General features: G+C 43.0%; 3 protein-coding genes across 5 annotated transcripts; 2 read left to right on the forward strand and 1 right to left on the reverse strand.

Annotated features, from left to right (window-relative positions):
• The first annotated feature begins 18,451 nt into the window (after positions 1–18,451).
• Positions 18,452–70,158, forward strand: NSMAF (neutral sphingomyelinase activation associated factor). 3 transcript variants are annotated; one of them, XM_075270513.1, is made up of 31 exons: positions 18,452–18,622; positions 29,018–29,107; positions 30,753–30,831; positions 30,919–30,971; positions 31,069–31,105; positions 36,833–36,883; positions 37,722–37,793; positions 41,177–41,224; positions 41,310–41,362; positions 44,070–44,199; positions 47,713–47,784; positions 49,048–49,156; positions 49,914–50,090; positions 50,770–50,849; positions 51,629–51,719; positions 53,115–53,178; positions 55,364–55,415; positions 55,508–55,628; positions 55,724–55,855; positions 56,005–56,047; positions 57,417–57,580; positions 58,069–58,177; positions 59,658–59,716; positions 62,766–62,833; positions 64,532–64,599; positions 64,686–64,809; positions 65,002–65,085; positions 66,190–66,340; positions 66,816–66,918; positions 67,565–67,674; positions 69,312–70,158. In XM_075270513.1, the coding sequence occupies exons 1-31, from the start codon at positions 18,573–18,575 to the stop codon at positions 69,404–69,406; spliced, it is 2,739 nt and encodes a 912-aa protein (XP_075126614.1). In that variant the 5' UTR covers positions 18,452–18,572; the 3' UTR covers positions 69,407–70,158. The 3 variants fall into 3 exon arrangements, with proteins under 3 accessions (XP_075126614.1, XP_075126615.1, XP_075126616.1); XM_075270514.1 differs by lacking the exons at positions 18,452–18,622; positions 29,018–29,107; positions 30,753–30,831; ... (6 more) ...; positions 44,070–44,199; positions 49,048–49,156 and having other exon boundaries at positions 47,745–47,784; XM_075270515.1 differs by lacking the exons at positions 18,452–18,622; positions 29,018–29,107; positions 30,753–30,831; ... (15 more) ...; positions 55,724–55,855; positions 56,005–56,047 and adding an exon at positions 57,217–57,233.
• A 3,314-nt stretch (positions 70,159–73,472) lies between these two features.
• SDCBP (syndecan binding protein) lies at positions 73,473–92,235 on the reverse strand. The gene is made up of 9 exons (XM_075270568.1): positions 92,081–92,235; positions 85,247–85,308; positions 83,437–83,521; positions 81,879–81,979; positions 79,642–79,803; positions 79,379–79,554; positions 78,568–78,739; positions 77,471–77,562; positions 73,473–76,995 (listed from the first exon to the last, which is right to left on the reverse strand). The coding sequence occupies exons 2-9, from the start codon at positions 85,295–85,297 to the stop codon at positions 76,941–76,943; spliced, it is 894 nt and encodes a 297-aa protein (XP_075126669.1). The 5' UTR covers positions 85,298–85,308; positions 92,081–92,235; the 3' UTR covers positions 73,473–76,940.
• Positions 92,236–130,779: 38,544 nt separating this feature from the next.
• On the forward strand, positions 130,780–133,901 carry CYP7A1 (cytochrome P450 family 7 subfamily A member 1). The gene is made up of 6 exons (XM_075272137.1): positions 130,780–130,859; positions 131,248–131,488; positions 132,178–132,782; positions 133,085–133,212; positions 133,298–133,476; positions 133,602–133,901. Exons 1-6 carry the CDS (start codon positions 130,780–130,782, stop codon positions 133,899–133,901), a joined length of 1,533 nt encoding a protein of 510 aa, XP_075128238.1.
• Positions 133,902–144,179: the final 10,278 nt, after the last annotated feature.

The following is a 144,179-nucleotide window of genomic DNA, read 5'->3' on the forward strand; positions in this document are numbered from 1 at the left end:
ATAGACTGTGCCTCATTGTAGCAACCATCAAGCAACTGTGCCTTATTGTCCTATTGTAACCATCAATCTTGTAACTGCACTGTTAGCATTATCCACTGCCCTAGGAATTTTATTTTGTATCAGCCTGTGTGCCCATATCTGTACAGAGCCAATCCTCTGCTGGGAAAATAAATAATGCCCTATTGCCCTCTCTCCCTGCCCATTCCATTTTCCCAGAAACAGCATCTGTCTGCGAGCCATGTCTGGTTTTGCAATCAAATGAATGGGCAGAACCAGGCACAGCACATGGACACGTGGCATTGTTTATTCCTTTAACCTGTTTTTCTTTCCTAATCCTGGACAGTTTCTTGCAGACACAACATGTATTTGCTTCTCATCTGCAGTCATTGCTAAAAAAAAATAATATGAAGTTTGTCTGCTCATTAAACATACATTATTAATTCATATATGATTAAATAACTAAACTTTATAGACTACTGAACTTCTACAGATGTATAAAATGCAGCCACACTTTAGGAAAATATCGATGTACAGTTTATATGCTGCATTGTTGAAGCTATCAGTCACACTCTGCAAACTGTATACTTTGCAGTTTCTCATATTTCAGTTCTGACAGATTCCAAAGTTTTTTCTTTGTTCAGTAAGTATTAAATTACAATAAAGCGAGCATGTACATGATGTGACATTTGCTTGCTTGGGTTGTAAATGTTATTACAGTGCCCTCTGCTGGCTTCAAGTAAGTACATTCCTCTGGCTTTATAGCTAATAAATATTACATTTTCATGCAACAAATACAGTATTTCTTAATCTTTCTAAGCTACGTAGCCCTTAAGTGCTTAGCATAACCTCAAAAACATACATGTGTTTGTTTGTAAGCAGTACGGTATTTATTTTAGCCATAAATTAGGGAAAAACAACAAAAAAACAAGAAAAACCCCTGAATTAGATTCATTCATATGGATGCAAAATCTAACAAAATATGTCCTGCTGGAAATGATTTATCCCCTTGATATTTGATATACTGTTGTACAGTATAAAGCCAGTCATAGTACATTGTAGTGGTCATTGTTCTAACCATGAGTATACCTTTACGTTGTGAAATCACAGCAGAAATACTTAAAGAAAATGTTGGAAAATATGCTATTTAGGTTCAAGTGCACGGTGGTCATGGCAAAGTCCATAAGATACGAGCTTCACTTATAAGCTGAACCACCCCCCAGCACCATCACTGTATAGTAGATTGCCAGGCTTTTCCTCTCATCTTTTGTCATCTTCCTGTTTCCTGTAATCCCATGCATGCTCTTGGCATATCCTGGTCAGCACATGTGCAGTATGACAACTGGTGGCATCAGGAACTGTAATGTGCATACGTGGCCAGGAAACACTAGGAGCATGTGCAGGATTTCAAGAAGCAGAGTAATGATGGAGATGAATAAGGACTAGGGTTGAGCCGATCTCCACTTTTCAGGATCGATTTTAAAATCCGATTTCCGATCATTTTTCATTCGAACCCGATCTCAATCCCAATTCCGATCCCAAAGCAAGTCAATGGGATTTTTTTTTATTAATCGGAGATTGGATTTTAAAAGCAATCCTATTCACTATACAGCATGGAATTTCACAATTGTTAGAATCCACGCTGTGTAGTGAATCACTAAAGTAGCAAGAGGATTTTTTTTTAATCCTCTGGCTACTTACTCCCCCCTGGTGTCCACTTACCTCCAGAGATGGCTGGTCCGGTGCCCTGTGCCTTCTTCTTTGCTTTGCTGCCGCTCCACGCTGCTCCCTGCCCCCTCCCTGCCAGGTTAGGAGAGTGTGGGCGGGTTAGGAGAGTGTGGGCGAGTACTGGGAGGGGAGACGTCACGTCTCCCCGCCCTGTACCCGCCCACACTCTCCTAAGCCACAAGCCCCACCTTCCTAGCGCTTTAAACACTAACCTGGGAGGTGGGGCAGCGAGGCAAGAAGAAGGAGGGCACTGGAGCAGCCATCTCTAGAGGTAAGTAGCTGCTACAGATGTTAGTTTAGCCTCCCATTCCAATGACTGGAGGCAGACGGCGCGCAGGAGGGTTAAGGCTGTGTGCCGGCTGCTTCCATTCATTCCTATGGAACTGCAGCGGAGCCTTCACACTGAGTATATAGCGTATACTCAGTGTGAAGGCTAAGCAAAGCATTGCGGGAAAAGATCACTGATCTCGATGCCACATAAAAAGATCGTGTTCGGAATTCCGATGGCGATAGTGAAATTTTCTCGATCGCCGATCGGAATCCGATTTTTTCCGAACACGATCACTCAACCCTAATAAGGACACTTGATAGTACCCGCTGCATTTTCTTGAAAATATAGCATAGTGCTGTCCTATAGATAGATAGATAGATTAAAATATCTATATATATCTATCTATATACTACTGCATCTCAATAAATTACAATATCATCAAAAAGTTTTGTTTTATTTAGTAATTCAAACATATTATATTGAGTCATTACAAAAAGAGTCAATTTTTTCAAGTGTTTATTTCTGTTAATATTGATGATTATGGCTTACAGCCAAGAAAACCCCAAAAGTCATTATCACAGAAAATTAGAATATTATGTACAGTGGATATGGTAAGTATTCCGACCCCTTTAAATCTTTCACTTTTTGTTTCATTGTAGCCATTTGCAAAAAAATCAAAGAAGTTCATTTTAGTTCTCATTACACTCAGTACACTCAGTACCCCATCTTGACAGAACCCACCACCACCACCACCACCACCACCGAAAAGTACCGTATTTTTCGGACTATAAGACGCACTTTTTTTCCCCCAAATTTGGGGGGAAAAGAAGAGTGCGTCTTATAGGCCGAATGTGGCGCCTGGCATCCGCTGTAATAGAGAGGCGGAAGCCGGCAAGTGATAGACGCCATTACAGGTGCCGGGGCCTGAGACATCGCTGCCCTGCCCTGCATGAAGCCAGCAGCGGGAGGAGTGATGCTATTCCGCTCCTCCGTCCCCCCGCCGCTGGCTTCATGCAGGGCAGGGCAGCTATGTCTCAGGCCCCGGCGTCTATCCCTCCCCGGCATCCGCCTCTCTAGTACAGCGGATGCCGGGTCAGTATCAGCGGCCCCTTCTCCCCCGGGGCCGGTCCCCACCGGCCCCATACCTGTAAAGTTGCAGGCCGGCTCCTGCGCGGCGATATCGCAGGAGCCGACCTGTTCGGGTGACAGCCGGGAGCCTAATGAGGCTCCCCGGCCTGTCACGGCTATATTAGTATTGCGGCTGGTCTCTATGACCAGCCGTAATACTAATAGACAGAATGTCCCATAGACGGCAATACAGTTGTATTGCCGTCTATGGGACTTGCGATCAAGTGACCGCAGGTTCAAGCCCCCGGGGGGGAATAAAATAGTAAAAAAAAAAAAAAAAAAAAAAAAGCTTTAAAAATATATAATAAAAATATGAAATAAATAAAAGTTCTAAATCACCTCCTGTCCCTAGAATATATATACATAAAAGTAGAAAATCATATATCATAAACCACCGGTTTTTTTTTTCAATAAAAGGTGATCTAAGCAATAGATATTCCCCAAAATGGTATAACTAAAAAGTACTTCTGGCCCCGCAAAAAAAAACACTCTATGCATCCCCGTACAGCTGCAGGGTCACCTGTCAATGTGGCCTTGCAGCTGTTGCAAAACTACAACTCCCATATATTAAATATTTTACCAGTTTTTGCTTCAAAATTTTTTTTCCCTATTTTCCTCCTCTAAAACCTAGGTGCGTCTTATAGTCCGAAAAATACGGTAGATATTTTAGCAAATTTATTAAAAAAGAAAAACTGAAATATCACATGGCCATAAGTGTTCAGACTCTTTGCTGTGACACTCATATTTAACTCACAAGCTGTCCATTTCATTCTGATCCTTGAGATGGATCTACTCCTTCATTGGAGTCCAGCTGTGTTTAATTAAAGTGATTGGACTTGATTAGGAAAGACACACACCAGTCAATATATACAGTAAGACCTCACAGTGCATGTCAGAGCAAATGAGAATCATGAGGTCAAAGGGACTGCCCAAGGCGCTCAGAGACAGAATTGTGGCAAGGCCAAGGTTACAAAAGAATTTCTGCAGCACTCAAGGCAGTGTCGGACTGGGGTGTCTAGGGCCCACCAGTGGAATTGTTTCTAGGGGCCCACCATCAGGACCCCTGCAGACCAGCGATACCGAGACAGAGCGGCTAAAGGTAATAACATGTCGGGAGTCATGCTGCTCACCTGCCATACAATGTGCAACAACGCACTACCTAAACCTACTGCTACACACTGTATGGAAAGTGATCAGCACGGCTCCTAGAAATGTTACCATTACCTGTAGCCACGCTGTCCTGGAAGAGCTGATCTGCAGAGGTCCTAGCTGTTGCATCATCACAGATGTAATATTGATGGCCTATCCTAAGGACAGACCATCAATATTATAAAGAAGGATAAATCCTTTAAAGATTTGTCCAGGAATTGGAGTGACTCATGTGCCGGGAAGGAGGTGTAAAATAAATAAATAAATAAATAGCGCCTTCACCTGTCCCCACTGCTCCATTGTCTGCCGCCAGCGTCCATTTAGTCTCGTGCCGGCACCTCCTTGCTGGGAGTCCTGCACCTCATGTGATCGCTGAGACTAATTACGTACAGGATTTCCAGAAATGAGGCCATGAGACTGAACAGACACAGGCAGGAGGATAACGGAGTGCTGGGGACAAAAGCTCAATGAAAAGCACTGTGGAAAAAATAAATTGAGATTCACTGCTATTTTTTATCCACAGTGTTTTTTAGCTGCATCTCGCTGTTGCGCCTAATCCTTAAAGAGGACCTTTCATCACTTGGGGCACATGCAGTTTTATATTCCGCTAGAAAGTCGACAGTGTGCTGAATTCAGCGCACTGTCGACTTTCCCGTTCTGTGCCCCCAGTGAAGAGCTATCAGTGCCGGTACCATAGCACTTCACTGTAACGTCTATTGCGCTGTACTGTGAGAGAGTTGCTTACCGCCCGGCGATGATGCTGAGCGGTGAGGAACCCCTCCCTAGTACTTATCCCCTCCCCGATCTCACAGTACAGCGCTATAGGCGCTACTGTGAGGAAGGGCGTTCCTGACTGACATTCAGAAACGCCCTTCTGACAGTGAAGAGCTACGGTAACGGCACTGATAGCTCTTCACCAGGGGCATAGAACATGAAAGTCGATAGTGCGCTGAATTGATCGGCTTTCTAGTTGTGTATTAAACCACACGTGCCTCAGGAGGTGAAAGGTCTTCTTTAAAATATCAATATACTGTACATCACACTATAAGGATAAGGCCTAACACAGGGTCCCGCAGCAAAAAAGCGCTGCGGGAAAACTCCCGGCGCCAACACATCAATTTTTCCTGCTATGCTTTTTTTCAGAAACTCCACAGAGGTTTCCTCTGTGGACTTTTTGCTTCCATTATACCTATAGGGACACTGTAAGTGTTTCTGTAGGTATAAGTGACGCTGGGTTCACACCAGCGCCCGATCTACATTTTCAGGTTTCCATCTTCTACCGACAGACCGTGTCCAACTGTGAGCGCCAGTGAGCGTTTTGTGTTCTCCACGGCAAAACCGTTTTTTTTTTAACTGGACACAAAGTGTATATTTAGTGCTTTTTACAATAATAGTCATTGCAACTAAGAAGTCATAACATTACAGGTTTTTCTGTCTCCCAGTATATTCCATAGTGATGATCTATCCACAAGAAGCTGGAATGCATTAGTAAAGTCATATTGAGGCCTTCTGCTAAATAAAATAAATAATGAATATAAATGACAAGTTTTCCCTCATCATTCTGCACTCAGTAAACCATATCACAAAGTGAAAACAGAATGTTAAAAATCTTTGCTTATTTCTTGAAAATGAAAAACTAAAATATTCTATTCACGAAAGCATTCAGTCCCTTTACTCAGTACTTGGTTGAAGCTCCTTTGGCAGCAATTACAACCTCCCGTTTTCTTTAGCATGATGCCACAAGGTTTGCACACCAGGACACACCAGGATTTGGGTAGTTTCTGCCATTCTTCTCCAGCTTGGGTTGGATGGTGACCAAGGGCATAACTAGCAAAGACTTGGCCCCATAGCAAATTTTTAACTTTGGCCACTCCCACATAATAGCACCTCTTTTCCTGGCCTCCACATAGTATAATGCACAAATTAAACAAACTATAATGTCCCATATTAGTCCTTGTGCACAGTATAATGTCCCATAGCTGCCCCTGCAACCTCTATTATTCCCCACAGTGGCCCTTGAAACCTCTATTATGCCCCACAGTGGCCCCTGCAACCTCTATTATCCTGCATGTTGGCCCACCCATGAATGATTATTATACTCTAGGGTCTTTTCAGACACCAGAGGATAGTAATCGAAGATTCCAGAAGGTGACAAACATAAAAAACACTGTTACTTACATACCGTGGGCTCCGGTTGCAGCTTTCGGCTGGCCTGACGTGATACGGGCCAGACCGGTGTCTTGATGCATAATGAGGTCATGAAAAGACCCCGGAGTATAATAATAGTGGCAGTTGTAGGGGTTTGCGGGCCCGCTTCTGCTCATAGCCGCTTCTGCTCCCCTCTTCTGCGTCCAATATCATGGGGATAAGTAGCTAAATAGGCCGTTACCAGCTCAGGATACTCCATTAAAAACACAAAAACATTATCCTCACCTACCTGCGATCCATTGATGGAGCCGGAGGTGCCTCCTCTTTCTTCATCCGCGCATAAAACGTTTGCATCTCAGCACACGAGGCATGATGACGTCTTAGCATCGCCGTCTGCGCTAAGATGCGGAGGTCTAAGCCAGACCAAGACAGGTCCGCTCAGTTTTGTTCTCAGAGTGGCCTGTGTTGGGTTACTTTAGGAGGGAAAAATGTAAAAAAAAATTTATAAAAAAATGCGCCCATGTGTATAGCGGACCCTCCACATATTATGTCTCATTGGTTCAATGATGTCACAGATGTTGTTTACACCTCTGTCAATATGCGTTGCGATGCTGGTCTGACGCACGTGATATCTGTGATGTTACTACAGAAGCCACAGACAACATGGAGCCCGGCTGCAGAGATAATACTATTTTTTATCTTCAATTACCTCTCTTGGGCTTCCGATCTTGCTCATAGCTGTCTCTGCTTCCCCTTCTGCCCTCCAAGGAGCCCTGTGAATCCCATATCATGTCATTGGGACTCCTGGAGGGAAAAAGGGGAAGTGGAGTCGGCTGTGAGCACAAGTGGGGATCAGCAAGAGTATTAGCAAACATGCCTCTGCTTCCCCTTATTCCCTCCAGAAGGCCCCAGTGATATGATAAAGTACTCACTGGGCACCTTGGAGGGCAGAAGGAGAAATGGTGATAGTTATGAGGAACGGGGATCGATAGGTAAATAGAGCCCATTACCTACTGAGAATACTCCAGCAGGTAAAGGAAAATGAAAAAATAAGCATCAGGGGCCCCCTTAAGGTCACTGGCCACATGGCAGTACTTACAGTGGTACTTATGACACTGATGGGGACAGTTGGTTGATAGAGATGAGCGAGTAGTATTCGTTCGAATATCGAATCCTATTATAGTCTATGGGAAGAAACGTGAATGTTGTTCCCGTTTCCATGGAAACCAAAGTTCGACACCTTGGATTCTCCAAGTTCCGGAAGTAGAGGATGAGGAGCACGAGGAGGTTTTTGCATTGAATTCAATGGATTTTTCCCGCGTGGTATTCGACCAATACAAGTATTCGATAGAATAGTCGTATTCGATCAAATACTACTCGCTCATCTCTTTAGGTTGATAACCCTTTTTAAGTCTCTCTGTTTGATTGAGTTTAAGTCAGGGCAATGACTGGTCCACTCAAGGAAAACAACACTCCCACAGAATGTTGCCACCACCATTCTTCACCGCGGGGATGGTATTAGGCAAATGATCAGCAGTTTCTTCCAGACACTAAGCTTATAACTGCAGCCAAAATATTTCAATCTTGTTTCCTACATTCTCAGAATCTTGAAGGTAGAGAGTCTTTCATGTGTGTCTTACTGATGAGAGGCTTCTTTCTGGCCACTGCATCATAAAGCCCAGATTGGTGAAGTGCTGCAGTGTGACTCTCTGGACGTTTCTCCCATCTGCACACAGGATCTTTGGCGCTCATCCAGAGTTACCATTGAATTCTAAGTCTCCTTTCTTACCAAGGTCCTTCAGGTGGAGCCCAATCAAGTTATAGAAACATCTCAAAGATGATCAAAAGAAATGGAAATCCCATGGAGTGATATTTCCCGTGTCCTAGCACAGGGTCTGAATACTTAAAGTGGCCTATCTGCTTACCAAATGAGATAAGTGCAAGGTAGAAGTAAAACAGTCAAAGGGCCTGAGCTCAAGCGACAGCGGGTCAATCAAGTTAGCCACATGCAACAGGCCCAGCCTACTCCAGGGATACACCATGGTCGCCGTAAGCCCCCTGGGAGGAGTGGGTTAAAAAGGAAGGAGACCATAGAGAGTGTTTTGTGGCTAGTGGGAATATTTTTTGACAAATGAGCCAAATAGCTCTAGTAAATCAAACTGGGCCTAAGAGGGGGTGGCAGGCAGCAGGCAGGGGGGGAAGCACGGAACCACAGGAAGGCATTAGGGTGGACCGGAGCCAACCATAGTTTTCTATGTCAACCCACTTGGTATAGGCCAGAGACACTGCCCAGAACAGAATACACCATAGGTGGGTCACCCAGTTCTGATGGAGATTTTGTTCCGCAAGATCTCCCTCTGCCTTGCCAGACAACATAACAGAGCGAGAAATGCACCGGTGCTTCTTATTCCAGATAAATTGAAAGATTACCTTCTAAAGAGAATGTAACTCAGCAAGGATCGGCAACAAGAAGAGTCTCAAGGAAATACAAGAGTTTAGGAAAGAGTGTCATTTTGGCAGCCATGATACATCCTATGAGTGATATGTGTAGGGGGCACCACTTGTCCAGTAGGGAACATAGCTGGTGGAACAGTTGTGGGTAGTTGGTTGTAAAAAAGAGTAGGAAGAGGAAAGCTGAATTCCTAGATATTTAAGTGAAAATCTCCATTGAAAATCATAATTTTGGTGGAGGATTTGGAGGGTCAACTCGGGAATGTTAAGAGGTAGGTCCTTGGTTTTTGATGAGTTAACTTTAGTTAACTAAAGTCGACCATAGTCCCGTAGTCTGGACATAAGGTTTGGGAGAGTGGTATGGAGCTTAGTAAGGGTCGGTAAGACATCATCAGCAAAGAGGTTTTGAAGTCCCGATCACGCACCAATACACGTGTAATATCTGGGTTGGATCAGATGTTAGCGGCTAGTGGTTCAATACAAAGGACAAAAATGAGGGGAAGAAGACGTAGCCCAGACAAGTTCCATTACAAATGGAAAATGGCGAAGACGAAGCATAGGGAAGTTTAACTACCACCAAAGAGGAGGAGTAAAACGCAGTAACCACCAAGAGAAATGCCCTGGAGAACCAAATCTCTCCAAAGTGGCTTTTTTTAAACCTTCATTTTACTAGTTTTCCATAGATTTGTGGTTTCAACTTACAATGGTCTGAACCAATTATTATAACTTGAAGGACTTCTGTACACAGCAAGGTTGGTGGAGATAATAGATACCACCTGAATAGTTGATGACTAGTTACTGAAGCATTTATTTTGGCTCTAATCTCCTGTACTATCAATTTAGAAGGCTCATGACTATGTAGCAGATGCAGTCCTTGGCCTGTCCTTCTTATGATCCTCATTAACATTGGTTTCATCAATCTGGTTCTGCAATTCTTATAGTAATAATTATTTCCTTGTTGAGCTTGCTTACCGGTTCCAGCTATGTTAAGGGCTATATCAAACAGAAAGACCAAGTAGGGTTATTTAAGATCCACCTTTTTATGATATACACAAAAAAATAGTTCCTAGCATTTAAAAGGAGTCTGTCACTAGGAAACTCATTATCAACTCAGCCACAATATACTGTAGAGGACATTATACTGGGCACCATCATATCTTTAGATGCAATAGATGCACAATTCCCTAGAAAATACTTTGCATATTCATACATATGCAAATCAGGCTCACGTGTAATGGGGCATGTCAGAACCTTAGCTTTTTAAACTTAAAAACAGAGCACCGCACCTGAACCACATTGCATTTATAAAAAGGTTTTCTTCAAGGGACTAAGGTATGATAGTGGATGGTAAATTGTCAACTAAGCCACATGACTGTGTATAAAAAAATAGGATGCAGCTATTCTATAGGTACCGTACCTATTATTACAGCGATAAGAGCAGTGGTGATGGGGGAAAGCTTGTACTACTGTACTCCGAAGGACCTATCAGACGTCATATGACTAGGGAGGCGAGTCTTAGTATGCAATGCAGTGCAAGAAGATGGAGAGATGTGTGGTGTGTGTGTTCTAAGGTACTGAGAGGGGAGGGGGATGTCAGATGCAGTGTGGAGAGTGTGTCTGTGTGTGTCTCTCAGTAATCTAGGGGCAGAGATGGAAGGGGAACATTATACTGGGTGCAGAGATGGAGAGGGGACATGAAACTGGGGCAGATAAAGGGGGATATGAAACTGGGGGAGAGATGGAGGGGTAGACGAAGGGGGATATAAAACTTGGGGAGAAATGGAGGGGGGGAGGTAAAACTAGGGGCAGATGGAGGGGGGGCATGAAATGGGGCAGATGAATTGGGATATGAAACTGGAGGAAAAATGGAGGGGGGGCATGAAACTGGGGGTAGATGAAGGGGGGCACTTAAACTGGGGGGACATTAAACTGGGGACAACTGTAGGGGGCATTAAACCATGAAGGTAGCTGGAGCTGTTTGCCTCTAGTTACCCCCAGTTTAGTGTCACCCTCCAACTACCCCTACGGTTTAATGTCTGCTTCCAGATGCCCCCAATTTAATGTCCCACTTCATCTGCCATTAATTTATTGCCCTCCTCCAACTACCTCCACTGTTTAATGTCCCCCTCCCCCTAATACTGTGGGGCAGTTGGAAGGGAAAATTATAATGTGGTGACACATAATGTATGGGTAAATGTAAGAGGATTATACTGTGTGGGGGCACATGAAAAATGAAAGAAAATGGGCAGAGTATACATAAAAGTGGGGCAGAGCTAAATCAGCATAATTTTTTCCCTCTTTCTATTCTTCAAAAGTTGGGAGGTATGCTATTCATAGGTACCGTACCTAAAAACTGCTGGCTATTTATATGTATCGTACCTATAAACTTAAATGAACTGCAGATGTTGTATCACATTTATCCCAGTACATTTTCACTTTATTAAAACACTTATCTTACAATGAATATGGCTAATCATCCTCACATTGCGGACATCCATACGCTCTATAACCATCTGCATGTAATGTATTTTCATCAGCTATATCGCGTATCACATTGAAACCAATAGGGGAAAAAGCAGCCCATTCATTTCAATGGGGAGCGCACGTATGCCGGGCATCCGCAACTTCGTGCGCTAGCCGGGCACGAAGTTGCGGATTTCCTTCATGCCCGGCTAGCGTAACTGGAGCAGGACATAGATGCGGGTGTCGGAAGGGATAAGATCCTGACGTCAATGGCTTCCGTGCATCTGGAGGCTGATCACTTGGGGGAATCCTCTAGACAGCAGTTACGTTTGTCTGCTAAAACAATGGCGCAGACAACGGCCACGAGAAGACCACTGTGGCTTCGTCCGTGGAGAGCGGATTTACCTTCCAAGTACGCACTCTGTGGCCTGCCCTTCCAACCCGGTAGGGTGTTTGGGCGCGGCCTCGACGACCTAATGGAAGGTCTGGACGAGGATAAAGGCAGATCCCTGCCTCAGGCCACAAGAAGCAGAAGACCTCCCCCGGTGAGGGGTCGGGGGGCCTCTCCCAGAGCTCAAGCTCAAAGACGGTCCAGAAGTACAGGCCGGGGGCGCGCCAGGGAGGAGCCAAGAGGTAGGCCGGCCTTTTGAAGGTACGCCGCTCTTTGTAGCCAAACAGCCTGTGGGTGGGCGTCTTGCCCACTTTGCCATCGTGTGGAATCAGGTCATCAAGGATCCTTGGGTCTTGCGGGTGGTAAATCAGGGCTATGCCCTAGAGTTCAATCAGCTCCCCCGTGATCAATTTATCATTACTCGCGGCTTACCTGCTACCCAGCAAAACATTCTAGAGGCAGCCGTCCTGGAATACTGGTCAAAAGGGGCCTTGGAGAGGGTCCCTCCTCAAGAAGAAGGACACGGAGTCTATTCCGGTTTTCCTCGTCCCCAAACCATCTGGGGACTGGAGGATGATAATAGACTTAAGATATCTCAACCGGTTCTTAAGAAGAAAACCTTTCCGAATGGACACCATAGATTCCATGACAGCATTCCCTTCAACAGGACGAGGTAATGGCAACCCTGGATCTCAAAGACGTTTACTTGCATGTACCTACCTTCGTTCCACACAGGAAATATCTGAGAATAGCCGTTCAGATATCGGGCCACAGAGATCACTTTCAGTTTACCGCCCTCAGAACTCAGCGAATAACCATCCGGACTGCCATGAGAGTTCTAGGCCTGATGTCATCTTCGGCCAGGGCAGTTCCTTGGGCCTTATGGCATTTGCGTCCCCTCCAGAGGGAAGTGTTGAGCGCCTTGAACAGGTCTCTACGGGGTCTGCAAAAGAAGATCTGCCTTTCTCCAAGTACCCGTCTTTCCCTCAGATGGTGGATACACCTGAAAGATGGAAGGTCCATGGTTCCACCAGAGTGGATCCTGCTGACAACATATGCACGGGGAGCCCACCTGAAAGACAGGACTATACACGGCGTTTGGGCGCATCCGGAAGAGGGGTCATCCAACCTGAAGGAGCTTCAGGCAGTATACCTTGCCTTGTGTCATTTCGTCCCCCTGCTCAAGGGGAAGTCGGTCAAGGTCCGGTCGGACAGCATGAGGACAGTAATATATATAAACAAGCAAGGTGGCACCAGATCCCTGGCCCTTCAAAGAACCACGAACTTAATCTTTGCATGGGCAGAGAAGAACCTGTCCCATCTATCCGCTGTTCACATCAAGGGCTCCCTGAACATAGTAGCGGATCAGTTGAGTCGGGGTATCACCGCATCCGGAGAATGGTCACTTCATCCAGGAGTGTTCCAGCAGATCGTCCAAAGATGGGGTCTCCCAGAGGTCGATCTTATGGCGACCCGACTCAACGCCAAGGTGGAAACCCTCTGTTCCCTGTATCAGGAGGACAACCCCTTGGCAGTGGATGCCCTATCCATCCCATGGAGGTTCAGGCTGATTTACATCTTCCCTCCAGTTCCCATCATACCCAGGGTATTGATGAAGATAAGACAGGACCAAGTCTCGGGCATCGCCATAATCCCGTTCTGGCCAAGAAGGACTTGGTTTGCCCAGCTCATGAGGATGAGTCAAGGCATATACTGGAGGCTTCCCCCCTCCCAGACCTGGTAACTCAAGGAGAGCTGATCTGCCAGGATCTGAGGAGATTCAACTTGACAGCCTGGAAGTTGACCAGTCCCTATTAAGGAATAGAGGACTTTCAAGAGCCGTCCTGAAGACGATGTCATGTGCCCGCGCAGAGTCAACAAATAAAAGTTACCAGAGGATTGGTAACATATTTAATGCCTGGTGCCGGGAGCACGAAGTGGACTCCGTGGATCCCCCAGTGGAGGTGATCCTGGACTTCCTTCAGGACAGCCTAGACAAGGGGCTCTCAGTCGCCACCCTGAAGGTACACGTGGCCGCCCTGTCCGCCTGTCTGGGGAGGCGTTTATCTCAAGACTCTCTAGTAAGCACCTTCCTAAAAGGGGCGGGGAGATTGAGACCAGCAGTAACTGCTCCTGTCCACAAGTGTTACCTCAGCACGGTCTTGTCGGCACTATGTGAAAAGCCATTTGAGCCTCTGGGAACTGCTGAACCGAAGTTCTTCACCTATAAGGTGGCATTCCTCTTGGCAATAACATTGGCCAAGAGGGTGGGTGAGCTGCAGGCTTTCGCCTGTGAGGAGCCTTATACCAGTTTCTTTGAGGATAGGGTCAAGTTGAGATACCTCCCGGGTTTTACACCCAAGATACCGTCCATTTCCAATAGATGCCAGTTGGTCACGCTCCCTGTATTCCATCCAGCTCCCTCCACAGCGGAAGAGGTTAAGCTGCACTCACTGGACCTATCCAGATGCCTAGGGATATACATAGAGCACACTCGCTCTTTCAGGAGAGCAGAAAACCTGTTTGTCAATTTCTTTGGGAGATTGAAGGGGCTGGCGGCTTCTAAATCCACCATATCTAGGTGGGTGAGGGAGGCCATTAAAATTTCTTTTATGTCCCAAGGTTTACCTCCACCTACCTTCCTAACAGCGCACTCCATGAGGGCGGTAGCAACCTCTTGTGCAGAGAAATGCGCTTTGCCACTGGAGCAGATTTGCGCGGCGGCATCTTGGAGCTCAGACTCCACTTTTGTGAGACACTATAGGCTAGCTAGCCATACTGCTGAGGCTTCGGCATTTGGCTGAACGGTGTTGAGCTCGGTTGAGCACCAAAATCCACCCTAAGAGTGGAATTACTTGTTATCTCCCCATATTGTGCCGCTGGTGGGACGCAAGGGAATGGGGGGTTATGTAGATAACCTGTTTTCCCTAAGTCCCAACAGCGGCACAAGTCTCCCTTCCTAGAATACACTGGAGGGGAGCAAAACAAAACATGTACAGCTGTTTACGTGCATTTTCAGTGTAAAGCTTATGTGTGTTATGTATATATAAGGATATATGCATAACTACAACATCATAGCAATGTATTAGATTCTACGTATAGGACCTATTTTAGTTACTTTGTATTAACACGCAGGGGGAGGGGTTTGGTGCCCTCTTATAGGGACCAGCCAGGTGATTAAAACTTGGCTAATTAAAAATAACGCCTTTCCTACCAGCACACAGGGGCAGAAAATACCCCACATTGTGCCACTGTTGGGACTTAGGGAAAACAGGTTATCTACATAACCCCCCATTAGTTGTTAAAAGTGGAAACCAAACAATAAATTATATGCACAAAATATCCTAAAAATAAGAGTTCAACATGTGCAGAGTTCATTCATATCACTATGGCCAAAACCCGCATACACGCATCTTCGGAAAATTGCTAGAACTGGAAGGAACAAAAATCTACTTTGAAGTTAGAAACGTTAAAAAAGTATCATCCTATAAAATATAGGAATTACACACTGTAAAAAGCAAGTGAAGCACTAAACCCTATATATTTTTTGAAAGTAGACAATCTGAAGATTACATATGTCTCCATAGGTCATCGATAGCCACATCCACCTTTATGCAACTTTGTGACAAACACAAAAATGTTTTGAAAAAATGCACTAAAACACATATTTGCACCTAAAACTCATGTTCAATCTCACATTCATATACAAAATACATTTAAAATAATAGCTTATGATGTATACAATGTATATATATATATATATATATATATATATATGTAGCGCAAACATCAACTACAACAAGAGCTCAGACTCCCAAAAACAATAATACACAATAACCATATTTTAGCTTTTTAACATAATATTTGAACATACCTGTTGGATGTTGAAGCCCCTGCTCCTACTGGAGGGTCTGTGTTAGTGGTAGTAACTGCTTTTCTGAAGGATCCAGTCTTCAACCAGCGATCCATTGCTGAACAACCAAATTAGGAATGTTTTTCGAATAACACGTGGTGAATAACTGCAAATACTGTGCAAACTAAACTGACACAGCAAGGATCAAGTAACCGCACAATACGAGCATGAAAGATGACTAAATCACTTCCGTACGTAGGTACAGTTTGTTCGGCGAATATATGAGAATGGCGTATTAAGCTGAAAAGGGGGTCTGAGACCAGTTTGGAAGTGTCGTCTGACCGTGAAGCATTAATCTGCCGGCCTCATATATTCGCCAAACAGACCGTAGTGCCGAGCCAGTACAATATTAGGCGTACGTGTGAACCAGTATTTTAGTTTTGAAACCCTTCACATTTATCTATTTTTTATTGTTAACTGTTTATTGTCACCATATCGCGGAGCACCTGTAGATGGTTCACGGAGCACTTGGTGCGCTGCGGAGCAGTTTGGGAAACACTGCTCTAGGGCACCATTCGATGCCTGTTCAAGAATGATGGCCCTATGACTCCTATCTCAGGCAAGCCAGACTTCCCTGCAGCCCTACCTTCCTCAGGCCCCAGGCTCACCTCAACTCCATTTTCACCAGACACTCTCAAGGTCTTCTTTACTACCCCTTTCTGACCTGCTCCCTCCAGCTGCAATCACCACCGCCTACCATTGGCAATACACCCAACTAACCCACTTCTACACAGGGTTCTGTTGCCATTTGAACGTCTCTGCCTCTCCTCAGTGGCTCCGTCTCATGCTATCTCTCTGGTCTATGGCATGTTCTTGGAGGAGCCTACCAACCGACTAAAAGTTTACAAGGAGGGTTGGGAGTTGGGGGTCAAGTTCCCGTCGGAAGTGTGGTTATTTGCCTTTCAGATGTGCCACAAGTTCTCCATTTCTTGTAAGGCACAAGAAACTAATTTTCAGATTCTCTCGTGCTGGTACAGCGTGCCTTCAGTCCTCCATAGAATCTTCAGTCTACTTCGGGTCGATGTAGATGTAATACTGATCGAGGTACGATGGTGCACGTCTGATGGGAAAGTTCTCTCTTGTGCCTATTTTGGACTGAAGTGAGACGCATGATTCAAATGGTAATTGGCGTCACCCTAGAGGATGACCCAACTCCACTCCTCCTCTCCATTTTTCCCAGGAAGTCTCAGAGACATATCCGTAGACTTCTTGGTTTTATGCTTGTTGCTGCTCGAACAGTCATCCCTAGGTTGTGGAAATCATCATCCCCAACCTAGTTGCAGGAACGCCTCCGCATCCACAGGATGGAAACCGTGCTTGCTGAGCTGAAAAGTGATGATAGAGCTCACTGCCAAACATGGTCCTCTGGGACACTTTCTTCCACACCGCTGACTTTCAGTCAGCCCTTGTTCCCCCACCCTCATAAAACCCTTAACTGTCTTCCCTTTCTTCTCTCAAGCACATTTTCCCTACTCCTTTTGCTCCTCACTATTGCTGACCCTTTCCTCTAGCTCCATTTTTCTGCTGCCCCCTGACTCTAGGGGGCCCTCTTTTCCCTCTATTCGTAGTTGGGTGGAACACCCTTTTTACTCTTAGGCCTTGTTCAAATCTGCATTGGTATTCCGTTAGGTGGAGTCCGTATGGGGCCCCCCCCCAAACGGAAGACCAAACGCACTGGCAAGCGGTGTGCTAGTGAAAGCACACGGACCCCTTAGACTATAAAGGGGTCCATGTGCTTGCCGCCAGATGTCCGCAGGGAACATGCGGACAGAAAAGTATTTCACAATCTACTTTCCTGTCCGCATGATTTGTGCGGAGATCTTTCGGCAAGCACACGGACCCCATTATCGTCTATGGGGTCTGGTGCTTTCACTGCACACTGCTTGCAATTGCATTAGTCTGTACAATAATGCTCTATTGCACAGGGAGAATCAGAGGAAGGGACACTTCATGCCAGAAGACTGAATATAGGTAAATATGATGGGGATGAGGAGGAGTATTGGTGATGCTTCATTTTCTGTAATGGAACATCACCGGCTCATCAGAAAATGTGTCTGGGGTGGTCACATGACTGCCCCAGGTATATATATATATATTTTAATGAAGTCAATTAGAGGGGGAGGGGGTTTAATTTAGGGATTCATTTTCAATTTATGCCGGACAGCCCCTTTAAGTCATTGCCTGTAAATCCAGCTTCAGACAACCATTACATAGTAAGGGCAATTCCATATTGTGTGAATATGGCTCTAAGGTCCTGAAGTGACTGTCGCGGGGATCTCGGTGCTGTCATTGGACTCACAGTCAGGCCCAGATTTTTGGCCATAACAACATATCAAGATCAATGGAAAGCTAAAGAAAACCAAATGAATCATTTTACAATTATCGTCACCACAACCAGGAATGTCACATTGAATATTTTATGTACGTAACACAGTTATAAAGCCTATAAAGATATAACTATCAATAAACGTAACAAACACAACCCTCCATACTATAAATGAATATTTAGCCTGTGAATAGACTTGGTCTAACACTCCTTAGAAGCAGAGGGTTAGTGTACGGTCCACGACACGTCCGTGTTCAGCCTCCGCGTCTCCGCCATAACACTGCCCCGCCCCCGCTCCTCTTCCGTAAACACCGGCACCTGCCCCGATCAGCCAATCACAGCGCGAGTCTCGGATGAGGAAGTGCGGCAGCGACCAATCCTGCGCCAGCTGTTATTCATGAAGATGAGTGCTACGTAGACGGCGTTACAGGAACTTCCAGCCAATCAGGTGACCGTTCTCATCGCTCAGCTCTCCTGCAAGTCAAGCGGCGGCGGCGCCAGAGGCAGCAGCACTGACTGATGAGTGGCCGCGGCGGCAGCGCACATAGTCACTGACTGGTGGCTGCAGGCGAGTGAGCGGCGCTGTCTGCCTGGGCACAGCTCGCCCATGGCGTTCTGGAGGAGAGCAGACTGTCTGCAGCATTCCTCTAAGGAGAGGTGAGTGACTTCCTGCACATAGTCCGGCATCACATTGGTGCAGTCATGAGGCTGCTGCTGCTGGGCACTGACACAATGTGAGTATTGTCAGCTGTGTATAATGGAAGCATAAAAATACAGTCATCACATATAGGGTGTGTGTGTATATATATATATGTATAGTGTGTGTATCTATCTATCTATCTATCTATCTATCTATATTCTCACTATGTACAGAGACAAGTGGAAGTTTTCATTGTTAGTGTCACTTTAAGGGTTTGTTGCTATTTAAAGGGGATGCTCAGTGTGGGTCTGACTACCTAGACCTTCACAGATTGCAGGAACGCAGGTCTGTAGTCTCCTTATTGGAATAGAATGATGTTCACACATGCATGCTGCGTACAATTTCTATGGTACAGCTGGGTATATAGGATATCTCAGGGGGTCTATGAAGTCCCAGCGACTCTCTTGCCACCAATGGTGGACATCCTGGTACTTCTCTCCAACTACACCTGTTGTGTTTCCATGCTTAGAAAGCCGTATGAGAGACAGAAGGACATAGACCAGTCACAGGGGACAGAGGGGTCTGGTCATTTACCTAATATTACCCATACTGTATATACTGTATGTATAATGCCAAATGTCAGAAATACTCTTCAGAATGATAAAGACATGTCAGGAAGAAAGCCAGACTATGCCCCTGATCTCAGTCACCCCGCTATCAGTGAGGAAGTTTGTGAATGGTAGACCTCTGCTAGCATTGGGGTATCCCACTAACATCAGCCTGAGACATTGCAGACTGCGCCTTTAAAAGTAGAGAACTGCTTTAAGGTAGCCAAAGTAGTACTGAAAACTGGCCTACTCACCAATGTGAATATGGGGCAGATGTACTAATGAAAATGATCCATAATTCTGGTGCAATTTTCTCAGGAAATTTGTCCTCTATTATGTGAGCTTTCTGGGATCTACATATTGATGACCTGAACTACGGATAAGATATCAATATGTGACAGGTGGGGGACTTGACACCCGAGACCTCCATAGATCAGCTGTTTGAAGAAGCTGTAGTTTTCATAAGCTGGTAATGTTTTGTTCGTTGGTCACATGGTGAGGTGGTAAGTCAGTCTCATTCAAGTGAATGAGGCTGCATTGCAATGCCAAACACCGCCATAATGCGTCACATGGTGTATGGAATTCAGCGTTTAGAATTGCTTGCACACTGCAGCCTCTTGATCCAGCTCACCTGTGGGGGGTCTGACACCAAGGACCCCCACCACTCTTATATTGATGACCAATCCTAAGAATAGGGCAATAATATGTAGGTCCTGGAATATCCCTTTAATTGTTTTAGATCAGGGGTAGGGAACATACGGCTCTCCAGCTGTTGCAAAACTACAACTCCCAGCATATATACTTGCTCTGCTGTGCTTGGAACTCCCATGGAAGTGAATGGAGCATGCTGGGAGTTGTAGTGTCACAACAGCTGGAGAGCCGAAGGTTTCCTACCCCTGTTTTAGATGCTTCTCCAATAATGGGGTGTAGCTTAGCAAAAGAGAGACATTTTGCAGGATGCCACATTATTTGCCAACAGTCCCTGTGGTATCTATAGATTGGATTTATAACGCCAAAACACTCTTTCCGAATTGTCATAGCTGTGTTATTGCTGAAACGTTTGATTGAAAATGTCACCTATGGGAAGTCTCGACAAGTATCTCATCGCTTCTGTATAAGGCCGGGTACACACAGGGCTTACTCGCAGAGGGTTAGTGATCAGCTACAATGTGCAGGACCAGTATAGTATATGAGAGATAAACAGACCCCATCCACATACACGCTGGATCTAAACCCCCAGCATGTTATGTGTCGCTGTGTCTGTGAGCCTTCCCGGTGTCATCCAGCCTGTGGTGCTCCATCTCTTACTGAACTACAAGTACCAGCATGCCTCGCTGCTTATAGGAAGTCATAGACTGGAGATCACTATAATGTAGTATTTGTAATGACAGCGTATTGGGATTATTTACTTATTAGATCTGGTCTCTCGATACCGTTTCTAAAACTGGGAACTAAATATTCTCTTATGTGTTGGAGATAGTTTACATGTATATGTTTCCCTATATAGGCTGTATACGAGATCAGATATTCGCAATGTAAAGCAGAATAACAAGTATCTGTTTTCCCTACAATTATTCAGTCTCGATTTTTGTAAAGAAAAAAAAAAAAAGGGGAATCCAGATGACAACACATGAGAACGTAAAGCAGAATGACGTGTTCTCCAAGCACATGAGCTTGTCAGCGAGTCACACTTCCTATGTGATGAAATATTCTTCTTCATTGTAGTCATGGAAAATATTATCACATGTTGTACAGATTGTGTTTGTGCTGTCATTGCCAGGTGTAGCACATGAACTGCATAGTTTTTATTATAATAAATGTATTGTGTTATAATAATCTAGGCGTAGTACTATGTATAATTATATCCTGATGAATACAACAATGCCCGACACAGTCAGGGAGTCTATAGTGTGACATGGGAAGGATAGCACGGTGCACTTAGTGATTCCTCAGCTGCTTTGTGTATAGGAGACAACTATCTAATATTATCAGCTGGTGGTTTAGTAGTAGTCTGTGCTTTATCATCATTCTGTCTTTGCTGTACTTGAAGTCTATTGAGCCTGTGGTAGACATGTTTATACGCTTCAGTCAGAGCTGAGCTACATGCATGTGATCCCGTACATGTAGCCGAGCTGTGAATGAACAACACGGACGACACATAGATGAAATCCATATCTCCACGGCCCCATTCACTGCTCAGTGAGCCCAGACCACTAAATGGACATGTATAAGACCTGTCCTGAGTTTTCCCCTCGGACTCACTACTGCATATATGGGCCCATGATAATACGCAGTCGTGTGTATGCAATCATGGAAATGAATGGGTCGGTGTATTAGCCATGGGAAAACACAGCTAACACACTGACCCTTGGTTTACATCTGCGTTTGGTAATCCGTTCAGGGAGTTGGCATGGGGTCCCCCCGAATGGACTACTGAACACATTTGTAAGCGGTGTGCAGTGAAAACACACGGATCCCCATAATGGGGTCCGTGTGCTCTCCGCACGAGTCATGCGGACAGAAAAGTAGATTGTAAAGTACTTTCCTGTCCACATGTTCCCTGTAGAGATCTGGCGGCAAGCACACGGACCCCATTATAGTCTATGCAAATGCATTCAAGGGCGTCCCCATGCAGACTTCCCGAACAGATTACCGATGCAGATGTGAACGAGGCCTGACAGAGCACACGTCTTTAATCTGTAGCCTTGAAGGAAGAGGGAGGTTGTAGTAGTCTGAACCAGTGAGTCAGGAGGTGTCTGACTTCCTCAGTTAAATTGTAGTCACAGATCATAATTGGGATCAGCTAAAAACAACCAGTTAGTAAGCATTTAGGTGGTTTGACATCCAGCAGCCCCGCTGATCAGCTGTCTATAGAGACCATAACACTCAGGCGAGCGCTGCCTCCTCTTCATAGGCTGTGACATCATGGCCATCTGTCACATGGTTTGCAGTTTAGTCTTCTTCATGTGAATGGGTTTGAGTGGGAATTCTAAGTTGGGCCATTATACAGTACAGTTCTGTTCTTGGTACCCCATGAGGAAGCGATGACCACGTTCAACAGCTGATTTGTGGAGATGCCGAGTGTTGCACCCCCATTGATCTGGCATCTATAGTAAGGATTGGTCATCAGTATCAAAGTGCTGGGTGCACCAAACAGATTTAGGGTGCATTCACACTGAGTAAACGCTAGCTTATTCTGAACGTAAAACACGTTCAGAATAAGCGGCGTCTAAAGCAGCTCCATTCATTTCTATGGGAGCGGGGATACGAGCGCTCCCCATAGAAATGAATGGGCTGCTTCTTTCACTCCGTGCAGTCCCATTGAAGTGAATGGGGAGTGCCGGCGTATGCGGCAAGCTCTGCTCATGCCGGAGCGTACACGCCGGCACTCCCCATTCACTTCAATGGGACTGCACGGAGTGAAAGAAGCAGCCCATTCATTTCTATGGGGAGCGCTCGTATCCCCGCTCCCATAGAAATGAATGGAGCTGCTTTAGACGCCGCTTATTCTGAACGTGTTTTACGTTCAGAATAAGCTAGCGTTTACTCAGTGTGAATGCACCCTTAGACTGAAGCCCCACATTGTAAAAATGCCTTATTTTTGCCATTGCAAAGTTTCCACGGTGTAAACACAATAAAAAAAAAAAGCCCTTTAGGCCCAGTTCACATCTTTGTTCAGGCCATTCTGCTCCCCTCTCCGCATGAAATATGTGGACAGAAAAGTCCTGCAAGCAGCGCTTTTCTCTCTGCATTTTTTGTGTGTGAAACCACACGAACCCTATTATAGTCTATGGGGTTTGCAGGTTTCCTAAGGTAACCGTGTTTTTTTTTATGCGGATTAGGTTTCCATTCGGGGGGTCCCCAAGTGGACTCTCCAAATGGAAACCCATGTGCAGAGGTGAACCGGGCCCTACAGTACCTGCAAAGTGGATGGGATTGTGGCTAAACCTGCGTTATCAAAAATCCAAACTACCTGTGTTATTGAAAATCGCAGCATGTCAATTATACCTACATAAATGCTGGCAATTTCCCTATAGGTATAAAAGAAGCAGAAAGTCTGCAGAGGGAACCTCTGTGAAAATGCAATGAAAAACACTTTCGTTTCCGCTACAGAGGGTTTGTTTTTTTGTTTAGTTTTTTTGCTGCATTTCGCTACATTGGGCCTTGGCCTGAAAGTTGTTTTTTTTGGGCAGCAAGGTCGCACTTTGGCGCAAATAAGTATGTCGACTGCATCACTAAGCACCCCTACAACAACATAGGAGTGGTTTAGTGGTAGACTCTCTTCAAGGTAGATGAATGCAATTCTAATAATTTTTTTTTTTTTTTTAAGTCTCAGACTTTCCTTTGAACATCACATTTGTTTCTTCCTTTGCACATTTGCTAATGGCCGTGAACTTTAGAAGTAAGAGCGGTCGTGTACACTAAATTGCTATCTCCTGATCTCATCTTTGTTTCCAGTAATAAGTGCAGCTCTCTTAGATCCCATCGGCTTCGCTGGTTCCGATCAGCAATTATTGTTTCATCAAAAGCTTACAATTTTTTTGCTGCTTTAATGTGATGGAGTTTGAGAAAGATCAGTCTCTCAAGTCACGTGTATAAGGTCAGCGTCTGTCCAGAAATTAAGCCTGGGAAATATAGAATGCCACCAAAATACAGATGATGCTATAAGTGAATATTGTAAGAATACATAGAGCTCATAATTAAAAAATATACATATATATATATATATCTCCTTGTGCTGCAGAACACTATCTTATTAGGCCCCTTTCAGACATTGGAAAATGAAGGTGAATTTGAGACTGACGTCGGCCCTGGAATCCCCTTTGTTTTCAGCTTATCAGTACACCTTGGTATAAGAAAATTGGAGATTGTAAGTGTAACATTTGCATCAGTTTATCTCTTGCAAACCTCATATTCACACTTTGCCACTTCCTGCTTCTTATGACTGAAGAAACTTTCCCTAATCCGTTCCTTCCGCTTGCACTTATTATATGTAAACTAGACTACTGCTTGGTCTGAAATCTTCCTGTGTACAGACCTTACAGATTGATGTGTGATACATACTTCTCCATAATACTCCTTTTTGTCTGTCCCACCATTGGTTGCTTTCACATGGGAAATGTTTACATGTGAGTTTAGTTTAGAGAAGACTCGCACTGAACACAGGCACACAGTGAGCAGAGGAGAATGTGCTTTATAACTGTCACCTCACTCAGAAACAGCCCCAACATGCAGGACATATATAGAGAAGTACTGATGTGAGTTTGGTTGTGGCAGAAAGCTTCTATCTAGCACCTGTCTTATCTTTTCTCCATCAAATCCTGCTCACTCCTCTTCATTCCTTCTCCATAGATTTCTATAAAGATGAGGTAGACGGATGGAGCAGTAAATGTCACTTTGAAAGGCAGTTTTGCAAGGGGGGGCAGGGAAACAGCCTGATAAGAGCAGAAAGAAGCATCTCTCCCTGATAATATAATATTACAGTCTCTCATAATCTCCTATATTAATGATTTATGCAAAGTTTGCTGGTACGTCAGTGCCTATGTAAATAGATCTGCCAAGTCATTGCCCGTGTTCAGTCTGCACTCCATGTATAGGCTGTAAGCTGGTAAGGGCACGGCTCTGTCTACATTCTGCTGTGTTATGTAATGCACATTTCTATGAATGAATTACTACATACACTCACCGGCCACTTTATTAGGTACACCATGCTAGTAACAGGTTGGACCCCCTTTTGCCTTCAGAACTGCCTCAATTCTTCATGGCATAGATTCAACAAGGTGCTGGAAGCATTCCTCAGAGATTTTGGTCCATATTGACATGATGGCATCACACAGTTGCCGCAGATTTGTCGGCTGCACATCCATGATGTGAATCTCCCGTTCCACCACATCCCAAAGATGCTCTATTGGATTGAGATCTGGTGACTGTGGAGGCCATTGGAGTACAGTGAACTCATTGTCATGTTCAAGAAACTAGTCTGAGATGATTCCAGCTTTATGACATGGCGCATTATCCTGCTGAAAGTAGCCATCAGATGTTGGGTACATTGTGGTCATAAAGGGATGGACATGGTCAGCAACAATACTCAGGTAGGCTTTGGCGTTGCAACGATGCTCAATTGGTACCAAGGGGCCCAAAGAGTGCCAAGAAAATATTCCCCACACCATGACACCATCACCACCAGCCTGAACCGTTGATACAAGGCAGGATGGATCCATGCTTTCATGTTGTTGACGCCAAATTCTGACCCTACCATCCGAATGTCGCAGCAGAAATCGAGACTCATCAGACCAGGCAACGTTTTTCCAATCTTCAATTGTCCAATTTCGATGAGCTTGTGCAAATTGTAGCCTCAGTTTCCTGTTCTTAGCTGAAAGGAGTGGCACCCGGTGTGGTCTTCTGCTGCTGTAGCCCATCTGCCTCAAAGTTCGACATACTGTGCGTTCAGAGATGCTCTTCTGGCTACCTTGGTTGTAACGGGTGGCTATTTGAGTCACTGTTGCCTTTCTATCAGCTCGAACCAGTCTGGCCATTCTCCTCTGGCATCAACAACGCATTTCCGCCCACAGAACTGCCGCTCACTGGATGTTTTTTCTTTTTCGGACCATTCTCTGTAAACCCTAGAGATGGTTGTGTGTGAAAATCCCAGTAGATCAGCAGTTTCTGAAATACTCAGACCAGCCCTTCTGGCACCAACAACCATGCCACGTTCAAAGGCACTCAAATCACCTTTCTTCCCCATACTGATGCTCGGTTTGAACTGCAGGAGATTGTCTTGACCATGTCTACATGCCTAAATGCACTGAGTTTCCGCCATGTGATTGGCTGATTAGAAATTAAGTGTTAACGAGCAGTTGGACAGGTGTACCTAATAAAGTGGCCGGTGAGTGTATAAAGCCACAACAGATAATAACCGTTCCAGTAATTATGAGATCTACATACGGTAATTGTGTAGGTCTGTGGTTTCTGAACTGACTCGCTTTATTTAGTATTATTGCTACTGACTCCCTTTAGTAATAGCCATGCTGAGTAATGGAATAACATGTACATTATTAGCAGTATTATGGATATCATCTATTAAGGGTCCCCTATTGAAGGGGTTATCCAAGAATTTCAGAACTCGGACAGAAAAAGTAGTGGGGAAAAGTCACACATTTAAAAAAAAAAAAAAAAAAATCCTACTCTCCTGTGCCTGGTGCTCTGGTGTCTGCCACCCCACTGCTGTCTGGTGTACTGCGCAGGCATCCTGACAGTCAGCAGTCACAGTAACGTGACGTATGTGAGTCATGTGACTGCTTCTTTTCCTGGTGTCACCGCTTGGCTTTAGCAGTCATGTGCGGTGCAGGACTTCTGTCGGCAAAGGCATGGCGCGCTCCGGACCAGGCAGCAGACACTGGAACGCTGGGGGACAGGTGAGTATGTTTGTTTGTTTGTTTTTTTAACCTCCCGCAACCTATTTAAAAAATAACATTTTTGCCCGGACCTTTAAAGTGTAACTCCCAATATTTTTATTTTTTTATTTTTTTTATTAGAACTTGCTTCATATAAAATCATATTCCTGACAGTTTTTAACTAGTGATATCTCTAATCCTTTTACACCTAGTACTTCAGTCTTGGCAGTGTATGAAAGCTTATTAACTAGAGATGAGCGAGTAGTATTCGATCAAATACGACTATTCGATCGAAAACTTGTATCGGTCGAATACCACGCGGGAAAATTCCATTGAATTCAATGCAAAAACCTCCTCGTGCTCCTCGTCCTGCTACTTCCGGAACTTGGAGGATCCAAGCTGTCGAACCTTGGTTTCCATGGAAACCGGAACAATGTTCCTGTTTTTTCCCATGGACTATGTTATTCGAAATTCGATCAAATACTACTCGCTCATCATAGCTAGATCACATTGATGCTGCTATGTCGGGCAAATAGACAAAACTGGTAGGACGAGATTTGCAGCAGTACTATGGTATTGTAACACAGGAATTGGATTGCCAACCTTGTTGCTAATATTGTTTTCTGTGGCGGTGAGGGTCTATTGTAGCAAGACCTATTTTTTTTTTTTTCCTAATCTCTAACAGTTTTTTTCATTGTTTCATTGGCCTATAGTAGTATGGCTGGGTCAAACCAGAGAATTCCGTTCCCTGCAAGCAGCGCTTTTCTCTCCGCATTTTTCACCCTTTTCGGGCAGAAACCACCGGCATCTCATTATAGTCTATGGGGTCCGCTTTTTTAAGCAGGTTAGGTTTCCATCAGGGGGGGTTCCCAAACGGAAACCCAAACACATATGTGAACCTAACATATGCCATGTTTGTTACTTTTTTTTTTTTTTTTTTTTTACAAAGACGATGAGTCAGTAGGCCAAACCAAGATCTTTCTCCGGCTTCAACTAATTCATGAATGTCTGATGCTATGGACAGACAGAAGCTGTAAAGATCCTCTAGTTCATTAAAAATCCAGATTGAATTAATAATTAAAAGAAAATATGCAACAAACTATACGTAATAAATTATTCAATATTAATAATTGTGTAATAATCATTTTATGTACTCAGCAACTTTTTTTTTTTTTTTTCTGACTATGACTCCACCCAAAACTAACCCTGACCCTCCAACCCCACAGCCCTGGTTTGTTTTGTATTTTTGTTGGATAGAATAACATGATGCGTTATTTTAGCTATTCAAAGAACTATAAACATTTGACATAAAATATATATATATATATATATATAATTTTTTTATTATATTTATTTAAATAAATTATAGTTTGGATTAACCCTTTGGCCTGTGTCTTTCTTTTGAATACTTTCTTGTATTTTTCATCTTCTTGGGAGCATTGAACGTTGCTAAAATGTTAGTTAGGAGGTTTGCTGTCAGCAATAAATAAGATGTGTAGCATAACTGAAAAAAGGCAAGTTCAGCCAAGGCATGGGAATAGACATGACTGAACGAGGGGTGTGGGAAACAAGCTTTCTATGCATTCTCATAGTTTATGAATTTCATATAATATTTGTCCTTTGTCTGATCCTCCACAGCTATGCTTTATATTGTACCTATAATACTCTAAGAGAATGAAGCTGAGAATGTATCGGTGGTCAGAGCTCGCTTTGGGTCATACAGGAATCGGCTTCCCTTTCTCCTCTTGCAGAATTGGCTTATTTAAAAGAATTTTCTGATTTCTTCAATAAATAGGCCAGTGCTATATCCCCATCTTAGAAGACATGAAAGGACATCTGCTGTACATATGCACTGGATATTAAGAGGGGGTTAATCCTGACTACACATCTTTGCATAAAACTGAATAATTTGTCAATTATTCACTTACATATTTATAATATTTTGGTTCTTGGAAATGGTCATGTAGTTATGGGTTCGGTCCTATCAGTGGCTCAGTCCTTGTACAGTCATACATGGGCTGACAGTCATTGAGATGATCGTCCACATGGCTAGATGACGGTTTCTAAGCCTAGAAAGAATATTCTATATAATATTACGGTAATCTGCTCAGCTCCTCCTGCTCTATAACATGCTACTGATTCCCTGCCCCCTATTTGTCTACATTCAGCAGCACAGAGGAAGCGGAGAATCGGAGCCTTGTATGAGACAATTGGAGGACTGACCATCACTACAGTACCAACTTTATTCACTTACAATGAGTAATGCTTTTATGATGCAATACAACCATAGTTGCGTTTTTGTAAACTATTCCATGGTACAGGTTACTGTGGTTATGTAACAAGTAGGTGGCTAGAGGACACAAGACTCCTTGTTCCTTTGTATTCATGGCACTTATCTGTCTTCCTGTAGGTTTTCCTTGTTACTTCTGGACTTGGAGGAATACTTTTTCGAACAGCATTTAGCACATCATGTATCCAAAGTGGGTGATGCGGCAGAGAGGTAAGGGATATTCTACTGAGAACAATCAGGATCCATACGGGCCCATAGGAAGCCTCAGAGTTACTGATGCAGTTTTGTTAAAGTTACACAGACCTGGGGCAACACGGTGGTTAGTATTGTAGTGCTGGAGTCCTGGGTTTGAATCCTGCCAGGAACAACATCTGCAGGGAGTTTGTACGTTCTCCCCGTGTTTGCGTTGATTTCCTTCCATTCGACAAAAACCTACTGATAGGAAAAAAATGTACATTGTGTGAGCCCCATACAGGATTCACAATCTGCAAAAAAAAAAAAAAAAGTTACACAGACCTATAAATTCAGATTTTGTTACTTCCTTTTTGTTTTAGTAAAGGGAAGTTTTAACCTCACTGTGGTATTTCTCACAGCACAGTGCAAAAGTGTTATTCAGGTGTGGAAAAAATACTGCAAAGTAATAATGCTTCCAGATATAGAAGTGTTTCATCATTTTTGTCAACTAACAAAATGCTAAGTGAATGAACAAAAGAGAAATGTATATTATTTGGTGTTACCGCCCATTGGAAGAGGAGTCCTGGTAGTGATTATATGGCCCCTACAGAGCCTTGATCTCTGCATCAACCAGTCTGTCTGGGAGTATATGAGGAGAGAGAAGGATTTGACCAAGCCGACATTCACAGAATAACCAGAGTTAGTTCTCCCAGATCTCTGGAACAACGTGCCTGCTGAGTTCTTCAAAAACCCTGGACCTAGGAAAATGGATAGAAGGCAAAGGCTGGTCACACCAAATCTAGATGTGATTTATATTTCTCTTCTGCACATTGCATTTTATCAATTGACAAAATAAACTGACACTTCTGTGCTGATAGTTCTGTAAGCATTGTTACTTTACAGCATTTTTTTCCACAATGTTTGCATTACTGTTAGGCTCTGTTCACATTCTGCTTGAGCCTTCTGTTGGAAGCATACAGTACATTAGCAGGATTTCCTACTTTTCACTGAGGGCTATTATTTATCACTGTGCACATTGGCATAGTCAGGCAAATTTGATCTTTTGGGTACATTTGTTGTATCTTTTCATGCAGAACATTGTTACAACTGCTATGTAAATACAAACCTAATTTTAGTTCTAATTTTAATCTTCTCCTAGTTCTGCCCCCTCCTGCTCATTTATAGTATAGCAGCTTTTTGTACATGATTGGTTAGGCTGGGCATGTGATCTTTCATACATTGTACTTAAGCTCCAGTCTTTAGACCTTTTTAGACTCATTCGTCCAATGTAAAATGTTAATAGAATTGTAAATATACTTTATGAATCCACAGATGAAAATATAACATAATGCAACACTGAATCTTGGACCCAGCATATATCAGCACAGCCCGGGAGATAGATAGGTTAGAGTCATCTGAATCAGACTGTGTTTTTCACATGAGAATTGCAGATATATCGCTGTTTTGGACAATATGTAAATGAGCTCTTTAGAGCAATGGAGGACGATGCTGGTTACCTTTTTGGACCAATTGACAAGGGGAAAAAATCCATATGTGTTTGGTGACTCTAACATAGCTATCTGCATGACTGGGTTCTGGTGACGACCTTCCTTTAAGGATTCAGAGATACAACCATTCATTGACTTACTGTATACTGATATATTTTTGTTGTTTTATTTAGAAGTATAAGTGGATCTCTTAAAATCTGCTCAAAATCCCTCATCTTTGAACCCGATAAAATTGAAGAACCCATTCTTAAGGTAGGAATCTCTAGGTCGGTGTATATCAGTAATATCAATGACGTCACTATGTACCGATACACTTACTCTCTTCACTGGTTGTTGCAGATCGCTTTGCGGGATTGCTCTAAAATTGAGGTGGAAGATGAAGATCTCTTCAGGTAGTAGGGACTTTACTATTTGCTTTCACTGATGTCATAACTTTTTTATTCTGTCTGTAAATGGGTTACATCTTTGTCTCCTCTCTCCCCTTTTTAGCAACAAACACAAGCAATTTTCTGTCACTTTTAACCAGGTAAGAACTATGTACTCACAAGTCAAACTGAAGTGTCAGCCCCTATAAAATTAGTGATCCCCTCCACTGGCCACTACTGTGTTGCCCTGGAATGTGCTGAATATGGGTGATCTTGTGTATTTGATAAGATTATTCTCAGAATTTCTTAGTATTTGGCATACCCCTCTTTGCTTTAATAGCAGTGGGCACTCTGGCTACTATGTGTTGTACAAATTTGTGTAAAGCCTGATGAGCCCACTTTTCTGGCAAGAGTTTAAGAAGGAAAAAATCCTTACCTATTTAGCCTCATCCACAAGGCTCTCCATAATGCCGCGCCTCCCTACATTTCCTCCCTCATCTGTGTCTACCACCTGACCCATGCTCTCCATTCACTCAATGCCCTAACTAGAACTTCCCACGCTCGTGTACAAGACTTCTCCCGAGTTGCACCACTTCTCTAGAATGCTCTATTCCGGACAATCAGATTAACTCCCAATTTCTACAGCTTCAAGCGCAAACTAAAGACACATCTTTTCAGACAGGCCTATCACAATTCCTAATGTAATCATTACCATACTGTAATTAGGATCCCTAAAATTAACCCTCCTCTGTCCCCGCTCCCACATTACCCCACATGATATGATGCCATTTCAGGCTAACTCTGTATGTCCAGGCACCATCCACATGTTAAAGGACACGACTGGTGACTGCTCATATAGTTTTAATGACAGTAACCTCTATTACAAAATTGTCTGACCATTATATAAGCAATGCCTCCCCTGCTACCTCTTGTGTCACCCCCCCCCCCCCCCCCCTCTACCTCATAGATTGTAAGCTCTTGCGATCAGGGCCCTCAGTCCCATTGTGTGAAGTGACTGTCTTTGTAATGTATCTTTCTGTCTGTATTTGAATCCTACAAATTGTACAGTGCTATGGAATATGTTGGCGCTATATAAATAAAATTTATTATTACGTATAATTTCAAAGGTTTTTTTTACCATCATGTGGAATCAAAAATGTCATGTATAGGGCACGCAGTGGTTTGGTAGATTTACTAATACTGTTGATAAATCTGGCACGTTTTAGGGTGGTGAGCCATTTGGTAGATCTGGCTCTTTAAGACTTTCTGGTCTAACTTTACACCTCTTATTACTTGGTTTTCGACAAAAATGTGCCGTATTTTGGAGCATTTTTCAGCACATTGTCATATTTTAAGCCACATCCTCTAATTCCTGCTTACTCACTGGGCAAGGGACAAATCATTAGTTTTTTGGTGCAAATTTTAAACCCCTTTATTCACTGTGAGGCCTTAAGATGAGAGGAAATAATGTACTACGTTTAACCCCTTAACGACCGGCCCATAGTAAAATTACGTCGGCACTGACAGGTCCTTCCTGACTGCCCTATAGTAAAATTACGTCGGGCAGTCAGGGAAGGATTCCCTGTCAGTGCCGATGTAATTGGAGCGGATCTTAGCTGTATCTGACAGCTAAGACCCTGCTCCATTACCCCCCATCGGAGGGGTCTCCGATCGGGGGGTTTTAACCCCTTCAGTTCCGTGATCAAACATGATCACGGAACTGAAGCGGTTCCGTGACGGTGCCGGCCGAATCGGCACCCCCCGCGGCGAGATCGAGGGGTGCCGATGTCTCTAACATGGAGCCTGGGGTCTGGCCAGTGACCCCAAGCTCCAAAAGACCCCCAATACCTGGTTGATCCTGCTGCTTTAAGAGGAAGTCAGACGCAGGCAGCCCCTGCGTCTGACTTCCTCCAGACGCTGCAAGACACTGACAGCTGTGTCCTGCAGCGTCTGATAGAGAATTAGTGATGCTTTTATCAAAGCATCACTAATCCAAGTGTCCTAAAGTAAAAACTGTAAAAGTAAAAAATAAAAATAAAAAAAGTGAAAAATAAATAGTGTCTGATAAAAATGAATAAACTTATAAAGCCCCAAAATTTCCTTTTTTCTATAAAAAATGAATTATATTAAAAAAAAACCTAAAACTTAATAAAAACAATACATATTTGGTATCGTCGCGTCCGTAACAATCTGAACAATAAAACTCCAACAATATTTAATGTATACGGTGAACGTCGAAAAAAAAAACCAGAAAAAACCCGCCGGAAGTAGTGATTTTTCGCCATCTCACCTTACAAAATATGCTATAAAAAGTGATCAAAAAGTCATATACACCCCACAACAGTACCAATAAAAAGCGCACATTGTCCCGCAAAAAATAAGCCCTCAACCAACACTGTCAACCAAAAAATAAAAATGTTACGCTTCTCAGAAGATGGCGATGCAAAAAACATTGATTTATGTCCCTAAATGTGTTTTTATTCTACAGAATTAGTATCGCATAAAAAAATACTATAAATGAGGTATCGCCGTAACCGTACCGACCCGCAGAATAAAGGGAACATGTTACTTATATTGTACGCTGCATGGCGAAAAATTTAAAAGGTAGAATGCAATGCCAGGATTGATTTTTCTTTAAAAAATCCTGCAAAAAAGGGTTAATAAAATGTATTCAATAAGTTGTAGGCACCCAAAAATGGTGTCATTACAAAATGCATCACATCCCGCAAACAACAAGCCCTTATATGGCCACGTCACCAGAAAAATAAAGAAAATATAGCATCTAGTAATGTGAAGACAAACAACCCCAAAATCGCCAAATCATTAGAATACAACTGGCTGCGTCAGGTAGGGAATATATAAGCTGTGCAAGCGGATATCAGGGGACACCCCAGATTTACAGCTTACGAGGGAAAAGACACCGGAAGTGACCCCAGAGTGACTCCCCCAATCATGGGACATAGTAGGGAATTTGGTGTTTGCAATGTCCTCCACACCGCTTATATATTCCCTCTTCGCCATCCCCTCTGCAATCACGTCCGGGGTACTAATACTCACTACACCCCCTGATATATTCTTTCAGGGGTGCAGTTTTCAAAATGGGGTGACTCCTTTGGGGAATCCAGTTTTCTGGTACGTTATAGGCTCTACAAACATGACATGGCGTCCGGATACCAAACATCTGAATCTGTACTCTAAAAGTCGCATAGCGCTCCTTCCCTTCTGCGCCCTGCTGTGCGCCCAAACTGCAGTTTATGCCACATTTATGACACATGTATGACACTGGTGTACCCAGGATAACGGACGTAATGTCATATGTGGGTATAAACTGATATTAGGGCACAGCCGGACACAGAAGGGAAAAGAAGGGTTATTGGGTTTTTGGAGTGCAGACGGTTTGGTTTTTGGATGCCATGACACTTTTGCAGAGCTGAAGCGCCAGTAAAGTGGAATCCCCTGATATGTGACCTTATTTTGGAAACTACACCCCTGAAGGATTTATCCAGGGGTACAGAGAGCATTTTTAACCCCCAAGTGTTGCTATAACTTTTTATCCATAAATGAATACAAAGCTGATTGTGAGAGGTGAAAATGCCAATTTTTCCAGGAATCCGTCATTTCAGTGCGTAATATGTTGTGTCCGACTCGTATCAGAGATGAACGCTCTGAAAGCTGTTATGCCCGGGATACCCACTTAACAGTTTTTGGAGTGTGTATCTCTGCTGACCATAAGTTAGGCACAACATATCAGATACTGAAATGGCGAATCTCTGGAAAACTTCATTTTTAACTTCTCATTATCAGCCGCAATTTCATTTCTGGAAACCAAATAAATGCAACCCTCAAGGGTTAAAATGCTCGCTACACCGCTTGATAAATCCCATCAGTGGGGTAGTGTCCAAAATGGGGTGAGATGTCTGCAGATTCCACTTCAGGGGCTTTGCAAAAGTGGCATGGTGTCCTAAAACCAAACTGTGCTCCAAAAACCAATATAGCTCTCCTTTCCTTCTGTGCCCGGCTGTGTCCAAACAGCCTTTCTACCTACATATGGCATTAAATCTGTTATCCGGGGTACACCAGTGTCATACATGTGGGCATACACCGCCATTTGGGTACACAGCAGGGCGCAGATGTGAAGGAGCGCTATGTGCTTTTGGAGTGCAGATTTAGATTGTTGGTTTTTGGACACCATGTCATATTTGCCGAGACCCTAAAATTTCCCCTACAAAATGGGGTCACTTCTTGGCGAATTCCAGTTTACTGGCACCTTCAGGGCTCTGCAAAAGCAACATGGCGCCCCGAAAGTCCCTCTAACACTGTACCCCAATAGCTAAAAAGCGCACTGCTCCTTCTCTTCTGAGCCCTGCTGTGTGCCCAAGCGGCAGTTTACACCCACATATATAATTTTTTGACCCTCGGGATGGCCCCTTAATAGTTTTAGGAGTGCAGGTCTCTGACAACACAAAGTGGGTGCAACGTATTGGGCACCGAAATGGCATATTTCTTTAAAAATTTCAATTTTCATTTTGTACATTAATTTTTGGGAAGCATTTTTAGGCTCAAAATGATAATACCCCTTGATACATTCCTTGATGGGTGTAGTTTTTAAAATGGAGTCACATTTGAGGGGTTTCCATTGTATTGGTACTTTAGGGGTTCAGCAAATGCGACATAGCACCTGAAAACTATTCCAGCAACATCTGCCCTCCAAAATCCAAATAGCGCTCATTCCATTCTGAGCCCCACCATGTCCCCATACAGCAGATTATGGCCACATATGGGGTATTGCCGTGTTCAGGAGAAATTGTGTAACAAACTGTGGGGGGCTTTCTCTCCTTTAACCCCTTGTGAAAATGAAAACTTTGGGGATAAAGGGACATTTTACTAATTTTTAACCTACACATCCCTAAGTTAGTAAAATCTGTGAAACGGCTATAGGGTCAAAATGTTCACTATACCCCTCAATGAATACCTTAAGGGGTCTAGTTTATAAAATGGGGTCATTTATGGGGGGTTTCAATTGTTTTGGTATCTCAAATCTTGTTTGAATGTGCAATGGGCCTGAAATATCTGCAAGCAAAATTTGTGTCTTGAAATCCAGTTGGTGATCCCTTCTTTTTGGGCCCTACCGTGCATCTGTACATAGAATTAAGGCCACAAAGTGTACATTTTTGAACACGGGAGAAATGGGGCCATCTATTTTGGGGTGTTTTTTCTTCATTTTCATGTGTTATGTGCAAAAAAACTGCCTTTAAAATTACTCTTTTGTGTAAAAAATATGAGAATTTTTTGTTTGACGCAAATTCTTTTAAAACCTATGGGGTCAAAATACTCACTATACCTCTCAATGAATACCTCAAGGGGTCTAGTTTATAAAATGGTGTCATTTATTGGGGTTTTCAATTGTTTTGGTAACTCAAATCTTGTTTGAATGCGCAATGGGCCTGAAACATTTAGAAGCAAAAATTGTGTCTTGAAATCCAGTTGGTGCTCCCTTCTTTTTGGGCCCTACTGTGCGTCCGTACATGGGATTAAGGCCACAAAGTGTACATTTTTGACCACGGGAGAAATGGGGTCATCTATTTTGGGGTGTTTTTCTTCATTTTCTTGTGTTATGTGCTTGTGTTATATTATACAATCTGAAGTCGTCCAGTCACTGGAGGAAAACCAGCGGAGTGCAGAGTTCTAGGACCGATGCCTTAGACTTAGTGTGTTGTGGGGGTGCAGGAATTTACTACGGCTGTCATGTCAGGGGTGGTAACAGGTCCTCTCATTTTTAATATCGGTCCACAGAGCTAGTAACATAGGAAAGTTCTCCTTCATGAATAATGCAGGTTATTGCTCTTTGTGATGTGTCTGTGTATTCCTAAATTGTTTGTTTCTTTTAGGTTAATCTCATCAAAGAAAAGAACATTGTTGCTCCGTATAAACTTCAGCGTGTAAGTAGCTTATTTTCTTGTGTGAGACCCTCTCCTATGTAAATATCCTGCCGCAGATTTTCAAGGCAGATCTAATTACGGATTAGCTGGTGATTTCTGCGCAGTATATGCGGTCTGTGTGAACATAACCTTGTGCAATATCAGCTTCAGACAGACCTTTCTGTTCTCATTTATAAGGGAATGTTGTGTAAGTAGTTGGGATCTGCCAAGTCTCCTCTAGGTTATGCCAGTGGCTATATTTCTAATTGATGCTGGGAAATGTTTTTTGTTTTTTTTTCTGCATAACAAGAAACCTAAATTTGAGCTTCCCTGGTTAGTTTGCTCCTGCTTGCATTGAAAATTGATTTTTTTTTTTGTTTTTGGCTCTCCGGGTTATAACAGCTGTTCACTTCTTGTAATAAAGATTTCCAGAAATGCGTGATAAGTACTTCCAGGGAATCCTCTAATCTGTTCTTTTGGATTGGTTTTTAACATGACTTAAATAGTTGTGTTGCACGAAGTTCACAAGATCAGAAGAATGGAGAAACGGACACCATTGGATCCATTCTATGATGGAAGAGAATGGTGCCCGAGGAATCTCATGATTATACTGGGCTCCGTTGTTTTTTTTGGGGGGGGTTTTGTTTTGTTTTTCCCGACAAAGTGCCGAAAGAAAAACTTGGGCTTGCAGGGCTTACCTTACAATCTGTAGAGCAGTAGTTGGAAAATAAATGCCCCTTTATTTTAATGTCAGCCTGTATTCGGGGATTACATTGTGACTGAATGTCTGTGCCGTCTGCTGAGATACAGGTTATTCTTTTTAGAACTGAACTGAAAAGTGTATATAATTTTCTTTCAGGGTGGAGGCACTTTTTTCTTTCAACTGGAGGATTCTAGAAAGGTGGATGATGTTGTACAGACCGTCCTCCAGGTATAATCGAAATGTTCCTGATAATAGGATGCTTAGACTTGGCTTTGTAAAGAAAAGGCAGTAGTGGAAATTGCAACGTGTGCATACGGCTGTAGATATTTCTATATTCCATAGTCATGTAAAAAATGGTAATTAGAGATGGGCGAGTAGTGAAATATTCAAAAATTCGAGTAGACCTCAATATTCGACTATTCGTTCGAATATCGCCTCCCATTATAGTCTATGGGAAAAACATGCTCGTTTTAGGGAAACCAAAATACGACGAATTGGAGTCACCAAGTCCACAATGACACCCCAGGAAATGATGCCAACACCTCTAGAATGTAACTGGGACAGCAGGGGAAGCATGTCTGGGGGCATCTAACATGCCGAAGTCCCAGGATTATTATTATTATTATTATTATTATTATTATTAGCTGCTACTGGTTTAGCCAGCCAATGACTGTATTTTTTTTTTTTTTTTCCAATGACTACTTTGTCCTACTTCCTGTCCCACCTCCCCTGCATAGCTATTGGTCTAAAAAAAAAGCGCCAGGGAAGGTGGGAGGGGAATTGAATTTTTACTGCGTTTACCGCGTGGTATTCGACCAAGTACGAGTATTTCGAATACCGTAGTATTTGATCGAATACCGTATTTTTCGGACTATAAGATGCACCCAGGTTTTAGAGGAGAAAAATAGGGAAAAAAAAAATTTCAGGCAAAAAATGGTAAAATATTTAATATATGGGAGTTGTAGTTTTGGAACAGCTGCAAGGCCACATTGACAGGTGACCCTGCAGCTGTACGGGGATGTATAGGGCGTTTTTTTTGTGGGGCCAGGTGTACTTTTTAGATATACCATTTTGGGAAATGTTTATTACTTAGATCACCTTTTATTTAATTCAGAGGCAAAACAGAGAGAAAAACCCGGCAGTTTAGCACTTTTGATTTTGACGTTCACTGTACATAAAAATATTAGTAGACCGGGCATTTTCAGATACAGGGATACCTAATGTGTATGTTTCACAGTAATGTTATACTTTTATATGTATTCTAGGGAAAGGAGGTGAACTTTTATTTATTTTATTTTTTTATTATATTTTTTTTAAGTGTTTTTTTTTTTTTATTACTATTTTATTATCCTCCGCCTAGGGGGCTTGAACCTGCAATCATTTGATTGCAAGTCCCATAGACGGCAATACAAGTGTATTGCCGTTTATGGGAGATTCTATACATTACTATCGCGGAGGGTCATAGACCAGCCGCGATAGTAATATATATCTATGACAGGCCTGGGAGCCTTCATTAGGCTCCCGGCTGTCATCGGAACAGGTCGGCTCCTGCGGCCTCGCCGTGCAGGAGCCGGCCTGCATCACTAAAGGTATGGGACCGGCCCCGGGGCTAACTAACTGCCGGGACCTGCGGAGGGGGAGCGGATTTGCAGCATGGCCGCGCTACTGCCACCGCTGGTGTTCTTCAGTGGCAGGAGCGTGGCAATCTGCAGGCCCCGGCAGCTAAGACAGTCCCCGGCATCTGCTGTAATAGACCGGCGGATGCCGGGGAGTGTCTTAGCTGCCGGGGCCTGCAGATTGTCACGCTCCTGCCGCTGAAGAAAACCAGCGGTGGCAGTAGTGCGGCCATGCTGCAAACCCACTCCTCCACCCACATTCAGACTATAAGACGCACCCTCATTTTCCTCCGAAATTTGGGGGAAAAAAAGTGCGTCTTATAGTCCGAAAAATACGGTACCTACTCGATCGGATACTACTCGCTCATCTCTAATGGTAATAGTATGTGTCCAGCTTTAACTCCAATGTTTCTGATCTGTAGTGATTTAAAACAGAAAGGCTATGGATACCTTGGCCACATTTTTTGTGCTCTAATATAGAAATAAAAACATTTGCAATTGGATTTATTCAAAAAGTTGCTCTTTCTTGTCTTCCAAAACCTGCATGTATTATAATACATTACAGGCTGCTGAGTTCTGTTCAGTGAGAAATCCATCAAAGAGCTCATGTGAAGGTTCACTCTGTAGCCCTCATGTCTGTGGCGATGAACACCAACCTAAACGGAAATTTTAAAGAAAAGTAAAGTTAAACAGAAAAAGCTACCGTATGTCAGCTCTCTGAGCATTCTGTTAGGCAGTGAGAAGAAACTGGGCCGACAGCATATCTGGTTGACTTCACGACTGAGTAAAATAAATATAATCCAGTTTCATGTATATTTTTATCACGTTACAGGCAGTAATAAAACAAAAAAATATATTGTTCCAAATGTGTCCATAGCTTTTAAGCTTTTGTTCTTATAACTTATCCCGAGTACATTCAACTGCCACCACTGAATTAGAGTGCATTGCTTCTTCTGTAGATCTGGAGAAAACCAACGTTGAAGTGATATGCAAATTAAGCAGTTGATGCACGGGGGGCGGGCCTTCAGTCCTGGAGCACGGGGGGCGGGCCTTCAGTCCTGGAGCACGGGGGGGCGGGCCTTCAGTCCTGGAGCACGGGGGGGCGGGCCTTCAGTCCTGGAGCACGGGGGGGGGCGGGCCTTCAGTCCTGGAGCACGGGGGGGCGGGCCTTCAGTCCTGGAGCACGGGGGGGCGGGCCTTCAGTCCTGGAGCACGGGGGGGCGGGCCTTCAGTTCTGGAGCACGGGGGGGCGGGCCTTCAGTCCTGGAGCACGGGGGGGGCGGGCCTTCAGTCCTGGAGCACGGGGGGGGCGGGCCTTCAGTCCTGGAGTACGGGGGGGGGGCGGGCCTTCAGTCCTGGAGCACTGCTCTTTCCACTTAAGTAGGATGGGTGATGTTCCACTGCACAAGGTGGTGTGGGCTACTGATGGTAGTGGTCTGAAAAACAAGAATTGTGCTCCAGGAAGCAGAAGGGCCGCCTCTAGTGCACCAGCTGTCTCATTCACTTTACATTTTAAAGTAGTTTTTCTCCAAATCTACAAATGTGACATAAACATACCTTTGTTGTGTATCCCTGTAATGTCCTCTGTAATGCCATGTAGACAGGTTGTTGAGAGGTGATAGACTCCCTTTAAATGTTTGGTCTAAAAATCGCACTGTAAGCAGATGATATTATAAAAGTACCTCTGTATACTATGTGGGAGGGTGAGTTTTATGGTAGTCTGTGGGTTTCTTTTAAATGGCAGACACTTCTGTCACCACTTATTTTGGAAATCCGTGGGTAAAATCCAACATGCTTGATAAGAAGGGTGTTAGCAACGTACTTCCCATATAAGATACATAGTAACTAGTGTCTGCTGACAACAACCCAATGTATATGTGAGACTAGGAATGTTCCTTTACAGCTTTCTAGTATAACTGAGGCAATACACAATTCGTGTCAGCATGCAAGAGGCGTCTGCATTTCAGCATTGAGCATTATTCTGTATTTTTACAGCTTCAAAGAGCTTCCCGGCTAGAAAAACTTGGAGACCAGACAGCAATGGTATGTCTTTCATTTTGCTGGTGTAAATAAGGCAAACGGAGATAATTTACAGATCTATAACCTATTGTCTCTTTTCTGTTCACAGATAACTGCTATTCTGCAGTCACGTCTGGCAAGGGCATCATTTGATAAAAACAGGTTAGTGGTAGTTTATTCCTTCTTGTTAATATAGAAAAGAAGCTGTTAAGCTCACCGTATATTATATTCTAATTTTGGTTAAAATGAATGCGAAATTTGTTTCTAATCACGTGCATAGATTGAAGATTTTTTTTTTTTTTTTTAAAGGGAGAGAGGTGTAAATGTTTCCACCTTTTTCAAACCAGATTCAATACAGTCAGACATTGTTAGAAACCCTTTAAAGGATTATTTCTAGGCACTCACTTATGTTTAAATTGCCAATGTTTTAGCTCCTTACTAGAGATAAGCGAGTAGTGAAATATTCGAGGTTCGATATTAGTTTTGAGTAGAGCCTCAATATTCGACTACTTGATTGAATATCGAATCCCATTATAGTCTATGGGGGAAAAAATGCTCGTTTCAGGGGAAACCACTGTTCGACTAAAGGAGAGTCACCAAGTCAAAGAGTAGCAGGAGGAGAGTGTTTAGGAGGAGCGCAGTGCAGTTAAAGCGCACGGACCCCATTACGGGAGGCAAGCCCTAATGTGAACCAGCCCTTACTCGTCCTGCAGAACCAGCATTGATTGGCTGAATGCTATACACTGTATAGCCTTTGGTCAATCAACGCTGGTTCTGAATCGAATCTTTACTGCGAGTAGGAGTAGTATTCGATAGAGTATGAGTATTTCAAATACCGTAGTACTTGATCGAATACTACTTGCTCATCTCTACTCCTTACTCCTCTTGGCAAACAGATGATTTTGCAAGGGAAAGTTGCTGTTAAATGAGGGTAAATGAGGCTTCAAACACCTGCAGAGAAAGAGACAATGTTTACTAGGGTCCTGGTGACTTAAAAGAAGCACTCCAGTAAAAAAAAATAAAAAATATGCCCCCCACCCATTTGTCTGTATGTAGTTAAGTTATATGCTCCCATGCCCCCCTGAGCGTTCCCTTTGTGAACAGTAATCAGACTCACAATGCACGTCTATTAGAGGTTTGACTTGATTCCTATAGGTGTGCACTCATGGCGTGATCTCCTAATAAATCAGGAAATCAGGTTATTTTTTGCTAGCGTGCTTCTGTAAGCAGTGTCTGCACTGTTGTTATGTATTTCTTGTCCTTTTTTCCTCTTATCAGATTCTTTTCAACCTCCGCCCCCAATGAAGTTGATTTTCAGTCTCTGAGAGATAAGTCTCTGTTCAGAGTCTCCAGTGTGGAATCCAACAGAAATCCTGGATGGAAAAGCACAATTTTTTTTTGTTTTGTTTTTTCCTGGTGATATCTGGAAAAGGAAAATAAAAATAAAATAAAACCATACCCAACTAACCCCATTATAGTCAGCTAGGCCCCTCGGGATCCCTTGTTGTTTGACAAACTATTTTCCTGTTCTTCTGGTCCTGTGGTAGACTAGTAGAAAGGATACCCTGAACCAGATGTGAACTCGGCCTTAGAGCTGCTGCCCATACATGTCTGTGAAGAGGGGAGGGGAAGGAGGAACAAGCAGCTGCACAGAAAGAGGCAGAGATACCCACAGAGGCGGCGGCTGCTGCTTCTACTACTATCTCACCTACCCTGTATAGTGCAAAGAGCAGGATCTTCGTTTATACTATGGGTGGGAGATCTGGTGCTTACTCCAAACAATTTCTAGAGCCAAGTTCACCAGAGATTAATCCATAGAAAGGTAAAGCAGCAGGAAAGTGCAGAATATAGCATGGATAATGTTTTTTATATTGTTTTTACTCATATACACTCTTACAATAGCATACTGTGAATACTTATCTTAAATGACAAGGCTTTGTATAGCATGGTCCGTTTTCTTATAACTGTATGGTTTTTGGCACCATAGACATAATGCTTATCTTTCAGTCATACCTCCAGCTAAAAGCCTGTGCTCCTGCATACATGTGGGTGTAACTGTATGCACTCCTCTCTGGTAAGCTTAGCTATCTGCAGTATAGACTTCTCCTGCCAGTTTATAGTGTAGGAAGTAGTTTACCTATAGTTACCGTTGTCCACCATATTTGCTCAATGGGTTGGATTTTCTGCCACCTCTAGATTCCTCGTCCATCCTTTTAGATCCCTCTAGCAGTCAGTTCAGTGAGAGAACCCTTTCTCCCAGCCTTTGACCTATACAGAGATTAGCTTCCCTAGGCCAGACCCAGCCATAACCTTTGCATCTATTTATAGTGTACCTGATTAGTCGGCATTGCCTTATGTAGCATGCATTATAGCGGCGCTGGCAGCTGTTTGCTGTGTTCATGGGTGTCTGTGTTTGTAGCAGGAGCAATGCAATTGTTTATATGTATCTACACCTATAATCGTTGCACATTACTGCAGCTATACATTGCTCCCTTTCCCATTGTCCCATAATCCTTACAATGGCCTAAAAAAGAACAAAAAAGGATTACTCGCCTGTGCCTCAGAAATTCAGCACTCTTTCCCTCCAGTCCTGCCATTGTCTGTTTACTTGCATATTGGACATGATCGCTGCACCCCTTTTACATGGCAATGATCCCGTGCCATATGCAACAGACAATGGGAGGACCACAGGAGAGTCAGAACTGGATTCCTGCAGGACAGGGTAATTTTTATTATTTTTTGTTACTTTAGGCCACTTCCATTCTATATGGATTTTGCAGATGGTGGGAAAAGGGATAAAGCTGTAGAGGTTCTGTATGTTCAGCTACTTAACGTACATTTTGCCATAATTTGCTTAAATCTGTCCCAGCTTTCAGAGCGTGTGTGAAATATCGAATATGGAGTGTGAAGCGGAGATGATAACCCCGCTGGTCTCCAACCCCGGTCATGTGTGTATCACAGATAAATACCTCTATTTCCAACCCTTGAATGGATACCCGGTAAGAAAACGCTTTATTGCTTTTTGGTCAGTGCACATGGAGTTTTTTTACGCTGAATCTGCCTCAGAATCAGCCGCCAAAAAAAGCCTCCCAATAGAGTTCTATTGGGAGGCTTTTTTTTGGAAGCTGATTTTGAGGCAGACTCTGCGTCAATATCGGCACCAAAAAACTCTGTGTACACTGACTTGTTTTTTTTGTTTTTTTTCCCCCTATTCTCTTTGCAAGAAATGCAAGACTATTTTTACACCAGGAATTATGGTGCATGTTTTGGCACACCAAATATTTTTTTTATGTACCAGAATATGCTTAGCTATGTCTGCAAACTGCCTGTCATGGACTTGAATGGAAAAATATGTATTGTTGTTGTAAACTTCATGACAACCTGTTGTGTGCAGTGCTGTGCTTTACTCCATGACATATAAACACACATATGGCAATACCACATCTGGATGATATACAATGATCCTTCAGATAGTGTATTCCTCGTAAGGTTGAGTAATAGATGTTGACACCAATACATTGCACCATTGAAGGTGTCAGACTGCGCCCAGAGCTTTACTTGTGTAACATCCCGTTTTGTAAAATGGAATTCAAGATTGTATGAAGATATAACTAACCCAATCAAGAGGATGCTTGGCAGCCTTTCGTCTGCAAATCAGATAGGTTTGGTCTTTATTTTTCATGTAGCATAGATAGACCAATCTGCCTGTATATAATGTAGTATAAGGAAAATGTTGTTTTTGTACCGTGTTAGCCAGTGGGTAGGAAATATAAAAAACTTGAAAGTCTTCAGTAGTTGATACCTTTTTTAATGGCTAACTCATAATGATGACAGATTATAACGTTTCGAAGCTCTCGGCTTCTTCTTCAGATATAACTAAAAACAATTTCTGAAGGCTGCATATTTATGTACAACAGGATACATAGGGATATAATTTTAGGAGGGAGGGGGGAAGAGGCTTATTGGTATGTAGAAGTAAACAAATCCACAGTTCCTAGGTTCTTATCAGTTCAGTGTGTCTTTATGGTTGTCTCAGTAGGATGCCATGAACCCATGTGAAAGGTTCCTTCCATTCTCCAGAGTGTTAAATAGGGTCATGCACTTGTACTCATAAATCAGTCTGTTCTTCTTGGATTTAAAATTCCCTCTTAAAATCAAAATTTTCCCTCCTAAAATTCTATCCCTATGTGTCCAGTTGTACATATACACTCACCGGCCACTTTATTAGGTACACCTGTCCAACTGCTCGTTAACACTTAATTTCTAATCAGCCAATCACATGGCGGCAACTCAGTGCATTTAGGCATGTAGACATGGTCAAGACAATCTCCTGCAGTTCAAACCGAGCATCAGTATGGGGAAGAAAGGTGATTTGAGTGCCTTTGAACATGGCATGGTTGTTGGTGCCAGAAGGGCTGGTCTGAGTATTTCAGAAACTGCTGATCTACTGGGATTTTCACGCACAACCATCTCTAGGGTTTACAGAGAATGGTCCGAAAAAGAAAAAACATCCAGTGAGCGGCAGTTCTGTGGGCGGAAATGCGTTGTTGATGCCAGAGGTCAGAGGAGAATGGCCAGACTGGTTCGAGCTGATAGAAAGGCAACAGTGACTCAAATAGCCACCCGTTACAACCAAGGTAGCCAGAAGAGCATCTCTGAACGCACAGTACATCGAACTTTGAGGCAGATGGGCTACAGCAGCAGAAGACCACACCGGGTGCCACTCCTTTCAGCTAAGAACAGGAAACTGAGGCTACAATTTGCACAAGCTCATCGAAATTGGACAATTGAAGATTGGAAAAACGTTGCCTGGTCTGATGAGTCTCGATTTCTGCTGCGACATTCGGATGGTAGGGTCAGAATTTGGCGTCAACAACATGAAAGCATGGATCCATCCTGCCTTGTATCAACGGTTCAGGCTGGTGGTGGTGGTGTCATGGTGTGGGGAATATTTTCTTGGCACTCTTTGGGCCCCTTGGTACAAATTGAGCATCGTTACAACGCCAAAGCCTACCTGAGTATTGTTGCTGACCATGTCCATCCCTTTATGACCACAATGTACCCAACATCTGATGGCTACTTTCAGCAGGATAATGCAATGCCATGTCATAAAGCTGGAATCCTCTCAGACTGGTTTCTTGAACATGACAATGAGTTCACTGTACTCCAATGGCCTCCACAGTCACCAGATCTCAATCCAATAGAGCATCTTTGGGATGTGGTGGAACGGGAGATTCGCATCATGGATGTGCAGCCGACAAATCTGCGGCAACTGTGTGATGCCATCATGTCAATATGGACCAAAATCTCTGAGGAATGCTTCCAGCACCTTGTTGAATCTATGCCACGAAGAATTGAGGCAGTTCTGAAGGCAAAAGGGGGTCCAACCCGTTACTAGCATGGTGTACCTAATAAAGTGGCCGGTGAGTGTATATGCAGCCTTCAGAAATTGTTTAGTTATATCTGAAGAAGAAGCCGAGAGCTTTGAAACGTTATAATCTGTCATCATTATGAGTTAGCCATTAAAAAAGGTATCAACTACTGAAGACTTTCAAGTTTTTTGTATATAATGTAAGCTGCTACTCTTTGGATGTGCCACAGGTTTTACACTCTCCCTCAGCTTGAATGTATATTATGCTGCATAATAAATCTTATCGTAAATCATATTGTCTTCATGTGTCTCAAAGGACTTTGTACTACAAACAAGAAATATTCCTTATCCATAGGATTTAACCACCTAATCCTCCAATGATAAGAGAGGGTGTCGTGAATCTCCTCGTTTGAATGGAGCGGGCGTTACTTGTGTATGCTGCCACTCCATTATATCTACAGGGCTTACAGAGAATGACTACTTCCCGTGGTCCCATAGAATAACATAGACCACTTGTTAAATATCATAAGTTACAAAATCCCTGTGTATGAGACATAAGGAGTTAACTGTATTGGTCCACTGGGGTACTTCATGGGTATGTAAAGTTGTATGTTATCTTCTCATCACTAGATGTAACCTCCAAGACACACCTACACGATCGCCATCAATGATTCATGATCTCACACACTTGAACACAATGTGGATGGAGTCCATGACCTCTAACATGACTCCTTCAAAATGGATAGGCAATAACGGCTGATGCATCTACTTTCTATTTTTCCTCAATCTACCTAGATGTCCCCCGTATGTCAAATGTGAATATGAATTCCGGTCAACAATATTGCTACATACTATAGTTATACTACTTCATTTCATTGCAGGAATTTGAGAACCCCCTTCTCACGATGGTTGAGGTCACAGTGGTTTGACTCTTCACCCCTATGGTATTGTTAGGGGAGAAGTGTTAGTTGTGCTACAACACCCTTTATACTGACTTGCTGCAGTTTGAAGTGGTTTGAAATTTGAAGAATTTCTCTTGTTTTTGCTGTTTTGTACAAGACCTGTATGACTTTTGTAAAACTTTTGTAACCAACCAAATACCATTTATTTTCAACTTCTCTTTTTTTTTTTTTTGTTCTAGAAACCTGTAGTTCACATTAGCTTGGCTGATATCCGGCGAATATATAAAAGGAGACATATGCTGATGCCTCTGGTAAGACAAATATTAATTTGTGGATAAGCAGAAAAACATTTAGAGAAAACTGTATAGAAAAAAAAAAAAATCTATTACAATGGTAATACAAACCAATTGTCTCGATTACTATTTATACTTGCCATAGTGGTCCTGTTAGATATTTAGAGGGTTTGTCCAACCTAAACTACCCCCTCCTTTGATAATTGATAAAATTGATTGAGGTGCTGATCTGATCAGCCAGGCAAGTCCATGAGCCCCACTAGGACATATGGGCGGTGGTTATTCAGTCGGGAGAAGCCATTTAATATCAGCTCTTTCTATAAGGTGTTTCACATTTATCCTACTAACATATTTTGATCAGAATTTTTTTTCCTCAAGTTATTAATATTTTAATGTCTTAAAGTGGACTTGTTACCTGTCCTGGCATGTCTGTTTCAGCAAGTTATTTGTTTCCCCTGTGGGAAAAAAAAATTACAAGAGCATATTTTTCTTAGAAATATGCAATGTGCAGTTTTTTTTTGTTTTTTTTTTCTCCTAGAAATGTATAAATTGACATCTAGGGGTTACCGGATGGAGAGATGTCCTTACATAGTCTCAAATTCGCCAATCACTTCTGCCATTGTCAGATTGCGTAAAGACACACTCCTCTGTCAACGGGAACGGTAGAAACCAGTTGTCAAATTTTTTTTTTTTTACTTTCTAAGAGTAGTAACAGAGAAATGGCACAATGCAGAGTTATCAGAAAACTGTAATTTCATAGGGAATACAAGTATTTACGAAAATGCACATGTCCAGAAAGTTGACGGGTTCTCCTTTAAAGTGCAGGTTGTCATTCGGCAAGTAGTTCCCTATTTCATACCTATTATCCCTATTGCTGTCTCCACACTCTCAGTAATGGAGCGCGGAGGTTTCATCTTCTCACAGCTTTCTTAGCAGCTTGTTAGCAGTTATTTTACAGACTTGGCTGGCCCATAAGCACAGCATGGGCTGAAGTTTTCATAACCTGCCAACCCAGAAGCCCAATAGTGGATCCCACCCGTATACTGGAAGAGGGCCCTGTGATAGGCGTACATTAGACCATGGTGATGAGCCTGCACTTTAAGTCTACTTTGTCTGTGTTCCCATACTAATGCATTATAATCTGTCTTACTGGATCATCTTATTAACCTTTATTTGTTCTGTACTTGATGTAATGCCGCCGTATTATAGTTATGATGATTGTCTAATAATTGCAGCAATAATGTAACTACATGACCTCATATTTATTTTAATGCCTTTTAGGGACTGGAAGTATTTTGTACTGAAAATGACCTGTGCTCAGATATATACCTTAAATTTTACAACCCTAAAGATCGCGATGGATTGTACTACTATATTGCTGCTTATCTAGGTTGGGTTTTTTTTTTTCTTTTATCTTTTTTAACCTACTAAAATTTTCACGTTTGTCTTTTGGTATTTGTATGTATAAATTAATCAATATATGATATATATATATATATATATATATATATATATATATATATATATATCATATATTCACATGTATACGTGGAGATAGATCTGTTGTGCTACATCACAACCAGCTGTATCAGGATCTGAATGGAGCAAGTGGTCATGCAGCACATACTCCGCTCCATTCATTTCAATGGGAGTGTCGGAGATGGTGGTCAGACTCCTACTGATAACTTGCCTAGATTAGAAAACCCTTTTAGGCCAAGACCCACGTAGAGGGCTGCAGCCAAAAAGTGTTGCGGAGGAAAAAACATCAACTTTTTTACCGCAGTCCTCTTCACTGAAATTCTGAAGAGTTTTACTCTGTGGACTGTCTGCTTCCATTATACCTATAGGGAAACTGCTGGTGTTTTGGTAGTATACCTACATGCTGTGATTTCCAAAAATGTGACCGTTTTGGAAATCGCAGTGGGTATTTTTCTGCAGTGTGTGGATGGGATTCACTAGAGTTTTACATCTTCACAAATCGATGCCTTCTAGGGAAATGAGAATTGCAAGTTTTGTTCCCTTGTATTTGATATTATAGATTGTAATGTTTTTATTGTTTTACATGCTAGTGGGTTTTTTTTACTCCATATAAAAGCCTGTCAGTAGAAGTGTCATTGAAACTTATAGTTGTCTTTCTCCTTCCGCAGAGAATCACGTGACGGAGCACACGGCGGACAGCTACATGCTCCAGTGGCAGATGGGCCAAATATCCAATTACCAGTATCTTTTACATCTCAATAACCTGGCGGATCGCAGCTGTAATGACCTTTCCCAGTATCCTGTATTTCCATGGATCATCGCAGACTACACTAGTCCTCAATTGGGTATAGTCATGTCATCCACATTAATTGGCTATTAACCCCTTGAAGCCAGTGTCCACTTGATCCCTAACAAACACATTTCAGAGCTCACTTTTCATTCCTTGGCTTCTTGGCTTTTGCTAAAAAAGAAAACACAGCAAAATCTGCAACAAAAAAAGGCCTTACCCTTAAAGAGGACTCATCATTTCTCCGGACATATGTTTTAGTAAATACTTGTATTCCCCATCAAATAACCGTTATCGTTTTTGTAACTCTATTGTGCTTTACCTCTATTTCTCCTGAATACATAAATTGTCAACTGGGTGTTACCATTTCTGTTGTCAGAGGGGTGTGTCCTCACAGTCTAGTATGGTCAGCGCTGGTTAGATAGACCCCCAGTTAGTAACCCCCAGTGCTGACACACTAGAAAAATTGCTTCCACGTTTTTAGTTCATAAAGAATACAAAGTATTTACTGAAATGGACATGTCGTGAGGTGACAGTTCCTTTTTAGGTGATTACACTATGTATTTATGCATAATGTGGAGAAAAGTGATGTGAATTATTCATATGTAACACGAGCACACACTGTGTTGCTATCATTTGCATTTTTTATGTAAAAATATTAGTTATGATAAGCGTGCAATATGGGTCACAACACCATGAACAAAACTTTCCTCTGATATCTTTTCATTTCTTTTAAGATTTAACCATTGCCGAAACCTTCCGAAATCTGCGCAAACCAGTGGGTGCACTAAACAAGGACAGGCTTGCCAGGTTACTGGTATGTACTGTATTCATTATATCCTCTGTACTAGTTAATGATGAAAAGCAATTCATGTACTTTATTACTTGGCATTCTGGGACTTATAAAGGGAGACTCTGATTTATGTTTTTTTTATACTGGATATATTAGCTTAGTCAAAATATTCTGGCCATCAGAAAGTCTGAGGCAATGCTTTGAGGTTGTCCAGGCATATTGGTTTTATATAGGCTGGGGGTAAAAAAAAAAAAAAAAAATCCTACTCGCCTGTTGCCGGTGCTTCGGTGTCCTGCTACCATAGGCTGGTACTGCTGGTCTGGCAACTTCTCAAAGTGAAACTGCTTGCTGTCTGTAACGTTCCGGATCCAACCTCCGCAGCCCTCAGGAAGAGATGCATGATGTCACAGGTAGTGGTGATATTACGTACCCTTTGCTGAGGCTGCTTATTTTGCCTCACTTGTGGCGGGGATTTCAGGGCGGATATGGTTTTAAAAAAATAAAAATAAAAAAAATAGGGGCACAGCGGCAATAAAATGAGGTATGTCATTTTACATTTTGTTAGCTGTCCGTAAATCACAGACAAGCTGCCATAAACAGGTGGTCAATAAATTTGTCCCAAAATACCATTGTAAAATATATCATCCAGCAAAAAAAACAAGTGCCTATTTGTTCAGTTGTAGTAATATGAATAAATGAATGCTATAAATATTAATGTTGGAGTAGCGTCCCAGTGGTTAGGGGGTAAGTAAAATTTTTATTTTATTTATTTTATGTATTGTTTTTCCTTAACTTTCTTACAGAAAAGGTATCATGAAATGCCAGAGCCAAAATTTATATATGGAAGTCACTATTCCTCTCCAGGATATGTCCTCTTCTATTTGGTTAGAGTCGGTAAGGCGCAATCTTTTTATCTTTTTATATTTTTCTGTACAGCTGAGTTGTAAAATGCCTATAAGGGCTAGTTCACGCTGAGTTTTTTGGAGAGTATTTTGATGTGAAATCCGCCTCAAAATCTGCCTCCAAGAACAGCTCCCATTGACTTCAATGGGAGCCGCTCACTTCTTTTTTCCGCTAGCTAGTAGCGGAAAAAGAAGCGAGCTACCCTATCTTGTTGCAGATTCCACGGATGACTCAGCCGCGGTATGAGGCTCCCATTCTTCGGGCCTAATCCGGAGTGGCTAGCCACGTGTAAGTGTTCACATGTGGAATACAAATTTTGCGTGTGAACATACTCTTGGGTTATCTGTCTACAGGTGTGACTGATGCTTTGTGGTTTATCTGATGACTGTGTGACATCTGGTCACTGTGCACACAATGGCTTCACTGAAAAAAAAAACTGGTGCTAAGGTTTTTTTTGTGGTGGTTTACTGAACAGAGCATTTATAGTATTTTAGCTCATGTTAGGCTAAGGCCCCATGGGCCAGAACCACCGTGCTAAAGCGCTGCAGGAACAACCGTGGCATGAACGCATTGCGGTTCTTTCTCCGCGGACTTTGTTTCAATTATATCTATGGGAAAGCCGCCGGCATTTCCGTAGATATAATTGACATGCTGTGATTTTCAAAACCGCAATGTTTCTGGCCGTGGGACCCCAGCCTTAAAGATGTTTTGTTCTTTAGAAAATCCTTAATCCATTAAGGCATCTTGAATTAATTGAGGAAATTAAAGAGCTTGTACATTTTTAGATACATATTGAGAAACAAATGTTATTGTTTGTATAATGAAGATCGATACAATTTTCCAGCATACTTCCTGTATCAATTCCTCATGATTTTCTAGATCTCTGCTTGCTGTGATTCATAGTTTACTTTCAGTGGATGAAAATCGGTCTATGGTCATGTGATCTACACACAGGTGCACAGCTCGTTACCAGGCAGATGTCTGATTACTGTGCTGTGACTGTAAGGACCTGTGCACCTGTTTGTTCATCACATGACCATGGACTGTAGATCACATGACCATGGACTGCATTTTATCCAGTGAACATAAGCAGAATGGAAGTAAGCGGAGATCTAAAAAAAAAAACCTTGAGGAATTGATAGAGTATATTGAATGATTGTATAACTTTATATTATACAGACAATAACAGTTGTCTTTCAATATTATTCTGTAACTGGACAACACCTTAATTTTTCAGATTTATACCCTTGTTTTGCTATTGTTGGAAATGCAATCTACAGTTTTGGATTGTTTATAACATTTAATCACAGTATTGGCTTGATTTATTGAATTACACTATGTTTTCTATATTGTTGCAATCTGATATAACAGTGGTTTGTTTTACAGCCCCAGAACACATGCTATGCATCCAAAATGGAAAGTTTGACCATGCCGATAGAATGTTTAACAGGTTAGTAATGACTAGTAGTCAAGTATGGTCCTTTCTTAGAATTTATGGCATCTCGTGTGCAATATATCTTAGTACCTACACTAAGGGGAAATAAAATGTGGTATTTTGTAAGACAGATCCAGCAGAGCATTGTTGCTCTCATTACAAATGGAGCCACAAGTAATGTGAACTGAACCTTAGAGCTACAGTGGAGACTGGTCACTGTGTCTAGACTGCTGGATCACAATACAATTGTCCTGTTTCCTCCCCCCCTTAGTACACTCCTACATTCACACACAAATAAAACTGCCTGCTTGAGTTTGTGCCACGACTTCTATAATCCCTGAGCTGTCACCAAGGTTTTTTTTTTCCAAGAAACACAGGCCGCTTCTTATTTCAGTTTAGTCCCATGTTCGAGTTATTTCGCTATATGTCGTCTGTATCTGCTGCTGCAGCTGAGATCAGCAGCAGATACATGTAAATGTCCCTTACGCTAGGTTCACACTAGCGTTCTCCTGTCCGTTCTGTGGTTTCCGTCTTCTGCATGCCAGAAGACGGAAAGCACAGACTGGGTCCGGCCGTGAGCGGCAGTGAGCGTTTTATGCTCTCCGCCGCAAAACCAAATTTTTTTTATCCGGACACAGAGTACTGCATGTCCGGATTATAAAACCCGGTTTCGCGGCGGAGAGCATAAAACGCTCACCGCCGCTCACGGCCGGACATCTCTCTCACCCATTCAAATGAATGGGTGAGAGAGACTCCTGCAGGTTTCCGTCTCCTGCCTGTGTTTTAGGCAGGAAACGGAAACCTGCATAACGGAGTTCACAACGCTGATGTGAACGAGCCCTTAGTCTATCCCTTATTGAAATAATCAAGTGGGCAGCCTGCTTGTGAAGAGCTAATAAGGAACACAGCTTTTTATTTCTATATTAGCATTTGCACCACCTTGTGTTTCTAACAGGTGTTTAAAGGGATTTTTCAGGACTTCTACTTAGGAGAGGTCTTCAATATGTGATCAATGGGGGTCAAAGACCTAGGACCTCCACTGATCAGCTTTTTGAAGAGGCTGATGATGTTGTGTTTAACAGGCACATGCATGGTACAGCAGAAGCTCAGGACAGCAGGAGAGAGGCCAAGAACTGTGTCAGCTGCTGGGGCCTAGAGGACTCAAATCGGCTCTACATTATGGCATAGGAGACTGCATTCCTCCTGTAACTGGAACTAATGCATCAGGCCCAGTTACAGGAAAATGTAGTAGAAAATAAATTAAAACTAAGTGACCCCCAAAGGTCTATGACCATATGGGGGGCATAATGTATAACAATAAACAAAAAAAGAACCTAAAAGAAACAAAAAAAAACAAAAAACCTTACTCTACTAAGGGTTCACACCTTCGTCTGGTCTCCGCTTTAGCCAATCCGGTGGGTTTTCGCCTTCTGCCCCAAAAAACTAGACAAGGGGTGGAAACCCTGCGGTCAGTTTTCAAACCTGTTCACTTGAATGGCTTTGCAAAGGTTAGCGCCCATGTGCATCTTCTGCCTCTTCGCAGCAAAACCGTTTTTTCTTAGCTGGACACAACGTCGGACATGCAGGACTTCATGGCGAAACCGGACACAGACAGGCAGAAGACGCACACGGCTGGTCACTTTGCAAACCCATTCAAGTGAATGGGTTTGAAAACTGACCGCCGGGTTTCCGTCCCCTGTCCAGTTTCTCGGGCGGAAGACGGAAATCCGTTTGATTGGCCAAAGCGGAGACTGGGCCCAGGTGTGAACCCGCCCTAACACAACCATGTCACAGATTTTAGCCCCTCCCAAGTAACACAACAATATACTTCACCCTTGTAAAAAAAAATTACCGTAAGGAAGAGAAAAAACTTTGTTTTTTGATTTTTAAAGCACAATGTGACCGAACAGAAATGTTTCCCTTTTTTGTTTACATTTTCTTGGATATTAAAATAAAAGCGTGTGAAAATGAAAGCAGAAAAATAAAGTCCGATGTGTCACCGAAAAACAACGCACAAACGATTTGAATAACGCAAAAGAAAAAAATGTTTTGGCCCTCAAAACTTGCATGAACAAAAAAAAACAATATATGTCTGGTCCCGAACCAGGGAAAATAGCGTGGTACTGAAGTGAATCACTAGAAAAATGCATTAGATGTAAGACAATGGTTCCCAGCAATATAAACTTTTTGCCTTTTCTAGTATTGCAGAGACGTGGAAAAACTGCTTAGAAGGTGTAACAGACTTTAAAGAGGTAATCCTAGTGTACTTGTATGCAGTACTTTTTTATTATTTATTTTTTTTGGTAAGGTTTTTTTTGTTTTGTTAATTTCATTGTTATTTTAGTTAATTCCAGAGTTTTACGGAAGTGACGGCGCCTTCTTGTTAAACAGTTTTAACCTGGACCTTGGAAAGAGACAAGGGGGAAAATTGGTTGATGATGTAGAAGTTCCTTCTTGGGCGTCAGGTAAGAGAACCCAATATATCAAATGAGTTCAGCTACTCAGTAGGTTGTATTATGTGCTGAAGAACTTGTGTTCAATTCACTTTTTTTTTAATCAGATGTAGACGACTTCCTGCGGAAAAACAGAGAAGCTTTAGAGAGTCAGTATGTGTCTGATCATCTCCATGAATGGATCGACTTGATATTTGGCTATAAGCAGAGAGGAAGTGAGGCCGTTGCTGCAAATAATGGTAAGCCTGTTTAGAAATGAAAGGGCCATTTCTAGTTAATGTAATAAGTAGCCGTAGAATTACTCTGGATTACATCTTCTACCTTATTGAAGCTGGATCTTATAGCTGCTTTCTTGTATTAATATTATACTGATTTTCTTATTTCTTAGTGTTCCATCCAGTGACGTATGAAGGAGAGATTGACTTAAAAAGGTAACACAAGTAGATTCTGTAAATCCTACAGTAAAAAATGTGGTCTCTGTAATACTTACATAATACACTACCAAACATACCAGATATTACAAGGCTGCTGTGCCAATTCTGATGTGTCCGTATAATAATTGCAGAGACCAAACTTCATAGAGACTTTAGACCCCAAAATGTATTTAGACCCCCAGACCATAACACAAATTAAATCCAGATCTTTGTTTCCTAAATAAATCCAGATCCCTTAAATGATCAGTTTAGGCTTTACACCCGACCCTTCTATTTTTCTTACCTCTTCTGGTTCGGGTCCGCTTCAGCTCTGGGTGTAGTCACATTTAAATGATGAAGGTGCTGTTCAGCATTAAGAAATGTGCATCTGACTCGAGAGTGTAGAGGATAAGTGCATGGAGGAGTTACTGTAGTAACTGGGGCCCGTGTATTCTTACCTAATGGAAATTGCACATCATCAATTTGCTTACACCAGTACTAGCACTTCCCGCGACTTCGTTAGGTATGTATGTTCTAAATCCCTGCAGCCATTTTTGTGTGATTGAGGAACAAACATCCAAACACACAAACGTTCACATTTATAATTTTTATAATATTAGTAGGATACCAGTCAGACATTTTGAACAACCAACAGGAACTGTCAGTCTAGGTCACTTTTAGGCGATATGGTTTCATTGAAGTGGGTGGATGATCATTTTAGGACCTATAGTACATTATATGACCCAGAAAATCTTGTACCTCTTTAAAACTTAGCTAGTTGCTGATCTGCTTTACACAGGCAAGATGACTTCTATCTGCTGGAAACCCCCCCCACCACCACCACCACCAAATTTAACATGAAGATGTTCTAACATTTAAAGGAAGTCTGTCAGCAGAACCCAGCATATAAACCCAGCCCTGCGGATAGATAGGTTAGGGTCACCTGAATCAGACCGTGTTTTCTCCATTGCTTCCGTTGCTATCTCAGTTTTTCTCAATATGCAAATGATCTCTTTAGAGCAGTAAGGATATTGCTGTTGCTCCAAAGAGGTAAACCACAACCTCTTCATTGCACCAAAGAGCGATTTCTTGGCAAGAGAAGTACTAGGGAAAAGACTGTTTGATTCAGATGACCCTAACCTATCTATCCGCAGGGCCGTGTTGATATGTCGGGTTCTGGTGACAGGCTCACTTTAATTTGAGGGTAAATATTCTGCTTTTGGTTCTATCATTTTTGTCGTCCTGATTTCGCACACATTAAATGAGATCTTCCTGATATTGTGATCCTCCCTGCTTGTACACCAGCTTCTCTGTGTATCTGAAAAGCTGATGCCATTTTCCATTTGGCTTGAATGTAAGGAGCTTTATTTCTTTCTTTGACTTTCAGTATTGAAGACCCTGATCATAAAATAGCCATGCTGACTCAGATTCTGGAATTTGGTCAAACTCCAAAACAGCTATTTACAAAACCCCATCCGAAGAGGATATTTACAAAGTCCAGAAGCTTTTCCCGGTCATCCAGCCAGAATCTGTCTACAGTAGAATCACCAGGTAAGATGCCGTCATGGGGTAACTGATGGTAGTTGTGTTATTAAAGGGGTTTTCCAGATTCCTTAAAAATTTGAGCAAATTGTATGAAATAATAAATGAACTTCTACGTTCATGTTACATTGTTTGTCGTGTAATTTTTGCCAAAACTTTGTGTGGCTACAGTGATGACGGTTCAACCTACATACTACACAACTGCAGTCAGTCACTGCTTGCGTGAAACCAAAACGCAGATGTGAATAGGGCCTTAGTCTGCCGTTGGTCCGTTCATTCAGAACACCATTTTTGTGGCATAAATGTTAAGTATGGTGCGGGTGGTGGCCACTTTTGGACGAGTAGTGAGGCTGTAACAAAATTGCCACTTGTGATTACTACGGTATTAAATAGTTTTTCAGATCATCAATTATTATCCCTATGTTGTGCTATGCTGGGCATTGTATAATAATGAGGTGTGTATTAAAGGCTCTTGTGGCGTTTTTTGCTTCATACAGTTTCACCCACTGAAGATTCTTTTGAAGACTTAACAGAAGAAAGCAAGACTCTCGCCTGGACCAATATCACCAAATTCCAAATCGAGAGCAGGCACAAGATCCACAAAGAGTGAGTGACCTGCTCAGGAGGTTTTTACTAAATCTCATCTGACCTGTGATGTTAAATGATGCCTGCTATACGATTAAAACAAGTAGATATAGATGAGATAGAAGTAGAATATAGAATAATAAGATAAGATATATTTGAAAATGGATAAATATAAAGGTAATGATAAGATATAGAAAGGATATAAAATACGGAAACAGAACTAGAACTATACCATAACTTCTATCTACTATATATGGAGAGTCAACCAGTTGAGGACTGACTGGCAATTTCTGATTTCCAATCACATACAACCATTTATTTATTTATTTATTTTTTTGTTCAAATATTTTTTTATTTTAATATACAAAGTTCAAATTAAAAACAAATGATAACAGATTACATAAAGGCTATGCAAATCACTGAGAAGTAAAGGATATCATCACGGAAAAAGCAATTTTTGGACATTTATACAATGACTGTAACGTTATATGTCAACTCTCTGCATTTTCGTATCTGCAATGGGTGGTAGCGTAGAATTGGAGTCATGTCGGTGTAGAATACAAGTAGAGTGATGATAAAGGGTATAAACACAGAAAATACAGGTAGGTAGACAGACAAACAGGAGAAGGCAGGGAAGAAAAGGGGGTGGGTCAGTCATGTCAGTACCAATGGGGGATATACAACCATCTTCATACTGCTCATAAATTGATATTAATAAAGACTTTTACATCGTCATAAACCAGTGCTTATGAAGTAAGGAATTTTCACCAAAATTGTGGTCTAGTTTGGTCCGTCATCTGGAAAACCCCAATAACCTGATCACCTAGAAACCAGAGTGTTTTACTTTTGGTAACCACTCTGACCCAGTGATCAGCTATAATAGCCAGGAGACTGAGCAGGAGATACTCGGAATGATATAGTATCTATTGGGATGAATTTTTTAATATATAGATGCCTCTGGTCCTCCAGATGGGGGACCCCCTTCTATACAGCATGTAATAAATATATCACAAAACTGCTTCCGATGTATATAGTGTAAACTGTTGGCCAGCAGCTGCCCGGTGTGTGGTATATATAAGTAGATGTAGATGTTACATGGACTCTGATCTATCCAGCTATCTTGATCTAAAAAAAAAACCTATTAAGATCTGCAGAAAAAAATGGGTAGGCAAAAAGTATGATCTGTGACTACACGATATACAGTGGGGGGTGCATATTAAAGGACACCGAAGTTTATGAACTAGACCATGGAATAAGTGCTGGAAATGACATCTCAGACTTGTGTGAGGATATGTTACATAAATTTGCCGCCGCGATTTTTTTTTTCAACTGCATTCTGGGATCCTACTATATTATTACACATCTGTGAGTCATATCTTTATTCTTCTGCGGCAGTAATTCTGTGTTCAGACCTATATGGCAGTGACTTTGGTGAAACTGAATGTTACATGTATTAGATTTTTCCATTGATATTGATGTGTTATTGATGTATAACTTTCAGGGCTATCACTGCCATTGCTGTATCTTCAAATGGATCTTCAGTCTTCACAACATCACAAGGTTAGTCTATGAAGTGACATGAGTGGAGATGACCTCTTGTCCAGTTTTTGATTCATTGGGGGAGGTTTATTAATAGCTTGCAAACGGCAGGTTTCCGACTTTCTAAATAGTTCCTATAAAGATTGTTAAATCTGGAGTTTTTACACCACTGCCACCGTTTCTGAAAGGGGGGAGCAAGTGCATGCAGGGTGTGACATAAGTGGGAAAAACTGGCTGAGTTGTAGATTTCACTTCAGGCACATGGACCAGCAGACGTTGCATTTTGATAACACCTCCTCAATAGGCATTCGTCCATTCAGTACAGACATTATCCTGCAATATTGATCCAAAGGAAGGCAAAACCCCCTGAGGTAGAAGACAAATTCTCTTTAAAACGATTGTCCAGAATAATACAATATTTTTAAGCCAAGTCCCCCATGCCCTTCCCTCCAACTTTGTAATATATCTTTATTTAACTAATTGTATATTTTGTCAGTAATATATGTAGGTCATGTGATCTACATGTATTACATTTCTAACCTTTCCGTTGACGTAGCGGGTGTTCGGTATAATCCATATCCTGTCTCGTCAGTCTAAAGCCCTCGCCCCTTGCCAGAGTTAACCTGAACTTCTGCAATTGGTTAAAATCTTATCATAGAAAACAACAAACACCAGTGAAAAGTCATTGCAAAAACTTGTTTAACATCCAATAAAAAGCCATTGAGTCATTGGCAGTTTTATCAAGATCGGGTTAACTCTGCTACATCTGTACATTATGCAGCCTTGTTAGCCTTTCAGTCCTTGGCATTATTAATAGAACTGTCTCTGTACTGACCTTTGATATTTTTATGCACAGTTATTAGGTTGCCCCTCCATCCAAACGACTGGTCATGTATATGTATGTTTACATGGTAGAATTTGGTGCTGATTTGGGGGTAGATTCTACCTCATAATCCACAAACTTTGCCCTAAATCTGTATCTGTATTCAGGTAGATATCGAAGCAGGACATTGAAAAAATAAGCACTTTGCTCAGTCCTGATATAGATCAGTCAAAGAACCCATGGCGCGAGTCACTTGGCCCCTTTCATCTGGGGATAATCGGTGAGGGAAAACCGGAGGGCTGAAATGGCGAGGATTCTGAGCCAAGAGTCCACCTCAGTTTCTTTTCATTTTAAACCATGTGAACAAGCTCTATGTGTCCCAGTATTTAGACTTTAACAGTGGGAATTCTGTCTATAAAAGGTGAAATTGGCTCTGTCTGAAGAATGACAGTCAGTCTTGTGGAGGTGCCATGTCAGATTGTTGAGGGAGAACCCCCGCCAGAATACGGGTCACTTACAGTGGTCAGTCACCTGCTCCAAATCAATCATGCATGTGCGCGCTGACAAAGATAAACACTGACATTGATGCAGTTTCAATCTCAGTCCATGCAATGAGCGTGATGCCTATTCACACAGAACTGAGGTTTATTGAGGAAGTTACAGTTTTTATACAGGAATGCAAGAAAGATAAGAAAAAGGCAGGCTGTAAGCATATACGTCTTGTATCCGAATACACTGGCGATCAGTCATTGGCTGTTAAATTTCAACATCTTTTAGCTTTCGAGTTCCCAGGAAATGATACTGTCTTTCTTGTAAACCACATGACGATCATGTGCGTCAGCATCTGGGTGCGGTACTGGATACAGGCGCCATCTTAATGTATAAACGTTGCACAAAGAAAAATATAATTTCTTAAGCAGTATAACGCATGTATAAAAATAAGAATAGACATGGTCTACCTTCACAAGATGTTAAACCATTCACAGCACTGGTGTATTGGCAGTGGTAGCTGCAAGTAATGAACCTGGGAATGGGGATGTCACATACAACTTCTATATCTGCTGGCAAATAAATATACATGCCATGTAACAGTGTGAGGTTTTTTTTTTCTTAGGGCTAGTTCACACGTAAAAACCGCCTGGCTTATTTTGGTCCCGAAATGAAAAAACCTTCCTAATTAGGAAGCAGTTTTTTAACTTGAGTCATTTTTTGGAGCGTTTTCTGGAGCAGGTTTTTGGTAAAAACTGCTTTAGAAAACGGCAGGCAGTTTTCCCCTCCCCTAGAGTGAATGGACGGAAGAAAAAAAAAAAAAAAAAACGAGGCGCAAAAAACGCTAGGCGTTTTTCACCTCCCATTCACTTTTATTGTTTTCCTCAGATGGAATCCGCCTGAAGAAAGTTCATGTCGCTTCTTTTTTTCTGCTAGCAGCAAAAAACTGCTAGCAAAAAAACAAAAGCTAGCGGTTTCCATAGACCACCATTATATGGAGGCAGATTTTGAGGCGAAATCAGCTGTCAAAATCTGCCTCATTGCCCCCGTGTGAACTAGCCCTTAATAAGTGACCTGGTTAGTGTTTTAAAGGGGTATTTCCATAGAACGGCAGTGCTCAGTCACTTGAATAGAGCCGTCCTGCTGTTCCCTGCACGACCAGATGGCTAGGGTGATGCTCTGCAGGGAAAGACTGAAGGGATCTCTGAATCAGCATTGCAGCCACTTCATCCTCAGGTTTTGTGGGTGTACCATAGGTTGCAATGACCATAAGGTGATAAGATATCCTAGCGATATCCTGCAAAATAAAATGTTTATTCCCATCTCCTAACATTGCAGTATAAGTCCTCCACACTGTGCTCTATATACAGATTATTTGTATATGGGAAGCGGAGTTGTTGGTGTTATATAGGCTGCCATTGGGACCCATTTAGTTTTTGTAACCGCTAGATTACTATATTCTCTAGTTTCTATATTCCCTACTATAATACTGTACATACGTTTATTTCGGTGCAATATATCTGCTGTGTGTCTTTGTGAAAGACTCATCAAACGTTCCATTAACCTAGACGTAACGCACATTACAGAGAACGCCCCCTGTGTTGAATCATGTTCAGACTTGGGTTTTATGGCTGCAAGTGGGAGTTCGGTGTAAAGTCCTTGTCCCTGCAGTATTCTCATACTTACAGGACTGGCTCACACTGAATACAAACCCTGAATGTATATGAAGGTGAAATGTTAAATCAACATGTCTTGCAGATTCCACTTTGAAGATGTTCTCTACAAGTCAGAAGTCTCTGCAGAGGAGCGTGTCATTCTCCAATATGGTAAGTGTATGAGGAGAGTACAGCTGGCATTGTAAGCCCAGTAGTCCTTTATATGAGAAGAAACCTCTTATCCATAAAATCCAATAATCCCTAAATCTCACATTTGTTTTCAGAAAAGCAGAAAGAACATCATAGGAAGTTATTAGGGCTGGATCTGATGAAACATTTCCTAGTACTGTAGCATATTGTGCTTTGTCTTGGGATTCTTTACCCTCACAATGAGTTTTTTATTTATTTTTTTTGTGCTCATGCAGTAACTCAGGATATCTCATGATATGGCCCCTTTCAGGTGACAGTTTGCTACAATGACACGTTTCCTATCCACAAGATGGGGAATAAGTGCTGGATCACTTAGTGGTCTGACTACTGACTGGCCCAAAAGTTGCCCTGAATTCTTCATGTGAATGGGGCGCTTATGTGCACACGTGGCCATAGACCTCATTCCCCAGCAGCCTCATAGAAGTGTATGGAGCACTGCTCAACACAAGCTGCACTTCAGCCAGAGGATTCCAATTTAAAGAAGTCTGTCACTAGAACCCAACCCCACAGATGGATAGGTTAGCGTCACACAAATCAGATTGTGCTTTACTCTTGTCTCTGTACCCCAAATCTTTCCTCACTTCCTCTGTACCCAAAATATCACAGTTTTTGTCAATGTGCAAATGAGCTCTTTGGAGCAATAAGGGAGTTGCTGTGTACTACTTTGGAGCATGTTGGTAGGCACCAATTCACAAGGCAAAAAGATTTGTCAGGTGACCCTAACCTATGTGATATGCTGGGCCAGCTGAGAGCATGGTTAGTATTATATGAGCAGAAGGATATAGACAATGCCTTATGTCACACCAGGACATACTCAATACAATATTATATACAGTGTCCTGCTTTTTACCAAATGCTATGTTAAAAAATAAAAATATAAGTTGTAATTTAATGGGTTTTTCCGTTTCAGATCAATATTAAGAGTTAAATATTGTTTGTTTAATAGAAATGTATAGAACTTTCCAATATACTTTCTGTATCAATTCCTCACAGTTTTCTAGATCTCTGCTTGTTACCATCCATTGTTAACTCCCAGTGGATAAAAATCAGTCCAGAGCCATGTGATGTACAGTACAGTCCAGGGCCATGTGATGTACAGTACAGTCCAGGGCCATGTGATGTACAGTACAGTCCAGGGCCATGTGATGTACAGTACAGTCCAGGGCCATGTGATGTACAGTACAGTCCAGGGCCATGTGATGTACAGTACAGTCCAGGGCCATGTGATGTACAGTACAGTCCATGGTCATGTGATGTACAGTACAGTCCAGGGCCATGTGATGTACAGTACAGTCCAGGGCCATGTGATGTACAGTACAGTCCAGGGCCATGTGATGTACAGTACAGTCCAGGGCCATGTGATGTACAGTACAGTCCAGAGCCATGTGATGTACAGTACAGTCCAGGGCCATGTGATGTACAGTACAGTCCAGGGCCATGTGATGTACAGTACAGTCCAGGGCCATGTGATGTACAGTCCAGGGCCAAATTTGCCTACACCAGACAACATGGTTTCCAAAAAGAGACACGGTATCCTCCTGCCTAGTCCTAGCCACTGTTTTGTGGGTTTTTTTCTGGGTGACTTTTCCACCTTTGTCAATGACCTTCTTTTACAGGAGAAGTCTTGTATAGAATTTCTTCTTTCTTTTTTCCTACCAGGCATTGTCGTCTTGTGTCCTCTTACCTGGTGATACAACGGTGTTGTGCTCCTCGTGGGATAATAATGTGTGCGTATTTCTACATGTATTTTGACACATTAAATCACATTAAAACCTATCCACTTCATATAGACTGTACTTTGTTCTATGTCCAGATATTTTTACTCTATTGCTTTTGGAAGAAGACAAGATACATTGATGGGACACGATGATGCTGTTAGCAAGATTCACTGGTGCAACAACAGACTCTTCACTGCCTCTTGGGACTCTACAGTAAAGGTGAGTACGGGGTCAGTATAGGATCTAGGATACATTACATAGAAAGCATTGCATTGGACTCATAAGTCAGACGGCTTTTCCACTGACGTCCAATGGGAATCCATCATGATGTCTATCGTTTTACCTGCAAAATTGCTTCATGCACGACTTTTTGTGGAATCCAACCCCCCCTTAACACTCATATCTTCTCAGGTGTGGAACTGTGTACCCACTGATGTGTGCGGAACCAAGAGGAACAACTTTGAATTGCTGGCAGAATTGGAGCATGACGCCGGTGTAAGTTTCTCATTTTTTGAGAACTTCTTATACACCAGGGGTAGGGAACCTTTGGCTCTCCAGCTGCTGTGAAACTACAACTCCCAGCATGCTCCATTCACTTCCATGGGAGTTCCCAGAACAGCAGAGCCAGTATGCATGCTGGGAGTTGTAGTTTTGTAACAGCTGGAGAGCCGTACGTTCCCTACCCCTGTTATACACAGTCACATTAATGTGACCACCTGTCAAAATCCAGAATAACCACCTTTGGCAGAGCGGACCGCTGCTAGACGTGCAGGAAGAGAGGGGATGTTGTGATGATGTCACTGGGATGTTGAGCCATGCCGACTTCAGTGCTGTGGCAAGCTGCGCTAGGTTACACGATTGAGCATCCATGCCGCAAACAACCCGATAGAGGTGGTCCCACAGATTCTTGATTGGGTTCAAGTCTGGGGAATTTGTTGGCCAAAGGAGTACAGTAAACTCATCCTGGTGCTCCTCGAACCACGCACGTACACTGAGAGCTTTATGACACGTCGCATTGTCCTGCTGGTAGATGCCATCATCCTGAGGAAAAACATTTCGCATGTAGTGGTGACCATGGTCCGCAAGGATAGATGCAGACTTGTGTTGATCCATCGTGCCTTCCACAATGATGAGTGCACCCAGACAGCTGATGACAGTAGGCAGTGGTCACATTAATATGACTGGACTGTGTATCTCATCTGTGGTCCAGTATTTTGTAATTATTTGTAACAGTATTTTTAACTTTTAAGAGGAGACATTGGTCGGGTGGGGTTGGTAATGGTGTTTCTCCTCGCAGAGACTAGCTGAGGTATGGATTCCTGCAGACCAGGCATTGCCCCGTGCGAAAAATAGTATGCAAAATGGTTATCTTCCAGGAGCGAGAAAGCTATGTCTCTAGTGCAACTATTGAGGGTAGCTAGATTTGTTAGGTCCAATAAAAATGTATACTTTAACTTTCTATAGGTATCTATGGGTAAGCGTATGCCAATTGGGTAACTAATTACCATATTTTTGTCTAGTTTATGGACAATTATTTTGCTGTTATTCACTTATATGAAAAAAAAAATCCCACTTCATCTTTATAATCTATGTTTATAGGTAAATACCATCAACGTGAGCTCTGATGGATCATTGTTGGCATCCGGAACGAAAGAAGGTGTCGTCAGCATCTGGGATATAGCAGAGTCCTGTGTGTTGCATCAGCTTCCTTGCCACAATGGATCAGTGCATGACATTGCTCTAAGTCCTGGTACGTGTTTAATAAATAAAGCATTTTGACATTTTTTTTTGTTTTGTTTGTTTGGTTACCTTTTAAAGGGGTTTTGAGGGATACACCATTAATGACCAGTTCTTTAGATCCTTAAATTCGAAGTAGCAGATCGGTGGTGATCTGTTTCCATGCACCCCCACTGATCAGCCGATGTCATTATATGGACACCTCAGTATTAGAAATGTGCATTCATTTTCATGGTGTGTGTGTGTATGTATGTGTGTGTGTATATATATATATATATATATATATATATATTTATTTACACACACACACACCGTAGACAGGGGAGATTATTGTTAGTGTTGCTGCTACTATTTTATATGTAAGATCTTTTATATAGTCGTAATAAAAGTGGAAGATTTATAGCCAATTGTTCCTTCATTGTAGTCTGAGGCTGTGCTTTCAGAATGACAATTATGGGTAGAAGTTATTACTAAATCACATTTTGCAGATGCCAGACATGTACTTTCTGCTGGAGAAGATGGCTGCCTAAAGATCATAGACGTGCAAACTGGAATGCTAATCTCTTCTCTGTCCTCTGGAGAAAGACAAAGGTAATATGTCTTACATCTGCGACTGTAATGCACTTCCAGTGGGCCACACAATGCGTCCAGGTTATGCCGTCACCTGTTAGCTAAACTGAATACAGTATCCGTAATGCGCCCATAAAGGCAATACAACAGTAAAAAGCCAATGGCCTAGTTTTACTACTGTGGTTACAACTAGACACTGGCATACATGCGGCACATGTAGATTGGACTAAATATTTTGACCTGCTATTCAAGTGGGCGTGGAATCTTAGAAAAAGGGGGTGTGGCTTAAAGGCACCCTAATGTTGAAAAATGTTTGCACAAAGTAAACCAACTCAAAGGTGATGCAAATGCAGACGAGGCCGACTAAAGATACATGTGATAAATCTGCTGCATGCTCACACTGCCTAGGCTGACACTGTGTAATTCTGGGCCATTGTGTCTCCTCACAGGGTCATTTCCAAGCCTGATGCATTCATTTTGTCATTGCATACACTGGATAGACCGATAGCAAATCCTCAGCTAGAGAAAAAAAATTTTTAGCCATGTTACTGCATTTCTGCATAATAAAGATTTCTTGACAGGATTGTCTGCTGTAGTGGGACATGTAGAAGAATCTTTACAATATTTCCAGGTTTCAGCTGATCTTTCTGCTCATTCGTTCATGTAGATGCTTCTGCTGGAATGGTCAGACTGTTCTGTCAGGCAATGACACCGGCGAATTACTAGTGTGGGACCTTCTGGGTGGAAGAATTCTTGAAAGGATGACGGGTCATGCAGGTAAAATTACTAAACATATAACATGTGTGCGTGCTCCAGCCAAATATGGACCACTGTTTACCTATCAACATGTTACAAGTTCGGGTAGCCTTAGGCCTCATGCTTAGGACGAGTGTGCAAGCCGAGGCTCTTCCGATGCTCCATTTAGATGGTTCTATCATGTTCGGTGTCATTGCAATGGAACCCATTTACTGAAATCAGTGGGGGAGAGAAGCCACTCAGATGTCATCAGAGTACATTCTGCTATGAAATCGGTTTCTCCTCGGTATGCACAATAGGTCATGTGCATGTAGCTTAAGGCAAGGGCTACACAACGACTTATAGCCATGCAGTGCTAACATTGCAAATGATATACTGTCAGGATCCATGCCGTCTGTTCTTGTCAACTTGCGGGTCACATTCACCATCATTGGGTGTAATGTGGTAGCTTTTCCTATTACGCTCTATGGTATTCAGTGCCCATAGCCAGTTGCCTCTCCCACATTGTGCCAGGACACCACCCTTATGCTTCCTACAGGGAAAATGACCATTGCATATCACTTGGCACTGCAGGATCCATTTAACATATGTCCTCTGACACCCCAAACCACATAAACCGAACACTCTTTTGGACTCTGTCCATATAATGAATGCTTAGGAGCAAGGAGCTTTCCTATCACATACAGTAAACATACATTACAGCAAGGGTATGTTTACACTCAGTCTTTTGCAGGTGGATTTTGATGCAGAATTCACCTCAAAATCTGCCTTCAAAAAAGGCTCCCATTCACTTCAGTGGCAGCCGCTTGTTTTTTTCCCCCCTCTAGTGATTTATTTATTTATTTTTCTTCTTCTTCTTCTTCTCCCTTCCCGCTAGTGGGAAAAATAAGCGACATGCCCTATTTTGTCACGGATTTTGTGGCTTGAGACTCTCTCCCGATTAGGTCCATTCATTTGGGCCTAATCAGGAGCGGGATGGCGATGTACTGCGGATAATTCACACGGCAGACGAAGTTTCCACCATGTGAACATACCCTTACAGTACAGTAAATAACTTTTGAAAATGTGCCATAATAAATGTAGTGTTAGGGCGATTAATGTTTCTGGACGCTTAACCCTTGCACTCTTGTCAGGCAGCACATTATCAGAAATGGGGCATGACTTGTGACACTGTACACCAATGATGCACCTAAAGTTTTTTTGTTTTTTTAAAGACATTAAGCCATCTAATAGGTAAAGTTAAATTTAGAAAGTCTAAAGATTCCCCAGATTTATCATTCAGCATTAGACCCTTTGGTAAATCTGGCACAGGAAAAGACTGTCTAATCTGTTTGATTTAGTTTTAAGGCCCATTCACACGGTCAGTATCTTTAAAACCAGTGGCAGGTCCGAAACACAGTTGAGATGCAAAGTTTCTCATTTTACATTTCTCTTGCTCGATTCCACGTCGGGTTTTGGAAAATACTGACCATGTGAAAGTGTCTAACCAGATTACTAAATCTGCTCCCAGTGGAAAAGCCACTTGTATATTTATTTGCAGGAGGTGAAGGTTGCTCCTTCATAAAGCAGATGACACAGTAGGTTTGGTATCTATATATTACTGTATGTTTTGTAGTATCTCTTCTTCTCTATAACCTCAGATTTTCTCTCTGTCTTAGATGCTGTGACCTGTATGTGGATGAACGAGCCTTGCAACACTATAATCACAGGATCAGCAGACAGACAGATTTTACTCTGGAAGCTGCAGTACTGAGCTGTCACTTTCCACTTCTCCGGACTTGAAGATTTTAAAAAGCAATGTTTTATGTAACGTGCAATGTTGTGCAATGCTGCTTCAAAGAATGTGCCTTGACCATTCCACTATACCATACAGTACATGTCGTGTAACTTCCCTTCTGGTTATCCTCTATATGGACTGTCCCTACAGCTTTTAGAACTGGAAATAATTGCTGATGGTGTGTGTGTGTATACATATATACACACACCATCATATATACTGTTATATATGTGCTCCTCCCACTGTCTTATTAATCAAAACCAACATAGCCTCTGCTAAAAGTCAGGGACACATGTGGCGAGTTTGCAGCAAGATGGCTACCATGAAATCACCACAATGTGCAGTACCAGTGTAGTGGATGAGAGTTACACAATTCCCATCCACACACTAGAGAAAAACCCCTGCCATGCAAAGTTTCTAGCGCTGCGGGTTTTGAAGTATGCCATTTATTGCTTGCTATTTCCATCCTTTTGTGATTTACACGTTGAAAGCTGGGCCTGCCATCCAGAATCGCTGCCGAAAAGCCACGGTGACAATCTACAGATTTGAGCTGGTTTGGTGCCAGAAACCCAGCAGCCGCCCGAAGGGGTTTTTTTTTTTACAGGACTTTCAGACAACTTTGGATTTTTTTCTGGCAGTATATACATTTTCTAATATACTTTATTAGCAAATTTTGGTTCCTTTGTTGTGACATCATGTATTTCTTTCTCTTTGCCTTTTTTCTCGATTGAGACCTATGCCTACTTCTCACTGTGTATAGGATTGGGTTTGTAATAAGGGTGGGGGAGGGTCACTCCAGCTCTATCTGTAGTAGAGATGAGCGAGTACTATTCGAAACGGCCATTTTGAATAGCACACACCCATAGGAATGAATGGAAGCGGCCGGCACGCAGACTTTGCCGGCTGCTTAAGCCCCTGCATGCCGGTTACGTCCATTCACTCCAGTTTCGAATAGTACTTGCTTATCTCTAATCTGTAGCATAATAATACATAGGAACCTGCTTCTGGTGTTATATGAAAGAGGAGATTCTTCAGGGCAGTCAGTGTGATCTCTGGAAATAATACTGAACTACAATGACCAGTTAAATCAGAATCGTGTTTCTATATTTTATACTGCCTGAGATTTAACTGTTGAAGTGACATCACCCCCTCCCCCCAGCCCATCCACCATACACAGTGAGAAACAGGAGATGGCTCTCAAGAGAGGCAAGGGGAAGAATATAGAAATGCAGGATTTCATAGAAATACTGTAATACAATTTATTAACACAAATGTTGCCAGAAGGTGAAAAGTTTTTGACAGTTTAGTTACATGTTACAGATTGGTGACCAGATCTTCTGCTTTTTGTTGCAGCAGCGCCATCTCCTGCCTCATAGGCCGCTAAGTAATGTCACATGCTCAGCTGTATTCAGTCACATTTACAGTATATACTATGGGGAGCAGTGAAGAGACTGCATTGCTCATATTACTGATTCATGCAGACACCACCAATCTGTATGTTGATGATACAATATATAGATTGATGGTCTGTGCTATGGAGAAGCAATATCTTAACCTTGGAAAAACCCTTTAAGTTTAAGGTTATGTGTAAAATACACAAAAAATGCAGGGGGGGCAGCAAAATTACTTGCATTTTTCAGTTTTGCAATCTGTGGATAGAGTCAAATGAAATCTCATTCACTTTGCTGAGCCTGTAACATGCCGTATTTCTACTTTTGACCTAAGACTAAGGCCCCATTGTAGCAAGCCACAGACAGAAAAGACCTTGGAGGAAAGGCGTCGCAGTATTCTTCACAGAAAGTCTGCAGCGTTTTTGCCACTGTTATACACATATGGAAACAGTCAGCATTGCTGTAGGTATAATTGACATACTGTAACTTTTTTCTGCAATGTGTGGATGGGATTAGCCGCTTTGCAAGTAGTGTAAAATGCTCCGTTTTTGCAATGTGTGGTCCCGGCTGTTGGTTGTGTAAATGTGGGGCAAGTCTGGCCCATCTGTGGTTCTGGGGTGAACTATGGGGTGGTCGCACTATGACCACTAAACTGCTAGAACAATGCAAAGGGAAAGCTGTTGATATTTTAGTACTCTCTCAGACACTCCAGCGAGCTGTTTTTTGTGTGTTTGCTAGGAGGGCAGGCCCTTCTACATCTCTGTATATTAACTGTGTGGTTTGCTGAATTATACATTGACTTCTGTCCTCACTATCTGTAAAAGGTGTATAATGCCTATGAAGGATGGCTGACTGTGCACCTCAAGTTATAGGGTCCAATCACTATATACACCCTAAAGGCAAAAACCTCTCATTATATTACATTGTAGGTGAAAATCAGCCCCAGGTTTAGATCCCTTTAGATAATGACATCTTTTAGATGATCCAATGATAAAGTAGCCACTAAATGTCATAGATTAGGGGGTTCTAAAGAAGACCATGTATGCTAAAATAGACAAATAGCAGCTTTACCCAACTGTAAGGATCCATGCACACGGAGGAAAATGGTGAGGAATTTGGTGTGGAATTTCAGCTCTAGCAGAAGTCAATGGGAGGGGTTTTTTCAGCGCTGAAATGCCACACCAAATTCCTCACCATTTTCCTCCGTATGAACCTAAGGGTTCTGTGACATGTTCTTGGCGGTTCCAGAGTGTGGTGTCCTGTATTTCACAGGGAAATTCAAGTATTAAATAGATATTCATGAAACAAAACAAAAAAATAATTGCACAATGCTATAAAATAAAAGGTAGAATATTCACTTTACTGATCACCCTGTGCTGGTATTCTGGGCCATATTCACACTACTGAGGCCTGTCCGGGAAACTTGGCCTGTGTGTGGGTAATACTTCTCAAAGTTATGAGGCAGTGACCTCCCAAAAGGCACTAAAGTGTCAGCTTTGTCAGTACAGTAGTGATCTAGCCATTTGGGAGCTCTCTGTATCCGTTCCACTGACATAGCCAGGTTTAGTCTGGGAAATGTTGTCTACATAGTGTTTCTCCAGACAAGACTGTGTTGTGTGAATATAGCCTGAGGGCCCCTTCACACGGAGTTTACGCTCTGTGTATTCTGTCTACGTGCTGTGTATTCTGTACATTTTACACGTGTAAAAATACACGTGTAAAATGTAGTTAGCCACAATGGCTAACTACATTTTACAAATGTATTTTTACACGTGTAAAATGTACAGAATACACAGCACGTAGACAGAATACACAGAGCGTAAACTCCGTGTGAAGGGGCCCTGATACTCCATGGGTCACCCGACTCGCTGTTCTTTCTGCTGAGTTGTAGACGTATCAATGAAGTGAATCACTGGTTTTAAATGTTGATGTGTAGATGATATCAGGATGGAGACCAGCAGGTGACCAGAGAAGCACTGGAATAGTTGTAACATAGGGCCGGTAAAATATGTCAGGACTGTGAAGTCTATAGTCCAAACCTCTGACTCCTGCTCCTTCATAAATGGCTGACCGCCCTGGTCAGTCTGAAGCCGTAAAGATCCCCTAATTCATTAAAAAGCCAGTGACTGAATTGTTATGAAAGTAAATATGGAATATTCTATACATCTCATTATACAATCTCATTATTTATATAGTGTAATAAAAAAAAAAAAATTAAGGCTGGAATCAGAAACTCTTCCATGACTCCCAACTTCACAGTCCTCATTTATTTTATAGCATTCAAAGGTGGTTTTTTTTACACTTTATCTGGCTGGACAACCCCTTTAAGTAGAATGTCAGGAAAGCAAACAAGTCCTCATGAAATAATGTCTGTCAGTATGCCAATCTTAGTAACATCTGTTCCAAGAAATTGAAGCATAATGGGAAGGTGAGAAGGCCAGACAGGACACGGGATCTGGTCCATCGATCCCTCCAGAAATCCATTACACTTTTACATTCTATATAGAAGAGATGGCAGCAGGTTTTGCGTAAAATGTCCCAAATATGAAAATACGATGCCTAGAACTTTCTTCCTGTAAGGTGTAATGTGAATTATTTCGGCTCTTATAGAGCACGACGTCTATCCTACATCATGTTACAATAAAAGAGACTTTTTCAAGAAGTTTTCTGCTTTTTATTTCTATTAAGCACGTCCTGCTTGTATACAAAATATACAGACCTGAAATGTTAAGAAAGGGTTAAAGACGTTTGCATTGTTAGATAATCGTACATGATGTGATCATACAACACACACACATTTATGTGGTCATAGGAGCAGAGAGCTGCGGTGTGACTCGTGAGGCCGGAGAGGGTCACGTGATTTTAGCAGCAGGACATTCCAATGCAAAGGCCATTTTGGAAGGGCAAGACCCTGCCATGAACTGATGCAAGATCATTAGACACAACATTACTAGTAGAAAACACTACCCTAATGGACCATTCCAGCAGTGCACCCATTTATCGGAAAGGAGGGGATGTTAAAAGGTTAATAAAGCAATATAATGTATAAAACAAAACACGCATTCTTCAGTATTGCTCAATACACTGGATCTGGCCAGTATTCAGCCATAAGCCAGTGGTCCCCAGAAAATGTTACCCCCAAAACAAACTAGTCTAAAAGAGGGAGGAGCGCCACCCCCTCCTCGTCTGACGGCTTTATTATTAATACCGTAACATGACAGCACTACAAGAAAGATGGAAATATACCAATAAGAACTGAATCTAGGTTTGTTTAGGGGTTTCCAGGCTAAAGCTATTGATGACCTATCCTAGAGGATAGGGTATCAGATCAACGAGGGTCTCACACCCAATACTCCCCATCGATACACAGAAAACTAAGCTGGAAGCAGACAGGGCTGTGCTCTGTGTAGTGGCTGAACCAATCTCTGAAGCTTATATCCCTTTCAAGTGAATTGGAGCCAATATGCAGTAACCTAGTCTGGCCACTACACAGAACAGCGCTGTCTGCTTCCTGCTCCGTTCTCTATCAGCTGCTAAATAACTGATCAGTGTGTCTGATATTTACTAGGAAAGGGCCTGCAAGAACTCTTAACCCTTTCCTGATAAATCTTTTGTTTTTCCAGATATTCTAGCCACACCATCTTTTTCTTCCATGAGACCATTTTATTTTTCCATCAGTATATAATATTATGGTTACTTTTTTTATTATGGTTATTTTCATCATCTATACCTTAATATGAGGGGGGGGGTTTACAAAAATTTGGATGGGGAAAAATACAATCCTGCCATAGTTTTTGCTTTTTGGCCTCTGTGCAGTAAAAGTTCCAGATTAAATTTTTGTGGGTCAGTACAATGGAAATTAAAACTGTCAGATTGATGGATACAAACTGAACACTCAGGTTTACATCTGTCAGCACTGACTGCGGTGTAAAAAACAAAGTGCCCGTCCATTGGTTTGCCTTTTTTTTTTTTTCAGGCTCCTGACTGATACCAACAGAGCCCTTAACACTTGTATCTGTCACTATGGCAATTACAATGATCCCCAGACAGATCAGAACAATAAACATCACAACAGTGTTCAAGACTGCAGTGTAATGTACTTTCAACAGTATCCAGTTGCAAGATGGCAGACCTATAGGCTTTAAAGGGGATGTCCCACTAGGTGTCCGATGGCCCAATCACACCATGATCAGGAGCACAATGAACCGAAAGTCCCTCTTTGGAATGAAGCGCTAGTGTGACCGACACTCCATTCATTTCTAGATGCCTGTGGGTGCTGCCAGAGATTACAGAGCCGGCAAACCATTTCCAAGGAGGCCTTAGGGGAACTTTTGATCTCCAACCTCCTGATCACTGGGGTCACACACATCCGCTGTCCTATGGATAGAGGATAAGTGTCCATAACGGGACAACCTCTTTAACTAAGCCCTCGCTGCCATAACCTTTTTGCTATGTAGTTGTGGATTCTTGGGTTGAAGGCAATAATTGTGTTTGATAGGGCGACACTTCAAGGGAGATCTTCTGTCCTGTCACCTATATCAGCTCTGCGTCCACTCCATACTCCCTTCTTACTCTCACTACACACATATAGGCCAGATGTCGGAAAGGGGTTAATACTGTTAAATATGGAGTACAAGTGTGTCATCTGGCCGCACCGCAAGAGAAGAAGCAACAGAAACAGACATTAAAAAGCAAAGGCCCTGATGCTGCGCCTTCTCAAGGAACCTTAAGTGAATGTCCACTCTTCTATACCATTTTATTATAGGTTTAAAATTGTATGCAGATTTTTAAGATATATTTTTAGGGTGATCATTGCTTTGTCTTACTAATACAGAGCTACAAAGCCCCTGCATACATAGACCTTCAATAGAAAACAGCCGAGTATCTGACATGTACAACTGTCCCCCCCCCCCCCCAATTGGGAGCTTTACATAATGGGATAATTCATACCAAATATCCCACCATTAATCGGACGACCATCTGAAGCCTAAAGTGTATAGCCCATGGCATAGTCTTTTTGTGATAATTTTTGGGCTAAAGCTAGAAGTGAATTGTCTGCAATTTAGAGATCATGTTACTGTGTCCATACTGACATAAATGGTATGTGTTTATATGCTGTATAAATCTACAGTATATAGTCATGGGATTGCAAAATGTAAGTATATATGTGACCAGCTATATATTTGGATTAGCTCCAATATAACCTACTCACTGTGAGCTTTGGAGGCTATAGGAGGCCCGACTTGAGACTTGACAGTTACGCTCACTCATAAGGAAAACTGTCCAGCACCGAGTAGGACTACAAAGCTCAGAATGAGCAGAGATAGAGTTCCTATATAACATGTACTTAACTCATCACAACTATGGTCACACTCCCTAGCCGGCAGGTGGCCTCAATTTGGAGCTCTACAGAGGTTGACATGTTGTTTTTGTGATGAAGACATATTAAGAGAATTGTGAGATCATGATAAAAAGGTGGAGATTCACTTTAATCCTTCGGATGGCTGCGGATAAACACCAGGTGGCGACACTTAATATTTCATGGATATAATATTTTGTTTAAAAATAAGTTTACATTGTGCAACAGTTTTACTATTTTAATCATTTTGCAACATAAATAGCATATCTATAGCAAAAATTGGCATGCAAATATAACATGATTCATACATAGGAAAATAGCTTTTGAGGATATAAAATTACAGCATTTTGCTCCTGCCATCCATGAATATAGTGCATTTTTTTTCTTTCACTGAACAGATGGTGCAGTCATCATGGCAGACGGCAGAATCTATCTGCAAAACATCAGTTGTGAGGCAAAATAGTAATCAAAATATACTGTATAACTCTCATTCGGCTTCTACGGGACTAGATACGACAGGCTGTAAACAGGTTCTGGATTAAATGGAAGTTGCACAGATTTCTACCTGGTAAAGGTAAGTTAGCAGATACTGGATAGAACTGACAGCAAAAGGGATTTGCTATTTTATACAATGCAAAAGGTTAACATGCAGAAGTAGAAACCTTGCTCTCAGAGAGGATACCCTGCTGTCTGCTTATTGTATAGTCCGTCCTAGCTCAGCCAAGGTTTAGGAACTGGAGTAAATGGAGGAAGGAGGCCATTAAACCTCTGGAACGGAGTGATCCATTAAGTTCTTCATCACGCTGGAAGCCATTCTGTTGGAGGAAAAGACATACATTAGGCTGCGCACATCAGTCTGCGGAAATCCTATAGAGAACAGAAGATTAAACTCCTGCTTATTTGCTCCATCTTTGGCTAGAGACCGAAAGAAGGGGCGAGCCTTAATTAAACTTTATGTTAAATTATTTCTTGAAAGAATTTTTGGTGAATTTTTGTTCCTACTTTTTAACATTTTTTTTAACATATTATCTAGGTTTTAAAACATTTCCTAAAAATCCTACAACTCTGACTCTGGCCTCTAAGCCAAATAATATGCTGAGACTTCCAGTTTTTTCATAGGAGATTTCTTTCCAGCCGTTATCTCACTTAGCAGCACACTGATGATCACAGCTATCACATATGTATCTTTATAAGACACAATCCACCAGTCACAATAGAGAATACCTAGAACACTCTTGCACAGAAGTCAATAGAGTCTGCTGAAGACCATTGTGTCTATGGGGTTCTTACCTTTTCACCATGTGTTCAAAAATGAAAGTCGGAATTACAGTCAGAGTAACCACGGCAGCAGAGCTAGCGAGCAAGTCAGCGACTTGGGAATCCTGTACAAAAGACATTAAGACTTTACTATTCAAAAACTGGAAGAATTGCTTTAATCCCAGTCTTCCATATCTACTGTATCAATAAAAAGATGCAATTACGATACGGCCTAGGCTTGCAAGTTACACCATTCAAGAACAAACAAAACCAGAAACACAAGAGCAGATGGAATGGAAAGTAATATGTAGGTCTAGGGGATTTGTAAGTATTGTACCTAGGGGTTCGGGTCTGGTTGTAAACCCGGGTCATGTGACTGAAACTAGCACCCGACCCTCTAGTCCCACGGTAGGGAACCTTCAGCTGCTGTGAAACTACAACTCCCAACATGCTCCATTCACTTCCATGGGAGTTCCAAGAACAGCAGAGCCAGTATGCATGCTGGGAATTGTAGTCTTGCAACAGCCGTACGTTCCCTATCCCTGCTCTAGTCACTCTACCTCCTCCTTCCTCTCAAGTAGCGACCTGTGCTACAGTAAAGCCAGCCCCCATAGCACAGGTGACTAGTGGTGAAAATGGGAAACAACGACAGAGGCAAGGTACTGGTTCTGATCACATGACTCAGGTTTGGAACCAACGCTGAAGAAAAAAAAAAAAAAAAAAAAAAAAAGAACCTGCCCCATGGAGAACCCCCATTAACTAAGGATGTAAGCCAAACACTCCTCTGCAGAGCGCCGTCTGTCCTTCATCAGTACAGAGTAGATTCATGAAATATGTATGACGTCTGTCAGGTCTATGAAATATATCATCTTATCTGAATAAATCATTTATTAAGGCTAAAAATCCAGGTTTTGATCGTCATCTGAAAGGGGAAACATGTAAAACAGTAATGAATAATAAGGGTGGTGCAGAAAGGGAGAAGCCAACAGACGTTTGCACCAGGCAAGAAGATCTACAAATTTACTACTACAGTTCTAGTCCTGACTATAGGAAGGGTAATGGTGTGATCCACAACACCAGTGACCTGATGAAGACAACATGGTGACATGCCACAAAAGAGCGCAACAAACCTTCATTCCAATGACATTCTGTCCGTTCACTTCGCACAGGTTGTGTTCAGTAAGAAGGCCATTTCTTGCAGCAGAGCTGTCTTTGACAAGGGAAGTGATTTTGCCGTTTTTGAAAATGAAGCCAACGTGTCCGCTGCTGTCTTTGTGCATTGTGATGGTGCGCTCAAAAGGCCTAGCAACACAGAAGACCAATAATGTGAAATACATAGGAAAGTGACAAAACGTAGCACATTCATCAGTAAATCTGCCTCAATGTGTTTGGTTTCGGGGATATTTTTGCGTTGCGTTTGAGCATTTTTATTTTGGTGTTTTTTCTAAGCTTTTCTAAGAGACTTAATAGGAGACTTGTCGGGGTGAAGCCACATTATGACCAGAAGCCATCTACTCAGTATAGCATATAAGACTGCTCAGTGGTTAGCACTGTAGCCTTGCAGCGCTGGAGTTCTAGGTTCGAATCCAAACAAAAGACAGCATCACCAATGAGTTTGTATGTTCTCCCCGCGTTTGCGTGGGTTTCCTCCTACACTCCAAAGACATATTGATAGGGAATGACGATTGTATGGGACAGTGACTGACAATGTCTGTAAAGCGATGCGGAATATGATGGGGCTATATAAAACATTAGACTGCTCAGACGTGCGGCGTGAGAAGAGCCGTATTCCAGTAGTAGACTCCATTTATACTAACATGTATGAACTCACCCCAATACTTGTACATGGCCAGAACTAGGTCTCTACTGACTTCTTGTAGGACAATATTCATACATAATACAAATCGGAGCTAAATGTTACTTTTAGATCATTGTACTAACCTGTCCCTGACCACCATATTAATTCGGTCTCCTGAAACTTTCTTCAGAAATTTATGAGACTTGTCTGAGCTCCAGCCGGCACAGTTTTCACCATTGATCTGAAGAATTTGATCACCAAATTTAAGACCGGCTAAAGATGCTGGAGAGTTGGCTTGTACCAGCTGCACAAAAATACCCTGAAAGAGAAAAGGTTATTCTCCAGGAGCGCAGAAACAAACAATCCTGACTGTGAGTGATCCTGTACTGACAGACGATAAACTTACATTGTCAATGGACTTAAGGCGGAGGCCAATCTTTCCATCCTGGTCTTTACACAGTACAAGTTCTCGCAGTCCCTGCTTTATCTCTGCTCTACGGATTCCCAGGTCGCTTCCACTTACAGGGGCCACCATGTTATTCAAGGCCGATGGTCTTGCTACCTGCATCTGGAGAATTTAAAGTAAAATGTATGTGTTTGAATTTTATAATAAAGTCATTTGGCAATCAACCGAATTCCATCTATCTAATACAAGAGTCCAATACACATCTCAAGGTTCGCTCCAAATCCCACCAGCAACTGAAAGCTCTCGATTTACTTTCCATGACCTAATACTATAATATACTAAATTATATAATAGTCTGAAATATCACAAAAAAAGACAAGGCATCCCCCTGGTACATGAGAAGGGAGTAGAGCAGACAAGATCTGTCTAAGGATCCTTTTATAACGTGCCCTTCTTCCCCACCTCAAGTAGTAAGGAAAGTGAAAAACTGCATAAGGTTACAAACTCTGGCCATTTATTTCATGCTTATAAATTGACTCACATTTGATAGCAAAGTCCTATCACAGTGTTTATAGCAGCGCAGACTTAGCTCCATTTTTAAAAAACACACATCTTGTTCCCATAGAGTTAAATGGTTGCAAGTGGAGCTTTTTGTGCAAGCCTTGCCACTAGAGATGAGTGAACACTGTTCGGATCAGCCAATCCAAACAGCACGCACCCATAGAAATGAATGGATGTACCTGTGATGCCGGCCGGCCGCCGGCAAAGTCAGCGCCACAGGTGCTTCCATTCATTTTTATGGGTGCGTGCTGTTCGGATTGGCTGATCTGAACAGTGTTCGCTCATCTCTACTTGCCACGTTTTCAAAAGTGAGCGGCCCCATCGCCTGTTTCAGATTTGTCGCTTTTGTGCTGTGAATGACAGCAAAATCTATGCCAGCAAGTAGCCAGGGACATAAAGACCGAGTATAATACACCAGTCTTGATGAATCCTCCCAAAGATTTTATATAGGAAATAATGTGGGAGATTTAAGAGAGAGTATCAAAAATGAAGAAAAAAAAAAAACCCAAAAAACTGTCTTTGTTAACCATAGCAATCACTAACCCCAGCTTTCATTACTTATATTGCTAAGGATAATCGAAAGCAGTTTTGCAATTGGTTGCTATGAGTAACAAAGACAATTATTCCTATAGACAGCTTTCAGACATCTGCCCCAATAGTTGATACTTGATAAATAGGTTTAAGGTTAAGCGACTGGTGATGTGTCTACAGATCCAGCTCACACCTTGTTAGGATCTTGTTTTCTGACTACATCGGGTAGATTTCAAAATGTCAATGTCACAATAAGGAAATAGAACTTACTTTATTCCTTCACATAGGAAAGAATGGCAGATAACACTTTCCTATACATAAACAAAAAAAACAACACAAAAAAACCGCACACACAAATATGACATGTACCAGCACAGGCCAAAAGGACACTTTAGTATATGTTGGGTACAGTAATCTGATTGACATGTTAAGCATGTAAACTGGGCACGAGCAGAAAACAAGCCGTGGACGGAGCCATATTTTAGTAGCATCTGCTTTATAATCTAGTGGATGTATAATGTGCAGAACCATTGCAAATATCAAATAGAAAATCTTTCCAACTTTAGCAGAAATTGCCAGAGGCCTGAAGATCCAATCCACTTAAAAGAGCCTACCACCTCCCCCAAGCAAATCTTACAAGGCACAATACGCTGAGAAACAACATACCGTTCTTACATATTTCACTTTTGTAGAAAAACATCCTTGAAGTTTTGTTGAAATTAAGGAGTTGGTGCACTGGGGGTGGGACTTCAGCTTCCTGGAGCATTGCTGTTACCACACAGTCCCCTACCATCTCGTCTGTTCCACCCCATGAACAGTTTTAACATCGCCCATCCTACTTGAGCAATAGAAGTAAAATCCAGGAGCTGAAGGCCCGCTCCCAGTGCTCCAACTGCCTCATATGCATAAGAAGTCAGAGTTTTTCTACATATCTAAAAAAGTGACACACATAACAAAGGTAGGCTGTTTATCACCGTAATGTGCTGTGCAACAGAGTGATAGCAGCTGAATATTCTTGCAGGAATCTTACAAAGTGAATGTACAAGATGGCAGCACCAAAAGCACAAATATGTTGGCTGAGTTTCTGTGTATTAATCAGGTGTTATTTTTGAAAATCGCATACGGCAAATTGTCAATGTACTCACCCCGGCTGAGGGCACCATGGACATATTCTTGTGTATTTCATCTTCACTCAAACTTAAACCCATATATTGGGAAAGTTCTGGATACAGTTTAGGATACAAGCCTAGAGAAAACAAGACAATATTAATATAGCGCGACATGCTTGACAATGTGTGTGTCTTCTGATGGATGATCTGACTTGTCATATTTGCAACTGGTTTTTGGAGTCATTATGAGGACATGTTCACACGGCTGATTTTTCTGGCCGAAAAAATTACTCAAAAAATCTGAGGTTACACCTTGGATTTCTGCTGTGCACTGGCAAGTGTCTGCATGCTGAGAGGCACCAGTTAATGGGGCTAACCCCAGTGTGACTACCTGCTGTGGTTTTCAAGTGCAAACTGCATCAAGAATTGACTTATTTGGCGAGATGCAGATTTTAAAGAATTAAGAGATGTTTTCTAATGTATTGCTAATCCTTAGAATAGGGCATAAATATCTAATTGGTGGAGGCCACAGATCGAATATCCGGGGCCACTTCCATTGCCTGTACTATACACAAGCATGGAGTCAATACTGCAGCTCAGCTCAACTCTTCCAACAATCACATATTTATGGCCTATCCTAAGAATGGAGCAAAAAAAAAAAAAATCTTGCCTTTAAACCTGGCATGTAGTATATACTGTATACACTTAACACACAAATCTTAGTGCAGAATATCTGATGAAATCCTCATTTATGAACATACCCTAAAAGGTAAAGTCTCAAAACTGCATTCTATATTTACATTGAAAAGCAACCTGTATACAATTTAAAAAAAAAACAAAAAAAAAACAACCCAGTGTAATACCAGTGCTGCAAGTAGTATGGCAAAAAATATGGAAAGAAATAACATTGTATATACGGTAGCATGTACTACATCCAACTTACGGAGGAGAGACTGGTGCCGAGTGCAACAAATTATTAGGCTCAAATATTAGGCCCCTCTTAAAGGGGTTGTCCCATCACAAGGATCCTATCTATACTGCTTGTTAATGTGAATGTAAGACTTTTCCTAAATACACTGCTTCAGCAAAACTGCTTTGTTTGTCCACTATCTTACTTTATTCATTTTTTTTTTGACACATCCCTTGACTTATCTTGTCAGGAGTCAAGTGATGTATCTGCTGCTCTGAGGGGGGAGGGAGGAGGGGCTAAGTGCACGGGAGCGAGCCTAGGGGGGGGGGGGGTAGTTTACACTTTGGGGGGAGGGAAGGGGCGGAGGCCGCCTCAGTTTCCGGACCAAAGGCCGGGTAGCCGTGACTGAAAACCGACGCACTGCACTGGCATCCGACCGTGCGCTCTGCTTCGGATTAGGCCCAATGAATTGGCCTAGTCGGGAGGAGGATGTGTTCAGGCTGAATTGCGAGGTGAAACGGCCTGAAGAATGAGCACCTCGCTTCTTCGTTCCTGAGCGGCTCCCATTGATATGGCCTCAAAATCCTGACCAAAAAAACTCAGCGTGAACTTAGCCTAAGAGCTAGAGTAAAAAAAAAAAAAAAAGGGGGTTAAATGTGTAAAATCTTCCAATTTAAGCAATACCTCCATATGGAGATGCAGAGGAGGAGGATGAAGCCTCTGCTAGAATAGCTGGAGTTGCTGGATTTGTTGCAAATGCCGTCTGGGCCTGCAAAACAAGGAATTCACACTTTAATAACCCATATAAATAATTATCCACAAGGTTCATCTGGTTTCATATGACTGTTCCACAGATTAGGACACTACAACTTCTAGTATACTCTTACTGCTCCTCGTGATACCATGCAGAATATTACCCAGAAGTGTAGAGATAGCAATAGCCCAAGGTCTCTCTATAACATAACACATCTGTATTATAGATAGCACAATAGTAAGCGGGGCACCCCCAAGCTTCACGTTACACCTCTGATATTACCCTCTTTAGATATCATGATATCACAGGTGCTTTAGCACACATTCTGTACAGAGCAATGAAGAATAAAATACAGCAGGTATACAGCTACACTTGTGTGGGGGAGGGGAAAACACATCCAGCTAACCAGCAATGGGAGATAAATAGAGCGGAGTCAGCTGTAGAGACAACAACGGCCATCATTGTCCACTTATCGCAAGTAGAAAATAAGGTCATACATTACTAATGTAAATCTAATTGATCCATTAAGAGTTAAAAGGGTTCCCAAATAATATACTAATGGTCCATTTTACCAGTCCCAGGGAGTCGCAGGCATACTAACATTTCTGTATTCACAAGGGGCCATTTACTTATTCTAGTCAGGCCTTGGCTCGCTTCCACGGCCCTCTATTCTCCTCCTTACCACACAGAAAGCACAACTTTACACGGGGACTCATTTCCATGGAAGGCCTTTAGTATTCTATGTTGTGCCGTCTAGCAAGAGGGCCGAGAGCAGAACGATTCCCTTTTAGCAGATGAGATCCTAGCTTACCTTTTACATCTGTTTAAAGGGAACCTATCACATTAAACATGGGGCCATATAAGGCTCCACGCACATGAACAAGAGCTTTGTCATTGTCCTATCCGTGTTTTTCACAGCTAGTAGACAGACGCATTATTTTCTATTGCCCCATACACAAGTTCATGGTCCATGTTGGGGGCACAAACCCAGGGAAAATTGCTGGCCAGGTTTTATTCCTGTCCTTTTTGCATCCTGGGATCACTGCCAGAAAATAATGCGTCCGTAAAGGGCAAGGGCAGTACACGGATATCATCCATGTGCCACCCATGCTGTTCTCACACAAACCCTACAGTACATACGTGTGCATATAGAGCAGGCTAGGCCGAGCAGATACATGTTCAGTATAACTTATTGGAATCTCTGCTCCTTGTTCATGGGCTTAGGAGTCCAGTGGGCGGTCATAACTAACACTGAGCTCTGTATGCACACTAATACAGCAAGTCTGTCAGTCACTAAGTAGGACCGCCCTCTGGACTCCTAAGCCCAGAAACAGCAGCGATTTAAATGAGTAAAATAGAAACTTTCTCCACAAAACTATATATCAGTCAGATCAGCTCCTCCTGCTCTATAACACACTATTCCCATTGTACTGTGCCAAGAAGATCATTGACACAACATGTTCTTACATTACCATTCGGCATTCCGAAAGGAAACCTAATCTGCTTAAAAAGCGCTTACCCACAGAAACTCACAGGCCGCATAGACTATAATGGGTTCCGCGGGGTTTCTGTTCGAAAAATGGAGAGAAAAGTCCTGCTTGTAGGACATTTGGGCTTTTCTATCTGTAAGGTGGATAGAAGCGGAATGGGGGATAGAAATCCCCAATGGAGACCGAGCGCTAGTGTGAACCTAGCTTTACCCTAACCCTCCTCCATGATCCTGGCCAGAATGGTACAAACCTGGATGACCTTGTCAACCTTCAGATCCTCAAGTGATGGATACAAAGACATTATGGATACTCCTGTTAAAAGAAAGAACAGAGACAGCTATTATTATGGGTGACAACAAAACGAAACCTTCAGCCCTCAATACAATCCTATTGTAAAGATATTACAGCTAAAGCCATGTTCACATCTGCAACAAAGTACCCATCACAGAGTCTGCAAAAGTCATGGACTCCAAAGCTCAGCAAATGATGCAATTTTATGTGGAAAATGTTGGACACCATAACGGAAACCCAACACACCCCATTACAATCAAAGGGGTTCCTTGGCAGACATACATTGGAACACAAAAACAGACATCCTTTAGAAGAGGTGACCAATCCTTAAAGACAGCAAAATCCCCAGCACCATGTCCTAAAGTTTTGACAAAGAACTGATAGGTTGTCCCACCAGAGCAAATTCTGAATTATGTACAACCCGGACCCTGCACAGATCAGCTGTCCTGGCAGGGTTCAAGTGTCAGGACCTGCTGGAGTGGACAAAGAGCGGAAACAGCTCTTCTGCTGTTAAAGTAATGGGAGTGGAGCTAAAGTACCCTGGCGCCAACGCTATAGTGTGGACAGGATAGGTCGCTAGTAGAAAACATCCATGTCTCCAGTATGGTGGGCACACAGGTCCACCCTCTATGGCTACGACCCCTGGTGCTGTGTATGGGAACGTGGCACTACCCTGTATTTGTGAGCCTTGAAAAAAATGTATGCATTATACTTTAATGTGCAATTCTTCCCATACAGTATAGAACCACGCTATATAAAGTAACATATATATATATATATATATATATATATATATATATATATATATATATATATATATATATATATATATATATATATAGTGACAGCGTAATAACGAAGAACAAAAGAAGTGACGTGTATGACAGGATTAGTGAGATCAGCAGATCCCAGGCAGATGACAGTCATATGATGGATCATGGTATTCACTAACCCGGGAAGTTCCCACTAGTTCTGAAATACCGCCTCATTTATTACACAAGTATTAACCATTAACACCACGTGTACAGGAAGGCTAAAGGTCACTTCTAAGAACCTTACAAGATGTGATCACCGCCAAGAGCTGAAGACGACTGTGTAAATGGTAAAAAGCGCACCCTGGGGATCCGATCTGTTAGACCCATAAACTCAGGAAAGAAACTTCAGTGATACAAGTGTGAATAAAAAATAGGTTGAAATTAAGGAGAAGGAGCGTGTCACTTACTGTCCTGTGGGGAATATAGTGAATTAAAGGGGTTTACGGGAAACAAGGGGGCGCATTTATGAGATTCTCTAAAGGAAAATCTTAGCCGATAGTGACCAATCAGAGGGCGGCTTTCATTCTTAAATTGTGAGAATATTCTACTTCCACTGCTCAGTAAAGTATCGGCAGGCAATGACTATTATTATACAATAAATCTGAACAACAGTCACACTCGGCTTTATCAAACTTCCTCTGAGTAAGCAGAGCCACGGCCCTATAACGTAAGAAGTCTGGAACAGAGACAAAGTCCGCACCATAACACCCCCTCCCCCCTAACTTCCAAACAATAAAAGTGACGGGAGAATAAAGGGGTTTTCCCATTAAGATTTATAAGGCTTTGCTACATTATGTCAAATTTTCTAATTGTAATGTTTTTTTTTTTACCAGCTCAGATGCTAGGAGCCAATGCACCCAAATGGTAGCCATCTATGGGAATTTGTCCTGCTGGCTACTGATTCTTGGGTCACGTTGTATGTTCACATAACTACAGAACTAGAATGTACAAGAAGAGTAAACAAAACCAGCGAAACGAAACTCTAAGACTTCCTGAACTCCCAGCCAGGGAGTGCGTGACCAATACAGGCTCAGTAATGTCCTCATTGTAGGGAGACATGATGCCGAGCCATATACTTGGACACAGTCCGTAGGAGCAGAATTTCTTCGAAAAACCAATTTATGACATGTGGAGGCGGTGCAGTCTCCAAGGGCCCTGTGTCCTGGAATGAATTGTGGCCCCTGAACACTTTATCGACATCATCTTCCTATCTTATCGCTGCCAGCTGAATAACCACACAGGCTTCTGACTGGAGACACCTTACAGATTCTGGCCCACCCACATTGCACTTGAGCCTCATTTACATACTTCTAATATATACAGTCCTATGAAAAAGTTTGGGCACCCCTATTAATCTTAATCATTTTTTGTTCTAAATATTTTGGTGTTTGCAACAGCCATTTCAGTTTGATATATCTAATAACTGATGGACACAGTAATATTTCAGGATTGAAATGAGGTTTATTGTACTAACAGAAAATGCGCAATATGCATTAAACCAAAATTTGACCGGTGCAAAAGTATGGGCACCCTTATCATTTTATTGATTTGAAATCCCCTAACTATTTTTTACTGACTTACTGAAGCACAAAATTGGTTTTGTAACCTCAATGAGCTTTGAACTTCATAGCCAGATGTATCGAATCATAAGAAAAGGTATTTAAGGTGGCCAATTGCAAGTTGATCTCCTATTTGAATCTCCTCTGAAGAGTGGCATCATGGGCTACTCAAAACAACTCTCAAATGATCTGAAAACAAAGATTGTTCAACATAGTTGTTCAGGGGAAGGATACAAAAAGTTGTCTCAGAGATTTAACCTGTCAGTTTCCACTGTGAGGAACATAGTAAGGAAATGGAAGACCACAGGGACAGTTCTTGTTAAGCCCAGAAGTGGCAGGCCAAGAAAAATATCAGAAAGGCAGAGAAGAAGAATGGTGAGAACAGTCAAGGACAATCCACAGACCACCTCCAAAGAGCTGCAGCATCATCTTGCTGCAGATGGTGTCACTGTGCATCGGTCAACTATACAGCGCACTTTGCACAAATAGAAGCTGTATGGGAGAGTGATGAGAAAGAAGCCGTTTCTGCACGTACGCCACAAATAGAGTTGCCTGAGGTATGAAAAAGCACATTTGGACAAGGCAGCTTCATTTTGGAAACAAAAATTGAGTTGTTTGGTTATAAAAAAAAGGCGTTATGCATGGCGTCCAAAAAGAAACAGCATTCCAAGAAAAACACATGCTACCCACTGTAAAATTTGGTGGAGGTTCCATCATGCTTTGGGGCTGTGTGGCCAATGCCGGCATCGGGAATCTTGTTAAAGTTGAGAGTCGCATGGATTCTACTCAGTATCAGCAGATTTTTGAGAATAATGTTCAAGAATCAGTGACGAAGTTGAAGTTACGCCGGGGATGGATATTTCAGCAAGACAATGATCCAAAACACCGCTCCAAATCCTCAGGCATTCATGCAGAGGAACAATTACAATGTTCTGGAATGGCCATCCCAGTCCCCAGACCTGAATATCATTGAACATCTGTGGGATGATTTGAAGCGGGCTGTCCATGCTCGGCGACCATCTAACTTAACTGAACTTGAATTGTTTGTCCAAAATACCTTTATCCAGGAACTGATTAAAAGCTACAGGAAGCGACTAGAGGCTGTTATCTTTGCAAAAGGAGGATCTACTAAATATTAATGTCACTTTTCTGTTGAGGTGCCCATACTTTTGCACCGGTCAAATTTTGGTTTAATGCATATTGCACATTTTCTGTTAGTACAATAAACCTCATTTCAATCCTGAAATATTACTGTGTCCATCAGTTATTAGATATATCAAACTGAAATGGCTGTTACAAACACCAAAATATTTAGAACTAAAAATGATTAAGATTAATAGGGGTGCCCAAACTTTTTCATAGGACTGTATATATGTCTTTTGAAGTAAATGCCTCTATTTAACTAAATAAAGGACTGGTGGTGCTCAGTATAATGTCCTCTACAGTGCACTGTGGCTGAATATATATATATATATATATATATATATATATATTATAAATATATACACACACACACGTTATGAACACTAAACAGACTGTCCATACGGTAGAGACACATGACACTTTTCCTATGATCCCACCCCAGACTATGGTCTGATCTTAGAACTGCCCTGACATACGCCAACTATAGTCTTCAATTTTTTTTTATTTATTTTTTTTATCTGTAATTTTGATACTGATAACCAAAATTTGTCGGATATGAATAGCGACATCAGCGGACTTCAGGGGTCATGGTGATCTGGCACATGGTTTATCTCTGTATATTTTGTTCCTGATATTACAGCCAGGGGGTACAGCGCTTGCCTGAGCATAACGGCCCCTTCGATCAGCTGACTGGTCATAATCGGACCCCTACAAATGATAAGGGAAGTCTATAAATACTGCAGTGACCAGTGTGTGAAGTCAGATACCATACTCCTATGAACACAACTGGCAGCATCATACGGTATTATAATACTGTAAGAATCTGAATTACGGTATTGTCACTGAGGAGTATTCACAGCATCAAGTCAGTACTGTACATGACAGCTAAGAGGTAGCAATTGGAAGTTCACCGCATCCTAATACAGTATAATGCTGTGAGTCTCGGTCATACAGGTATTGTTGGTGTGTGTGTGTATATATCTCAACACACACATGGTTTTTGGGGTGACACTAGTGCACAGGCGCCCACGACTTGGCTCCGTATACATACACTAGACAGCATTCCTTTATAACTATTTTGGATATCGGCCCAGTTTTTGAATCAGATCAAGGACGGCAAACAAACTGCAGGCGTTGTGTGGGAGCCCGGAATACAAGGATCGCAACTTTTCAAGAAAGATCACCAAACCAACTGAGGACATGCACCACTTACTACAGCGGGCACTTCTGCAAGTCATCACTTTGAAAATAACACTCAAAGATCGGGTAGTTTTAGCCGAGGCTTATGTGAAGATTTCCCTGCGGGCCCTATGAATTTTATATTAAAAAGACTGAAACCAATAGTCAAACCCGCAGCAATAACTGATCTGCTGCAGGGTGAAAGGCCAGCATGCAGGTCACTTTGCTCCGTGTGGGTTTCAGTCGCAGCAGGTTAGCTACAACTTAACCGGTAGCACTCGCATGGATTATTGCTGCAAGAATGGGTGTTTCTGTAATACGTGCACACTACTGTTCTATTCAAACAGGGCACTCTGGGACCCTCATACTTCTGATGGGGATGGGGTCTTAGTGTATTCCCAACAATTATACAGTTAATATTTACCCTCTGCATAGATAATAAATCTCTGGGAAAACCCCTTTATGCCCCACGTTGCAGAAACGCAGCTTTTTTGTTGTGGTTTTTGAGCCAAAGCCTGAAGTGAATTTACCAAAAGGTAGAAATATAAGATCTTCCTATATATTTCCCATTCCTTTTGTAGCCATTCTTGACTTTGGCTCCAAAAAATGCAACAAAAAAAGCTGCATTTCTGCAACGTGGGGTCTTAGCCTTAAAGGGAAACTTTCACCACCTCCATTTCTTAGCGTCTGTCTATAAGTGCTGCCCCATAGACTCCAGCACAGTTGGGATTTTTTTCTCTATCCTACACAGTTCCTGAGCAGTCATTGCAGTTAATGTCAGTACAATTAGACTCCCCAATGTCAAGCGGCAGCCCTTGTCCTTCTAAGTCCAGGACAGCCCATCTGACAACAAAGCGCATAAGTGTACTGAAATTAACAATGATTGCTCAGGAACGGTGGGGGATAGAGAATAAATTGCAACTGCACTAGAATCAGTGGAGCAGGGCCCATTGAATAATGCAGTAGGTTAGAGTTGGTGGAGATGGTAAAAGGGCCTCATATATGTCAGGCCAGATTTCAGACACTGCTGGAAAACAGTGTCTGGAATCAACGTCATGTGATCAAATCTTTGGTCACATGACATTGAGTCACAGCCGAATAGCCACAGCCTACTGCACGTATAGCCATAGCCTACTGCACGTATAGCCATAGCCTACTGCCCGTATAGCCATAGCCTACTGCCCGTATAGCCATAGCCTACTGCCCGTATAGCCATAGCCTACTGCACGTATAGCCATAGCCTACTGCACGTATAGCCATAGCCTACTGCACGTATAGCCATAGCCTACTGCCCGTATAGCCATAGCCTACTGCCCGTATAGCCATAGCCTACTGCCCGTATAGCCATAGCCTACTGTATGTACAGCCATAGCCTACTGCACCGTATCTAAACCTCTGTGAACACGCTGGGCTCATAAGCTCTATTATAGGGCGTCCTAGAGAGGGGTCTCCTCCACATACAACCCCATCTGGTGGGCTCAACCTGGCCTTGAATTCTACAGAGGGCCCTTCCCCTACTATAGAGCCATATTCACACTACATTTTAGCTCCTACCCTACACATCTACAGCATCTCCTTATATAGGCCCCTATGTTTAATAAACAACAACCACATATACCTGCCTCACCGTGGACTGTAATGTAGTGTGACCTCAGACTTACCTGCATGGTAGGTGCGTCATATGTGAACACTCCCTTATAATACACATGGCAGGGCAGGTTTCACCCCTGATTCCCCCCCCCCCCCATATGGATGATTCTTGGTCACATTTGTAACACTTTACTGCCACCAATTTCCACCCCCAATTCTGCCACAGCTTATCCATACTCTATGGACATACCCCAAGTGGTATGGGGGAGGGGTAAGACTGTAAGGGGTTGTCTTATGGCAGGATCTGTGAGAACTTGGTAAGAGGACCCCAGAACTTATAGAGACCATATAGTGACCACTAAGGAGGAGGGGGAGAAGGGTGTGGGGCAAGGAAGAGAGAATAAGACAGCCACACCTGGACACAAGGCACTGCTCAGGGCTAAAGGGCGGCCTGCTCCCGGGACACCAATGACAACGACAGCCGAGCTCTACCGCCCACACACTTACCTTCTTCCACGGACAGATAACGGAGACACCGGAACCGTTACACTCGGCAGCGGCAGGAACGACCAAGCACCAGCAGGCAGGGGACCGAGTGACGTCAGAAGGCTGCGGTCTCACTAGAAGACAAAGCGAGGACCGGGGCGGAGCCAGAGAAGGGGGCGTGTCCACGGAGACGTCACTCAAGAACTCGAGCTCGTGACTGTTACCAGGAGCGACGGGAAGTGGAAGGAGGAGGAGGAGGAGGGGGCGGAGACGTGTCTGAGTCACCGAGGATTTCACTTTTCAGGAAGTTTTCGCTGTGGTTCAGACGGGACTTACTTGCGGTCAGGTTACTTGCGGAGTGTGCACTGACGAGTGAGAAGAGCAATACCGTCCATGTCCATGTCTGTCACATCCGTCATCTGAGGACAGCAGAAGACATTAGGAGTCAGATCCCCCCCCCCCCCATTGATTCTAATGTAAACAACATGACAGACACTGACGTCATAGCTATTTTCTGTAGAGAAAGTCCTGGGAGCGCAACGTTTTTATGAGGTTAAGGGTGTGTTCACACATAGGAATTTGACGTTGATTTGGGGGCGGAATCAGCTGCACATAAAGTGGTTGTATAGTGTCTCAGCGAGTAGTAACAGGAGGAAAGTCCAGCGCCCTCGTCATCCAATAAAAAGGAGCCTTTATTTAATACGTCCACGCGTTTCGTGCAGACATTGCCCTTAGTTGCAGCATAAATAACGTGTATACAAAACAGCTTAAGGCCAGGGCGTAAACGAAAAATCATGGCGTTTTACACTTACATCAAAGTGGATGAATCCCATGCCCGCTCTACGGAAAAAAACAAGCTGCAGACAGGCCGCGATTTACAAAACTGGAGCGGTTTTCTGCAGTTTTGGAAATCGCAACATATCAATTATACCTATGGAAACGCTAGCGGTTTCCCCATAGGCACAATTGTAACAGAAAATCCACAGTGGACACCACAGAAAACTTTCTGTCTAAAGGGCTGCAGGAAGAATCACGAGTTCAGCGCACTGTCGGCTTTCTAGCGGTATATAAAACAGCATGTGCCCCAAATGATGAAAGGTCCTCTTTAACAAAAAAAGGTTTTAAAGGTAGAAAAAAAGACAAAAGTAAAGAAAAAAATACAAAAATTCCAATCATCCCCTTTTCCCTAGATCACATATAAAAATAAATAAACAGTAATAAACAAACACTTTATGTATCCTAAAAAATGCCCGAATTATTAAAATATAAAAATATTTATCCCATATGGTTCATGTCGTACTCGGGGGGAAAAAATCAAAATAGCCAAATGGCAATTTTCTCAATACTTTACCTCCTAAAAAAAAATTGAATAAAAAGTTATTTAGTCTGAGGCCTCACGTTACAGAAATGCAGCTTTTTTTGTTGCAGATTTTGCAGTTTTATGAGCCAAAGCCCAGAGTGAATTGAGCAGAAGGTAAAAGTATAAGAACTTCCTATATATTTCCCATTCCTTTTTAGCCACTCTTGGCTTTGGCTCAAAAAAACGCAGCAATATCTGCAACAAAAAAAGCTTTGTTTCCGCAATGTGGGGCCTCAGCCTTAACCATCAGACCTTTCCCAAAATGGTATCAATAAAAACTACATCTTGTCCCACATAAAAGTCGCCTTTCCCAGCTCCACACATGTAAATATGAAAAAGTTGCAGGTGTCACAATATGGCGACAAAGTTTTAATTTTCTTTTAACCATTTCCCGACATCCGCTGTACTAGTACGGCGCATGCTGGGTGTGCAACTATGGCGACCGCCCGGGAGCTGGGCGGCCGCCATAGCCGCTGGGTGTCTACTGCTTTACGCAGTAGACAACCGGCGCTAATGTCAGCGATCGGTTCCCGGACCGATCGGAGGCATTAACTCTTCCGGCACCTCGGTCAAAGGTGACCGAGGCGCCATTTTCCCGTGATTGCCAGCACCCGGAGTAAGCTCCGAGGCCGGCGTCACGTTACTATGACAGCCGGGAGCCTTGTGAAGGCTCCCCGTCTTGCCATTACATTACTTCAATTGCAGGCTATACTATATAGCCTGAAATAGAAGTGTCGGTATTTTGCAATGCATTAGCATTGTAATGCATTGCATTAGTGATCAGACCCCCTGGAGTTCAGCACCCCTAGGGGGTCTAATAAATGCAAAAAAAAAATTAAAAAGTAAAAAAAAATATAAAATTTTTAAAAAAGCATTAAAAATTCAAATCACCCCCCTTTCCCTAGAACACATATAAAAGTAGTTAATTACTGTGAAACACATACATGTTAGGTGTCCCCGTGTCCGAAATCGGCCGCTCTACAAATCTATAAAAATATTTTTCCTGTACGGTAAACTCCGTAGAGGGAAAAATAGTCAAAAGTGCCAAACCGCCATTTTTTCACTGTTTTGATTCTGATAAAAATTTGAATAAAAAGTGATCAAAGCAATAACATTTCCCGAAAATGGTAGAACTATAAAGTACACCCGTCCCCGCAAAAAAAGACGCCCTATGCATCCCCGTACACGGTTGTCTAAAAAAGTTACGGCTGTCAGAATATGGCGACTTTTAGAAAAAAAAATTTTTTAACACAGTTTTGGATTTTTTGTAAGGGGTTAAAATGTAAATAAAACCATATAAATTTGGTATCCCCGGAATCATACCGAAACACAGAATACAGGGGACAGGTCATTTTGGCTGCACAGTGAACGCTGTAAAACCAAAGCCCGTAAGAAAGTCGCAGAAATGCATTTTTTCTTCAAATTCACCCCATTCTGAATTTTTTTCCAGCTTCCCAGTACATTATACAGAATAATTAATGGCGGCATCATGAAGAAAAATTTGTCCCACATAGATTAAGACCTCATATGGCTCTGGGAGCGGAGAAATAAAAAAGTTGGGTTTAGAAGGAAGGGGAGTCAAAAACAAAAAACGAAAATCAAAAAATGCCATCGGCAGGAAGGGGGTAAAGGCTTCAAAACATTACAAATACTATATAAATTTGGTATGGCCGTGATCAAACTCACCCGCAGAATACAAGAAACAAGTTATTTGTACCAGATAGTGAATGCCATAAAAATTGCCACAAACGTGTTTTTTTTCCAATTCCACCTCATTCTGAATTTTTTTCCTACTTCCCAGTACATTGTACAGGATATTGAATGGCGCCATTACAAAGTACAAATTGTCCCGCAAACAATAAGCCATCATGTGACCATATAATTTCTGAAAAATCAGAAATGCAAAAACAAAAATTGGCTCAGTCTTTAAAGGGTCAATAAGCATTTATTTTATATATGTTTACCTGACTGTAGGACTGAAAATTCTTAGTAACCTTTTGCATATTTGCATGTACAGTAGTGTTCAAAATAATAGCAGTGTGTTCAAAAACATGAGTTAGGCTAAAGCCCCACGTGGTGTCCCGCAGTCAAAAAAAGCGCTGCTGGAAAAACCGGGGTCGCACACATTGCGGTTCTATCCGCAGCACTTTAGATAGAAAGTTCGCATAGGTTTCCTTTGCGGACTTTCTGTTACAATTCTACCTATGGGGAAACCGCTGGCATTTCTGTAGGTATAATTGACATGCTGCAATTGACATGCTGCGCTGGTTTTGGAAATCGCAGCATGTCCACAAGGTGATTTTTTTACCGCAAAGTGGGCATGGGATTCACTAGAATCCCATCTACTATGCTCTGAATGTAAAAGCAATTTTTTCCACATGGGGCCCGGCCTTAAAGAGGACCTTTCATCAGATTGGGCACAGGCAGTTCTATATACTGCTGGAAAGCTGACAGTGTGCTGAATTCAGCGCACTATCGGATTTCCTGATCTGTGCCCCGGGTAAAGCGCTATCTGTCCCGGTACCGTAGCGCTTTATAGTCAGAAGGGCGTTTCTGACAGTTAACCAGGAACGTCCTTCTGCCTCGCGGCGCCTATCACGCTGTGCTGTGGAACGGGGAGGAACGGCCCCCCCCCCCTCTGCTCACACAGCTCGTCCATAGACGAGTATTATCAGGAGCGGAAGGGGGGAGTTCCTCCCCCCTCCACAGTACAGCGCGATAGGCACCGCGAGGCAGAAGTGCGTCCCTGGCTAAGTGTCAGAAACGCCCTTCTGACACTAAAGCGCTACGGTACCGGGATTGATAGCTCTTTACCCGGGGCACAGATCAGGAAAGCCGATAGTGCGCTGAATTCAGCGCAGTCGGCTTTCCAGCAGTATATAGAACTGCCTGTGCCCAATCTGATGAAAGGTCCTCTTTAAAGAAGACTTTTCACGTCCTCAGGCACTTGCGGTGTAATACTCCGCTAGAAAGCCTACAGTGAGCTGAATTCAGCGCACTATTGGCTTTCTCGTTCTGTGCCCCCGAAGAGCTATCGGTGCCGGTATCATAGCTCTTTAGTGTCAGAAGAGCGTTTCTGACAGTCTGTCAAAAACGCCCTTCCTCACAGTAGTGCCTATAGCTCTGCACTGTGAGAGGGTCTTTGCTTACCGACCAGCGATAACGCTGAGTGGTGAGGAACGCCTCCCACCTACTCCTGATAGTACTTGTCCATAGACGAGTACTGGGGGGGGGCATTCCTCACCGCTCAGCGTCATGGCTGTGCGGTAAGGAACGCCCCCTCTCACAGTACAACGCAATAGACGCTGCTGTGAGGAGGGACGTTACTGACTAACTGTTAGAAACGCCCTTCTGACAGTGAAGAGCTACAGTACTGGCACCGATAGCTCTTGAGTGGGGGCACAGAACGGGAAAGCTGAATTGAGCGCACTGTTGGCTTTTTATATGTATTATACCGCAAGTGCCCGAGGATGTGAAAGGTCCTCAGTTTTGATTTCCATGCATTGAGAACATTGCACGCTGTTTTCTAAATCAAAACATGAAGAGAAATGTAGATAATTTTTAACTGCTTTACAGAAAATAACAAATGAACATTGAGCTGTTAAAAAAAAACTGCAGTGTCTGTATTTATCTTTACAAACTCAAAATACTTTTTTTTGTAGGATCTAGCATTCCTGTGAATCACTAACCTAATACAGTCCTATGAAAAAGTTTGGGCACCCCTATTAATCTTAATCATTTTTAGTTCAAAATATTTTGGTGTTTGCAACAGCCATTTCAGTTTGATCTATCTAATAACTGATGGACACAGTAATATTTCAGGATTGAAATGAGGTTTATTGTACTAACAGAAAATGTGCAATATGCATTAAACCAAAATTTGACCGGTGCAAAAATATGGGCACCTCAACAGAAAAGTGACATTAATATTTAGTACATCCTCCTTTTGCAAAGATAACAGCCTCTAGTCGCTTCCTGTAGCTTTTAATCAGTTCCTGGATCCTGGATGAAGGTATTTTGGACAAACAATTCAAGTTCAGTTAAGTTTGATGGTGACCGAGCATGGACAGCCCGCTTCAAATCATCCCACAGATGTTCAATGATATTCAGGTCTGGGGACTGGGATGACCATTCCAGAACATTGTAATTGTTCCTCTGCATGAATGCCTGAGTCGATTTGGAGCGGTGTTTTGGATCATTGTCTTGCTGAAAACTTTTTAATCATACTTTTTAATCATACTCGGCTGTTCTTTTGAATAATGTCTCCAACAACCCATATTTCTCCGGCTTTCAAGGAGAAATGCTTGTACAACATGTACTGGCTTCACCCTTAAAGGGGTTTTCTGGGGAAAAATTAAAAAAAAAAGTTCTGTTATTGCTATTAATGGGTTAAGAAGTGCACCCATATAACTTTAGCAGTGTTTTGAGTGATTTCTAGGTTCCTCTGACATCTTCTGCATTGGTTTACCTGGTGTAGCTTCCTGCTGCAATGCATTCTGGTAGTTGTAGGCTTTCACACTATCTCCCTCTCACTCCTACCCCCTCCCTGTCTCACTAGTTGTTCCTCCCACTGCTAGCCCTTCCCAACTCACTCAGCCCACCCCCTACCCTATTATCCTTTACCTGTCTTCTTCTGGTCTTCCTTCTGCGGGAACAGGCAGCTCTGTACTGTAAACTTCAATACATCTCTATTGTGCGGGCTCCCAGCTTGCACAATAAAGATGTAGCGCTGGCTCTGTTGCACATGCGCGTGCTGTCATCAAGGAAGGAGGAGCATCCATTCCCTGGAGAAGGCAGCCTAGACTGGAAGAAAATACAGAAATATGATGGAGTGGATGGGAAGGGGAGTAGTAGTGACTATCCGTTTCCAGAAATGTGGAAATGGATCGTCACCGGATAATCAGAAAATGTCCCTGGGACAGTCACATGACATGGGTAAATATGATTAATAATACAATTTAGAAAGTAGGAGGAGGAGGGTGTTTACAATAGTGTAGGGTTTTAAAGTTATCCTGGACAATCCCTTTAAATAAGGGTCACCTGACTCACACCTGATGGCCTCACTAATTAATCTCCGCATGAAGATTATTTTGAACACGCCCCTTTCAATTAATTATACAAATACACAGAGGCTGGTGGTTCTCTAAGAATCTACTGCGGCACCTGATAAATTGACATGTGGTCATAGAATTTATACCAAAAACCGTGATGAATCCGGTTAGTCATATTGGACTGCTATTATTTTGAACACTACTGTAATACACATTTGTAGTAACCTTTATATTTTAGCCATGTGGCATTATCTACCTTCTCTACAAATAAACTGGAGGAAAGCGAATTCCTCAGAGTTAGGGCTCTACGTGCAGTACAGTGCACTCCTTGTGACAATATTCTAGCCAAAGACTCATCTTGAAAAAGTACGGTAGTATATTCATTCACTATGGAGGATACATTACTGAATTCCTGACTGTAAACTGTAGATAAAACTGCCATTCTCTGACCTTGAGTATATCTCGGCTTGTCCCTCAACAACACTTCCCTAGCCAAATTTATAACCTATGTTTTGGCCCCAGACAAAAAAGGATATTGTCTTTTAGACAACCGTCTTTTAACGCCTTAAGGACTTGGTCAATTTTCGTTTTTCCCTCCCCACATTCCAAAAACCATAACTTTTTCAGTTCACAGAGTCACATGATGGCTTATTGTTTGCAAAACAAATTGTACTTTTTAAGGATGCCATTCAATAGGGTGTGCAATGTACTGGGAAGCTGGAAAAAAATTCAGAATGAGGTGCAATTGGAGAAAAAAATCAATTTCTGCCAATTTCATATGGGTTTAATATTTACAACGTTCACTATGTGGTAAAAATGGCATGTTACCTTTATTGTGTGGGTCAGTACAATCACAGCGATGACAAATTTATTTAGTATTTGTAATGTTTTGTTACCTTTTAAAAAATTGAAAACTTTGCAAAATAGAAAAAAAAAAATTGCGTTGTCATTTTGTGACACCTTTAACCAGTGATGTAATTACTGGGGTAACAACGGTAGCGGCTGCCAAAGGGCCCAGGTCAATAGGGGGCCCAGCAGGCCCCTGATGGGTTTCTTTTAATAGGCTGTTACCTACTGGAGTAAAACCAGCAGGGAATGGACCCTATTTACCAGGGGTGAACCTGCCCTTTTCGCCGCCCGAGGCGAAGGGGGCGGGGCTTAGCGGCGTTCACAGGCAGGGAGAGGACCTGCTCTTTGCCCGAGTGTGAGGGGAATCCTGGACTGGATTGGCTTAGGTAAGCAAAAATGCCGCCCTCCCTGGGGCCCTGGCATAGCACCGCCTGAAGCGGTTGCTTCAGATCGCCTCATGGGAGGTGCGGCGCTGCTATTTACTTACCGATCCCTGCTTACTGCTGCCTGTGCTTCCCATTCTGCGGATATGGAGGTGGAGAATCGGTAAGTGAGGCCGTGGACCAGCAAACTCCACAAACACTGCTATCATTATACTCTGGGGTCTTTTTAGACCCCAGATTATAAAATCGGAGGTCCAGGGGAGGTGAGGGAACATAAAAAACACTGTTACTTACCTCTTCTGTGCTCCGGCAGGATTCGGGCATGTTGGGTGACGTCACGTAGGCTGGACCTGCGTCATTATGCATCGCGATGCAGGCCTGTCGCACGTGAAGTCTGTACTAACATTGAAGATGGCCGAAAGTAGCAGAGAATGAGCCGGAGTCAGGGAGAGGTAAGTAACAGTGTTTTTTATGTTTGTTTCCTCCTTTGGGTCTCCCATAATTATATTCTGCAGTCTGAAAAGACCCCAGAGTATAAAAATTGTTCATGGGTGGTCCACAATGGGGCATTATAGTGTGTGCAGGGGCCACTATGAGGCATAATACTGTGTGCAGGGGCCACTATGGGGCATAATACTGTGTACTGGGGCCACTATGGGGCATAATACTGTGTGCAGGGGCCACTATAGGACATGATACTGTGTACAGGGGGCACTATGGGGCATAATACTGTGTACTGGGGCCACTATGGGGCATAATACTGTGTACTGGGGCCACTATGAGGCATAATACTGTGTGCAGGGGCCACTATAGGACATGGTACTGTGTGCAGGGGCCACTATAGGACATGATACTGTGTGCAGGGGGCACTATGGGGCATAATACTGTTTGCAGGGGGCACTATGGGGCATAATACTGTGTACTAGGGCCACTATGGGCCATAATGCTATGTGCAGGGGTCACTATGGGGCATAATACTGTGTGCAGGGGGCACTATGGGGCATAATACTGTGTACTGGGGCTACTATGGGGCATAATACTGTGTACTGGGGCCACTATGGAGCATACTAGTGTGTGCAGGGGCTACTATGGGGCATGCAGGAATGCGGTTTGTGTGGGGAAGGAGTCAGTTGGGGGGGGAGCCCATGTCAAATGTTCGTCTTGGGGCTCTGACATTCTTAGTTACGTCACTGCCTGTAATTTTTTCATATTTACATTTATGGAGCTGGTTAAGGTGTCTTTTTCAGCATGTGAGCTACTTTATAAACTATGAGGAAGGGGCAGCTATAACGCCCCGAAACGCGTCAGTCAGACTTTTTTTGTATTCAACTCTGCCATTATGAATATGTGCTGATATTTTATCGAACATTTTATGTTCAGAAAAACTTTTCACAATAAAAGCTAAGTTTTATTTAAGGAATTTGATGCTGGATTTTTCCATTTTGGATGATTATACTTTATAAACTGACCAAGGCAAAAGATCTACTACCCACTTCTTGTGGGCTGGGCCGGGGCGGGTCTGTGGGCGGGGTCGGGCGGAGCGTGAGAGCAGGAGACAGCGGCGTTCTGTGGCCGCCCAGGGATCCCCGGTGTCTGCTTGTTCACAGCGCAGGCTGAGAGTTATCTCTGGACACTGGCAAGCTGGGGCTGCGGCAGCCCCGCCTGCTAGTGTCCAGAGATGACTCTCAGCCTGCGCTGTGAACAAGCAGCACCCCGGCTCCCACCATCACTAAGAGCGGAGAGCGCATCATCCCCCAGAGCTGCCTGCACTGTGAACAAGCAGACACCGGGTATCCCTGGCTGCTTCCCGCGATCGACCCATACGTCCTTTGCGATCGACTGGTAGATCGCGATCGACGTATTGGGCACCCCTGCTCTAGGATCTTCATTCCACTTGATGAAGATCCTAGAGAGACTGGTCCTGACACACCTACGCCCCCTAGTGAGCTTCGCTCTGGACCCCCTCCAGTTTGCCTATCAGCCGGGCATTGGGGTAGATGACGCCATCATCCACCTTCTTCACAGATCTCTCTCTCACCTGGAGAAACCCGGGAACACTGTGAGAATAATGTTCTTTGATTTCTCCAGTGCGTTCAGCCAGGGCTATTGAAGGAGAAGCTGAACCTTGGTGGAGTGGACCATCACCTGTCCAACTGGATCCTAGACTACCTCACAAACCGCCCTCAGTATGTGAGAGCCCGGGACTGTGTGTCTGACATTATGATCTGTAGTACGGGAGCACCACAAGGTACAGTTCTTGCCCCATTTCTCTTCACACTGTACACTGCTGACTTTAGGCACAACTCCTCCAGCTGTTACTTACAGAAGTACTCCAATGACTCTGCTATAGTAGGCCTTATCACTGATGGTGACGATAGGGAATACAGAGACTTAAACCGGGATTTTGTTGAATGGTGCCAGCAGAACCACCTCAGGATTAATGCGGGGAAGACCAAGGAGATGGTGGTGGACTTTAGTAAATGGAGAAGTGCTCCGACCCCAGTGGAGATCCAAGGAACATAAATTGAGATAGTCAGGACCTATAAGTATCTAGGCGTGATACTCAATAATAAACTAGACTGGGCTGATCACCTGGAGGCGCTGCACAGAAAGGGCCACAGCAGACGCTACCTGCTCAGGAGGCTGAGGGCCTTCGGAGTCCAGGGGACACTTCTTAGGGCCTTCTTCAACTCTGTGGTTGCCTCAGCCATCTTTTTCGGTGTGGTCTGCTGGGGGAGCAGTATATCAACCAGGGACAGAAATAGACTTGACAGGCTGATCAGGAGGGCCAGCTCTGTCCTGGGGAGCCCCTTGGACCCAGTACAGGTGGTGGGTGACAGAAGGATACTGTCCATGGTGACCTCCATGCGGGAGAACAAATCCCACCCCATGTATGAGACCTTGATGGCACTTGGCAGCACTGTGAGTGACCGTCTGCTTCACCCCAAGTGTGAGAAGGAGCGCTATCGCAAGTCCTTCCTTCCAACCGCGATCAGGCTACATAATCTACATCAGACCAAGCGAAGATCACTCTGCACAGAGAACTAATGATTATGGCTATGACGTCTTCCTTCTTTCTTCCTCTGTTCCTTAGCTGCTATGGACTCCTAGTATATCTTCTCTTCGGCATATGTGTATCTACCTCTGTAATATATTACTGTGTATTATCCTGTATCTGTATTACTATGCTGCTGTAACATACTGAAATTTCCCCACTGTGGAACTATTAAAGGATTATCTTATTTTATATAAGAAGAAGAAAGTACATGCAAACATTAGTGGCGCCACTGAAGCGCCTGTCCATTACTCCGCAATAAAAATATAGCAAGAAGCGTGCAGGTGTGATGTCATCATGCTTTTTTAGCCTGGTGCCCTTGCATACATAAATGGGATCTGTATTGTATTAATCTCGCGCATGCGCACTGTCTCAGCGGCCTGTCAAAAGTTTTTTAAGTGCATGCACACAAACTTTAGCCAGAATAACTATAAATGATCCACAATATCACTACCCTGTCTCCTGAGGCTAAGCCCTTTACGTGCATGCATCCTAGTATTAGCGCTAAATAACAATCCCTAGATAGCATCTTATCACATGGAAAAATGGTAAGAATGAGCAGGATGTGTAAAAAAACAAACATGTCAGTGATTGTATTAATTTTGTTCATATACATGAACATATACATGAAATAAAGAAGCTCTATCTACAACACAATGCCATGCTTTACTAGAATAGAGGGATATGAAGGATGTGGTATTTAAACCTGCTGATAAGAGCGGAAATGTGGTCATATGGCCTATGAAAAGGAAGCAGTCAGCTGTATGACACCTAATGTTATAAAAACTTGAGGGTAATCCTACCCAGAGTTTTAAAAAGTGATTAGAAAATATTCTAAAGGTCGGTTCATATTAGCCTATGTATTCCGTCCGGTTAGAGTCCACATGGAGACCCCCAGACGGAATACAATGATTCGTGCGGGCAGTGCGCACCAAGCACATGGACCCCATTATAGTCTATGGGGTCCGTGTGCTTTTACAGCACAGTGCTTGCAATTGCGATTGTATTCCATCCGAATATTATCACACAGAAGGTTATTGACAGACTAATGGTTCAGCACCCTATCACACCCTATCACACCTACAATTTCTTTTCTCTCAAAGGTCCACAAAAATAAATGAAATCCACCAGGACGTCCCATTGTCTCTGGAAGGGCGAGTTTATGTGAACCATGTAGGTTCCTAGATTAGCTGAAACCTATCGTGTTTATTCTCCCTTTACAGAGCTTTAAGGGTATCATTGTAGAACAAGATATGTTTCTGGTTATAGCAGACCTGGAGGCTTTATATACGTACTAGCTGGTACCCGCGACTTCGTCTGCGGTGATTGTAGTAGTGGGTAAATACAGGCGCGGGTAAGGTTTTCGTACTGTGTATAAGGTATGGGATATAAAATGTAACTGTGTATCTTGTTTTTGCTGTAATTCTGAGAATACGTGAGACTTTTGTGTTGAACGTAATTTGTAGTTCAGCTGCTATACGGTGTTCTACGAAACTGTACATAGTGTCTTTGGGACAGAGGTATTTCAGGTTAATATACTTCGATATACGACGTTGTATGATTTGTTATTTTGCGCCAGTACATGTAAGTTTTGGGCACAGGATACTCTTGAGCAAGCAACATAAAGTCTGGCCCTGTGCATGACAGTTTAGTAACTCCATGTGCCTCTTATTAATAGCAATTAACCCCATAATGTCCCTCACATTAACCCCTGTGTAAGAGTTACTGATAGAGATGAGCGAGTACTGTTCGGAACAGCCGATCCGAACAGCACGCTCGCATAGAAATGAATGGACGTAGCCGGCACGCGGGGGGTTAAGCGCGCCGGCTACGTCCAAGCGGAAGTACCAGGTGCATCCATTCATTTCTATGGAGCGTGCTGTTCGGATCAGCTGATCCGAACAGTACTCACTCATCTCTAGTTACTGATATGTGAGAGACTTGGAGGTAATAATTAAGTATCTTCATTATTGAGGTCTTTTATTAGTACCTCCATATGTCTCACATATTAGTAACCTTTATATGAGGCACACAGGGGTTAATATGAGGGACATGATGGGGTTTATTCCTATTAATGTGAGGCACATGGAGTTACTAACACTAAACTAACAACCCCAAATGCCTGACATTAATGAGAATAGGAACTAAAGGAAGGGAGCTGTGTGTTTCTTACTTTCACTTTGCTAGCAGCTTCCTGTCCTCCGGAACGTTTGCAGGGTGCAGATGGCAGGAGCTATCACTATAGCAGGCAGAGACCAGCGATTAAGCTCCACCCCCTGGGTGTCATGCACCCCTCTCAAAGGGGAGTGTCCTTATGCCTCAGCTCTAGCAGAGCACTGAAGAGACTCGGACTTCATTTAACTCTTGCAGGTCCTGTGCTGCTGGCATGCCAGTGAAATATGGCAGGAGTGCCACTCTTGGCACGTGTGCCAGGGGTTGCTGACCTCTGCTGTAGAGGGTAATATGAATTTTGTGGCTTGCTATGGTCCAAAGTGTGTGAGATTGCAGAGATAGTGATGTGAGTTTGGGTTTTGTGGGGGTCCTGGGAAAAATGTATGTGCGCTATTGTGATGAAAAGTAGCCTATTGCGCAATCGAGTGTAGTGATTATGTTTGTGGAAAATTTCTGCCAAATCGGTGGAGCGGTTTTTGCGTGATTGACCGCCAAACATCCGAACATCCAAAGTCACAAACCCACAAACTCAAGGATATCTTGGACCCTCTGGTAATACAGACCACCAGATTCTACTTGATGAATAGTGGGATGGATTCAGAGTAGGTATTATTTCCTATTTTTTTGTGTTTAAAGACTACTTCTTTCTCCAGACCCAAGGCATGGCAATGGGGGCGGCCTGCACGACATCATATGCCAAATTGTTATATTAGCACATATTTGACTGTAAAACGCCACTATTTTTCCCGTGGTGTTTCTTACACCTACCTCTAACGTTGGTGTTATTCAACACAATGTCCATTATGACCACTGCTTCATTACCAGCACTTCTGAGTAATCTATCACCGTGATCAGGAATGTGTCAAACTCGAGTGGATAGCGCCAACAGCCTGGCAGGTCAATCCCATCCACATATTAGAGAAAAAAATCCACAGCTGAAATGCTGCAACTTCAAAAAGTTTTCCTCTGCGGACTTTCTGCCCCTATTATACTAATACAGAAAATGCCACCGTTTTTTTTTTTTTGCTGCAGCTTATTACGTAGGGCCCTTAGCCCTAAAGGGTTTTCTATTTTCCCTTTTACCATCTGATATTTTTCTCTACATTACTGTATGTTGTGTATTTATAAGTGGTGATATCTATAAAACTGTTCCTCAGGACAGCATAGTCAATGTTGTTGCGCCTTGTATATATAGGTTTAGTGATAAATGTTATCTAACATCTCTTTTCCAGTTCGTATCACTTACTATACAGATTTACCTTTTATTTTCTTTGCTGATCTAATGAACTTTGTCAGCTGCCTCTTTATTCTTAAGAAATAAAATAATGTATGAAATAATAGAAATAATAAAGAATTTAATTAGAGATGAGCGAACACCGTTCGATCGAATATCAGGCCGTTCGAGGTATTCGTTCCCAATCGAATACCACGCGGCATACGCAGTAAAAAATCGTATCCCCTCCCACCTTCCCTGGCGCTTTTTTTGCACCAATAACTGTGCAGGGGAGGTGGGACAGGAACTACGACAACGGAGGCATTGAAAAATATTGAAAAAACCCATTGGCTGCCGAAAACATGTGATTTATATACATTTATAAGAATAGCCAGAGCACTCTTCGTGTCATTTGCGGTGAGAAATAGGGAGAGAGAGAGATCTGCTGAGGGCAAGATAGCTTCTAGTAGTTAGGGAAAAACTGAAGAACAACAACAGATCTTCTCAGAGCTATATACTGCAGGGAGAGGAATCGAGATTTCAACGGGGTGTCTCCCCAAATCAGGGATATGGAGCAATTCAGTCCAGCCAGATACGCTGAATCCAGCTTTGCAGGCAGTGTCCCCCCAAACACCTAACAGGGATACAGAGCAAATCAGTCCAGCCATATAGGCTGAACCCAGCTTTTCAGGCAGTGTGTAACCCCAAAACAGGGATACAGACCAAATCAGTCCAGCCAGATACACTGAACCCAGCTTTGCAGGCAGTGTCCCCCCCCCCAAACACCTAACAGGGATACAGAGCAAATCAGTCCAGCCATATAGGGGGCAAGGGTGGGATGACTGTTGGGAAGATTGGGCATGTTGGGAGGAAGGAGGGGCAGACTCTTGGGTATGAACACGACTGCAGGTAGTGGCTGACTGGCTGGTGGAAAAGCAGCTGGAAGCATTATCCGCTAGCCATTGTAACACCTGTTCCTGGTGCTCAGGCCTGGTCTGCATTGTACCCTGCACCCTGCTTAACGCAGCTGTCATATCAGGAATTGTGATAAGCGCATGCTAATGTTTCTTGTCCAGTGGAAAGGATGGGATAAGATTTCACATAAGTCTGCCACCCATGGAAACTCATGGTGCAGAAACTGAGGGAGCTGACTTTTATGAACCCTTGGGTTTTGTAGATGGAACTCCATCAAAGGTCTCTGCTGCTCACACACCCTGCTCAACATACGGTATCTAGGGTTTCAGCATGTGGTGACCTCGCACAACAGCCGGTGCTTCAGGTACATGTAGGCGTTGCTGGAGTGTATTGAGACTAGCACCAGGTACTGTAGACTTGCCAAAGTGGGAGCACAAGCGCCGCACTTTAACCAGTATCCTGTGTAAATTGGGGTACGTTGTTAGAAACCGTTGCACCAATAATTTGAAAACATGGGCCATGTGTGGACCGTGTTTGAGTCTGGCAAGCTCCAGATCTGCTACCAGGTTCTGGCCATTATCACATATGCCAACATGCCTAGGCCCATGTGCATCGGGGCAAAAAACATTGCCATTTCATCCAGGATGGCATCCCTGACCTCGGAGGCACTGTGCTGTCTGTCCCCCAAGCTGATGAGCTTCAGCACGGCCTGCTGACATCTCTCCACACCAGTGTTGCAGCGTTTCCAGTTCGTAGCTGGGGTCGATTTAACGGCAGAGGAGGAGGAGGGTGGTGTTTCAGCACTCCTGCCAGGAATATTGGGCGGGGAGACAAGGCAGGCCTCCACAGTTTGCGATCTGCTCCCAGCCTCAACTACATTGAGCAAGTGTGCCGCAATTGAGATGTAGCATTCCTGGCCGCATGCACTTGTCCACGCGTCGGTGGTCAAGTGGAACTTTGTGCAAAATGCAGAACTTAGGGCCCGCCTGATGTTACGAGACACTGGTGCAAGGCTCAACTCAACCTAAGGGCCAAAAACACTGCTGGTGAATTTTGTTCCGTTCCAAAGGACTCTGTGTTTAAATTTGGCTCAGTCGCAGCTCCAGAACATACCTTTGAAGGCAAGGTTTCCTTTAGTGGCTCCATCTCAGCAGGATGATGATGGTGAAGCTTGGTTAAATCTGGTGTCGGAAGGGAAAGTGGTTTCTGATCTACAGCTAAATTACTGGAGCATGTTGTTTGGACTATTAACACCTGATCAGAACCCTGTATAGGTAATGTAGAGTCCGATATTAGAGGACCATTACCGGTAGTAGTGGTTGCAACCAACTCTCCACCTTTGCGGTCCTCTAAATAAAAGTTACCCCCAGGACTTGATGCCAAAATTTTATCAATTTCCCAATCAAAATCAAGGTCAATGTCTGGGTCCTCAGTCCAATCCACTGCAACAATCCAACACAATGAGAGTGATGGTTCTGGAACCACCGTTTTAGGGGCTAAGAATTTTAAAGGGGCTAACACTCTGCTGGTGCAAGGCTCCACTACCCAAAGGGCAAAAAACTCTGCTGGTGCAAGGCTGAACTAAGTTAAAGGGCCTAAAACTCTGCTGTTTAAAGGCTCAACTCACCCAAAGAACCAACAAATCTCTGCTGGTGCAAGGCTGAAGTCACCTAAAGGGCCTCAATCTCTGATGGTAGCTCAGTTTAAGGGCCTGTAACTTAATTTGGAAGGACTCACGTTAAGGGCCAGAAAAGTGAATTTTGGAAGGTCTTACCACATCACACACACACACACACACACACACACACACACACACACACACAATGACAGTTCAGAGTGGGTACTGTTGGATTTCCCATTGCCTATTCCATCTGTGGTTGTCATGGGCAACGTGATTTAAAGGGGTGCTTGTTAATGTTTCTTTAGCTTTAAATTTGGGTTTCTGTCCATCCAATTGGGGAGGAAAGAAGATTTCCAGGTATTTTTCCACTTTCATAGTGGTCTATTTGAATGTGGAAAGTGTGTAGTTGATAGGCTGTGATAGTGGGGTAAAACTGTGACTTGGGCTTGTTAGATGCCCCCAGACATGCTTCCCCTGCTGTCCCAGTTGCATTGCAGAGATGTTGGCATCATTTCCTGGGGTGTCATAGTGGACTTGGTGACCCTCCTGAGTCGAATGGTGGGTTCCCCTGAAACGAAGCATTTTTCCCCATAGACTATAATGGGGTCCGATATTCGATCGAATAGTCAAATATTGAGCAGCTATTCGAAATGAATAACAAATATTGAATATTTTACTGTTCGCTCATCTCTAAATTTAATGTGAAATTAGTTCTAGTGTTCAAAGAGAGGGAATTCAGAGCAAGGCCAGTAGATGGCAGTAGCAGCTGGGAATCTGAAGCCGCAGCTACTGTATGTTTCTCTGAGTACAGTAATAAAACCTACTGGGTACATATTTGTTATTAACTACTACGGGCAATTACACTGTAATTCTTCAAGGCAATATGCCAATGTCTGGTGTTCGCTACATGTTTATCCTCTCTTAAAGGGAATGTGTAAGCTCCAGTAGCTATTACACCTGGCACAGTGCCATGTACAATAACTAAGCACACACAAGGACAGTCATACCCATTTGATGCCTGCGATGCTTATATTTACTTTTATCATGCTTTATGTAATTGAGGTGCCCTGGAGCACCATGAGTATGGAATCCGTACCCAAATACCGTTCATCAGTCTCTATGCCCAGCCACATCACCCACTCACTTTGCTCTGAACACAATCTCACATTATCCCCGGCATCCAGTGTGAGAGGATTTGGGTGGGGAGCAGCAACGTAACTACCGGGATAGCAGCGGTAGCTACTGACACAGGGCCCGGGACAGTAGCGGGTCACGGCAGGCCCTATTTACTTACCGATCCTCGCTCCTGCTCACGGGAAACAGAGGTGGCTGTGAGCAGGAGACGGGTATCGGTAAGTGAGGCCGCAGGCCCGCAAAGTCCACAAACACCACTATTATTATACTCAGAGGGTCTTTTCAGACCCCCAGAGTATAATGATCGGAGGGCTTAGAGAGATGAGAGAACATAATAAACACTGTTACTTAGCTCTCCTATGCTCTGGAATGCTTTGGGCCTATTTGGTGACTTCCTAGTTGTCATGTGGGCCAGACCCGCGTCATTATGCGTCGCAACGCAGGCCAGCTCACGTGACGTCTGGTCCATCATGAACATAGCCAAAATCAGCAGGGAGTGTGCCGGAGCCTGGGAGAGGTTAGTAATATTGTTTTTTTAATGTTTGTATCCTCCCCTGGGTCTCCGATTATTATACTCTGGGGTCTGAAAAGACCCCAGAGTATCATAATTGTTCATGGGTGGTCCACAATGGGGCATAATACTGTGTTAATGGGCCACTATGGAGCATCATACTGTGCTCAGGGGCCACTATGGTTCATAATGCTGTGGGCAGGAATGCAGCTTGTGCGCAAGGGGGGGGGATGGATGTCAAATGTTCACCTTGGGGCCCAGCCATTCCTATTTACGCAACTGAATTATATGCAACCAGTTGAAGCCTTGTCACATGTGCAATGCCCAACGGGAAGGCAATTTTGCATGTAAGACTGACATAAGACTCCATTGTAACTCAGTTTTACTTACAAAATCTCCTTGGGTGACATGGCAGGTAGGGCATTGGCTGCATTTGAGTGCTGCACGGTTTGGCCATACACTTACAAATATTTTCAAAGAAATGCCTGTAATTTAGAAGAACAGATACAAGAAAGGTTGTCTACAATTCTGAAGTCTGTTGAGTTTTATCATTTCATTCTTTCACACTGGATATTTGTTGTATTGATTCGTCATTGTAACTACAGATATGCTCACTCATCAATATTAGCTATGTAACAATTGTGAGGAGCTACAAATCTCTGGGCACAAAAAAATAAAAAATCACTCTGGACTGATCTCTAAACGTTTGCAAATGTACATGTTTAAAACTTTCACTATCACTTTTCTTCCACCCACTCACATACCAGCTTTACAGGGTCTGTGCAGGTCAGTTACAGAAGAACTACTAAATATCACTTGTAGAAGACTGCAGCCAGAGAAGAGTCACAGATCACAGAGGGGAAACTTTAGCAGACAGGGGGTTGTGGGAGGAAAACAGCAAGAGACTGACTAAAGGGCTGTTGTGGTAATAAAACTGATGTTTTCAGTTCTCAGCTGAGTAGTGGGCCCCCTTTAGCCCAAAGGACCTAGCATATTCTACTTCCTGGCGCCGCACTGAGTGGCTGCCTCGATACAGAGCTCCAAGCTGAGAGCAACCTTTATCTTTCCTTTTTCACTCTTTCTGTCTGTATCTTCAAGAATCCTCTAACTAAGCAAACTAGCACTATGAATTAGCAACTATAAATCGAATGGAAGACACTGGAGTATTTTTTCTTTTGTTTCTATTGTTAAAGCATGGACAATGACTCAAGACCTGGAGTTTTCCTGTGTGAACATGTGCCTGTTACCATCCCCCCACGAGCTAAGAACCACACGGTCACCATGAGGCAGAGAGAGCTGGAGGAGAGACCTGCAGGAAAGTGTGGACTTATTCTTTCAAGGAGATGATTCTTGGCATCTATTGCTGATGTGTGAAGATGCCTACAGCTGACTGGTATTTCTTCGTATTACTGTGGACACGTGGGACTCTGTTACAGCCTGGGAACCTACCATCACCCACCTACCCCATGTGTTTATGGAAGCTTGGCAAGAGCAGGGGTGAACCTACCCCTTTCGCCGCCTGAGGCGAACTACAGAAAGGAGGCACGAAGGGGGCGGGGCTTAGCACCATTCGCAGGCAGAGAGCAGGCACGGAGAAGACCTGCTCTCTGCCTGAGCGTGAGGGGAGGCTGCTGGAGCAGCGCTGCTTCAGTGGCCTCCCCAAACCACCGCTCGGTGCTAAAAGCTTAGATAATCAAAAATGCCGCCCTTCCTGGGGTCCTGACATAGCGCCGCCTGAAGCGCTCGCTTCAGGTCGCCTCATGGGAGGTGCGGCGCTGGGCAAGAGAGCAGCACCCTGTCTACCTGGATAGCTTCAGACTTCTCTGGGCAGTAGAACACAGTGGTAAGAAAAAAGGAGGAGGAGGGCTTGTGATGAAGGACATTTGGGGTATTTTTTTTTGTGGTTAATGGACAATAGTGCTAAAGCAAGATACCGAACTATCAGATGTGAGCAGATCTCACTAACTACCAAAGGAACTACCAGCAGGTGGCAGTAGTAGCTGTGAATAAGAGGCAGGAGAAAGTCATGTAAAGCCAAGAACAGGAATTGCAAGTGCTGGTCTGCTGGGTAATATTGGTGCCATAGCATGTATGACATTTGAAATATGTATAAAACCAGTCTTGTTGGTCGGGACTTTGTTTTCCGTGACAGGACACCTCAGTAGAGTCTACTACACGGATGACACTAAACTTTCTTTCAGGCAGTACAAAGATTCAGATTTGTTCCCTACTACAAAAATAATACAGACAACTTCCAAACTGATCTATATGTTTCCATTATTATTGAATATTGCATATTGAGCTTTGCTTCTAGTACCACTGATGGCCCACGTCCAGCATTTGGGGAACATGCCACGTCAGCAAAGCCAAGTTATACCTCTATAACATTAAGACTGTGCTCAGACCCTTATTAATATAAGCTGGTACTTCCAAGGAAAATCTAATCTTTATAGCCAACTTAAACCCCAAGGTTAAAGCTATATATCCCATCCCACAGAGATCAGAGAACAAGAATTTACAACTAAGAATAGTTGTCAATGGCAGTTCATTATAGTAATGGTTCAGAATGTCTTGTTGGCAGTCAAGGTCTTCAAGGAAGAGGGCAGCAAAAGGCCACATGTCACAGACTTATTAGGATTAGAAAAAAAACATGGCTCTTTTCCTCCAAAAACAGTGCCAAATCTTTCTTCAGGTTGTGCCTGGTATTACAACTCAACTCCCCAATCAGTGGCGTAACTAAGAATGGCGAGACCCATAGGCGAACATTTGACATGTCCCCCCTTCCCCCCGACTGACGCCAACCTCGACTGACCCCGGGTAATGATAGTGGTGTTTGTAGAGTTCATGGGCTTGTAGCCTCACTTACCGATCCCCGCTCCTACTCACAGCCACCTCCGCAGAAGGGGGAGCGCAGGAGCCAGGTTTGGTAAGTAAATAGGGCATGCTTTTATTATGTTGTACAGCCACATATAAAGGTTGTCCAGGAATTTTTTTTTGGCCTATCCTAAATATCTGACATATTCAACAGCCATCCCAGCATGGTTCAGCTATTGGGGCTTCATCTGATCCCCATAATGTGCCATGCTCGGAGCCAGAAGCAGATTGAACTCACTGCAAGCTGAGTTGCAGTAATAACATCCGGCCACTATTCAGGGCATGGCGCTATCTGCTTCTGGCTCTGTTCACTGTATAGTGCGGAATCTGATCAAGACCCAGCAACTGACAATTTTCGGACCCTTTTGATCAACATTTAAACTGTTGGGACCCCACCAAACAGGGGTGCCAAGGACCTGCATGTGCACAGCAGCTCCAGCCACAGCCTATGGGATTGATGATGATTGCTGAGCATGGTACTCACCTCTCTCCAGTGGGCCCATACATATTGAATGGAGTGGCAGTGCCCATGTACAACCATAGTTCTATTCAAACAGGGGACCCCCTGCACTTAGGATCCTTGGGGGTCCCAGCAGTGGATAGGTGACAAGTTATTATTGTGTGTCAGCCTCCTCTCTACATTCTTATGTCTTCTAGAACGCCCTCTCTCATTTCTTCTCATGTTTTCCAACCCTACTAACCATCACATTTTCACACCATTTACCTGTATGTACCTCATAATTTTTGGTGCATTATCTTAATATTGTAAAATGCTACAGAAGTTTTTGCCACTATATAAATAAATGATTTTGGGCAGTCCTTTTACAACTGACAAAAATCCTGTTCATGTTATTGAACTATAATCTACATTATACATTAAGTTTATTTCATTGTTAGACTATAAGACAGTATTCTATGGTGTCTCAGTGCTTGACAGTCTTCCACGTGTATTCTTTTTATGGCCAGTCATATATATGGTTTAGGGCTCTATACATTAACATATTCAACATAACCTTATCATATCAGATAAAAGTTATTATGATCAGAGGCCGCTGGATGCCATATTCTGGTCTATTACTGTATATCCATTTACAGTATTCCCAGTATTATGCGACATTCAGGTAACCTTTACTGAAAGGGATTACTCTGAATTGACAACTTGCCACCATTGATCATGAGATCGGTGATCAGTGGTGGTCCTTCAGACGAATGACCGGTGGATGCGAAGAAAGCTGCGCTACTCTCTTGGGATAAACAACACACGCACTTTATTCTGCTTTCCATAAAAACACGACGCTACGCACAGCGTTTCGGGGATTCCCCTTTTTCAAGTGTAACAGAAACACAATGTATCCTAATAAAAGACAAATGACCCAATAAATACAATAAATACAAAAATAAAAAAATATATATATATGAATTATGAATATAACTATAAAAATTGTGTGGGCTGGCAGGTCACAAAATGTTAGCAGTAGTGACACAAATGTTCATTGGAGACATTATTTAACACAATCCAACGTTGTTGCTAATCCCAACCACTGAAAATGGGGGCTAGAAACAGGCTAATAAAATATATAGCCAATAAAATATTTTGCCAATAAAATATTCAACCAATGTAAACAGAAAGATACAGAACAACAAATATAGCCTGAAAGGTAACAATAATAAAAAACAACAAAGTAACTGGCCAAAAAAGTATCAATAAAATAAAACAGTTTGCCATACCAAACAGGGAGCAGGAGTCAAGGGCAGAAGCTTCCTTGCAGGAATCAAGTGTGAAGCACAGCGTGGAGTGGCTACACCACGTGTGTAACGCGGGTTTTTCACATCAGGGCGCGCTGGCAGAGAGAGTCACGTGTCACTGGTCTATTCCAATATTCGCTGCCAGCCGCTCAAAGCGATCATATGGTTGTTTACACTAACTTAGCTTTGTGGATGGCTGGCATACTACCTAGATAAATATAATATTTAAAACATGCTCGTGTCTAGGGGGAGCGGTCAAACCCGCTCGTGTATTTTCCCAAGTGCGCATGCGCGTTTGCACGGCACTAGATCGCGGAGGTACCCGACTGACTAACGAGCGGCCGCTCGTGTGTCGGGCACCTCGCTCATGCGCATACTCGCCCGGTCTCTGGAACTGGCCGGACAAGAGTAAGACAGTGTCTGCCTGTGGACCACTACGGCAGTGTGTTAATCAGGATGCTAATTGACTGGAACGGTCTACTAGATGGCCACCTAGGGCTCCAAATGAGTGTAAATAGTTGGGCATGTTAGATTCAAATCTTGGAAGCAACGGCCCTTGATGCTACTTTACAACCATATCAATCACAGTATGTACACTTACTGGTTGATTTAAACGACCCTTAGTCATATGTTAATAGAAGATTTAGTATCACTTGTTGCCAGCTCATATAATTTCAATTGTCACAAAGTTCTAACCTATGATCGAACTATTTTGACAAGAATATAGAAACTTAGCCCTAACAGGTTTTATTAAAAAACCTAATTATTGAAGGCTTAATGACTGTAGTAAATGCCTATAGGGTGGCATATAAAAAATACATAAAAAACATATAAAAAAAATTTTTAAACTAAGATATATTCATACTACTAATAAAAGTATAAATGAGAGTATACAAAACCAAAGTTATACAAAATATTATTATCAATGCAGTAAAACATAGTGCATTATTTTTACAATCAAATATACTAACGTATTGAGAAACTAAACTGATTTACCTTACGCTACTCTAGATTATCCACCTATAACAGATGTATTACAAAATATAATAATTTAATAGGAGATGTCCTCTAGGGCTTCATTAAGACCCTCCGGATGGAGGGTGTTGAACTTAAAAATCCAAAACATCTCCTTCTTTTTCAATGCCTCAAACCGGTTGTTTATATTGGTGGGAATTTGTTCAAGTGGAATTACTGTGAAATTGGAAAAACTGCACCCATGTGTTGTCTTAGCATGTCTAGACACGCTATGTTTCTCATATCCGTTAGAGACGTTGGAACGGTGTTTCTTGATTCTGTCCCTTAGGGACATTGTTGTTCGTCCCACATACTGCAGCCCACATGGGCAGCTTAAAATATACACAACATATGAAGATGAGCAGTCTAGTCTCGATCTGATAAAAAATTTATCATTTGTAGATCTGCTGATCACTTCTCTCGTATTATGTGCTATATTTAAACAGCACTTACATCTAAGATGTCCACATTTAAAGCTACCAGCATTTGTACTAGTGTGAGAAAGGTTCGCACTGATTTTTTTAGAAGATCTTAATTTGCTTGGGGCAATAATGCTCTTCAAGGTACGTGCCCTCCTGAAAGTCATCATGGGTTTTTTTGGGATTAATTCTTTTAGAAATTTGTCATTGGCTAAAATATGCCAGTGCTTCTCCAGAATTTTCCTAATGGAGCTATGGGCCACATTAAAGGTTGTTATAAAGTTGTATTTAAATTCATTTTCTTTTTTCATAATTTTTCTAGGGACTAGACATTCTTTCTGGCTAGAGTTTGCTGCTCTGGACTGAGCTTCTTTAATTAGAGATGCTGGATAGTTTTTGTCCTTAAATCTTGAAGCCATAATTTTGCTCTGGGTTACAAAGTCTGATTGACTTGTGCAATTTCGTCTCAATCTTTTAAATTGTCCATATGGGACATTCTTAATCCACTTGTGGTAGTGCAAGCTCTTGAAGTTCAGCAAGCTGTTGCTATCAACTTTTTTGAAAAATGTTTTAGTCCGTATACCTTTCTCATCCCCCATTAGGACTAGATCCAGATACTCGATTTCCTTCTCATCGATTTTACCTGTCAAACTTACACCCCAATTATTATTATTTAGATGGGCTGTGAACTCATGAAATGATGTGGTAGTACCCTCCCAGATAAAAAGCAGATCATCAATATATCGCTTATAGAATTTAATATTGGTGGTCCAGGGGTGGTCTTTTAATATAAAGGACTCCTCATAACGACCCATGAAGAGGTTCGCAAATGCCGGGGCAAATTTTGTCCCCATGGCCGTTCCTTTTACTTGTATGTAGGTCTTTTGCTCAAATTTGAAAACATTATGGGTAAGGATGAAATTGATCCCCTCCAGGATAAAATCTTTTTGTTTCTCAGGCATAGACAGATCAGTGCTTAGGTAGCTTTTGATCGTTTCTATCCCCTTTAAATGTGCGATGTTGCTATACAATCCTGCAACATCCAATGTGGCCCACTGAAAATTCTTACCCCATGTCATGGGTAGAATCTCTTCCAAGAGACTCACGGAATCCTTCAGGTAAGATGGTAGCTTAATGACATATTTCTGCAATAGAAGGTCGATGTAATGAGAGAGATTTCTTGTTATAGCATTTACTCCTGAAATTATCGGGCGTCCTGGGGGATTAATGGGATCTTTATGAATTTTAGGTAAATGGTAATAAAGGGCTGCTGTTGGGTTTTGGACAAGCAGGTACTCCTTTTCTTTTCTATTTATAATGCCCTCTTTGAATGCTTTTATGATGATTTTAACATATTCTGAATAATGTTCGGCGGTTGGATCTCGACTGATCTCTCGATAATAATCTTTATCAGAAAGGATTCGGGTGGCTTCAAACATATAGGTCTCACGATTCTGGATAACAATCCCGCCTCCTTTATCCGCGCTTCTGATTACAATACTCGAATTATCTCTTAGAGTTTTTAAGGCTCTTTTTTCTGCTAAATTAAGGTTCGTTGGGACTTTTTTTACACTATCTAGTTTCCTGAATTCAGACGACACTAGGGAATAAAATGTCTCGATGTTAGCTCCTTTATGGTGTAATGGGTAAAATCTGGATTTTGGCTTTAAATTGGTGGTGATTGGAAGAAGTGGACCTGAAGAAGGGGCCATTATTGGTTGGAGATTCCCTGAGTGGGTAGCAGGAGGGCTTGATTCAGAAATATGACGGGATGGCCCTAAGACGAGGGCTTTCTCCTGTGTAGAGTTAGAGGTAAAATAAGTAATAGAGGGTCCTGGTTGAAGGACCTCACCTTTTCCACTTTCCTGGCAATTTCCTGTAATCGCGAAATGCCTTGATAGGGTAAGTTTCCTTATAAATTTGTTCAGATCAACAAAAAGGTCTAAATCATCAATTTTTTGTGTTGGACAGAAAGAGAGACCTTTTTTAAGGAGACTGACCTCTGCCTCTGTTAGGTTGTAGTCTGAGAGGTTAAAAATTCCCACCTCATTCAGATTTTGTTTCTCTTGGGGCTTGGGCTGCTCAAGTCTAGGGCCTGCACGAGACTTTTTTCCTCCTCTGCAACCTCTTTTGTTTTTTCTGTTGGGGTTGGTGGGCTGTTTATTATCTTTCTCTTTGTCCCTAATGGAGTATAAAAGTCGGAAATTCGGGTCAGTCGTGTGTGCAAAGGGGCCTCCTGAACATGATAAGTCAGGGGGGTCAGCGTCTGGGGAAGGGCTAAAAAACGTTCCTTTTTTGGGGGAGAAGGCTCGTTAATAGCCCGCATTATTTGAGATTCAGTTAGCGGGGTTCCATAGAGAGAGTCCTCGAACTCACTACTAGGGGACACTGGGTCATCCGAGGTGGGACTGGTTGGCACAGATGCCATCAAATTGCTCTTAGTTTGGGCGAGCTCCGTGTTCTCAGTGGAGGTTCGGGTTACTTCTGTAAAGGTGGTAGGTGGAAGTTGGAGGACCTTCGTGTTTGGTCCGATTTCATCGAATAGGTCGTCCTGACTTCTCATATTTTTATTATTTTTATCCATAGTACATGTCACAGGGTTGCTAGTAGGGGAGACTTGAGGTTTGTTAGACTCTCTTGATATATTGGCATCATCCGGCGTCCTCATGGTAGGAGGGGCTGTATTAGTTTTAAGGACAGTGGTGCTTGTTAGTTTTGGTTTTAGATACATTTTGGCCTGGACCTTACTAGTTTCTCCTTTAACATTATTTACTTTTTTAGAAACTTCAACTGGTTTATCAGTTGATCTGAGTCTTGATTGTCTAATGGCTTGTCTGTGAAGTGGGGTGAACGTATTAGGTGTCACCCTACTTTTCTGTTTCGGTTTGGTAATAGTATTTTCCTTATATTTATTTTTTCCCCCCAGAGATACACCTGTTGGGTTCATTTTGTTTAATATCCAAAATTTCTCATTTCCTAGTGCGAAATCGCGTCTATCTCTATTAAGTTTACTGCTTTTTGTCTCAAGGATATTCCTTTCTGTTTCCATACTTCTTGAATGGAGAACTTTACTAAGTTTCATAAACATTGGATGGCTTTTATATTTCTCAATTTCAATATGGGCAGTGTTGATTTCTGCACTAAGTGACTCTGCTAGTTGGAACCTTTTTGAGGCCAGCCTTTCAAGGAGACCCATCGTGCATTTGTGTAAATAAGAGTCCCAATCCTTAGAGAAATCCACATCATTTCCAAAAGGTGACGGAGTTTTTAATCTGAGGCCCCTTGGAGCAATATTCTCATTCAGATAAATTAATAGGAATCTATGATCTAGACTATGTCTAGATTCTTCTGCTAGAAGGTTCTCAAGTTTCCAAAAGAGGTCATTTAGATCCTCTCTTGAGATACTAGGTGTGCCTGATTCAGAGGTTATAACGTTTAAAGTCTGGTCTTCCTCCAAGAGGGGGGTAGGTAGAGGTCTTGTATAGTGTTCGACTAGGTCCAATCGTTTCTGGGACCTCAAATTAATAAAATCCATAATAAACAATAAATAATAACAAACAATTAAGGATTGCTACAAGGTACAATAAAATCACAGGGCGTCTTTGAGAGTAGACTGGTAGGTCGACCCTCTCTATTTGTTGTTCTGTATCTTTCTGTTTACATTGGTTGAATATTTTATTGGCTATATATTTTATTAGCCTGTTTCTAGCCCCCATTTTCAGTGGTTGGGATTAGCAACAACGTTGGATTGTGTTAAATAATGTCTCCAATGAACATTTGTGTCACTACTGCTAACATTTTGTGACCTGCCAGCCCACACAATTTTTATAGTTATATTCATAATTCATATATATATATTTTTTTATTTTTGTATTTATTGTATTTATTGGGTCATTTGTCTTTTATTAGGATACATTGTGTTTCTGTTACACTTGAAAAAGGGGAATCCCCGAAACGCTGTGCGTAGCGTCGTGTTTTTATGGAAAGCAGAATAAAGTGCGTGTGTTGTTTATCCCAAGAGAGTAGCGCAGCTTTCTTCGCATCCACCGGTCATTCGTCTGAATCTTTTGTCCCCCAAGGGGTCTCTGGATGAAACTGCTGCTGCTGGAAATCTCCCTTGTACCTGTATACACGTTCAATTTGTGTGTATTTCCTGTGGTTGCTCGGTATTACTTTTTTCATTGTTTTGTCACCTGTTACTCCATTGACCAAGGAGTCTGGTGAATCTTAGGGAAAGAGAGGGTCGACCTACCAGTCTACTCTCAAAGACGCCCTGTGATTTTATTGTACCTTGTAGCAATCCTTAATTGTTTGTTATTATTTATTGTTTATTATGGATTTTATTAATTTGAGGTCCCAGAAACGATTGGACCTAGTCGAACACTATACAAGACCTCTACCTACCCCCCTCTTGGAGGAAGACCAGACTTTAAACGTTATAACCTCTGAATCAGGCACACCTAGTATCTCAAGAGAGGATCTAAATGACCTCTTTTGGAAACTTGAGAACCTTCTAGCAGAAGAATCTAGACATAGTCTAGATCATAGATTCCTATTAATTTATCTGAATGAGAATATTGCTCCAAGGGGCCTCAGATTAAAAACTCCGTCACCTTTTGGAAATGATGTGGATTTCTCTAAGGATTGGGACTCTTATTTACACAAATGCACGATGGGTCTCCTTGAAAGGCTGGCCTCAAAAAGGTTCCAACTAGCAGAGTCACTTAGTGCAGAAATCAACACTGCCCATATTGAAATTGAGAAATATAAAAGCCATCCAATGTTTATGAAACTTAGTAAAGTTCTCCATTCAAGAAGTATGGAAACAGAAAGGAATATCCTTGAGACAAAAAGCAGTAAACTTAATAGAGATAGACGCGATTTCGCACTAGGAAATGAGAAATTTTGGATATTAAACAAAATGAACCCAACAGGTGTATCTCTGGGGGGAAAAAATAAATATAAGGAAAATACTATTACCAAACCGAAACAGAAAAGTAGGGTGACACCTAATACGTTCACCCCACTTCACAGACAAGCCATTAGACAATCAAGACTCAGATCAACTGATAAACCAGTTGAAGTTTCTAAAAAAGTAAATAATGTTAAAGGAGAAACTAGTAAGGTCCAGGCCAAAATGTATCTAAAACCAAAACTAACAAGCACCACTGTCCTTAAAACTAATACAGCCCCTCCTACCATGAGGACGCCGGATGATGCCAATATATCAAGAGAGTCTAACAAACCTCAAGTCTCCCCTACTAGCAACCCTGTGACATGTACTATGGATAAAAATAATAAAAATATGAGAAGTCAGGACGACCTATTCGATGAAATCGGACCAAACACGAAGGTCCTCCAACTTCCACCTACCACCTTTACAGAAGTAACCCGAACCTCCACTGAGAACACGGAGCTCGCCCAAACTAAGAGCAATTTGATGGCATCTGTGCCAACCAGTCCCACCTCGGATGACCCAGTGTCCCCTAGTAGTGAGTTCGAGGACTCTCTCTATGGAACCCCGCTAACTGAATCTCAAATAATGCGGGCTATTAACGAGCCTTCTCCCCCAAAAAAGGAACGTTTTTTAGCCCTTCCCCAGACGCTGACCCCCCTGACTTATCATGTTCAGGAGGCCCCTTTGCACACACGACTGACCCGAATTTCCGACTTTTATACTCCATTAGGGACAAAGAGAAAGATAATAAACAGCCCACCAACCCCAACAGAAAAAACAAAAGAGGTTGCAGAGGAGGAAAAAAGTCTCGTGCAGGCCCTAGACTTGAGCAGCCCAAGCCCCAAGAGAAACAAAATCTGAATGAGGTGGGAATTTTTAACCTCTCAGACTACAACCTAACAGAGGCAGAGGTCAGTCTCCTTAAAAAAGGTCTCTCTTTCTGTCCAACACAAAAAATTGATGATTTAGACCTTTTTGTTGATCTGAACAAATTTATAAGGAAACTTACCCTATCAAGGCATTTCGCGATTACAGGAAATTGCCAGGAAAGTGGAAAAGGTGAGGTCCTTCAACCAGGACCCTCTATTACTTATTTTACCTCTAACTCTACACAGGAGAAAGCCCTCGTCTTAGGGCCATCCCGTCATATTTCTGAATCAAGCCCTCCTGCTACCCACTCAGGGAATCTCCAACCAATAATGGCCCCTTCTTCAGGTCCACTTCTTCCAATCACCACCAATTTAAAGCCAAAATCCAGATTTTACCCATTACACCATAAAGGAGCTAACATCGAGACATTTTATTCCCTAGTGTCGTCTGAATTCAGGAAACTAGATAGTGTAAAAAAAGTCCCAACGAACCTTAATTTAGCAGAAAAAAGAGCCTTAAAAACTCTAAGAGATAATTCGAGTATTGTAATCAGAAGCGCGGATAAAGGAGGCGGGATTGTTATCCAGAATCGTGAGACCTATATGTTTGAAGCCACCCGAATCCTTTCTGATAAAGATTATTATCGAGAGATCAGTCGAGATCCAACCGCCGAACATTATTCAGAATATGTTAAAATCATCATAAAAGCATTCAAAGAGGGCATTATAAATAGAAAAGAAAAGGAGTACCTGCTTGTCCAAAACCCAACAGCAGCCCTTTATTACCATTTACCTAAAATTCATAAAGATCCCATTAATCCCCCAGGACGCCCGATAATTTCAGGAGTAAATGCTATAACAAGAAATCTCTCTCATTACATCGACCTTCTATTGCAGAAATATGTCATTAAGCTACCATCTTACCTGAAGGATTCCGTGAGTCTCTTGGAAGAGATTCTACCCATGACATGGGGTAAGAATTTTCAGTGGGCCACATTGGATGTTGCAGGATTGTATAGCAACATCGCACATTTAAAGGGGATAGAAACGATCAAAAGCTACCTAAGCACTGATCTGTCTATGCCTGAGAAACAAAAAGATTTTATCCTGGAGGGGATCAATTTCATCCTTACCCATAATGTTTTCAAATTTGAGCAAAAGACCTACATACAAGTAAAAGGAACGGCCATGGGGACAAAATTTGCCCCGGCATTTGCGAACCTCTTCATGGGTCGTTATGAGGAGTCCTTTATATTAAAAGACCACCCCTGGACCACCAATATTAAATTCTATAAGCGATATATTGATGATCTGCTTTTTATCTGGGAGGGTACTACCACATCATTTCATGAGTTCACAGCCCATCTAAATAATAATAATTGGGGTGTAAGTTTGACAGGTAAAATCGATGAGAAGGAAATCGAGTATCTGGATCTAGTCCTAATGGGGGATGAGAAAGGTATACGGACTAAAACATTTTTCAAAAAAGTTGATAGCAACAGCTTGCTGAACTTCAAGAGCTTGCACTACCACAAGTGGATTAAGAATGTCCCATATGGACAATTTAAAAGATTGAGACGAAATTGCACAAGTCAATCAGACTTTGTAACCCAGAGCAAAATTATGGCTTCAAGATTTAAGGACAAAAACTATCCAGCATCTCTAATTAAAGAAGCTCAGTCCAGAGCAGCAAACTCTAGCCAGAAAGAATGTCTAGTCCCTAGAAAAATTATGAAAAAAGAAAATGAATTTAAATACAACTTTATAACAACCTTTAATGTGGCCCATAGCTCCATTAGGAAAATTCTGGAGAAGCACTGGCATATTTTAGCCAATGACAAATTTCTAAAAGAATTAATCCCAAAAAAACCCATGATGACTTTCAGGAGGGCACGTACCTTGAAGAGCATTATTGCCCCAAGCAAATTAAGATCTTCTAAAAAAATCAGTGCGAACCTTTCTCACACTAGTACAAATGCTGGTAGCTTTAAATGTGGACATCTTAGATGTAAGTGCTGTTTAAATATAGCACATAATACGAGAGAAGTGATCAGCAGATCTACAAATGATAAATTTTTTATCAGATCGAGACTAGACTGCTCATCTTCATATGTTGTGTATATTTTAAGCTGCCCATGTGGGCTGCAGTATGTGGGACGAACAACAATGTCCCTAAGGGACAGAATCAAGAAACACCGTTCCAACGTCTCTAACGGATATGAGAAACATAGCGTGTCTAGACATGCTAAGACAACACATGGGTGCAGTTTTTCCAATTTCACAGTAATTCCACTTGAACAAATTCCCACCAATATAAACAACCGGTTTGAGGCATTGAAAAAGAAGGAGATGTTTTGGATTTTTAAGTTCAACACCCTCCATCCGGAGGGTCTTAATGAAGCCCTAGAGGACATCTCCTATTAAATTATTATATTTTGTAATACATCTGTTATAGGTGGATAATCTAGAGTAGCGTAAGGTAAATCAGTTTAGTTTCTCAATACGTTAGTATATTTGATTGTAAAAATAATGCACTATGTTTTACTGCATTGATAATAATATTTTGTATAACTTTGGTTTTGTATACTCTCATTTATACTTTTATTAGTAGTATGAATATATCTTAGTTTAAAAATTTTTTTTATATGTTTTTTATGTATTTTTTATATGCCACCCTATAGGCATTTACTACAGTCATTAAGCCTTCAATAATTAGGTTTTTTAATAAAACCTGTTAGGGCTAAGTTTCTATATTCTTGTCAAAATAGTTCGATCATAGGTTAGAACTTTGTGACAATTGAAATTATATGAGCTGGCAACAAGTGATACTAAATCTTCTATTAACATATGACTAAGGGTCGTTTAAATCAACCAGTAAGTGTACATACTGTGATTGATATGGTTGTAAAGTAGCATCAAGGGCCGTTGCTTCCAAGATTTGAATCTAACATGCCCAACTATTTACACTCATTTGGAGCCCTAGGTGGCCATCTAGTAGACCGTTCCAGTCAATTAGCATCCTGATTAACACACTGCCGTAGTGGTCCACAGGCAGACACTGTCTTACTCTTGTCCGGCCAGTTCCAGAGACCGGGCGAGTATGCGCATGAGCGAGGTGCCCGACACACGAGCGGCCGCTCGTTAGTCAGTCGGGTACCTCCGCGATCTAGTGCCGTGCAAACGCGCATGCGCACTTGGGAAAATACACGAGCGGGTTTGACCGCTCCCCCTAGACACGAGCATGTTTTAAATATTATATTTATCTAGGTAGTATGCCAGCCATCCACAAAGCTAAGTTAGTGTAAACAACCATATGATCGCTTTGAGCGGCTGGCAGCGAATATTGGAATAGACCAGTGACACGTGACTCTCTCTGCCAGCGCGCCCTGATGTGAAAAACCCGCGTTACACACGTGGTGTAGCCACTCCACGCTGTGCTTCACACTTGATTCCTGCAAGGAAGCTTCTGCCCTTGACTCCTGCTCCCTGTTTGGTATGGCAAACTGTTTTATTTTATTGATACTTTTTTGGCCAGTTACTTTGTTGTTTTTTATTATTGTTACCTTTCAGGCTATATTTGTTGTTCTGTATCTTTCTGTTTACATTGGTTGAATATTTTATTGGCAAAATATTTTATTGGCTATATATTTTATTAGCCTGTTTCTAGCCCCCATTTTCAGTGGTTGGGATTAGCAACAACGTTGGATTGTGTTAAATAATGTCTCCAATGAACATTTGTGTCACTACTGCTAACATTTTGTGACCTGCCAGCCCACACAATTTTTATAGTTATATTCATAATTCATATATATATATTTTTTTATTTTTGTATTTATTGTATTTATTGGGTCATTTGTCTTTTATTAGGATACATTGTGTTTCTGTTACACTTGAAAAAGGGGAATCCCCGAAACGCTGTGCGTAGCGTCGTGTTTTTATGGAAAGCAGAATAAAGTGCGTGTGTTGTTTATCCCAAGAGAGTAGCGCAGCTTTCTTCGCATCCACCGGTCATTCGTCTGAATCTTTTGTCCCCCAAGGGGTCTCTGGATGAAACTGCTGCTGCTGGAAATCTCCCTTGTACCTGTATACACGTTCAATTTGTGTGTATTTCCTGTGGTTGCTCGGTATTACTTTTTTCAGTGGTGGTCCTTTGCACCCCTGTGTAATTGGGGCAGCCGCCATGCAGGAACGCTGCTACTTCATTTATTTCAATGGAACTAACCAAAATAGCAGTCTGTCTCCAGTAGTCTTATACAAATGAATGAAGCAGCATTGCGGCTATGTGACCACTGCTCCATTTAGATGGTGGTACAAAGGACCCCCAGTCTCATGATCATATGGGTCCCAGAATTTGGACCACACCAGACACTTCTAACCCTCTTGTGTGATAGATGATAAATTGTCATCTTGGCCCAATTGCTTTAAATTAAAGTTGCCTTACACAGGGGCGTACACAGGAGAGGGATACACAATATTATTATACCAAGAATAAAAACAAGCAGCACCGAGCGTTAATAATCCACAGCGATTTAGAAAGAAAGTTTGCGCAGTTTTCATTCACGGACTTTCTGTTACAATTATACCTATGGGGAAACCGCTGGTGTTTCCGAAGGTATAATTGACATGTTGCGATTTCCCAAACCGCTCCAGTTTTTGAAATCACTGTGTGCCTGCACCATGGTTTTTACCGCAAAGTGGGCATGGGATTCGCTAGAATCCCATACACTTTGCCCTTACTGTAAAATGCTGCAATTTTTCATGCGGCGTTTAAGCCACAGGCAAATCGCAGTTTTTCAGTCCCATAGGGCCCCGGCCTCAATGACTTCAGCTCAAGGTGATTCAACAAGCTATTGAATCATGGGGTGGACTTAGTCCTTCACACATCGCTCTTCCATTTTGGCTATTTATTTAACATTATTGACAAAAAATATTTTATATTAGATCTCTGCTTGTTGTCATTCATTCTGCTTAAATGCAGTGAATAAATCAGTCCATGTCGTGATATACAGTCCAGGATCATGAGATATACAGTCCAGGATTATGAAATATACAGTCCAGGATCATGTGATATACAGTCCAGGATCATGTGATATACAGTCCAGGATCATGTGATATACAGTCCAGGATCATGTGATATACAGTCCAGGGTCATGTGATATACAGTCCAGAATCATGTGATATACAGTCCAGGATCATGTGATATACAGTCAGGGTCATGTGATATACAGTACAGAATCATGTGATATACAGTCCAGGATCATGTGATATACAGTCCAGGATCATGTGATATACAGTCCAGGATCATGAGATATACAGTCCAGGATTATGAGATATACAGTCCAGAATCATGTGATATACAGTACAGGATCATGTGATATACAGTCCAGGATCATGTGATATACAGTCCAGGGTCATGGGATGGACACATAAGGGAATAGCCTACTTTTAAGGCCTCATGCACACAATTGTGTGCTAGCCATATATTTCTGACCCATTCATTTCTTTGGCTCCATACACACAACCGTGTATTTTCACAGTCCAGTGTATGGGACCATGAGCCGTGGGCAAAACTTAGAACAGGTCCTGTTCTTGTCTGTTTTTTTTTTTTTTTTTTTTTTTTTTTAACAGTGCTCACTGGCCCCAAGGAATGAGGCCATGGAATTGTGCGGTGCATGTCCATGTGCCGTTCAATTATGGCCCAACGACACGCACACTGTGAACACCATAGTGGTACAAAATTTCCAAACGGCCAAATTTTTTCCATTTCACCTTCCCAAAAATTTTTTGGGCCAATGCAATTAAAACGTCAGACAGTCCACAAAATGGCATAAATAAAAGGTACAACTGACCCCACAAAAACAAGCACCTTACACAGCTCCACATATGCTACGGTATGCATCAAAGATGACCAGGTGAGTATAAGGGTCAGTGCACACTGAGTTTTTTGGCACTGATTTTGATGCTGAATCCGTCTCAAAATCAGACTCCAAAAAAAGCCTACAAATAGAGTTCTGTGTACTAAGGGTCCATTCACACGGAGGAAAATGGTGAGGAATTTGGTGTGCAATTTCAGCGCTGAAAAAAAAAAGTCTCCCATTGACTTCAATGGGTTCCTTTTTCTGCTAGCAGTCCGCTGATGGAACCTATTGAAGTCAATGGGAAACTTTTTTTTCAGCGCTGAAATTCCACACCAAATTTCTCACCATTTTCCTCTGTGTGAATGGACCCTAAGACTAACATATTACTGTGTGTGAGCTGTAAATGGGGCAGTATACTGTGTGAGGGCCAAAAAAGAGGCCAATATTATGTGTGGGGAGCTAAGAAGGGACAACATACACTCCAAAGATATACTGATAGGGAATGTAGGTTGTGAGCCCTATATAGGACAATGACTGACAATGTCTGTAAAGTGCTGTGGAATATGATGGCATTATATAAGGAAGCAAAGTAAAGGAGGCAAAATACTGTGGGGGTCAGAAAAAGTGGCAATATACTGTGCCGGTTAGTAAAGGGGAAAATATACTTTGTGGGGCCATAAAGGGGCAATCTGCTGTTTGCAGGTCAGTAAAGGTTGTGTTAGGGTTGGTTCACACTAGCGCTTGTATTCCGTCCGCAAGGAGTCCGCATGGAGCCCCCCCTGGACGCAATACCAACGCAATTGCAAGCGATGTGCTTGCAAAGCACATGGAGCCCATAGACTATAATGGGCTCCTTGTGCTTAACTGCACAGCCCTTGCATTAGCGTTGGTATTCCGTCCATGGGGTCTCCATGCGGACTCCTTGCGGACGGAATACAAGCGCTAGTGTGAACCAACCCTTATACTGTGTGTGGATCATATAAGGCTGGGTTCACACAGGGTTTTTTGGGCCAGATTTTGACGCGGAATCCACATCAGAATCCGGCTCAAAAAAACAACTCTGATGGGGCCACACGGTGGCTCAGTGGTTAGCACTGGAGCCCTGGTGTTCAAATCCCACCAAGGGCATAAAAAACCATCTGCAAGGAGTTTGTATGTTCTCCCCGTGTTTGCATGGATTTCCATCCCATATTCCAAAGATATACTGATAGTGGAAAATGTACATTGTGAGCTCTATGTGGGGCTCACAATCTACATTTAAAAAAAAAAAAAGACTCCCATTGAAATCAATGGGAGACAGTCTTTTCCTTTTTCTGTGAGCGGTTTGTTCCCGCTCACGGCTAAAAAAAGAAGCGACCTGCCCTTTCATCAGGTAGATTCCATGCCTGATTTAGCCGCAGACGTCCACTTCGCGACACCTCCCAACTATGCCTATTCATTTGGGCCTAAGTCACGGCTAGCCGTTTTTTTAGACTGGAATCTGAGGCGGTGTCTGCATCAAATTCTGGTCCAAAAAAACACGCGAGAACCTGGCCTAAGGCTGAGGCCCCACATTACGGAAACACAGCTTTTTTTGTTGCAAATTTTGTTGCGTTTTTTTGAGCCAAAGCAAAGCATGGCTACAAAAGGAATGGAGAATATATAGGAAGTTCTTATACTTCTACCTTCTGCTCAATCCATTCCTGGCTTTGGCTCAAAAAAAGGCAACAAAATCTGCAACAAAAAAAGCTGTTTCCACAATGTGGGGCCTCAGCCTAATGGTATTTTTTGATTTGCAGATGGAGGGGTGTGGCATACAATTTTAATTAAGGGGGACCCAACATGGGGGGAGGCTTATAAAAAAAAAAAATTGTATTTTCAAAGGTATAGTGTTCTATCTCAGAAATATTATCAGAATCAGGGCAGGTCAAACCCCCAAACATTACACTTAAAATAATAAACATTCTTAGTCATCAAGTCTAAAATAAAAAAAATGTTCCTTAACATAAAGGACAGCATCAAAATGTGACTGTAATCTAATGTAATATATTCATCTATCACAGCCACAAGTGCAACAGTCCTCTGCTGATAATGTCCAGCACAAGAAAGGAGAGATGAATGATTACCTACCACTAGGTTCAGGTGACCACTAGTGACTCCAGTCCACCTATCCCCACACCTGGTGTAGCCAGTAGCCAACAGTATATGGCTGAATGTCTGACTATACCACTGTGGGATGCACTGTGAACAGCGGCATAATGTATAAAGTGCTGCCATCTTATATATATATATATATTTATTTATATTCAGATATGCATGACTTTGAATTTGCTCGGCAGTAACCGCTAGAATTGAACTATAGTCAGCATCTAGTAAACGTGTATGAGAATTTAAGCACACACCCCGGAGACCTTCACATTATCTACTATTACAACTCTTTGCTTACATTGGAACCTCATCACATACCTATGGACTACGGTCAAGGCCATTTCTGCAATGGTCTAGGATGGGTTTTTTTTTTCATTTTTTCAGATACCTAGGGACTGCAGAAGCAAGCTGCCCATTGGTGGAGAGGTTAATCAATACCTTTGCATGGCTATTAGAGTTCAATTGCTAAACAGCCCCTCTTAATCCTGGGTGTATATAAGTAGTGGCCACTTTCCTGCAGTAGCAGTACTCTTGGCTCATAGCTCAAGGTGTGCACATCCTTCTAGTGTCCAGCAAGGCTTTACCTGAGAAGATGCTGACCATTTCACTCATATGGGGATTAGTTGTGGTTTTGTGCTGTTTCTTCTGGCTTATTGTAGGCATTAGAAGACGGTAAGAAATGCAAATTTTTTTGTTCTTATGGTATTGGTAATACTAATATATCTTCATTGTATTTGCACTATGATATACCTATAGCTAATGATTAAATGTATTTTACCATATGTTACAAGATGGAATAACAATTACATCTATTAGTTCAATATTAAAAAAGGGTCACTTAATGTGTCAACTGGCCCAAGTCGCCTTTATCAAATATTTGACTTCAATGTGTTTGTTTGACCTGCCGTGTAATGGTCAGTACAGCACAGCATGTATTTGCCAAAAATACGGTGCTTAAGTAAAGAATAGTTTAGCCCAGCAATAGGAACATTCAATGTGATTGTATATGTAGTACATTGATCTAATACATGCATGTGTATATCTGCTTCTACCATTATAGGCAGCCAGGGGAGCCACCTCTGGAAAATGGCCTCATTCCTTACCTTGGGTGCGCCTTGCAGTTCGGTGCTAATCCTCTAGAGTTTCTCAGATCAAGGCAGAAAAAATATGGAGATGTCTTCACCTGTAAAATTGCTGGAACATTCGTGCACTTTGTGATGGACCCATTTTCGTTTAATGCAGTAATGCGTCATGGGCGACACTTTGATTGGCAGAAATTCCACTTTGCAACATCTGCCAAGGTAGAGTATATGATAAGAGTGTATTTTACACTGGAATACTCTATTAGTAGATAACCCTTTAGTGTTGTCTTAATGAGCTGTGTTGTTATATCATAAATAACATAGTAAAACTCAACCTCTCCTCCAGTTATGGCTGGAGATAAGAATATGTTCTGTTGAAAGAGCCTTTCATTATTAGATTGGCAAGGTTCTTTCACCTTATTTCCCGTCTGCTTAGGATTATTGCACACTGCTGTATTATAGTTAATATATTTGTACGTATCTGTGATACAGCGTCCATAGTTAGTATGAGCTTATACTCTGACTTTTAGGGTCCATTCACATGGAGGAAAATGGTGCTTTATTTGGCGCTGAATTTTCCACGCTCAAAAAAAGCCTCACGTTGACTTCAGTGGGTTCCACTAGCTTTTATTCCCCCCCACCCCAATGTAGAAAATAAAGCTCCACTTTCATCCATGTGAATGTACCCTTACAGGGGTCCTCCTAAGGAACTCTACATGGTCTGTGCCCATGAAAAAATGTTCATCTCTTGCTTACATAAATTGTATAGTGTGGCCATGTAACTCAAAGTGCGGGGATGGAGATTGCTAAACTAATATTTGGAAACGCCACAAACACTAATTTATTGTCTACTACATCTATATAATATATCATGTATATTAATAAGAATAAACTCTGATCTTTGTCAGGCGTTTGGACACAGCAGTATGAATCCAGTTGATGGCAGAACCACTGAAAATATCCATGAAACCTTTAATAAGACAATGAAAGGAGATGCACTTGACGCTCTCATCACCGCTATGATGGAGAATCTTCAGCGCACAATGTTACAGCCCTGTGCATCCAATGGAGAAGAATGGAAAAAAGATGGCCTCTATGCCTTCTGCTACCGGGTGATGTTCGAGTCTGGTTACTTGACTCTATTTGGCCAAGAACTGAATGCACAAGATGACCAGAGTTTAGCTAGACAGGAAGCACAAAGAGCACTCATCCTTAATGCCATTGAAAACTTCAAAGAATTTGACAAAATCTTCCCTGCACTAGTTGCAGGTCTACCCATACGTGTCTTCAAGTCAGCTCACAGTGCCAGGGAGAACCTAGCGAAGGAACTGTTTCAGGGGAAACTAAGGAATAGAAACAACCTGTCAGACATTGTCAGCCTCAGGATGTACTTGAATGACACCCTTTCTTCTCTGAATGAACCAGAAAAGGCAAAGACCCACGTGGCGCTCCTCTGGGCATCTCAAGCTAACACTCTTCCTGCAACTTTCTGGAGTGTCTACTACCTCATTAGGTAAGAGAAACCTTCTGCATCACTTAGGCTATGGCCCCACATTGCAAAAAAAATGCAATATTGTGACTTTTGTTGCAGTTTTTTTTTACCCAAAGTCAGGAGTGGATTTAACAGAAGCGAAACATCTAAGAACTTCCTAGATATTTTCCACTCCCTTTCAGACCATTTCCAACTTTGCATCAAAATCTGCAACAAAAACCGCCGCATGGCCTCAGCCTTGAGCTGCTATGTTTCTTCAGTGTGTTTTCTAATATCTGACTCCTTTGTGAATAAAACAATAACATGTGCTTCTGATTGTACAGGTGCCCTGAAGCATTGAAGGCAGCCACTGAAGAAGTCAACCAGGTTTTGGAAAAAACATCTCAGACAGTGTCTCTTGCTAAATACATTTCCCTGAATCGCCATCTTCTGGATGATATGCCAGTTTTAGGTAGGTCTCACATTGATGACAGATAATCCATGCTTGCACTATAACAATCGCTAACTTGCATTTGTTCTGGTTGTTCCCGCCATAGACAGTATAATCAAAGAATCCATGAGGCTATCCAGCGCATCGCTCAACGTCAGAGTGGCCAAGGAGAATTTCACTTTGAAACTTGAAGAGAAAGGGTCCTATACCATCCGTAAAGATGACATTGTCGCTCTCTACCCCCAGACCGTTCATCTGGATCCTGAAGTCTATGAGGACCCTTTTGTGAGTATTTTTGTGACCCAGTTTACCTTTAGATCTATAGAATATGCAGCCATTTGTACCCAGGAGGTATAAAGATATACCCTGCTGTCAGAGCCCTACTCACTGCCATTATCTTTATTTTTCAGACTTTCAAATATGATCGCTATCTGGATGAGAATCGCAAAGAAAAGACAGATTTTTACCTGAAAGGAAAGAAATTAAAATATTACTACTTGCCATTTGGCTCTGGGAAAACCAAGTGTCCTGGGCGTGAATTTGCAGTGCACGAGATCAAACAGTTACTGACTCTGCTGATTTCTTACTTTGACATAGAACTTGTCGATAACAATGCTAAATGCCCGCCTCTAGATCAGTCCCGGGCAGGCCTTGGCATCCTACAGCCAACCTATGACGTTGACTTCAGATACAAGCTAAAAGTCCATTAAATGAAACTGCCCAAAGCCTAAATGTAGTAGCTGTGAAACCAACTTTTATATTGAACTAAATATTTGGCGCATGCGCAGATTGCATCGTACACCTAATGTATATCTATATCGCAGATGTAATGTGTAAGTAACAGTAGCAATGTTTACGTATAATTCTCAATTTAAATGAGGATCTACTGAACATTATAGGGGGGAGGGGGGTGTGCGCGTGCCAGGTTTTCACTCTTTTTAACCCTCAAGAAGTAGTAATGTGAACAGCCTGATGTAGTTGATGTAGGTAATAGAAATTATGTATATTTTGTAGTTAAATGTAATTGTGTGTTGCATTTATAGTGTTTTAACTATAAATCATGTTATATATAGCAATTGAGTTTTAACCCTCCACAAGGAGATCCATGAATACATGCTGTACTATATATACCCTCTGTATTTACCTGACATTACACAAACCTGGACTGTATCATAAAGCATAGACAATTGTGTATATATAACATGTTTGATTTTTACAACTCTTTTAAAAGAACCTTGGATTTTATGCCTGCTCTGTATGAAAAATACTTGTAAATTAAAATAATTTCTATTTGTAATAGCATTTTATTGGATTCCTTGTATACTTGCTGTGCTTTGAGATTCATCTTGCATAGCAAGAACTGGACACTTCACAAAGGGAAAGTTACAAATATCTTACAAGGGTATAACCATTTCCTACCAGACACTCCTCCAGAAGGGCATTTGCAGATAGATTTTTCAAGAATCTTGCAAGTACCCTAAAACAGCTGTAGGCAGATGTGTCCCACTTACTTGTATTGGTTTGGGCGATGTAAGATAATGTTCTTATGAAAGATACGTGTGTGTGTGTTAACAGTCCGTGGAGTCTCATCTTCCTCTTAGTTGGTGACAGCTGGACACGTATTGGGCAGCGATCTCCACAGTGGCCTCTTCTCCCAGTAGGATGTAGCGTTTCCTCTTCTCGTCTGCAGATATGAAGTCTGGGATGTGGGCAGAGAGTCTTTGGTAGTAGACGGCCGTCACAGCTGAGTATTTGGTGCAGTGTAGCAGGAAGTGGGTCTCGTCTTCTAGGGCCCCCTGGTCACAGTGCTGGCACAGTCTGTTCTCCCGTGGCTTGTACGTCTGCCTGTATCGCCCCGTCTCTATCTCTAGGTTGTGGGCGCTCGGTCTGTACCAGCTCCGGGTCTGTCTGTGTTTGGGGTGGCGTATTCTCTCCAGGTAGGTGGCCATGGTATAGTCCCTTTGTAGAGCTTGGTACACGGTGAGTTTCTTGGAGTTATTTATTTAATTTCTCCATTCTTCAATGTACCACTCTGTTTGCCTCTGTGGTCGCCTTTATTTCGGCCTTGGTTATCATCTGTTGGTGTTTTTGGTTGGTGAGTGTCTGGTTTGCTCAGGTGGCTTAGCCAAGCTTGGTGGTGGTGGTAGGAGTCAGGCTTGCTCCCCTGGATGTGTGTCTGGAAAGCTAGCGCCCTTTTCTAGCTGCATCTTTTCAATGACTGTCAGTACTTCTGAGGATGTACAAGAATTGGGGTGTAGCTATAGGGGACACGGATGCAATATTGGCAGCCAGGCATCAGTATTACAAAGGGTGCACAGTAGATGCAGGCCATGGCATTGGGTCTGAGAAGCTTCAGGTAATAACTTGTAATACATCTAGTTCATACTGTGCAGTTCCTGTGAACTGGCTCCTTGTGCTCCTGGTCCAGGGTGGATGTGCCCTCCCTCTCAGCAGTTTGAGAGATTACTAAATTCATCTGTTAGCCCTGCCCAGTTATTCCTGACTATAGTCCTATTACATTCCTGTACTGCCGTTCATCTGTGTATTGCATGTAGCCTGTTTCTCGACCTTGCTTCTCCGCTGCCTGTCCTGACCTTTGGACTGCATTTGACCATGCCTTCAACTGACCCTCCGGTGCTTTGCATCAGTGTTTCTTTGGGTCAGTAGCCATCTACACTAGAACTATCTTGATGGGTAGCAACCTGGTAGTCTCCCCCAGACCCCTTTTACAGGGGTTAAATGGTAAAACTTTTGAGGCTAAATAACACCCTTTGGGAGTGATTCAAAGTCAAATCGGTTAGGTGGCACCAGTGGCGTATCCAAGGTTTGCGGGGCCCTGGGCAATTGACTTTGGCGGGGCCCTACGTGCAGCAGCAAATTAGGCCCTGCCCACTTATGTTGACTCCGCCTATTCTCATTCATTTTTCATGTGATTCCACACAGTATAATCCTCCTACAGTCACCCGTAAATTATGTCCCCCCTCCATCTCTCCCCATTTTCATATACACCCTTCATCTACCCCTAGTTTCATGTCCCCCCCCCTCTATCTCTGTCCCCAGTTTCATGCCATTCTCCCCCTTTATCTGCCCACAGTTTCATGTCCCCCCCCCCCGTCTCTGCCCCAGTGTCATGCTGTTCTCCCCCCCCTCCATCTGCCCCAGCGTCATACTGTTCACACACACTCACCTTCCCTCGTTCCCCCGCAGCTCTCTCCCTCATACACATATTGTAGGCGCGATGTGACATCATCACATCGCGACTACAAATGCTGGAGCTCAGCGTTAAAACAGGAGCTGAGCTGTGACAGCTCCAGCTTTAAACGCCTATGTATTCAGCTCATCGGCGTCCGTAGGAGGGGACATGCTGACCCAGGGCCGACTCCAGGTTTTTATGGGCCCTTGGGCGACAGAGCCTCAGTGGGCCCCTTTGTAAAGGAGGCGGGGGGAGTCGAGACACTGTGCGTCGCAGATGAAGCGAGTGACATCATGCAGGAGTGTGGCGTCACTAACGCCATACCTCCCAATTTTTAAAGAGTAGAAATAGGGGTAAAATGTGCGGTGCGCTTTTATGTTGATTCCACCCATTCTCATTCATTTATCATGTGCTCCCACACAGTATAATCCTCCTACAGTCACCCGTAAATTATATGCACCCCTCCATCTCTCCCCCAGTTTCATACACACCCTTCCTCTGCCCCCAGTTTCATGTCCCCCCCCTCCATCTCTGTCCCCAGTTTCATCACGTTCTCCCCCTTCATCTGCTCACAGTTTCATGTCCCCCGTCTCTGCCCCAGTGTCATGCTGTTCCACCCCCCATCTGCCCCAGTGTCATGCTGTTCCCCCCTCCCCTTCATTTGCCCCCCAGTTTCATTGGGCCCCCTCCATCTCTGTCCCCAGTTTCATGCCGTTCTCTCCCCACCCCCTTCATCTTCCCCAGTGTCATGCCGTTCCCCCCCTCCCCTTCATTTGCCCCCCCCCCCCCAGTTTCATGGGCCCCCTTCATTATGTTCCACCTTAATATTTAATACAAAACAAACACACTCACCTTCCATCACTCACCTCGTTCCCCCGACGCTCCTCTCTCACTCCAGTCACATACACGATGCAGGAGCTGTGACCTCAGCTCCTGCTTAGCTGCGGCCCGGCTTGCGTGTGTAAGCGTGATGTGATGACGTCATCGCGCCTACACACGCAAGCCGGGCCGGAGCTTTAAAGCAGGAGCTGATCTCACAGCTCCTGCTTTAATCGCGATTGAGCTCATCGGCGGACGGACGCCGATGAGCTGAAATCGTGACAGGCAAGTGCCGGGGGGCCCCCAGAGGCTCTGTGGGCCCCAACTATGCCGAGCTGACCGGGACCATTTTGTTAGGGCCGGGTCGTGGGGCCCCGGGCGGTTGCCCGGCTCGCCCGGCCCTGGATTCGCCCCTGGGTGGCACAGTGTCCACGATCTGCTGTCTGTTACACACCTATGCCTGGGCTCAATTCTTTGCTAGATGTTGCTCATGTGATGCTGTTGTCTACTCTGCTACATCTCATAACCAGAACTTATACTCAGTAAGGGCCTAGCTGACTAACATCAGTTGCTAGATAGAGTTCAGGTCACATTCTGTCCACTGTAAATTGGCTACCACTTTAAAGTGCCCCAAAAATCCCAACAACCAATTGTTTTCCCATAACCACCATTATTCTATTATCTCCTACTAAAATGCACATGCACCCCAGTATCAAGGAGTAATAGATGTAAGGTGCACAGTTCATTATAGTCACAGCACAGTAGTCGGACATCTGTCCAGTAAAGATCTGTGCACCTATGTGAACATCACATGACCATGGACTGTATATCTCATGACCATGGTCAGACTTTTATCCACTGGAAATAAACAGAATGAAAGACAGCAAGCAGAGATCTAGAAAACTGTGCGGAATTGATACAGAAAGTATATTGGAAAATTGTACAAGCAATAATATTGGTCTCTCAGTATTGGTCCAACCCCTTTAGGCCAGACCACAATGGAAAAAATGATTTTCCTGCAGCACTTTTTACAGTTCTGCAGCTAGGCTAGGTTCATCTGAATTAAATTAGGTTTCCCCCTTGTGAATTGGGGCCTCAGTTGCAGAAACATTGCTGTTTTTCCTAAATATGCAGATGAGCTCTTTGGAGCAACCAAGGTGTAGGAGGTACTCAGCAATGCCTGGGGATCTAGAAGAGGCATTATTTCTAAGGGTGAAGTATTACTTATGAGACGGGGGGAACTATTATTGATAAGGGGTAGTAATAATGATGAGGCACCATTTATTTATAAGGGAGTACTTATTGATAAGGGGGCACTGATAAGGGTAGACTATTATAAGGGGGACTACTACTGATAAAGGGGCATTTATTTATAAGGAGACACTAGTACTGATAAGTGAGGACTATTGTAAGGAGGACTATTAATGATAAGGGGACATTTATTTGTGAACAGGGATTATTATTTAAAAGGGCTTGGGAAGTAATCTTTATAAAGGGGGCTATATATATATATATATATATATATATATATATATATATATATTTATATATATATATATATATTTTTTTATATATATATATATATATATATTTATATAGATTTATAAGGGGTAACTATTATTTATATGAGGGTAAGGGCCAGGAACTGTAGAAACTGCTAGGTATTAGAGTATCCAGATCAGCACTGCATTCCTCATGTAACCGAGGCTTTCCCCCTACGCCCAACAGCAGCACAACTGGGGTATTCCTGCCCCTAATGAGCTGTTAGGACAGGTGGAATTTTTATTTACCTAACAGCTTTTGACCCCTATAAGAGGCCGGAAGACCTGCTCCTCCCTTGTGTTTTTTTTCTGTCCTGTGGGACAGGACAGGTGGTCGGGGGGGAGCAGGTGTTCTGACCTCCTATAGGGGTCCACTACTCTCCCCCATCCGTACCTGACAGTGGAAGATCTTTTTTTCTTGGACATCCTTTTCCTTTTTCAGCAGGGGTCCTCTTCTCCCGGCGGGGACCCTGCCGGCTCGTGCGTGCTCCTGTCTGGCTGTCGCGCCGGGTCGGGGCTTTCCCTGGGTATAGGAACGCCAGACTTAGGAACCTTTCTCAGGTTCCTCGGGTCCGCCGTCTAGCAAGGTCCGCCGCGCATGCGCAGTGCGCAGGGTCGCGGCGGACGGAAGGAGAAGGAACCCCTAGACACGAGCAGTGCCGTGGTAGTTCGGGGGGGGGAGTCCCCCGGTCCTTGGGACCATCTGAGTCGGATTCCCCCCCCCCCCCCCTCCTCCCTTTCTCATTGAGATTCTGGCTCCGTTGTAGCCCCTGCCCCCTGGGCGGGGCTCCGGGCAAAACCCCGCCCCCTGGCCTATTTAAGTCCCCCTAGAGCTTCAGTTAGTGCTTGTCGCTCCGGTTGCAAGCACATCAGTTGGTGAAGCTCCCTGGTCATTCATTGCTGGAGAGCTGTGCTTCATTGACTAAGGTTTGGTGGACATGGCAAGGGGGGGGGGAGGCAGGTTGGGGAGTTGCATCCCTGGGAGCAGTAAGTAGTTAGTGTATCCTTTTCTTCCTCCTCAGAATGTCTTCTTCTTCCTCCACTGTTCCTCCTAGAAGGAAGGCTGCTTCCAAAAGGAAGCATCTGGCGTGCGCTTCCTGTAGAGTGCCGCTGCCTGATGACTCCCAATATCGGTTCTGTCAGGGGTGCAGGGCCCCCTCTGTTGAAACAACTCCCATGCGAGAGATGGTTTCCTGGGTGAAGGGGTACGTCCAGGACTCCATGAAAAGGATGGAAGCCGTCTCCCTGGCCAAGAGGCCACGGCTGGATTGTGAATTGTCCCTGCCGCCCCTGGAAAAGCTGCGCCTCAGGGATGTGGAGTCGTCTTCTAGTACGGAGGAGGAGAAGGAGATTTTTCCCCTGGACAAGATGTCCAGAGTATTCAAGACCCTGCGAATCAGAGACCGGGAAGGCGGGGAAGGCTCTAGCCGTAGGTCTCGTACCTTCAGGCCCTCTTCGGAGATGCTCCGCCTGATGGAGGGCGAATGGAGGCACCCGGAGAGAGCCTTTGCGCCATCCACATGCTTCAAGGCACTCTTTCCCGTCTCTGAAAGTCAACTAAAGGCGTGGGGTCCTCCACCAAAGGTGGACGTCGCCGTGGCCAAGTTATCAAGGCGCTCCATCCTTCCATCAGAGGACAGCTCGGGCCTCAGGGACCCCATGGATCGCCGAGTCGAAGGATCTTTGAGGCGTGTATATTCGTCCGCCTCTGCCCAGGCCTCTTTGGGCATGGTCGCGAATGAGGTAGCAACTGGCTTATGCGCAGAACTGTCATCCCTGGCCAAGGACATCGATTCCGGCGTGGATCGTGATGATCTCCTCGCGGCAGTGTCCGACATCACGCTGTTGGTGGATCACCTGACAGAGGCTACCCATTTTCAGACCCGTCTGGCGGCTAGATCCATGGTACTGGCTACTGTGGCTCGCCGACCCCTATGGCTGAAGCCCTGGAAGGCTGACCTTACTTCCAAAAATAGCCTCTGTGGTCTCCCCTTTGAGCCCGGATGGCTGTTCGGAAGGGAGCTTGACCACATCATGGAAGGCTGGGCCGACTCCAAGGGCAAGAACCTGCCACAGCCCCTTGAAGGTCGGAGTACCTCCTTTCGAGGAAGAGGCACCCGGAGAGGCACCAGAGGCCAGCGGCGATCCGGGAGAGGAAGAGGTCGGGGCTCATCTCGTGGCCGTAAGAATGCCCCCTTCTAATTCCCTCTCAGTACACCCCCCTTCCTACCCCCCTCCCCTGGGGTGGGTGGTCGTCTTTTCCACTATGTGGAGGCCTGGCGGCAGAATACTCGGGACCCCTAGGTCATCCAGACGATCCAGGAAGGCTATAAAATTAATTTTGTTTCCCAGCCGCCAGAGAAGATGGTAAGAACCCGCCCTCTTCTGGGCCCCAAACAACTTCATCTGGAGAGATTGATTCAGGAGTACATGGACAAGGCCGCGCTAGAGGTGGTTCCTCGCGCAGAGCAAGGCACAGGCGTCTACTCTCTAGTCTTCCTGGTCCCCAAGCCATCAGGCGAGTGGCGTATGATCATCGATCTCAGGTATCTGAATCACTTCATCCGCAGGATGCGGTTTCGCATGGAAACCATAAGGTCAGTACTACCTTTCATGCACCCTGGAGATCACTTCGTCACTCTGGACCTGAAGGACGCCTACCTCCACGTACCCATCTTTCTGGCACACCGAAAGTTCCTAAGGATTGCCGTACACATACAAGGGAAAGAGGCGCACTTCCAGTTCGCAGCCCTCCCGTTCGGCATATCCTCCGCCCCCCACACCTTCACAAAGGTTATAGCTCCGGTCGCTGCCGCCCTGCCCCTTCAAGGCATATTCATAGTCCCGTACCTGGACGACTGGCTTCTGAAGGCTCATTCAAAGGAGGTTCTTACCACGCAGGTGCAGACCGTCGTAGCTCTACTAGACAAGCTGGGGTGGCTGCTAAACTGGCAGAAGTCAGTGATGGTGCCATCAACACGAGTTCAGTTCCTGGGACTTATTCTAGACTCTCTCAACATGACGGTCTCTCTACCCTCTCCTCGCAAAAGGAAAATTGCTCGGGCGGCACATCATTTGTCTTCCACACGAAAGGTCACCATCAGGACGGCTATGAAGGTCCTTGGATTGATGTCCGCTGCCCTAGATGCAGTTCCTTGGGCCCTATGGCATATGCGCCCTCTACAGAACGAGATCTTGAGAGTCTGGAATCACAGTCCTTCAGGTTTACAGAAGCCAATCCAGTTAACCATCAGCACCCGGCAAACCTTGCCCTGGTGGACCCATCTGCGAGATGGGAAGTCCTCGGTCCAGCCCGTCTGGACCCTGTTGACTACAGATGCCTCCCTCACAGGCTGGGGAGCTCATCTGGGGGAGACCCCGGTTCAAGGTACATGGAATCAGCGGGAGAGGACGCACTCATCCAACTGGCGCGAGCTTACCGCAGTTCATCGAGCCCTTCTGTCATTTGCACCACTTCTACGAGGGAAAGCGGTCAAAGTAAGATCAGACAATCTGACGACAGTCCATTATATCAACAAGCAGGGAGGAACCAGGTCCCCCTCGCTCATGCAAGTCACCAACCTGATCTTCTCCTGGGCAGAACGAAACCTCTCCCAGCTGGCCGCGGTACATATCCAGGGCCGCCTGAACATCCTAGCGGATCAACTCAGCAGAGGCCGGCCGACCGCAGGCGAATGGTCCCTGAATCAGGACATCTTCCACTACCTGACCAGGAGGTGGGGTCTCCCCGAGGTGGATCTGATGGCCACCCAACACAATGCCAAAGTAGAAAGGTTTTGCTCCCTGTACCGGGAAGACAACCCTTTGGCTGTGGATGCCCTGTCAATACCATGGAGGTTCGAACTGGCATATGTGTTCTCTCCCATCCCGATGATACCGAAGGTATTGGCGAAACTCAGGCAGGACCAGACTTCGGCAATAGTGATCATGCCGTTCTGGCCAAAAAGGGCATGGTTCACCGACCTTATCCTTATGAGTCGGGGGAACTACTGGAGGCTTCCACCAGTCAGGAACCTGGTGTCACTGAACAGTCGGCCTTGCCTGGGCCTAGACAAATTCAACCTCACTGCCTGGAGGTTAACCACGCCATACGCGCAGACAGAGGATTGTCCCAGGGAGTGCTAAGTACCTTAGCCCACTCAAGAGCAGAGGCAACTAATCAGAGCTACCAAAGGATCGCCCAGATATTCCGAGATTGGTGTACAGGCAGCCACCGTGATCCTGACAGAGATGCAGTCCTGGAGTTCTTACAGAACGGTCTGGAAAGAGGACTAGCACCTGCCACCCTCAAGGTTCAAGTGTCAGCTCTATCTGCTCTTCTGGAGACACGGTTATCACAAGATCCTCTTGTCAAACAGTTCCTTAGGGGGGCTGCCAGGCTCCGCCCCCAGGTACGGCCCCCTGTCCCAAGGTGGGACCTGGCCGCGGTTCTACAAGGGCTCTGTGCGCCCCCCTTCGAACCATTATCTGAAGTGGACTGGAAGTACCTGTCATTTAAAGTGACCTTTCTGTTGGCAATAACCTCCGCCAAGAGGGTTGGCGAATTGCAGGCTCTAGCAGCCTCCGAACCTTTCATAACTTTCTTTCCTGACAGAGTACAGCTAAGGTTCGTCCCAGGATTCTTGCCGAAGGTACCAACACTTCAGAACACCAATCAAGTGATCACCCTACCGGGTTTCTTTCCCTCCCCTGCCACTGAGCAGGAGGAGAAGCTACACACACTGGATCTGGTAAGAGCACTACGTATTTACCTAGACCGTACAGCACTGTTCCGAAGATCAGAGAATCTTCTGCTTAATGTGTTTGGCCACAATAGAGGCGCTAAAGCATCAAAGGTAACCCTGTCTAGATGGATCAGAGAAGCTATCAGCTGTTCCCTACGGGCTCAGAATCTTCCTGTTCCAGATTTCCTATGAGCCCATGCCACCCGATCAGTAGCGACATCATGGGCAGAGACACGGTTCCTCTCTCTGGAGCAGATATGTGCTGCAGCCTCTTGGAGCTCACAGCTGACTTTTGCCAAACACTACAGATTGGACTGGCGTACGGCCGATGCTACAGCATTTGGGCACTCCGTCTTGGCATCAGCCTGCCAGGAGGTCCCGCCCTAGGGGAGATAATACTTGCTAAATCCCCAGTTGTGCTGCTGTTGGGCGTAGGGGGAAAGAAAGATTATGAATGATAATCTGTTTTCCCTTAGCCCAAACAGCAGCACAAGGCTCCCTCCCTAGGAGGTGCTATTGTACAATATGTGATGTATATGTGTGTGTCACCTTTATCATACTTGTTACTAACACAAGGGAGGAGCAGGTCTTCCGGCCTCTTATAGGGGTCAAAAGCTGTTAGGTAATTAAAAATTCCACCTGTCCTAACAGCTCATTAGGGGCAGGAATACCCCAGTTGTGCTGCTGTTT

This window comes from Leptodactylus fuscus, chromosome 4, assembly GCF_031893055.1.
Source record: "Leptodactylus fuscus isolate aLepFus1 chromosome 4, aLepFus1.hap2, whole genome shotgun sequence".
In the NCBI taxonomy this organism is placed as follows: domain Eukaryota; kingdom Metazoa; phylum Chordata; class Amphibia; order Anura; family Leptodactylidae; genus Leptodactylus; species Leptodactylus fuscus.

Bases quoted from the DNA above. Each gene is read 5' to 3' on its own strand.
- NSMAF (XM_075270513.1), top strand. From the start codon at position 18,573: ATGGCGTTCTGGAGGAGAGCAGACTGTCTGCAGCATTCCTCTAAGGAG. The intron at 29,108-30,752 runs GTAAGGGATATT...TGTTTTATTTAG, and splicing joins GTGGGTGATGCGGCAGAGAG to AAGTATAAGTGGATCTCTTA. The intron at 59,717-62,765 runs GTTAGTCTATGA...CATGTCTTGCAG, and splicing joins AGTCTTCACAACATCACAAG to ATTCCACTTTGAAGATGTTC.
- SDCBP (XM_075270568.1), bottom strand. From the start codon at position 85,297: ATGTCTTTGTATCCATCACTTGAGGATCTGAAGGTTGACAAGGTCATC. The intron at 83,522-85,246 runs GTTTGTACCATT...CTTGTTTTGCAG, and splicing joins AGGTTGACAAGGTCATCCAG to GCCCAGACGGCATTTGCAAC. The intron at 78,740-79,378 runs GTTAGTACAATG...CTGTGTTGCTAG, and splicing joins AATATGGTGGTCAGGGACAG to GCCTTTTGAGCGCACCATCA.
- CYP7A1 (XM_075272137.1), top strand. From the start codon at position 130,780: ATGCTGACCATTTCACTCATATGGGGATTAGTTGTGGTTTTGTGCTGT. The intron at 131,489-132,177 runs GTAGAGTATATG...GATCTTTGTCAG, and splicing joins ACTTTGCAACATCTGCCAAG to GCGTTTGGACACAGCAGTAT. The intron at 133,477-133,601 runs GTGAGTATTTTT...TTTATTTTTCAG, and splicing joins AAGTCTATGAGGACCCTTTT to ACTTTCAAATATGATCGCTA.